General features: G+C 35.0%; 1 protein-coding gene across 1 annotated transcript; it reads right to left on the bottom strand.

Annotated features, from left to right (window-relative positions):
• Positions 1 to 25,347: 25,347 nt before the first annotated feature.
• On the bottom strand, positions 25,348 to 134,063 carry Cdh19 (cadherin 19). The gene is made up of 11 exons (XM_051203911.1): positions 133,845 to 134,063; positions 132,318 to 132,609; positions 104,336 to 104,455; positions 82,770 to 82,934; positions 77,044 to 77,228; positions 71,524 to 71,777; positions 64,702 to 64,823; positions 57,246 to 57,367; positions 35,235 to 35,352; positions 32,632 to 32,883; positions 25,348 to 25,858 (listed from the first exon to the last, which is right to left on the bottom strand). Exons 1-11 carry the CDS (start codon positions 134,061 to 134,063, stop codon positions 25,368 to 25,370), a joined length of 2,340 nt encoding a protein of 779 aa, XP_051059868.1. The 3' UTR covers positions 25,348 to 25,367.
• Positions 134,064 to 144,179: the final 10,116 nt, after the last annotated feature.

Below are 144,179 nucleotides of genomic sequence, written 5' to 3'. Positions count from 1 at the left end.
CTTCAATTCCATCAAAGACCTTAGAAAGAAAATATATAAACTCTAGAATTTACAGAGATATCTTGCTGCCTGGACAGTTAACCAAAGTTCTTCTGTTGGTCCATCCATCTCCAGTCCACAGGCTTAGTGTGTTGGGCAGACATCTCAGCACACAGGGAATTTTAAATTGTCCCACCTGTATTGGCAGTTTGTCAGACATTATTTTCACTATGTTCTGCAGAATATCTGGCATACTCTTCCATGAAGCAGGGACCCTGCAGGACTGCTGTTGGGAAATTTAAGTACTCGTCCCATACTCTAAATCACTGGATAGATTTTTATTGACCCCTCCTGGAATTCATCACCTTGCCTGTGGAGTGTGGAGAGGAATGGGATGGGAAGGTGGTTGGGGGGTATGGGAGGAAGGGAAAAAGGGAAGTAGGAAAAGAAACTGGGGAAAATAATGAAAACCCCAAACAAAAGAAAAAAGAACATTAAGAATATTCATGTAAGGACCAGAAATCCTATGCCATTTTAAATATATAATTAAGGATCTTGTTCTATCACATACAGAAATAGTCATAGAAGTCTTCTCTAAGGATATTTGAAAATACAAAATTGCAAAATTGTTTTAAATACCAGAGAAATATTTATTTTGCCAAAGTAATATTCCATACAAGAAAATGTGTCATGATGAATCTACATGTCAGTGTTTACATGTGAAAAAAGATGCCTAGATAGGATAATATTCATCTAGGATAATATTAAAACTGATAAAATATTTTTAATTATGTTTTACTTAGAAATATAGTACTAGCTATTACTAGTTCTTTATGGATTTTTGTGCCCCATTAATAAAATGTTCATTTTAATTTAATATTTTCATTGACAGTTTGTCATAAGTGCAGTATTTTAATGTCATTTTTATTTCCATGATCTCAAGAAGAATATCATTACATGTTTTGCACACCTAATACATACTTAACTTATGGTAATTTCCTAAATTTCTAGCCCTATGTTAAAACGCTATTTGAAATGAAGTAAAATAAATGGTTGGAAGATATTCTACCACCACGTGGTGCCATTGATAACCAGCAACTTTCACTTATTTATTTCTTTTTCTTTTCTTTTTTCTTTTTTTGCAGGGAATTCCTTTGGCAGTTTCATATGTAAATCAAATTACCTAAGTAACTAAGAGAGAAACCTCCTTCCTCAATAGCATTGGATTTTTTGCAGATTGTTTTAGATGACTAATCTGCTATTTTCATGAATGATCCCTTATTTCCTTATTTGACTGGATAAGTACTGGAAATGAGACTGGGAATTTGATGTTACTTTTTCAAGTAATGGTTGTACAAAATAAATACAAAAATATGGAACTGTCCAATTGACCTTCAGTTCTCCAATATTATACTTGTTTTTTTTTTTTGTTTTGTTTTTTTGTATGTCAAAGAATCTTAAGTATACCCAACATAAAATGTATAATCAGAATCAAAGTGGGATTTGTGTTTTCTTGTCTGATTAAACTCTGCTACACCTGACATAGATTGTTTTAATTTATACTGTATTCATAAGCATAAGCAATTCACAAGATTAACACTTCTAAAGAGAATAAAGTGATCATTCTCATATAATTTTGGGAAAATGCTTTGGCTTTAAAGGAAGCAGTATCTACTGTCTCAGGCTTTATTGTTTTTTCTTACATATATCCAATCAATAGCAGTAGGTATCTGTGGTCATTGACATGATTTGGTCAATCAGATAATATTGTGCTCCCCTAAAAATAAGACTGTTAATTAAATGATAGAAGCAGTAGCAACGACTCACATTTAACCATTGGATGGACCAAACACCTTCAGTCCAGTTGGAGAGGAAGAGGAGTGACAATATGATCAAATGGGCCAAGACCATGTTGGAGAAACTCACAGAAACAGTTGACCTGAGCAAGTGGGAGCTCATTACTCCAGACAGACAGATGGAGAATATGCATATGATGAGACTAGCCTACCTGAATGTGGGTGTCAGTTGGAGAGCTTGTACAGTCTAAGAGCCACTGGCAGTAGAACCAATATTTATCACACATTCACTAACTGGCTTTTTGGAGCCCATTCCCTATGGAGGTATATCTTTCTCAGACTACATATACATGAGATAGCCCCATCCCTGTCCAAATAATGTGGCAACTTTAGATAATCCCCCATGAGAGGCTCACCCACTCTGAGAAGTGGATGAGGGTGAATGGAAAGATGTTGGGGAAAGTGGGAGGATGGTAGAGGAAGGGAAATGAGATTAGAATGAAAATTAAAGTTGTTTTTAAAATAAAAAAGAGTTAGAAACTCTATAAAAAAGACTAAATTTCATATATCATTTTTCTGTAAATTAAATAATTTAACTTTCCCTTTATGAATAGAAAAGAAATGTCAACATACATGGAATTCACTAGTATAATTTATGTTTAACAATTATAAGATTAGACTAAGAAATTAAGATATCTAGATCTTATACATGTCCACTAAAACTCACTTAAGTTTCTTATATTTCCTGCACTCCCTTGGGAAATATAAAATCATTGATAATAGTTACAGAATATTAATATGGTACAAGTACCTAGGTAGATTTTACCATGTTATTCTATAAGGATTAAGGTTAATGATATGTGGTAGATCCCTGTGGGTAAGTATTTTACTTTCAAGTTGCCATGATACTTATTAAGTACTGGAAGTGATATCACACTTTCAGATGTAAAAAAAGATCAGTTGGAAAGAATAAATTGCAAAGTTTATAAGATCTTCATAATGTTATGTAAGACTTTGACACTAATAAAATCCAAATCTTTCATTTCTAAACAATCATGAAGTTTTCTAAAGTTTGAAACAGACTATGTAAATAATGATGGTATAAGATTATGTAACATAAATATAAGGCAACATTCAGGTAACCACAGTTCATTTGATTCTTATTAGCTTGAAGGATGAGACTTTTATGGGTGAAAAAGCAATCCGCTCATATTATTTTATTTATTCTTATATTGTGGCAACTGAATTCCATAATATAATTTATACCTTTTATGAAAACCTATTGACCACCATTGATCACCTCTTAAGCACACTGCAATATACTATTCTCTACGTTTATTAAAGAGATAAGTTTAAGAATAATATATCCACTAAGATGGAAGTTAACAGATATGAGTAAAATAAACAAACCCAGTAAGCACTTTAAAAATAAGAGTTTTTCTATATCCATTATTCCCCCAGTTTGTGATTTCTTTATTGTCTCTAGTTCAGTTTTCTGATCTTTAACTGTTTGACCTTTGTTTGTTTTTTTTTATTGTTTTTTTCTTTTCTGTTTTGTTTTTGTTTTGTTTTTTCATCTGATTGCTTTTTCTTGGCTTTTTGTGTGGGGTTTTTTTTTTTTTTTGCTTTCTTTAAGAGACTTGTTCATTTCTTGCATTGTTTTGGGGGGGGGGGCTTGGTCTTTTCCTCTACTCCATCTCCATTTTTTTTTTTGTTTTCTCTTTCATTTCTTTAAGAGATTTTCATCATACCATATTTGAGGACCTCTATTGTTTTCATGAAGTTTTTTTTTTTTTTTTTTTTTTTTAGGTCGTTCTCTTCTACTTCATCTGCTTTGGTGTGTTCAGGTCTAGTTGGTGTAGAGTCCCTAGATTCTGTTGGTGTCATACTGGTATTTATATTGTTGAGTGTTTTCTTGTATTGCTAATTCCCATCACTACTTACAGTTGATGCAGGTACAGTGTCTCCCACTCTACCCTGCTCTCCAGATGGGTAAAGTTGGGGCAGGAGTTCAATGTTAGTAATGCTGGATGATCTGAGATCTCTTGGAGGACTCTCAAACAAAAGCCATAGCCGGGACAATGGTGTGGAGAAGGCACCTCTGGATGGTCTCAATCACTAAGGCAGAAGGTAGGCAAATGAGCCCAAAGGTCAGGTGAGGACAGATTCTAAATTGTCTCACATGGAAGTGTGGGGTGTTGGATCAATCTTCTGGTAAAATACTCACCAGAGCAGTGGGCCCAGCAGGACAAAAAAATTAGGGAAAGGCGGGCTCTGGATAGTAGATTGTCCAAAGTGCCAGTACAGGCCAAAGGCACAGAGGGATCAAGATGCAGAGTTGACCAAGGGAGTTCCCACGAAAGGATGTAGAAGAGATTCAGCCTGAGCTGGTCCCAGAATCATTTCAGGCAGATGGCAAGATAAGGGGGCCAATGGTCAGGTGAGAGCAGGCTCCAGATGGTTCAGTGTTGAGGATCAGGTCTAGCATAGGCAGAGCCAACCCAAGGAAGTTCCAAAGAGAGGGTTGGAATGTTGGACCCCAAGTCTGGCCAAGCACTTATTCAGCAGGAAAATATAAATCATGGCAACTCTTAGATAGCATCTTACTCCTGTCAAAATGGCAAAAATCAGAAACACAGATGACAGTTTGTGCGGTGGGGGGGGATGTGAGAGCGGGACTCTCCTTCACTGCTGGTGAAAGTGAAAACTTATACATCAATTATCAGTATGGTGGTTCCTCAGGAAAATGGGAATCAGTCTAACACAGGACCTGGCATTTCCACTCTTAGGCATATACCCAAAATATCCACATTCATGCAACAAATTCATCTGTTGAACTATGTTCATAGCATGATTTATAATAGTAAAAAATGGAAAAAAACCTAGATGCCCTGCAACCGAAGAATGGACAAAGAATATGTGGTATATTTACACAATGGAATATGACTCAGCTGAAAAAAACAAATCCAGTCTTGAAATTCCCAGCCAAATGTATGAGAGTAAACCATACTGAGTGAGGTAACCCAGACACAAAATAGGAACTCATATATGGATTTTAGACATAAAGCAAAGGATCACCAGCCTATAATTCACCCCACCATAGAAGCTAGGAAACAAGGAGAACCCTCAGAGACATCATATTGAGAGCAGAGTTGGGGAGCAGTTTGTACAGAGGGAGATAGGAGAAAGAGAAAGGAAGAAGAGGAGGGGAGAGGAGAATAGGGGAACCAGAAAGATTGAATTGTGTGGTGAATAGATGAGCACAAGGAATATAGATAACATAATAGAGGGAGCCTTTATAGGTTTGAAGAGAAAACTGACACTAGAGAAATATTCAGAGACCTACAAGGATGACCCTAGCTAATACTCTGAGCAATAGTGGAGAGGTATGCTAAATGTCCTTCCATGATAATGAGATTGGTAACTAACTAACATGCCATCCTAGAACCCTCATCTAGTAGCAGATGGAAACACAAGCTGTTGGCACCCACAGTTAAACACTGAACTGGACTCCTGGAATCCAGTTACAGAGAGTGAGGAGTTTTGAGCAAAGGCATCTTTACTAGGCTACAGAAACCCAAAAAGACACCTGAACTGAACCAGCAGGAGCTCATAGACCCCAGACTGATAGCTAGGAAACCAGCATTGAACTGACCCAGATCCCCTGAATGTGCATCTCAGTTAGAAGGCCTGGGAAGTCTATGGGACATCTGACAGTAGAACCAGGATGTATGTCTGGTGCATGAATTTTTGTGAGATTATTCCTCATTGAGGGTCTCTTCCTTAACCTAGAGACAAGAAGGAAGACCTAGGCCCTCCTCCAAATGCATTGACATAATTTGATGATCCCTCCTTGAAGGCCTCACCCTGTCTGTGGAGTGGTTTGAGGAATGGGATAGGAGGGGAGGTCAGGGGGCATGGGAGGAGTTGAGGGAGAGGGAACTGGGATAGATATGTAAAATAAGAAAAAGTAATTTAAAAAAAGAAAAGATAGATATCCCTGTGGCTTTATTTCTGGTAAAGTGTCATGATATGTCCGGGTAATAAGTGAATGAATATTTAATCTCTTTCTGATATATGTCTGGATATACATAGAAGTTTCATAAAATGTGTATGTAGATAGAGATAGTGCTTCAAATGTATTACTGAATATAATGTTTTGGTACTAATACTTATGCCTACCAGACTGATTCAAACTAGAATATGTTTTAAAATAAAAATCCCCATAAGGATACTATAGCTACATCCTGACAAATTCATGTATTAAAAAATTTCCATAATTTTTTAGTAAAAGAGTAAACTTACTTCACTGTTAAATTACATTAAAAAATGATCTATAGTCCTTTGATTTAAAGAAATGATAGAGATGGCCACTATTTAAAGAAGATCTGAATTTTATGAGAGGCACTGTATATGATAATCACTACACACAAAGTGTTCATTCAAAGAAATAGCTGCATGGGGAGGAATTGTGGATGAAATGTGGAGTAATATTCTAAAAATTGAGGTTACTTCAAAGTCAAACACTTTTAACAAGATTCAGTAAATGCAGAACAGACTGGTAAGTCAGTGATAGAGGAATCTACTCCGTGAGAGGCAGAATGAGACACAGAATATTAGTTTTCTTGAAATATATTTGGGTTTTTGAGGATAGGGGGCAGAATTTCAAGGACAAAAATATAAGTATGGGAGTGACAGGAAACAGCTAGTGAGAGGAGTATAATGTAACAAAGTGTAATATCATAAATTTTTGGAGTTGTTTATATTTAAACAAAGTATTTGACATAATAACTAAAAATTAATACAGGAGAAGGAAAACTATGACCAAACCATATTTTCTGAAGAAATGTTTCTATCAATAAATTAATGAAAAATATTAAAGAGAAAGGATACAAATGCCAGAAAGATTAACATAAAACAGGGTTGATGAACAGTTAGTGAATATTTTGAATTAATCATAAATACATTCAAATATTTGTAATGTTTGATGATAACTAACTGGACTAAATAAAACAATTTCACTATAAGTTTTTAAATGATTTGCTTTCATTTAAGTAGCCTGTTATGTGTCCCAGCTGTACTGATGCAGATGATGATGAATGTAATTCCTTATCCATCAATGCTTCCCCTTAATGGTTAATATTTATAGAAATATTACACCAGAGCTATCAATTTCTTTGTATCAAATAAAATATTAAATACATGCCAATCTTTACCATATATCATCATGTCTAGTTCCACCACCTACTGGTTCCAAGCTGCTGCCAATGTTGATACCTGGGTCCATGTTTCAGCCACAGATATGATCTGAGTGGGTATCTGTGGCCTTTTTTTTTTTTTTTTTTTTTTTTTTTTTACCTCAGGAGGCCCTAGAACCATTAAGAGTTGAAATCCTAGGATCATGCTGAACCAGCCACAACCTTGCTGACAGGGAAAGCTGCACTTGCAACCCACTTGATGCCAAAGACAGAGCTGTCCCCTGAAAACTGGAGAAATGCCCCAAGACCCCACCACAGGCCAGAGTGAACCAAACATGAAAGACTGCATGTAGAGAAGCTGGTTCCAGGGACTCAGATTGACCACCAAGTTTACAACTAACTCAGGAAGAAAAGAATTTACCAACACTTCATGGAGATAATAGGACACTGAAAACTGAGGGATAAATGTGAAAAGAGAAATAGTGTGTCCCTGGTATGTGGAATGAGAAAAATGGCTAAAAGGATGTGTGGCGGAAATGTTTTTTGCATAAAAAAATTGTCATGGTGATTTCTTCCCATTAGACTAATAAGGGTGGTGGCAATGACTTTGATAGTGCACTGAGAAATAATGCATAACTAAAGTGAGGTATCTATATTGCCCAGATATATAGTATTTTAGCAAATCCCTTACAATAACCATAAAGCATTGTAATTATGTACTCTTCCTTCACAATTCATTCTTTTTCACACAAATGTTACTATAATCAATTCTGAACACAAATAACCTAAATGTAGAAATTTAGATTACGTACCTATGACTCATAGACTAAGTATTGGACACTCCATAAAGAAATTAAACAGATAATTCACTTAAGTTCATTAAATTTATTCATTAAATTCAAATAAATTCATTATATAGCATTTAATTTAATTGATATTGCAAATATAATAATAGTTAAATAAACAGAGTACTGACATATGTCTACATGACAGCCATATACTTAAAAGTGCTGCCTGATTTTATAATGAAAATATTAACGATATTATTAATTAGCAATTCATATATTATAAGTGGCTGTGTAGGTTTATGAAAGCAGAATTTAGTAGTTTTAATAACCAAATGTGCAGGAAACCTAATTCATATAGGGTCTATCCTTTTGACAAAAGGCTTCCTGGTCATTGCTCTAGAAATCAAAAGAATTACCTAAATTAAGCAGAACTAATATATTCACAATACCACTGCCAACAACAAACCTAAATCAAACAAGCATCAACAATCAATGCTTACTCACCCTGAACATTAATGGTCTTAACTCACCTATAAAAAGACACAGGATAACAGAATGGATATGAAGACAGAATCCATCCTTTTCCTGCATACAAGAAACACATCTAAGCTTCAAACACAGACAATATCTCAGGGTAAAGTGTTGGGAAAAGATTTTCAAATCAAATGGAAATAAGAAGACTACAGATAGACCAATGTCTGTCGCCATGCACAAAACCCAAGTCCAAATGGATGAAAGACCTCAACATCAATCCAGACACATTGAACCTCTTAGAAGAGAAAGTAGGAGGTACCCTTGAACAAATTGGTATAGGAGACAGCTTCATGAACATAACTCCAGGGACACAGACACTGAGAGAAACAATTAATAAAGGAGACCTCTTCAAACTTAGAAGCTTCTGTAAGGCAAAGGACACAGTAGACAAGACCAAATGGCAGCCCACAGACTGTGAAAAGATTTTCACCAATCCTATATCCTAGAAAGGGCTGATCTCCAAAAATATACAAAGAACTCAAGAAACTAGTCAACAAAACACCAAATAACCCTATTAAAAAATGGGGTACAGAACTGAAGACAGAATTCTCAACAGAGGAAATCAAAAAGGTTGAAAGACACTTAAGAATGTGCTCCACATCCGTAGCTATCAGGGAAATGAAAATGAAAACAACTTTGAGATATGATCTTACTCCTGCCAGAATCTCTAAAATTAGAAACACCAGTGATGACTCATGTTGGAGAGGATGTGAAGAAAGGAGAACACTCCTCCACTGCTGGTGGGAGTGCAAACTTATACAGCCATTTCGAGATCAGTATGGTGGTTCCTCAGGAAAATGGGAATTAGTTTACCACAGGACCTGGCAATTCCCCTTTTAGGCATATACCCAAAGGATTCACATCCATGCAACAAAGACATCTGCTCAACTATGTTCATAGCAGCATTATTTGTAATAGCAAGAACCTGGAAGCAACCTAGATGCCCCTCAATTGAAGAATGGTTAATGAAGATGTGGCATGTCTACACAATGGAATACTACTCTGCAGAAAAAAATAACGGCATCTTGAAATTCGCAAGCATGTGGATGGTACTTGAAGAAACCATCCTGAATGAGGTAATCCAGCCACAAAAAGAGGAACACATTATGTACTCACTCATATATATGGATTTTAGACCTAGACCAAATGATCACCAGCCTATAATTCACACCACCAGAGGAACTAGGATACAAGGTGTATTCTAAGAGATTTATATAAAATCCCCCACAGAACTGGGAAGGGACAAGTCCCCCAGAGCACAGGGTAAATGGGGGGGGGCAGCGAATGGAGAGAAAAGTAAGAGAAAACGAGGGGGAGGAAAGGAAAACTTGTGTGACCAGAAAGATTGAGGCTCGTTAGGAATAGAAGACAGGAAAGAGAGAGAGTGGGAGAGAGAGCATAAAAGAGGGAGCCAATATTGGTTTGAAGATAAAATTGAACACAAAGAAAGGTCTAGAGAACTACAAGCCTGCTGCCAAATAGCAATTTGAGCTTCTGTCGAAAGGCTACCATAAATGCTCTCCCGGAGATTTAGATCAACAACTAACTTGTCCATGGAGCCCTCAATTAATGCCTGTTGCAAACAGGAGCAAACACCCATACATAAACACTGAGTCGAAGTAGAACTCAGATGCAGATGGAGAGGACAAGACCAGGCTGCAGTAACACATAGAGACAGCTTACCTGAATAAGGAGGAGCTAAGGGGCCACCAGACTGATAGCTGGGAAGCCAGGATGGGACTGACTCAGGCCCCCCTGTATATGGGTCTCAGCCAGAAGGACTGAGCCGTCTAAGGGACCTCAGACAGTTGAGCTAGGTTGTATCCCTAGTGCACAAAAGGACTTTGCAAACACATCCCCCATGGAGTGATAACTGCCTTAATCTAGTGACAGGAGAGAAGCCCTAGTCCCTACCTCACATGACCTGTCAGACCTACAAGACACCAACTCGCTGGCATTTCCCTACATATGGAATTGGGGTGAGGGGAGGGGAGGGGAGGTTGGTTAGATTACATGTGAGAAGGTATAGAAGGAGGGAGGGAGAAGGAACTGGGATTGACATGTAAAATAACAAATTAAATTTAAAATAATGGTTTGATTCCAAAATTTAAGTTCAAGGACAATTTACTGGGGAAAAGGTTTTCTATCTTTGTTTCCACAGAAAATGAAAAGATGTGGATTCCTTCCAGACTAGTGTGGCTTAATCAAGCCAGACCACCTGAAACAGAGTACCAGGTGATCCTACATTCAAAACAGCTGGACAAATCATCTTTTCAGATTATAGCCAGGATTTCTGAATCTTCTTGGAATCCCCCATGACAGCGCCCCTTACCAGCAGGAAGTTGTTTGGAAAGAACAACACCCAAATTCCCAAATATTTTCTATAAATATTTGTTTTCACTTAAATGGACTTGGTTATATAAAATAAATTAAAAAAAAGGATTAACAAAATTTTCAAAAAAAGGAATTGCTACGTATAAATGAACAAAGTCAAAGAATGTGTTTATTTTTTTTTAAAAATTGATATGGTTTTTTTCTCTCTCTACTACCCTGGAACCAATCTTCACTCCATTCCCTAGTACTAGAGAAAGACACAAGTTGCAGTTATCTCTCATCATACTTCAAATGTCGGGCAGATAATACAGACTGTCTCTTCCTACTCTACCAGCCATGACTAATATTTGTATGACAGCCCTCAATTCAGGCACAGACTACCAACAAAGCAGAAGCCAGGTTTTCCACAAAGTTAGGTAGGCTTCCCCACAGAGCTTTCCCTTTCTCTGTTTCCCCAAACCTAATCACCCAGTCTCATATTTTGTACTGTAACACAACACCAGCTTCAAACTTATCTGATCTCAGCTCACATCTCCTATGAATCCTATAAATAAATCCCCTCCTAATCTCTCACCTGCCAGTGTTGTCTTTTTCGTAGCCACAACTAAAATATGGACAACTCTTCCCATTACAACAATAGGCTACAGGCAGATCTAGATCTTTTCTATTGCTCCTCAGATTAAATCCTGTAAGTCTCACCTCCAGCTCTGGAAGTGAAAACCTTGTGTGATCTCCCTTTTATCTCATTCCCAAACCACAAAAAATCACAAAAAAAAAAAAAAAAAAAAAAAATTATGGAGCCTTCAATGGCAATATTCACCGTGAACATACTAGCTGAAAAAGTAAGGAATATAGGCAATATATAGCCATCATACTCTCTGAAAATCCAGAGAAGAAAAGGAAACAAACAAACAAACAAAAAAAGCAAAAACAAAGCAAAACAACAACAAAAAACCCAAAACCAAACCAAACAAAACAAACAAACAAAGAAAAAACACATACACAATAAAGACACATTAAAAACTAAGCACTAAGCCAAGTTATCTTAGCTCTAAATATGCCACCATAGCCAAATCACAAGAAAAAGACCCAATAACCAAATATCTGAATATGTCAGAGGTTCATATAGACAACATCAACACATTTTAAAGAGAAATCAGGAAAACATGAGCAATTAATTGGAGGAATATAGGTAATCATCTTTACAAACCAATGAAACACACATAAATAATTGTGGCCGATGAATACGTTATTCAAACACACACATATAATAAGTTGACAGAAATGAATAAAATACATTAAGACCTGAATTCATGGAGTTCTGGAAAAGAAAAATTTAAGAATTTAAATGGCAATAAAGGAGGCTAAGTTCAACTGAATGCAAGGGATGGAAGAGAGACCATCAGGAACTGAAGATACAACAAAAGAAATGGATCAATTAAAGAAAATTTTAGTTCTCAACCATCCCTGACAAAACTTCCAGGAATTCTGCAACATTGTGAAAAGACCTAAGCCAAGACTAGTAGGTATAGTGGGAAGAATAAGAAAACAAGTTCAAAGACCCAGAAATTCTGAAAACCACTATATAGGACAAAAAACAGGAAACTCCCTCACCACATAATAATCAAAACAGTAACCATGCATATAATAGAAAAAATATGCAGAACTGTAAAGGAAAAGACCAAGTGACATAATAGCACACTTATTTGTATTACACTGGAATTCTCAGTGAAGTCCCTGAAGCCAAATGTGCTAGGACAGATGAGATACAGACTCTAAGAAACAAGAAATGACTGCCCAGACTACTAAATCCAGAAAAATCACTTTCAATCACTGTAGATGGAGGAAATAAGATGATCCATGATAAAACTAAAACTAAGAGATATTTATCTCCAAATCCAACCACCAATATTAGACCTACAGTGCAAGAAAGAAACTCCAAGTGAAGTATTTTTTATATACCCAGTAAAACACACAATAAGTAACCTCACTCCAGAAAAAATAAAATTTAGGAAAACAATCACACAGAGACACACCTGGAACAATAAAAAAAATCAGGAATTAACAACAATTGATCATTGATACCAGTGCATATCAATAATTTCAATTACCCAACAAAAATATATAGATGAACAAAATTTATGGGAAAATATGATCCATGTTTCTGCTACATCCAAGAGTCATACTTCAACATCAAAATGTAGGTGTTACTTTAGAGTAAAGGGTTGGAAAAATATTAAAAGGTTTTGTAAGAGAATAAATCAAATGTCCAGCCATTCTATATGTAACAAAAAATACATTGAACCAAAATTAGTCCAGAGATGGAGAAGCATTAAACATACTCACCAATGGAATGACCTACCAAGATGGCATTTCTATTATTATAGTCTGTGTCCCAAACATAATGCCACCCTCATTTATAAAAGGAACATGGCTATAACTTAAATGACATACTGACTCTCACATACTGATAGTAGAAACTTCATTAACCCACTCTCACCAACAAACATGTTAACAGATAGGCCATTGTCCTTTTTCCTGGGGATGATCAGTTTCCAGTCCTAGAAGGGAGAATGATCAGGGGTCACAGGCTTGTGGGTCAAATGATACAGCTCTCCATGAGGACAGTTTAAGCGTTACAGTTAAACTTTATTCCAGAAAAGAAAGTCATATAACGGCTGGGTCAGTAGCACCATATAATTTGCAATAAACTGCATGTTTACATAATAAAGCTCCTAGTACAAGTCACAGTTACCATATGAGCAGAGGGAGAAAACATATATTAGGTAACTATGAATAGTGTCACCCTAGAGATAAATCAGGCATCCGGTATTAGAGAAAGCTTTCAAATAATATCCAGGATGCCAGGCTTAGAGACTTTATCCAAATAAGGAAAGTAGAGAGCAGGAACTCCTGTTGGGGAGAAATTTCCCCATATTGTCAAACTTGGAGAAAATGAAGGCAGGCCATTGTAGTCTGCACCTATGCCTGTCCAGAAAGGTCTCCCTTTCTGACAATAGAGAGGTATCATCTTAAGCTTTGTTTTAGAAGGGTCCATATCCTGGTAGTGAACAAAGACCTGATTGGTGGTACTTTTAACAATGGTGATGACGTGTCATCCTAGAAACAGAATAAGGCAAAGGGAAAAGGAAAACTTGAAAGAAAAGATAGTATAGTTACAGGACTAAACTAATGAAGGGTAGGAACCAGGAAAATAATGGTTTATTGAACCAGTCACTCAACTGGCTGAAATCTCAAAAGCAAGTCTTTGGGACATTTTCTTAAGATATTAACATTATTTTCAACATATTTGATTTGTTTACCAAAGGGAAAAAAGAAAAAAAGCATTCTTGCTCCAGTATCAAGCAAGGGCCTCCATTTTCAGCAGTTATTAGGCCTGATGTTCTCCTGTTTTGGAGCACTATCAGTATGACACATTTCTTGTTGTAGGGGCTCATAGATGTCAGTTATTGATGTCATGAAGAATGGATAAAGAAGATGTGGCTCATTTACTATTGTGCAGCAAAAAACAATGGAATCTTGAAATCCACGGGCAAATGAATGGAACTTGAAGAACCATCCTGAATGAGATAACCCATCACAAAAGAAGGAACATGGTATGAATTCACTCATATATGGAATTTAGACATAGAGGAAAGCATCACCAGCCTATAATCACACCGCTGGTGAAACTATGATACAAGGAGGATTCTAAGAGATTCATATAAGGTCCCTGTCAGAAGGGGGCAGTGAGTGGAGAGTGAAATAGAAGTTAGAGAAAGGGATGAGAGGAAAGCAATTGTGACTAGGAAGATTGAGTCCAGGGAGGAATAAATGAGAGAGAGAGAGAGAGAGAGAGAGACCATAAAAGAGGAACCATTATATGTTTGAAGAGAAAACTGAATCTAGAGAAACGTCCAGACCTACAAAAATGACCCTAACTAACATTTTGAGCTACAGAGGAAACGCTTCATAAATGCCCTTCCCTGATAATGAGATTGATGACTAAATTATCCACCATCATAGAGCCTTCATCAATAGCTGATGGAAACAGAAGTAGACACCCACAACTAAACATTGAGCTGAGCTGGAATCAAGATGCAGAGCGGGAGGACAGGACCAGACTACAGAAACACATAGAGACAGTTAACCTGACCAAGGAGGAGATAATGGGCACCCAGACCAATAGCTGGGAATCCAGCATAAAACTGACCCAGACCCCTGAATTTGTGTCTCAGCTAGAAGGCCTGTATATTCCAAGGGACCTCGGACAGTGAAACCACAGTGTATCCTTGCTACACAAAGGTACATTGGGAGCACATTTCCCCATGGAAGAGTATTCCGTTAAGGTAGAAGCAGGAGAGAATGCCTAGTCCCTACTCTCAATGACTTCACAGATATAGATGACCTCTCCTAGAAGGCATAAACATATATGTGGATTGGTGGGTGATGGGGGAGGAGGTTGGTCAGAAGAGGGCATGGGAGGGTAGGAGAGAGGAAAAAAAAGAGGGAGGAAGGTTGGGAGCAAGGGAGGGGGAGAGAGAGAGATAGAGAGATAGAGAGAGAGAGAGAGGACATAAAATAGAGAGCCAATATTGGTTTGAAGATACAATTGAACACAAAGAAAGGTCTAGAGAACTATAAGACTGCCGCCAACTAACAAGATGAGCATCTGTGGAAAAGCTACCATAAATGCCCTTCCCGGAGAATGAGATCAATAACTAACTTATCCATGGAGCCCTTATCTAATACCTGTTGGAAACAGGAGCAAACACCCATACATAAAACACTGAGTCGAACTAGAACCCAGATGCAGATGGAGAGGAAAAGACCAGGCGGCAGAAACACATAGAGACAGCTAATCTGCACAAGGAGGAACTAAGGGGCCACCAGACTGATAGCTGGGAAGCCAGGATGGGACTGACTCAGGCCCCCCTGAATATGGGTCTCAGACAGAAGGACTGAGCTGTCTAAGGGACCTCAGGCAGTGAAGCCAGGATGTATCACTGGTGCACAAAATGACCTTGCTAACACTTCCACCATGGAGGGATAACTGCCTTCATCTAGAGACAGGCGAGAAGACTTAGTCACTACTTCACATGACCTGTCAGATCTACAAGACCCCAACTGGATGGCATTCCCCTACATGTGGAATTGGAGTGGGAGGATTGGAGGCAAGAGTAGTTAGGGTGCATGTGAGAGGGCAGAGAGGGTAAAAGGGAGGGGAGGAGGGAGGGAGGAAGAGAGGGATGGAGGGGGGAGGGAGAGGGAACTGGGACAGATATATAAAAGTTAATTAAAAAAAAAAACAGCTCACACAAATTCGAATACAGTACATGGGATCACAAGGATTTGATACCAGCATTAGTGATATGGAGACAGGAGGGTATTTTTGAATAGAGAAAAGAATATACAGAGAAGTAGACATGATTAAATACATTTTACCTCTGAGTATTTGTGGATACAGAATTTCCATATCTACTGACTTGGATGCTTTTCTTCTCTGATCTTCAGCTTGAAGCTTGAACCAGAATATTTGTTTTGGGGGCTTTAATTATCCTGTTGCAATAATAAAATGTTCATGTGTTTTTATAATTCATTTGTGTAAATCTGTGTGTGCAAGTTTGTGTGTGAGTGTAAGTTAGAGTATTTTTGACCAGTAGTATTAATCTATGAAAACAATGTAGAAACACCTACTCCCTTGTAATGTATAGAGGGAGATGTGTCACTTTCAAGTTCATTATAGGTCTATCACTCACATTTGATACCCACAGATTTCCTCCATTTAGCTCCAGAGATGACTCACTGTTTTCTCACAAAATACACTGAAAAATTTACCAGGTGAAAAATCTTTTCAGGAGATGGGACTGTAGTTTACTTATTAAAATACTTGTCTAGAATGAAAGCTACCCTGGTTTAGGTCAACTACACTTCTCAAGCTAGACAAAATATATGTTCCTATATTCTCCAACAAATAGTAGGTGATTGTAGGAAGATCAGATGTTTAAGATCATGTTTGGCTACATGTCAAATATAAGAAGAGTGTGAGCTGCAAGAGTCTTCATGTCAAAACCCTTTTAACCACACATTTGAATATCTAGCTGTGAACTTGAAAGGAAATACTCAAAGAACAACATTCTTGATGTTTGTTATTTTCTGAACAAAACAGTATTTTCATATTTATTATTTTACTTCAAATAAGAGAGTCAGCTTGAAATACTCACAGTTCAACCAATATCATTCTATTTCTGAGTATAGTGCCTATTTAATAATCATACAAAAATAAAGTAATATGGTTATATCTGATGTGTTATAAAGAAGAGACTTTTGCTCATGTCCCTTGTAGTATTGATAAATTTATTTTTATTACTGGGTGTTTTATTACTGGGCAATTGTTACTGGGTGTTATCATTAACAAGTATATGATAGTCAATAAACATCTATTTACATTTTTTTAAAATTGGAATATTTGGTTGAATGTCTGCCATATAGTTAATTTAGTATTAGGAGAAATATGTTAGTTTTAAAAAGAGACAGCATAGATAATTGACTATATAGAAAGTCTTCCTAAATAACACAGTAGTCATCTGCAATAATAGGTAATTTTCCGAATTTTAAAAGTATAAATTTGAAGAGCTGCTATAAATTTTCCCAAGTTGCAACAATGGCTCAGATATGAGAGAGATGGTAGAAATTTATTAACATTGGAACATTCAGTTAAGTGTATTCAAATGAATTTCAAAGTGAACAGGGTAGAAAAATTTAAGTTAGTGATGCAAAATTGTCTTTTGTCTTGTCATGATTTATACTTTATCTTTTTTTAAAATAATAAGTGGAAAAATATGAATAACAGAAGTCATTTCACAGACTTGCTATTCAATAAATTAGCATATTTCTGTTCTTTTCTTTCATGTAGTTCTAATTCAATTCATACAAAATTTAGTTCATTATTACTTGTAAAGTGAACGAAACCAACTCTAATGGATGTGTTTGCAAATTACATATGCCAAAATAACTTGCTATAGTAATTGATTTGTAAGTAACTTTCCACTTTTTTTTACAAATGTATGTCATAGAGAAATTATTTTATAAAAGAAAATTACATACATAATGTATAACAAAATCAATTAATTTCTTCCTTTGGTAATAACAGAATTATGTCCTAAGGGATCAATAGGACAGAGCATAACAGAATATCAAGCTAATTATTGTTCCTAATTAAAACATTTTGTTTTATGTAGTCCATTTTAATTCTATGAGTTATATAAAGGGGTCTAAGTCTTCAGGAAGTCACCATCAATAATGTAATATTTGTAATTATTTTACTAATAATAGCAGATCATTATGTGCAATACCTGCTGGGTATTATGTATACAATGTATATATTCGTTAGGAATTATTTACAAACATTATTAGAAACTCAACCAGATTTTACAAAAGTTTCATTCTTAAAATCCCCATTGCATAGATCTAGGTGTCAAGGGAAAAAGTTTTAAATAACTTGTTAAAAGCTTGAAAGTAAAAAGTTAAGAGCTAGATAAAAATTAAAAGTAAACTTTAGAGACCATTATCTATCATATCTTGCATACAAATCAGGAAAATATTGGAAAAGCTTATAATTAGTACACAGAGGTAAAATCATGTACACTTTCTTTTATGGTTTTATAATTCTATTGATTTTCTTGTTTCTCTAATCATGAAGTATTTAGAGTACCATTTGCAGTTTAATTTATAGTAAAGCTGTAGAGTTCCATACTGTGGAAGTTATTAAAGTGCATAATATTTTAAATAATATGAATATAGGAAGTATATGTAACAAATTTGATTTACTATGAGGTATCCTATTCTAAGAAAAATATAATTATATTTTATTTTGTTTAGGTTTTAAATAGCAAATGAAACTTTGAAATGGTACAGGAATTCTGTTATACAAAATTTGATAGATATCAATTTATAGTTTTATTGTTTGTTTTTAACTAGAAGTGTGTCATCAAATACAATGTCTTTATTCATTTGTACATGTCTTTTCATTGTTTACACTGATACGCGCAGAGGCCAAATATTAGTTACAAATCTCCACAGATTCTTGTTATTCTCAAATATTGCCATGAATTTATTTGATATATTGCAAATGAACTTAAAATTTCCTCCAGCTAAATGTAGCAACTTCTTGTAGTCCTTTGAAGCCCAGCATAAGGTTGGGATCATAGACTTAATATGGTGATAAATATTCAGGATTTTTCAAAATCCCATTGACTTTGTCTTCTGTGAAGATACAGAGCCTATGATAGCTTTCTCTTAGGGTGCATCATGCACTTAAATTTCAGAGATACACATCAAGGACCAAAGACTTCATGTCTGTTTTTTATTTGCACACATGAAAAATTTTTACATAATAGTTTTAAGCTTCTTCTAAGCTTCTACTATCTGCAATATATCTAAAGTTGAAAGGCCTCTGGCTATTGAAAACTCATAACTTTGTTTGGTTTAGTTCTAGGAACAAGATATTGTCCTTGCTCTTCCCCTAATGGCAGGGTTGATCAGATGCCATCCTCAGAGCTCCATAAAACAAGTATCGAAAAATTCTAAAAACACTTAATCTGTTACTTAGCACTTGTGCTTCCTGTCTCATGTTTTTCAGTAAATTATTTTGTCAATAGGAAGATAGACAGCAATATTAGAATATATAAAATGCCCTATATACATTGCTTCCATCTATGTAATTTGTCTTTACATTGTTGGATAGAATTCAAGATTCAAGCTAACTCATATAAACTGAAGAGCACTGGCTTCCTAAATGTGCATATGGCACAAATTATGCTCTGCAGTGTGCAATAGGATCTTGAAACATAGTTTCAATGTTCAATATTTTATATACCATGAAAACTTGTTAATCAATCTATTATCATAGTCAAAGAATTTGTATTAAAACAATAGGGTAAATTTACTAATATTCACTGTCCAGTTTTTACAAATGAATGCACGCTAAAATGCCATGATAACAAAAAAAATTTTCCATTTCAAATAAGGATCCTAAATTGACTTATTCTGAATAACACATTAATTCAATGAAAATTATTTACATAAATTCTTCATGTGACTACCTTAAATAGATTTGGGTTTACTGTCACAACTTAAGAAAAATATTTATTTTTCATTTTTTTATGTGTTGGAATCTGTCAACAAAACTATACAATAGCAAATTTTATGAATTTTATGCCACATAGTGCTTATATTTGAATAATGGATAAAAAGATAACACTACATATGTCTGTATTATTATTAATTGTAAGTAGCTAACTGTGAATTTTTAAAAATAGGTACAGAATTCTGGCAGGAGTAAGATGGTTTCTCAAAGTTGTTTTGATTTTCATTTCCCTGATAGCTAAGGATATGGAGCACTTTCTTAAGTGTCTTTCAGCCTTTTTGATTTCCTCTATTGAGAATTCTTTCTTCAGTTTTTTACCCCATTTTTTAATAGGGTTATTTGGTGTTTTGTTGACTAGGTTCTTGAATTCTTTGTATATTTTGGAGATCAGCCCTTTCTAGGATATAGGATTGGTGAAAATCTTTTCACAGTCTGTGGGCTGCCATTTGGTCTTGTCCACTGTGTCCTTTACCTTACAGAAGCTTCTAAGTTTGAAGAGGTCCCATTTATTAATTGTGCCCCTGGAGTTATGTTCATGAAGCTGTCTCCTTTACCAATTTGTTCAAGGGTACCTCCTACTTTCTCTTCTAAGAGGTTCAATGTGTCTGGATTGATGTTGAGGTCTTTCATCCATTTGGACTTGAGTTTTGTGCATGGTGACAGACAGGGGTCTATCAGCAGTCTTCTACACACCCTCATCCAATTGTGCCAGCACCATTTGTTGAAGATGTTGTCTTTGCCCCATTGTATAATTTTAACTGTTTTGTCGAAAATCAGGTGTTCATAGGTATATGGGTTAATATCAGGATTTTCAATTTGATTCCATTGGTCTACCTGTGTATTTTTATGCCAATGCCAGGCTGTTTTCAGGACTATAGCACTGTAGTAAAGCTTAAAGTCAGGAATGGTGATGCCTCCTGAAGTTCTTTTATTGTTTAGGGTTGTTTTGGCTATCCTGGGTTGCTTATTTTTCCATATAAAGTTGATTATTATCCTTTCAAGGTCGGTGAAGAATTGTGGTGGGATTTGAATGGGGATTGCATTGAATCTGTAGATTGCTTTTGGCAAGATTGCCATTTTTACTATGTTTATCCTACCTACGTTGGCGAGGATATGGAGAAAGGGGAACACTCCTCCACTGCTGGTGGGAGTGCAAACTCATACAGCCATATACTCAAAGGATTCGCATTCATGCAACAAAGACTTCTGTTCAACTATGTTCATAGCAGCACTATTTGTAATAGCAAGGACCTGGAAGAAACCTAGATGTCCCTCAATTGAAGAATGGTTAATGAAGATGTGGCACATCTACACAATGGAATACTACTCTGTAGAAAATAATTAATGGCATCTTAAAATTCGCAGGCAAGTGGATAGCACTTGAAGAAACAATCCTGAATGAGGTACCCCATCACAAAAAGAGGAACACAGTATGCACTCACTCATATATGGATTTTAGACCTAGATCAAAGGATCACCAGCCTATAATTCACACCACCAGAAGAACTAGGATACAAGGTGTATTCTAAGAGATTCATATAAAGTCCCTCACAGAACTGAGAAGGGACAAGTCCCCCAGAGCTCATGGGAAGTGGGAGGGCAGTGAATGGAGAAGGAAGTAGGAGAAAATGAGGGGGAGGAAAGGAAAACATGTGCGACCAGGAAGATTGAGAGAGATTTAGAGACAGAGTGAGAGAACATAAAAGAGGGATCCAATATTGGTTTGAAGATAAAACTGAACACAAAGAAAGGTCTAGAGAACTACAAGACTGCTCCCAACTAACAATTTGAGCTTCCATGGAAACGCTATCATAAATGCCCTTTCAAAGAGTGAGATCAACAACTAACTTCTCCATGGAGCCCTCAACTAATGCCTGTTGGAAACAGGATCAAACACCCATACATAAACACTGAGTAGAACTAGAACCCAGATGCAGATGGAGAGGACAAGACCAGGCTGCAGAAACACATACAGACAGCTTACCTAAACAAGGAGAAGCTAATGGCCACTAGACTGATAGCTGGGAAGCCAGCATGGGACTGACTCAGGACCCCCTGAATATGGGACTCAGCCAGAAGGACTGAGAAGTCTAAGGGACCTCAGACAGTGGATCCAGTATATATCCCTGGTGCACAAAAGTACTTTGCGAACACATCCCCCATAGAGGGATAACTGCCTTAATCTAGAGACAGGAGAGAAGCCCTAGTCCCTATTTCACATGCATGACCTGTCAGATCTACATGACCCCAGCTGGATGGCATTCCCCTACATAAGGATTTGGGTTGGGGGGATGGGAGGGGAGGGTGGTTAGAGTGCATGTTTTAGCGCAGAGAGGGTAAAGGGGAGGGAAGAGGGAAGGAGGAAAGGAGGGAGGAAAGGAAGGAGGGAGGGAGAGGGAACTGGGATTGACATGTAAAATAATTAATTAAATTAAAAAGAAATGCTTTGACTCCAAAATTTAAGTTCAAAGACAAGTTACTAGGGAAAAGGATTTCTATTTTTGTTTCCACCGAAAATGAAAAGATATGGAATACTTCCAGACTAATGTGGTTTGATCTAGCCAGACTGCCTGAAACAGAGTACAAGGTGATCCTACATTCAAGATAGCTGGACAAATCAGTCTTACAGACTACATCCAGGATTTCTGAATCTTCTTCGAATCCCCCATGACAGTGCCCCTCACCAGCAGGAAGCAGTTTGGAAAGAACAACACCCAAATTCCCCAATATTATCTATAAATGTTTGTTTTCATTTAAATGGACTTTGTTGTATAAAATAAATTAAAAAAAATAAAAAAATAGGTAAAGCAAGGACTACATGGAGGGAATTAATAGTCAGATGTGTCTTTCTGTGGAAGTCATACCTAAGTAGAGCTAAATATGAGGAGAGAAGGACAAGAGAAATGTTGAGACAACAATGATAGATGACATAATTAAGAGAATTAAATAACACAGAAAGAAAGAAGGCCGATCATTGACATGAAAGAAGAAAGTCATAAATGCTGGGTGGTCCAGAACTTGGTTGTTTATTATATCACATGCAAGGAGATTTTGGAAACATTCTTTCCTAGAAGAGGGGTTACCATCCCAGCAACAGAAATTGGATATCATGATGCTCAGTCATTGACTAAACCCTTACATATTGTCACTCTCTACATACTGATCTATTTCCACCTTAGTATTTATTCTCCAGGATAATTATGTAATTAGGAGGCACATATATGTTCTAAAGAATATAAACTGAGAATCTAAACGTTTAGATGGTCAAAAATGGCACACAAAATTCACAGAAGTAGTTTCATTTACTTAAATTAATCCATACTCATATCAAGAGGCACAAATTATGTTCTGAGTACTTAATACTATTTATATTACATGACTTAATAAGTTTAAATATTGCTAATTTTAAACAATGGTAATTTGAATCATTTGTGTAAGAATGTTATAAATATTCTAGTATTAGATGATATTCTTGTAATGACTAAATGTGTTATGTGATTAATAACAACCATGATTATTATCATACTATTTTCCTGTGTATCATGCATTTGGCAGTCATGAACAATAAAAACATTGCTATATATTTTATATTACATATAAAATTTGTTCATACATATGACCAAGGGGTTAAAGTATAAAATCCCTGCTGTGATCAGAAGGCATGACTTTTTTTTCTTGACGATATATTCTTTGTATTTAATCACCTTTTTTCCTCATAATTTTCATTTCTTCAGCAAAGATTCCATAAAACTCATAAATAAATTTATGAAATAACCATTAATGCATTGATTTTATTAAATCTAATGTGCATAAATTATGATTGCATAGTAGGCTAATATGATAGGAAAAGAAACTCCTAAATCACACATGTCTATATAAATTATAAATTTTGTGGTTTGGGGGTAATATTTTTGTTTTGTACTTTTTTCCAAAGAACATAATAATATTATTTAATGTGTAATGATCTATTTTAGCTTGTAATGTCTAATCTACTTTTACTGTCTTAATGGTTGTATTTCATATGTGGCTCTTTCATGATCTTGAAAAGTAGTAATATCCTTTATTTAATTTTTTTTGTAACCAACTCCATTTAAATGAAACAAAAATTTATAGACAATATTTGGGAATTTGGTCATCGTTCTATCCAGACTACTTCCTGCTGGTAAGGGGTGCTGTCATGGGGGATTAGGTGATCCTACATTCAAAACAGCTGGACAAAGTAATAATATCTTTGACACAAAAGATGATTCCCACTTCAAATTTATAGTTTCTTATTATTTGACATAGAATTTTAAGTTTCAGAATAGAAAGAAAAAATACAACTATTCACCTGCTCTATTACAAAATAACTACTTAAAATATTTTATATAAAAATACATTATTTAGTTCTAGGTCATATACTACTATTTAAAAGTGTCATAAAAATCAAATTGAAGAGCATTGTACTCACTGCATTATTGACTCTATCATTATTTTGATATAAGTTATATTCTAAAAACATCAATTAAAAATACCACATTTTGTTACCATGTAGTCTAATTATTCTAAAGTTGTCTGTGTAACAGTTTAGCACATAATCTTCCATAATAATATGATAAGAAGTTTCAATTGTATATAATTTCTAATTCAATATAAACTAATATCACTTAATGATCTGTCACATGATAAGTACTGAATAGCAGAGAATTGCATCATGTTTTATGTATATATTTATGTAAACAGTGCAGGTGTTTACAACATCTGTGGAAAATAGTAATTCAAAGTGGTATCCAGTATTACTGTCATTTGGCTATCACAGTTTCAGTAGAATGGAAATAAAAACTTAAAATTTTCTGCACTTTTCATAAGTTACAAAAGCAATAATCTATTTATAAGTAAATGTTGACCTGCATTTAGATATTGTAGTTTTTCGTGAAAAGAACTGATATTTGTAGGTGGTAGCAAATTAATCTATGAAAATTCCCTAATTTGCTTTCCTTTGTATACAAACATAGAATATGTGAACCAACATGAGTTAATGTGTAACCCTGATTAATTCATACATTTTGTGTACAGTCCAATTCAGTATACTAAAGAGTCATCTTGGCAAAATTATAAAAATTTCAAAATAAAATACTTCATAGAATCTCAATCTGAATACTGTTAAAATATAAAGAAATATTTGCAAGTCTTTATGAAATCATCATGGTTTTTCTAGGTCTTAAAATTGGTATTTGTACAAAATCATGAATTTAGTATTGCATAGATGACTCATTTTTACATTGTAAAATAATGTGTAGATGAAAGTTGTGCAGATGGATGTATATGGCACGTTGAGAATATATATTAGATTACATAGAAAAATTCTGGAGGATCGTCTTAATGATAACAGTAGCAATGACTTGCAGTTGTACATGAAATAAGATTTATTTTGTCCTTCCCCTGCTCCTTGTTGAACTTGAAATGACCATGAATATGTACTTGAAATGATCATAATTCTACAAACAAGGACTCCTAACAGATAGATTGCCAAAGATGAGATTTCTACAGAAATCCTGCCATTTCTTGTAAATACAGCTTAATACCTTTTGCTTACTAGTATAGGGAAGCCTCAGTTGTTTGTTTGCATTGTAGAACCAAACATACATGCTAATCTTTTAAAACGAGGACCCAAGTCATTAAGGTAATCAAAATTATCTTCCTGATCAGTGGCTTTGGATCCTAAGGAGCTGAGAGAGCCAGCTGATGACCCAGTGCCTTCAAAGGCAAAGGTTTGCAGTGAGTCGAAGGGGGGAGCACATGGATCTGTGTTGGCTTCTTCCAGCTTCTCTAGGATGAATTTTCGGAATATGGCAGTGTCTGGGCCTACCTGCAAGGACTGTCTATAAAAGCTCCTGATCTCTGCACTCTTGCTCCTCCAAGACTTCCTTTCTCGAATTACTGCACTGCTTCTTAATTCTACAATATCATATGCCTCTGAGTCTTCTTCCCTACCACCTTCATCATCATAGCAAAATTTATTCTCTCCAAATTCTTCACTTTTCTCTGGAAATTGGGTCTGCTTTCTTCGTTGTTTCATAGCCAGCATTAAAAAGACAAACCCTGGTGGGAAAAAAAATGACTTATAAACATGAATTAACTCATGAAACATAGTGTAAATTTTGCAGTACTTGCCTTTGACACAAGCTCAAGAAATTGCCCTAAAAGCTCCTGTAAGGCAAAGAACACAGTCAACAAGACAAAATAGCACACTACAGAATAGGAAAAGATATTGAACCCAATATCTGACAGAGGGCCGATTTACAAAATATACAAAGAACTCAAGAAGCTAGTTACCCAAACAACAAATAATTTAATTTAAAAATAGAGTACAGAAATAGAGAATTCTCAATAGATGAATCTAAAATGGCCCAAAAACACATAAGAAAGAGTTCAACATCAGGAAAATGCAAATCAAAACAACTCTGAGATAACTTTCTTACTCCTGTCAGAATGGCTAAAATCAAAAACACCAAGGACAGTTTATGCTGGAGAAGATGTGGAGGAAAGGGAACACTCCTCCACTGTTTGTGGTAGTGCAAACGCATACAGCCACTTTGGAAATCAGTACAGCCATTCCTCAGGAAAATGGGAATCAGTCTACCTCAAGATTCAGTAACTCCAGTAATGACAGATTTTGAAAATTCCTCACTTAAGGACTCATTTTCCCTGGGGAACAGAAAGGTGTTGAGATGGGGATTAGTGAGGGGAACAGGATAGGACAAGAGTGTATGGGAATGGGAACTGGGAATGACATGTAAAACAAGCTCGCAAATTTGTTTCAAATTTAAATTTAAAAATTATCCAAAAAAAAAAAAAAAGTTTTTCCTAAACTCGATGACTCTCAGGAAACAAATAAGGCATAAAAATGATATCTGAAGCATAACCAAAATTCTGGATTTTGGTTGATGTTTTATAGGAATGTGTGGAGTAAATAGAGTACACTGTTTTGTCTCTTATTCATACGCTGTATTGTCTCTTATTCATTTTAAAACTCAATTTGTTATATAACTAATGTTCCAATAGTATACAAGAAAAGTACAATAACAGAATATTTTCCAAACTGAATGTACTTAGTGACCAATGATCCATGCTAATGGAAGTTGAGAAAAGGAACTATTTGACATTCTTTGAGGAAAAATCATAGAACAATTATTTTTAAAGTTATTATTTATAGACTACTATGTATATTTTATTCCTAGTATGTATAGACTATAAAATGTACACATATTTGTACATGCTTTATTTACTTATTTATATATCAGACCTTGTTTTAAAATGTAAACATTATGTGGTAGATTTTATTCATTTTAAACCATATATTATTGTTAATGATATGCTGAGATATTATGCCTTTTACAACAGAAGTAGCAATTAATGTTCCAAATATCAACCTAGCAGAATTATCTTCTGATTGAGGAAATATGCCTTTCAAAGTATATAAAAAATAAAGACTCCAGTATATGTGAATAAATTTGGCTGTATAAACTTAAATATAGAATGTGTATTCTCAAAAAGGTCTAAGAGATAGGAGATTCCTTTTCATTGAGTATCAACCGTAAGAGCTATATCCTATGGACATCATATTAGCCCTCCCTATGATCTAGTGTTGGGAGAAATAGGTAATATGGTTAAGGGACACATTTCCCTGCCACATCTTATGCAACTTGTCATTGGCTGGAAATCAATGCCATCATTAGTGATATATGATCAGTGTGAAACAGAAAGTATAAGAGCATCACATCCTATCTACAGTAAGAACAAAGATATCAGTATGCAAAATAATTCAAAGGCCATTCTCAATTTGATTCTATGAAAAAAATAGGAGTTTCAGAAAATTAAATTTAACTGATATCCAAAACATTACTGATTAATAGGTATAATGTAAATAATTTTAAAAACATGTAGAAATGTAAAAATTTCAGGAAACATCTTGACTTTAAAAACAATAACTACATATAACATATTTTTGAGTTTGTATCAACAATATCAGTCTTTTCATATCTTTTGATCTTATGTACCTCCCCAGCATTACAGTCTGAAATAAATATGAGGTTATATATTATTAAAATAAAAACTAAGATATATGCAGTGAATAATATTTCTTATAACAAATGGAGAAAGGAGCCAAATGAAAGAGAAATATAGGAGTGATGAAACAAAACATGGAATTTTAAAAATCACTATGAAAAAATATATTGATGAGTTGTGCAATGCAGGAATAAATGAATGAATGCTGAGAACACACAACCTACTGAGAAACATACTAAAGAGAAATAAATATTCAGGCTAAATAACAAGAAAAGAGATTGGAATTATAAGTCTACCATGGAAAACAAGAAAAGGCAAGGGCATCACTTCTTTTATTTTTATTTGTTTGTTTGTTTATTTATTTATTTATTTATTTTGCTGCTGAATTTGACCAGGAAGTTCAAAATAGTAAAGTACGAAGCATTCTAAAAATCTTATAGAAATTCAAAAAGAAACACTAGTGTGTTTAGTTATTCAAGAAATGGCTGTGTTGATAAGTGAATTTTTATTAAAGACTTATTTATATTTTATGTGTGTGAGCGCTGTGCCTGAATCTTTGTAAGTCTCTGTACAGATGCCTGAAAAGTATAGAAGATTGAATCATATCTCTATGGGGGCAAGAATTACAAGTAGCTGTAGGGTTAGGGAGTGTACATGAAACTGGAACTCTGCAAGAGCAACAATTGTTCTTTAGTGCTGAAGCATCAATATAACTGAAAACATCTAAACTTTTATGTACACTCCAGCTATTGTCACTATAGATAAGTCTATGGAATCAAATTATTCTTCTGTGTCCATGTGCATTTATAGTAGGATATTATTTGGTCAGATCACAACACAAAGTTACTTGTGCACACATATCTTGAAAAATGAAGAATTTTAAGCATAATGGATTATCCTCTCAAAGAGCTGGATGTAAAACCTGTACTTTCATCCATAAAGCTGGGAATTGGAGCTGATTAACAGCCTGATAACCAACAGCCTGTTGGTTCAAACCAACTTAACTCCTTATGACCACAGGTGGGTAATAATCTAAATAACTCCTTGAAACCCTATAGCCTATCCCAGGCTTCTACACTCAGGGACAAAGGCATCTAAAAAACCAAATAAATTATTTGCTATCTGTATTACTAATATCAGGCCAGATATTTCCTGACCCTTAAACTAGTATAGGAAGCCTATTTAAAGAACCCACCTTCTAGGAAGAAATGACATGTATTATGAATTGAGATTCAATGCAATCATGATTCCTTGAATAATAACAGGAAAGTTTTCTTTCAAACCACCACACTGTATTTAAGTTTGCTGGCAATAAACCACCAGGCATCACGCTCACTAGAGTGTAAGTTTGGTTAAGTTTGACAAAGTCAAATTTGATATGAGTTTTCATTCTCACCTGTTTGCATTTCATTTCTCTGATACATGAGGAGAAATATAGCACACATACTAAAAACCCATAGACAGATACTGTGGTTCAACCTCAAGATCAGAAGAATATACAAAGTAATCCAGTAGCTTTTACCAATACTAAACTGAAATGACTGTTCTGCATCCACAAATAGTAAGAGAGACATACTCTTCCTGTCTGGTCAATAAATTTCATATGAAACTTTTTGTTTCTACCTTTTGTACCTCCCTGGTGCTGGATGGAGAACATTAGTTGTGTTACTCTAGAAATTTGCATTACATTGATAAATGACCTGTATAGGTACAATACCTTGAACAAAATTAGAAACATACGTACAGTATCTTTTAACCAAGCAATTTCAAATTTGTGTCAATATTCAATATTTGTATACAATATAGAAAAGTCCAGTCAAGTGTAAAATACTTTAAACTGGTTGTATTTTAGCAGCAGACTGAATAATCTACCTTTTATCTTGTCATGTCTATATCCTTCCTTTTTTTCAAAAGTAGATTCAGTAATCTGCCCTTTATTCCTGTCATACCTGAATTATTTTTTTTTCTCAAAACAAGAACCTTGAATTAAATTCCCTACTCCTTCCTGACCATAACTACCACTTTTTAACCAGTCTTCCTAAACAATATCTATAACCTGATAGTGACCCACCCCACCACTTGGGAATGTGGGCATTGTGTTCTTAAAGTTACTTCCTGCTGTTTGAGGGTGATAAAATCTTAACAGAATGCTGAAAAGAAAACTTCAGGTTAACTGTCAAGCTGCATATTTTTTTTTTCAAGTCTGCATAATGGGAAAGTACAGGGCTTGTATCCATTCCTAGCCTAAGGTAGGCTGTGAAGCTGAATCATCTCATGCAGCCTCCTTGAAATGATTCTAAGAAAAGTCTATAAGACTGGATCATCTCTGATGACCACCTTAAAAAATTTTTGAGGAGTATATGAGGGTGGATCATCTCAGCTGACCAGCTCAAAATTAATCAGAACAGTTTCTCTGAGAATGGATCATCTCTGCTGGCCAGCTTTAAATTGTTCTGAGTAGTTTGTATTCCAAAGCTGGACTTTAGTTGCTATTGTTCAGCTTAATAGGGTTATCATAGTCCTGCTAAAATTGTTGTTGGGTTTCTTTCTTCTTTATGTTTTGTTTTGTCTTTCATGACAGAGTTTATTTTTGTTAACAGTCCTGAGTGTACTAAAACTCACTTTGTAGATCACTTTGGCCTCAAACTCACTAAAATATGCCTGTTTCCCAAGTGATAGAGAAAAAGGCATGTGTGATCCCAACCTAGCTTACATTCCATCTTTGTGGTGATGTGCTATTTATGATTTCTTAAGGCTTGCCTAAGGATTCATAAAGCAAAGTCAGCCACATGCCACAGAACCTAGGTGCACACCTTTAATACTAGCATCCAGAACCTAGGAAGTGGTGGTACATACTTTTATTCATTGGAACCAGAACAGGCAGATCTCTCTGAAATCAAGGCCATCCAAAAATACATGAGAATAAATTGTTCTAAAAGACTAACAGATCACATGCCCTTAGTCCAACTTCAATACTTTTGAAAATGATTCAATTTGCTATCCTCTTCCTCCAATTCTGTCCAAGCATTCAAAACTGTTGCATGGATTAAAAGTATGAGATGATCATGTTTACATTGCCTTTCTAAAGTAGCATGATCTCCTTCTCCAGGCATTTGATTTTAGAAAATATCTATACTTCTACCATTACCTGATTATTCAATATTCTTAGCCTCTTCTCTGAACCAGGAAGTTCTTTCTAATTATAATCCAGGATCTACAAGATGTTTAATAAAATTTATTCAGCCTACAGGAACAACTATATTATACACAGACTACATGTTTATCATCTGCTTCACAAATGCTGAATGAATGCCATATGAGACAAGAGCCTCCTTGAATTTCCATAAGTCTAATATTGTTAGAGGTTTCCAAGTGGCTCTTCTAAAATCTCCTTTACTAGACGCTTTCTCTAAGGATATATTATAGGTGGTTTTCTTAAGACATCAGAGTGTTTATTTTTAACGTCAAAATGCAGTGCTGAGTTTGATTCTCCAGGTAATGTTTCAGTATGGGATTAAATATCTCCCTAATCTGTTTCAATAAGCTTTCTTAAGGCCTGCATTTTAGCACTCATATGACCCAATATGTTAGGGATAAAGCAAGAATTATCAAAACCACAACAATGATTATCAAAATAATAATTAATAGTATGACAATTCCTGTTGATTCGTAAACCACCCATTATTCCATCATACACAAACCCAATTTTCTCTATGTTAATAGTGTACTCCATTTATTTTAGTGTGGAAAAACCACTCTCTTTAAAACTAATTCCTCCTTTTAAGAATTCCCAACAAACTTACCAAATCTGTCAATAATAATGTATGTGAACTGTGAGGTGTAACATGTCTGAATCAGAGAACTAGCTTCTGGACTTTAGCAGACAGTGTCAGCCAGAGGAGAGGGACTGTATAAAAAAGCTTGGAAGTTTCCTGAATTTGATGACAGCTGAATTCTTACGCTTGCTCAAAGATAGGAGGAATCAGAAGGCAACCTGGTTTGGTTGGGATAGACACAGGTAGGAAAGATTTAGACAGGAGTTCTGTCTGTGGTTCAGGCTTGGACCTGGCCTGGTAGCATCAAAGCATTTGTGTGTGTGTTTGTGTGTGCATGCATGTGTGTGTGAATTCATTCTTTAAAGTAGATTTACAATTGTTGCACATTAAAGAAAAAACCCACAGATTGACATTGGGGTTCAACCTGAAATTGAGGGATCAAATCAGCCAAGCTACTAGAGAGCTTTTGCCTCTAAATGGGAAGGGGCTTTTCTCTTCTCAATGTGGCTAGAGAATGAATGCTGAGTGCTGTAATCTTGCTCCTGTTTTATGTAGCTCACCTAATGCTGGTATTAGGGGCATGTGATCCAAGGTGCTGAGATAATATTTATGTGAGCTGTTTCTCTTTAGGACTGGATCAATCTTGTATAGATCTGGGTGGCTTTGGACTCACAGAGATCAGTATACTTCTTAATCCTGAATCCTAGGACTTAAGGTATATATTACCACGAACTAGTTCCTGTTTGCTGGGATTAATGGTATGCGCCTAGCTGCTTGGCTTCTAAATAAATGTGCTTTCTAAATAGTCAGACAATCTTTAACAAATCATATATTACCATAAAGCATATATTGCCACACATTTTTGTATGTTGTGAGAAGTATCAAATAATACAACAAATACAAAGAATTGAAAACCAGGTCTATTTGGTTTTAAACTTCAAAATATTTAGAGAAAATAATAAAGATGTATAGACAATATTTCTAGTTTTCCTTTTGCAAATAAAAATTGTACCATTCAAAATGACTCACCAAATATTACCGTAATGCATAGCAGGATGGCAATTATTAGTTCTGTTTTGAATCCCATGATAAAAAGAAGTCCCTTGCTAGTGCAAGTCTCTGTGCTTCCACTTTCTCCACAGTCACAGACTTGTATAGTAAGGGTATTTGTGCTTGTAAGAGATGGGATTCCATTGTCAGCAATAAAGATGATCATGGAGAAGACAGGTTCCTCTTTAAGGCTAAAACCAGTTCTATTGGTCAAAATTACAGCTGTGTTATCTAAAAAGGAAAGGCATGTTCATAGTTTTTCTACAATGTAAACAAAATATGAACAAAATTCATACTAAGGGCAAAGACATTTCAATATAATCATATCTGAAAAGTTTAAAAATATATTAAAATATCCAGTCAGAAAGTGAATTATATAATTAGAAGAAATGTTTGAATCAGTCCCAGTATATCCTGAGAAATATAGAAACTATATAGTGAAAAGAAAAGGTTTCTGTACTCACGCATCAGTACTAGTAGGGGCTCTGTAATGATCTATGATGAGCTAAACTTTATTTTCATTAATTGTGCCCAAATTAATTTCACTATACTGGATATGTGTAAGATATTCAGTAACTTAAACTCAAACCCACATACTCTTAAATAGTACACGTTCTAATTAGAAAAAGGCATAATTCAATGTTGAAGAGAAATCCTATTATAATATTCATTTAACTGTGACATTACCAAGTTGTATTTCATATAAATTCCAGGCATACATTTATTACTTGTCATCTCAGTTCCTTCATCAAGAAAACAAATACTGCAAAAATTAGTGAATATTTCAAAGATACCTCAAAGCATAAATTAACATTCATTACTTCATCTATGTGAAAATTTTCTCAAAATCCTAAATATTTAGATGGCCATTTTCACAATTTTCTTCCATCAAATTTTTTTGAGTTTTACCTTTCTAGGCTTTTGGTTCTGTTTTCTATATTTTTTTATCATTAAGTAGCCCTCTGTGATAGCCAATCTTGGTTTACTAGTTCATACAATGGAGAAAATGAAACCTCAGTCAAGGAATGCCTCAATTAGCTTGACCTGTTGGGCTATCTGTGAGGTATTTTCTTAATTGCAAGTAGATGTAGGAGGGCCCAAGCTTTCAATGCCAGCCTTAGACAAATGGAACTACACTTTCTAAGAAAGAGAACCGAGCAAGTGAGAGAAACAAAAAGCCAGTAAACCATTATGATTTCTGCTTCAAGCTCCTTGTCTGGATTCCACCAAATGGGATTGGAAGGCACTTAAACAGTGTCATTTCCGAGATGATTTTAGCCAGTATCATATTACAGCAACATGAACAAACCAGGGCACCATTCCATTACCCTAAATAATATTTGTATCCATAAAACTGGATTGAGAGGTTCAAGACAATACATTCATTTCACTATAAGACTGTGTCTAATTCATAAATTTTTAGGTAAAAAGCACATTTTACATATATAAATATAGATATAATGGGCAAAAAACTCTAGGTTTACTGAAAAAGCTAAATTAAACATTTTTATTAGTTATCATCTTTAAACAGAAGTAACAGAAATGTATCACAAAAAAATAAAAGACCTAGAGACATATATTGGGGTTCAAGTTTCAAGTTGATATCAGAGAAACAAAGCAGACAAACCAGTAGATCTTTCTTCCAGCTCAAATGGCAATCATTTCTCCATGAATCCTCACAAAAAGCTGTCAGTTCCTGTACTTTATTCCTTTCTCTTCCCAACTATGTCACTCCTTTCTCCAGCTCCCTAGTGCTGGTATTAAGGTGTGTAATCCCAAGTGCTGAAATCATCTTTGTGTGAGCTGTTTCTTTTAGGGCTGGATTAATTTTTTATAGTAACTGTGGCATTGAACTAACAGGTATTTGTCTAGATCTTAATACTGATTACTGTAATTAATCACTGCCTAGCATCCAACCTAACTAGTGTGGCTAGCTAACTAGTATGGCTAGCTTTGCACCCAGGACACTCAGGAAAGCTTTACTAAATCATAAACAGTATATATAATCATGCAGAAATTCTATTTTTTTCCAAACAAAATCCCAACTTAACAATATTTATTCTTCAACTAATGAATGATTTGGGTTTTGAAGTAAGAAAAATAATTAATGTTTAAATAAATTAGTGTTGGCAGGTATTCATAATTAGGTCAAGGTCATCTCAGTCTAACTTAAATATAGATTATTAGCTCTTTGTTTTTATACTGATAAATGATAGACTCCAATATGGCAAAAGACAAGTGAGACTATAATGTTTTCTAGTATCTCTAATAAAGGATTGATTTCTAATTTATATGTATATCACAGTGCAATAAATCATGCTCTTAGTCTTACATATACTAGCAAAGCAATTACATCTCTAGTTCCTTGACTCATGATTTCTGAATGTGTTTCTAGTTTGAACAAATGTGAGGAATAACAGAGTCAGTATCTTTAAAATTGATTTTGAGTTGTTTTCAATTTTGATCATTGCTCATTTGATATATTTTTCAGTATTGTACCAATAATAAATAATCAGTTCACCATATCCACTGGTATAAAAGATATTTGATTCCACCAAACACACTTATACATGATGAATTACCTTTATTGTCTCTTAGTATGAAACTTGAGTTGTTTGTGTTTTCAACAGAGTGATTAAAGTAAAACTGGTGATCTTCTATTGACTCATCTCTGTCTATTGCACTGATGGTTTGAATTATCTGGAAATATATAAAGAAGGTTGATTGTTTTTAATTTAAATTTCAAATTGATCAATGGTATTATCTCATTTACATTTCTTAAAGAAAATTGCTTTAGAAACATAATTTGAACTATTGTGCCATTCCTATATTTGTCCCTTACTTAATCATTGGTCTCATTCTTCATCTGATAGCCAGTTACTATGATTTTAAGATGCAGTCATGATGATATTGACTTAAATTTTATGGACATTTTATAGTTATTAGCTTTTTTGCTGACATAATTATTTATGGTGTTATTTTTAGCAATGATGAATTTAAAGCTTAAGGCAATGTATGTTTATCTTTGACCTAAAAAGAAGACAGGAAAATTCTTTCCAATTATAAAAGTGTCACTCTGTATCTCAAATCATAACACTGTGAAGAAAAGCTCATAGAATCAAATCAGTTCTCAATTAATTATTTTATGACAAGACATAAACTTGTTCATTATATTAAAAAATAGAAAACCACTCATGATAACACAGTGAGATTATTGTTAATTCTGGAAATTAAATTCAATATAATAACCACTGTTTTCCATTTTCATCAAGACATCATAAAATGCTCTTAATAGTGTTTCAAATAAAACTTTACTTGAGAGTAAGATATGAGATCCAAAATGATGTTATACTTCAAAGACCAGTTAATTTTTCACATGAGCGTAGATGTGTCACAGTCTATGCATTATGCAACCCTATTGATTTATACTTTCTTAAAAAAATTTTTGTTAAAAATTTAATTATTAAATATAATGATAGAAAACATTTTATTCAACCTATGTTTATGGTAATAGATGAGGTTTTCACTTGTTAGCAAGCCAATAATTTTATTTTAGAATAGTTTATGATTTTGAACACATTAAAAAGAGTAGAAATTTAAGATTGTAGTATTCATAATCCAAATTTGCTACTTGAAAATTTTCTAATCTCAGACACTTTGCTACATTTAAATATATAACTTTAAGTATTTATATCTATTCTCCACTTACCTAGGCTTTTAAATAGCTTTTATGCATCTCTACATTATTTTTCTTTTTTATTATTTTTATTTTACATATTGATCCAATTTCTCTCCCCTTCCCTTCTTCTTTTCCTCTCTCCCACCCTCCCATGCCCCTGACCACCCTCCCCTCCTGCCCACCCCCAATTATATCTAAAGTGATCCCTCCCAGGAGGGGTCATCAAAATCTGTCAAGTCATTTGGAGTAGGGACTAGGCCTTATCTCCTGCCTAAGCTTAAGGGAATGTCCCGCCATGGGGAGTATGCTCCCCAAATCATTTTGTGCACCAGGGATACATCCTCATTCTACTGTCCATGGTCCTTTAGAATGCCCAGACCTTCTAAATGAGACCCATGATCAGGAGGTCTGAGTCACTACCAGGCTGGATTCCCAGCTATTAGGCTGGGGGTCCATTAGCTCCACATTGTTCAGGTCAGATGTGTTTCTGTAGCCTAATTTTCTCCCTCTTTGAATCTGGATTCCAGATTGGCTCAGTGTTTAGTTGTGGGTGTCTGCTTCAGTTTCCATCAGCTACTAGATGAGGGCTTTAAGATGGTGGATAAGTTAGTCATCCTTCTCATTATCAGTGAAGGGCATTTTGTTAGTTGGGGTCAGTCTTGTAGGTTTATGAACTTTTCTCTAGATTCAGTTTTTTCTTTAAACCTATAATGGCTCCTTCTTTTATTCTCTCTCTCTCTCTCTCTCTCTCTCTCTCTCTCTCTCTCTCTCTCTCTCTCTCTCTCCCTCTCTCTCTCTGACTCTTCTCTTTTCTATTCCTACCCTGGCTGAATTTCCTAGTCACACGTTCTTTCCTCTTTTCCCTTTCTCTTTCTCCTCATTCCCTCTCCACTCACTGTTCCACCCCCCCCCCCATTCCTTGCGTGCTCTACAGAACTTGTCCCTTGCCTCTTCTGTGAGGGACATTATATGAATCTCTTAGAATCCTCCTTGTACCCTAGTATCTCTGGCTGTGTGAATTATATAGGCTGGTGATCCTTTACTCTATAGCTAAAATCCACATATGGGTTAATACATACCATGTTCCTCTTTTTTTGTCTGAGCTACCTTATTCAGAATGGTTTCTTCAAGTTCCATCATTTTGCCTGCAAGTTTCAAGATTTCATTGTTTTCTCCTCCAGAATAGTATTCCATTGTGTAAATGTGCCACATCTTCTTTATCCATTCTTTAGTTGAGAGGCATCTCGGTTGCTTCCATATTGCTATTACAAACAATGCTGCCTCAAGCAAACTTGAACATATGTCTTTGTTGCATGGATGTGGATCATTTGAGTATATTTCTAAGAGGAGGATGGCCAGGTCCTGTGGTAGACTGATTTCCATTTTCCTGAAGAACAGCCATACTAATCTCCAAAATAGCTGTACAAGTTTGCACACCTACCAACAGTGGAGGAGTCTAGCCCTTTCTCCACATCATCTACACCATAAGTTGTCACTGATGTTTCTAATTTTAGCCATTCTGACAGGACTACGATGGTATCTCAGAGTTGTTTTGATTTGCATTTCTATGATAGCTAAGGTTGTTGAGCACTTCCTTAAGTGTATTGCATTTTTGATTTCCTCTATTGAGAATTCTCTATTCCGTTCTTTATCCAATTTTTAACAGTGTTATTTCATGTTTTGTTGACTACTTTATCAGTTTTTGGATATTATGGAGCTCAGCCCTATGTCACATGTAGGATTGGTGAAGATCTTTTCCAGTCTTTGGGCTGCTGTTTGGTCTTTTCAACTGTGTCCTCTGCCTTAATTAAGCATCTCAGTTTGAAGAGGTCCCATTTATTAATTGTAGATCTCAGTGTCTGTGCTACTGGAGTTATGTTCAGGAAGTAGTCTCCTCTGCCAGTTTTTCCAAGGACACCTCCCTCTTTTTCTTCTAAGAGGTACAGTGTTTAGGACTTTGATCTTTTTGGACTTGAGTTTTGTGCATGGCGGTAGACATATGCAGTATTCTACACACCATCATCCAGTTGTGCCAGCACAATTTGTTGAAGATGCTATCCTTCTCCCATTGTATACTTTTAGCTGTTTTGACAAAAATCAGGTGTTCATAGATGTGTGGAATCAGGATTTTCAAATTGATTCCATTGCTCAATGCGTATATTTTTATGCCAACACCAGGCTGTTTTCAGGAATATATCTGTGTAGTAGTGCTTAATGTCAGGGATTGTGATGCCTCCTGAATTTCCTTTATTTTTCAGGGTGGTTTTGGCTATCCTGGGTCTTTTTTTTTTTTTCCATAAAATGTTGAATATTATCCTTGCGAGATCAGTGAAAAATTGTGCAGGAATTTTAATGGAGATTGCATTGAATCAGTAGATTGCTTTTGTCAATATTGCCATTTTTACTATGTTTATCTTACCTATCCAAGAGCATAGGATATCTTTTCATTTTCTGGTATCTTCTTTAATTTCTTTGTTTAAAGACACAAAGTTCTTGCTCTATAGGTCCTTCACTTGTTTGGCAAGCATTACCCAAAGATACTTTATATTGTTTGTTGCTACTGTAAAGGATGATGTTTCTCTGATTTCTTTCTTAGCTCCGTTATCATCTGTATATATTAGGGCTATTGATTTTTTTGAGTTTATCTTGTATCCGGCTTGTTTGCTGAAGGTGTTTATCAGCTGTAGGAGTTCCCTGGTAGAGTTTTTTGGTTCTTTTACATAAACTATCACATCATCTGCAATTAGTAACAGTTTGACTTTTTTTCTTTACAATGTGTATTCCCTTGACATCCTTTAGTTGTCTTATTGCATTTGCTAGAAATTAAAGTACAATATTGAAGATATAGGAAAGAGATGGCAGCCTTGTCTTGTTCACGATTTTAGAGGAATCACCTTAAGCTTCTCTCCATTCAGTTTGATGTTGGTTGTTGGTTGACTGTATATTGCTTTTATTATGTTTAGATATGTTCCTGTTATCCCTGATCTCTCCAAGTCTTTTATCATGGAATGGTGTTGAATTTTCTCAAAGGCATCTACTGAGATGATATGTGGTTTTCTTTTTCAGTTTGTTTATATGGCAGATCGTATTGATAGATTTTCATATGCTGAACCATCCCTGTAACCCAGGGAAGAAGCCTACTTGGTCATGGTGGATGATTTCTCTGATGTGTTCTTAGATTCAGTTTGCCAATATTTTATTAAATATTTTTGCCTCAATGTTCATGGGGCATATTGGCCTGTAGTTTTCTTTCTTAGTTGTGTCTTTGTGTGGCTTGGGTACCAAGATGATAATGTAAAAAGAGAAGCCATCTGGCCCTGTTTTTTTTTTTTTTTTTTTTGGTTGGGAATCTTTTGATGACTGCTTCTATGTCATTAGGGGGTATATGTGTATTTAATTTGTTTATCTAATCTTGATTTAATTTTGGTAAGTGATACTTTTCCAGTAATTTATCAATTTCCTTTGAATTTTCAAATTTTGTGGAGTATAGGTTTTCTAAATATGACCTGAAAATTTTATGGATTTCTTCAATGTTGTTTGTTACACCAGCCTTTTTGCTTCTGATTTTGTTTATTTGCCTGTTTTCTCTCTGCTTTTAGGTTAGTTCAGATAAACGTTTCTCTATCTTGTTGATTATCTTGAAAAAACAACTCTTTGTTGCAACTGATTATTTGTATTGTTTTCTTGGTTTGTACTTTATTGATTTCAGCCCTCAAATTGATTATTTCCTGGCATCTATTCCTCTGGCATAAGTTTGCTTCTTTTGGTTCTAAGGCTTTCAGGTGTGCTGTTAATTTTATAAGGTGACTATCCTCTGTTTTCTTCATATGGGCACAGACTGCAATGAACTTCCCTTGTAGTACTGGTTTCAAGGTGTCTCATAAGTTCAGGTATGTTGCGTCCTTATTCTCATTGAATTTTAGGAAGTCCATAATTTTTTTCTTTATTTCTTCTTTGACCCAAGTATGGTGCAATTTCACTTCGTTCAGTTTCCATAACTTTGTACGGTTTCTGTGATTTGTGTTGTTCAACTCTAATTTTAAATCATGATGGTCTGTTAAGATACAGGGGGCTAATCCAATTTTTTTTTTGTTTGTTTGTTTCTGTTGAGGTTTGATATGTCACCTAGTATGAGTATGTGGTTGATTTTAGGGATGGTTCCTTATAGAGTAGAGATGCATATTCTTTTTTGTTTTGATGGAATGTTCTATAGGTGTCTGTTAAACCCTATTGAGAAATAACTTCTGTTAGATGTTTTCTTTATTAAGTTTTGACTGGTGGTTCTGTCTAGTGGTGAGAATGGGGTGTTGAAATCTCCCACTATGAGTCTGTAAGGTTTTATGTGTGCTTTGACTTTTAGTAGTATTTCTTTTATGAATGTGGGTACTTTGTATTTGGGGAATAGATGTTCAGAATTGAGATTTGTGCTGATGGATTTCTCCTGTGATGAATTGGAAATGAACATCTACATCTCTTTTGATGGACTTTGGTTTGAAATCTAACTTGTTAGATTTTTCGATAGACATAGCTGCTTGCTTCTTGGGTCCATTTGATTGGAAGATCTTTTCCCAATCTTTATTCTGAGGTAATGTCTGTCTTTGAAGCTTAGATGTGTTTCTTATATTCAGCCGAAGTGTGGATTCTGTCTTTGTATCCATTCAGTTAGCCTGTGTCTTTTTATAGGTGAGTTAAGACCATTCATGTTGAGGGAAAGGAAGGACCATTGTTAATGCTTATTTGTTTTAGATTTGTTGTTGGCGGTAGTATTGTGAATATATTTGCCCTGCTTTTCCCTTGGGTTCTGGTGAAGTAAATTTATCTATTGCGTATGTTTTTACAAGCTTATTTATCTTTTTTAGGTTGGAGTTTTCCTTCCAGATCTTTCTGTGGGGCTGGATTTCACATGTTGTGAAAATCTGGCTTTGTCATTGAATACATTGTTTTCTCTGTCTACAGTGATTGAGAGTTTTGCTGGGTATAGTAGCTTGGGCTGGCATCTGTGGATTGTTAGTAATTATAGAACATCTATCCAGGACCTTCTGGCCTTGAAAGTTTCAATGAAGAAATCATGTGTGATTTTGACAGGTCTGCCTTTATATGTTACCTAGCCTTTTTCCTTCACTGCTCTTAATATTCTTTCTTTATTCTGCATGTTAGGTGTTTTGATTATTATATGTCAAGGAGTCCTTTTTCTTTAGTTCAGTCTATTTAGTGTTCAGTAGGCTTCTTGTACTTTCATCAGCATGTCCTTCTTCAGATTGGGAAAGTTTTCTTCAATGATTTTGTGGAATATGTTTTCTGTACCATTCAGCTGGGTTTCATTACCTTCTTCTACATCTATTATTCTTAGGTTTGTTGTTTTTCATGATATCACACCTATCCTGCATGTTTTATGTTAATAATTTGTTGGATTTTAGATTTATTTTGGTCAAAGAATCTATATCCTCTAGTTTATTTTCAGTGCCTGAGATTCTCTCTTCCATCTCTTGTATTTTGTTAGTAATACCTGTGTATGTAATTCCCTATCATTTTCTTTCTGTTTTCATTTTGTCTGTATTTCAGTTTTCCAGTCTTGAACTGTTTCCTTCACCTGTTTAATCATTTTTTTTGTCTTTTTTTTTCTTAGCTTTCCTTACTTTCTTTAAGAGACTAGTCTATTTCATCCAATTTTTTGTTTGTTGTTTTCTTCCATTTCTTTAAGGGATTTTTTTTTTACATTGTCTTTGAAGGCCTCTATCATTTTTGTGAAGATATTTTTTAAGTCATTCTCTTCTGCTGCATCTGCTTGGGGTGTTCATGTATAATTGGTGAAGAGTCCCTAGATTCTGTGATGTCATTCTTGTCTTTCTATTGTTAGGTGTTTTCTTGTATTGCTGTCTTTCCATTGCTTCTTCCAGTGGGTGCCAGCGGGGTGTCTTTCTCTCTATACTGCTCCCCTCATAGGCTTAGTTGGGTGGAATTTCCATGTCTATAGCATTGGGTGGTCCAAGCCCTCTAGGAGGTCTCTCCTTAGGCAGGGGCTCTTCAGCAAAGGTCTGGCAATGGGGATCAAAGACCCAGCAAGCAGGGACTCAGGATGGTCCTGCATGGATAAGAAGATCTCTGGCCTGGGCTGAAAGCTCCTGCAGAGGGCTGGCGGTGGGGGTCAGAATTCAGTCAGGTGGCAATTCAGGATGGTCCCACATCGATAATCTCTATAATGTGTTATATCCTCACTATGAAAACTTTCTGTTGTTAGATTAGCATAAATGGTATTGCAGTATGTTATTGATCATACAGTTTTGTTTTATTTTTCAAAGTAGAGGAGTATTTATCACAAATCAGGAAGCTTATTCTTACCTTGATGACATGCACATTTGTTTCTGAGTTTACGACTTTTAACCAACTTGTGCTAAAGTCACTGTTGCAAAAAACATGATAAACATTACTCTACCATGCTCAAGGAAAAAATATAGGAAAAACATCTTTCGAAATGGCCTTAAAAGACTCTATCTTTAATAGAGTTGTAAAACGCCACAGTCGATTCTTTAAAACGAAGTGAGGAAGATTGGGTCTGATTGTTCATGCTTGTAGGACTTGCTGAATGAGGTAGAGGCAAAAGAAACATGAATTGAGGCCAGCTAAGGTATCACCTTTTGGGAGTATAGTTCACAGACAAAGCATTTGAGAGCATGAACATAAATTGTATGGCAAACACAACTTTGTTTAAAAAAATGACACCCTTTAACAAAGAAAATCTTCAGGTGAAACAATTGATTTTCTATACATGTTGTGATTTGTTTAACTAAAACTAACCAAAATACACTGTTCATCCTATAAACAAGTAAAATAGGTCAGTTGGTTACAATATAGATGCATTTGTATTTGCTTCATATGTGCAACAAGATATAGTTTATTCCAATATATAAAAACTAATAACACAGTGACATAATCAGTCTTTAATATACCTGAAGTACTACTAAAACAATGCATTCAACCTTGAGCGTAAACACACACACACACACACACTCACACACTCACACAACAACAACAACAACAAAAACAAAACTTTAAAAAGTGTATATTCATATGTTCACATTACTTTTCCTTAAAATTCAAAATTAGGAATCATTCATTTCAGTGTGCAAATAAATGCAAAACAAAGTATTTCTGTTTAGAGTTAATTAGTTATCTAAGTTGTTATATTTAGCTATTTGAGTCTATTGAGCTCTTTGAAATTAATGGGGTTTTCAGTAATGTGTAATGAGATTTAAAATGTAAACATTAACTAATCATGGATTTAGAAAGCAGTTATTATAGCCACATTACAACCAATTTTGACAGCTCTGTTTCCAGTATTCTATTTGTTCTCTGGGTATAATTCTGCCTTAATTCCCCTTACATGGTACATTGGACTTCCTCTTATAATTATCTTTGTACTCTATGATAAAAATTCATTCTGTCAACTTACAAAATTTGAAAACAATATGAACTCACATATTGTTTAGGCAGTGACATATATTTTATTTTAGCAAATCTTTAAAATGCTCTTTAGGAATAAATTCCTTCACTAATTTGATTTTATAAATAGTTATATTAAGTTTCTGGTGAGTACTATAATTACCAGAATAAGAATGGATGATTAACATTTTTTTGAGTGTATATTAGAGCTAACCTTCCTGTCAAAAGATAGGGATTTTTATAATTAATTATATAATAATATTATATATGAGACTCTATATATATTAATATACTCAAACTATAAATAAAATGCAATATACATGATATATATGTTTAAAGGATAAAGCATCTTTTACTTGGTTTAACTTGATGCAAATAATAATTTCAACTATTATATAGAGCTACTTTTTATTTTGTAAACTATTCATAGAGTGAAATCATATTTATGACCTTAATTTGTTAATAAATTTGAGCACAAATAAAATTTTACAGTTCTCTAATAATTGCTTATTTATTAATAAATTTGTAAAATATTTTATAATTAAATTGGACCCTGTTCTCAATGTAATTTTGAGGATATGTTGTTTATTATGTATTGAAGTTGGCCTTGTGATAAGAATGCAAAGCTAGCTGTAGTAATAAAAGCAATGCAGTTGTGATGTACAACTTTAATTATAGCAGCCATGCTAGTTAGCCATACAAGCTGGTCACTTGTCACACACAACTTTAATCCCAGCACTAGAGATCTCATTCTTTAAGACAGGAGCAGAGTCTTAGACAGGACAGTTATTCTCCAGCCATGTTTACAAAAAGGATTAACCCAGCTTTGATGGAAGTAAGAGCCTTCTGTTAGCTTGGCTGCTTTGTTTTTCTGATCTTCAGCTTAAACCTCAATATCTATCTCTGGATTTTAATTATTCATGCTAAACAACACCTCTTAATCTTTGCAAACTGGAAACCAACCTTTCTAATATATGTGCTATTGGAGATCATTCTCTTTCAATCCCTCAAATTAAATAAGTTGAATTCCTCAAATCTAAATGCAATGTGTGGAGAGTTTAATAATACAATTAAGAAGGGACATCTGTTGAGTTGATCTTCCTGTAAAGCACTTCTTACAGGTTTGTTTTAAATCTAGTTAATGAAATGTTGTTAAGTCCCTCTTTGTCAGGAGTTTATACAATGTAAATATGTCAAGTATATATATATGAGTGAATATACAATGTTTGGAAATTTCATGAAAGAGAATGAAAATAAGAAATAATGCCCCTCTAATTTCAACCCCATCAGTAACTCAGCAGATAAGACTCCTGTGGGAATGCAGGTCAACCACCCCACCATGCTTCCATTTGGACTCTGTGACATACAAGTCCCAATCTGAGCAACAATCCCAAAGAACTCATCAATACCACCCCTCCCGCCACCATCCAGTCTACCTTCATATGTGGCATCAGTTGCCCCTGAGAAACTGGTACCACCTACACTGATTGGTGAAAAAGCTCCAGCATCAGAAGTTAAGGTTCATGCACAGAGGACTCCTCATCAATCTCAACCATACACCCATTGTACTCTGCAACCTACAGGTTCCATTCTGTATCCAAATCCATGGAACTCATGATCCCCCCAGTACCCAACTATCACCAGTAACTTAAGCAATCCCTAGAGACACAGGCACCCCCTGCTGCAATTAAAGAAAGATTTCCAATATCCATTCTTGGGTTTCTAGAGGCACAGTTCCATTTGTACCAATTTGAGAAAGAGATGAGTACACAGCAGTGCAAAAAAATGCATTCATCAACTTAAAGAGCAATATGGGACAAACAAACCTATTGGGTTCATAATAGCAAGACTTGAACATCCCAACAACAATAAAACAGGAGAAAATGACTTTAAAAATATTTTCTGAATGTGACAGAATATCAAAAGAAAGAAAAAACTTTGCTGAAATAAATCAAGGAAAATGCACACAAAAATTAGAATAAATCAATAAATCCCTAAAAGTCGGATAATAAAGTCAAGAAAAAGCACTCAAACAAAGGCAGAAAACCATTCAATAAGTGAACATTAAAATAGAGGTGATCAACACAACATAAACCAAGGGAATTCTAGAAATGGAAAGTCTGGGTAAACTATCAGGAGCACAATCAAGAGAATGCAAGAGATGGAAGAGACATTTCAGCCATTAAAGATATGATGGAGCAAATGATCAAATGATCAAAGAAAACATTAAATACAAAGAAAGCAGAATACAAAATATGCAGGAAATCTGGAACACCATGAGAAAACAAATCTAAGAATATTAAAGATATAAGAATGAGAAGACATCTGTCTGTCTGAATGGCTAAAATCAAAAACACCAATGACAGTTTGTGCTGGAGAAAAGGTGGAGAAAGGGCAACACTACTCCCATGCTGGGGGAATGCAAACTTGTACTCCCACTTTATAAACCAATATGGTGATTTCTCAGGAAAAGGGGAATCAGTATACCTCAAGAAAGAACAATTCTACTCTTAGGCATATGTCCAAAGGATGCACATTAATACCACCAGGACAACTGTTCAAATAAGTTCATAGCAGCATTATTTGTAATAGTCAGAACCTGGAATCAATGTAGAGGTTCCTTAACCAAAAAATAGATGAAGAAAATAATGTGGTACATTTACACAATGGAGTACTACTCAGGTGTAAAAAAACAATGACATCTTCAAATTTGTAGGGAAATTGAAACCATCCTGAGTGAAGTAACTCAGACTCAGAATGAAAAACATGGTATTTACTCACTCATAAGTGGATATTTGACACAGAGAGAAGGGTAACCAGCCTAGAGTTCACAACCCCAGAGAAGTTAGGAATAAAAGAGGGCCCTAGGAGAAACATAGATGAACCCCCAAGAAGGGGGAGTATGTAGGGATGGGAGAGGTAGGTAGGAGAGAGAGGAGTGAAGGGAGGAAGATAGTATGAGGGATTAGGAAGACTGAGTTGAGTTGAGGGAGGAAAAGAGAAGGAGATCAATGAAAGAAATACCTTAATAGAGGCTTATGGGCTTAACAAAAAATCTGGCACTAGATAAATGTCCAGAGACCTACTAGGCTTATACCAACTAAGATTCTAAGCAATAACAAAGATACCACCTTAAATTCTCTTCCCTTATAATGGATTAGTTAGTAGTACCTTCAAAGTTATCCTAGAGCCTTCATCCAGTAGCAGAAGGAAAAGCAGATATCTACAGCTAAACACTAAGCCAAAGTCCTGGAATCCAGTTATAGAGAGGGAGGAGCTATGAGCAAAGGAGTCAAGAAAATACATGAAAAGTCAACAAAATCAAATGACGAGAGAGTGGGATCTCACAAACCCTCGTCTGACAGCTGGGAAACCTGCATAAGATTGAACTAGGCCTTCTAAATATGGGTGTCAGTTGGGATGCCTGGGCAGTCTATGAGACTTCTGGCAATAGAACCAGCATTTATCCCTAGTGTATGGATGGACATTAGAAGCTGATTCCCCCTGGGAGGGATATACTCCTAGCCTAGATACCTTGGTGGGGGGAGTAGGCTCTCTTCCAAATGATATGACAGACTTTGATGATCCCCCATGGAAGGCCTTACTCTCCCTTGGGACTGGATGGTGGAGTGGATTGGGGGGTTCTTGGGGGACAGAAGAGAATGGGATGGAGGGGAAACTGGTATTGATATGTGGAATAAGATTGTTTCTAATTTAAGTAAAAAAAATAAGAAAAAAAATCAAGAACTTAATTATAATGAAAAAATAAAGATATCGGAAAATGAAAAGTTATCACATGCTCTTGGGTATGTAGGCTCAATACAGTAAAAATGGTCACTTTACCAAAAGCAGTCTAGAAATTCAGTGCAATCCCCATCAAAATCACTGAACATTTCTTCAAATATCTCAAAAGAACAATAGTCAACTTAATAAGGAACAAGAAGAACACAAGATAGTTCATACAGTCCTGTTCAACAAAGGAGAATCTGGAGGTATCACCACCCTTGACTTCAAGGCCTAAGACAATGATACAGTAAAAATATCTTGGCATTTGCTTTAATTTGGAAACCTGCATTTATGGAATCAAATTTGAGGCCATGACATTAATCCACATGCCTATGAACACCAAAATAATAAAATGGAAAAAAGAAAGTATCTTCAATGAATGTTGGTGGCATAATTGATGTCAACATATAGAAGAATGAAAATAAATCCATGTCTTTTGCCATGAGCAAAACTCAAGTCCAAGTTAATAAGAAATCTCAACATAAATTTATACTATAAACTTGGTAAAAGAAAAAGTGGGAAGCAGCCATGAACTTACCAGCAGAAGAAATCAGTTCATAAGTATAACATCAGGAGCATAGTCACTGAGAGAAATAACTAATAATCGGGACTTACTAAAACTGAAAAGCTGTTTTAAGGCAAAGGTTATGGTCAATAATACAGCATGGCAGCCTACAGAATATGAAGAGATATTCACCAACACCACATCTGACATAGGAATGACTACCATAATATATAATTTAAGATTACAGATACAAAAATGAATTCAATTAAAAATGTGGCAAATATCTAAAATGAGAATTAACAACAAAAGACTATCAAATTGCCAAAAGACATTTAAGGAATTGTTCAACATCCTTATGCAATTAAATAATTCTGAGATACCATCTTGTACCTGTCAGAATGGCTAAAGTCAAACACTGATGACAGTTTATGTTGGAGAGAATGTGAAATAAGGGAAAGTCTCCTACACTATTGATCAAATTGCAAAATTTTACTACCCCCTTAGATATCACTATGGCACTTTTTCAGAAAATTGGGAATCAATCTACTCAATACCCAAAGGGTAATCAATCATAACACAAGGACACTTCCTCAACTATGGTCATAACAGCATTATTCATAACCACCAGCACTTGTTAAAAAAAAAAAAAAAAAACCTAGATGTCCTTTAATCACTGAAGAATGTATAAAACTATGTGGTACATTTGCACACTGGAGTATTACACAGATGTAACAAGAATGACATCATGAATTTTACAGATGAATGAATGGAACTAGAAAAAAATTATGAAGGGTAAGGTAACTGCAAATCCAAAAAGGCAAAGCAGGTAGGTACTCACTCATAATTGGTTATTATATTTAAATCAAAGGATAACTAGAATACAGTCCATAGCCCCAGGAAAGCTAGGTAATAAGAAGTACCATACAAAGAACACATGAACAGACCTAAAAGGTTAAAATAGATGAAATCTCTTAGGTAAATATGGGGGGGGGTGGTCTACTAGGTAGGTGATGGAGGGAGAACTAAAAAGAACATGGTGGACAATTAGGGGGGAGTGATGGAGTGGGATAGTAATAAATGAAATATCTTGATAGAGGGAATCATTTTGTGGTTATGGAGAAAACTGTGGCTATTAAATTTTCCAGGAATCCACAAGGATCACCCCACTAAGACTCTTAGCAATAGTGGAAAGGATTCCTGAACTGGGCTTCTCCTGTATTCAGATTGATGATTCCCATAATATTCATCATGGAAGATCTATCAAGTAACTGATCTAAGCACATGAAGATCCTAATCATTGTGCTGAAATATGGGAGTACAGGTTTTCAGAGGGAGGAGGAATTACATTAACAAAGGGTTTTCAAGGTCATGATAATCATGACTGGGAAACTTACAGAGACAGCTGACTCTAGAATGAGGATGCACAAGGATTCTGGCCCTCTGAATGTGTGGCTTAATCTGTTTGTGGCCCCTCTCATTGTGACACTACAGTCTACCCTAGGTATATGAGCTGGCTTTTTGGAGCTCATTTCCTATGGTGGGATGCCTTACTCAGCCTTGGTGAGTGGGGGAGTGTCTTGTTCCTGCCTCAATTTGATGTGCTAGGATTCACTGGGTCACTACTGGTGGCCTTAAAATTTGTGTGTGGAGTAGAAGGTGGATGCAGTTCAGGGTGAGTGTTGTGAGCAAGGGGAGAAGGACAGGGAGGAGGAACTGTGGTTGATATGTAGGATAAATTTAAAATTAAAAAAAAAAAAGAAAAACAAAAAAAAAAATGAAAGAAAAGTCATGATTATCCCTTAGAATGGTTAAGGAGAAAATTTATTTTAGATGACAAGGAAATCATAACAAGAGGCACAAACAAATTGAATAGTCCAGGACTATGCTATGTTTGAATGGAGAAGGAATAGAACATTTGTTTCAGCATCCAAGAGTCAAAATGTAAAAAAAAAAAAAAAAATGTGATATTACATAATATCTGCCTTCCCTTTCCTCTCTCCAAACTCTCAAATATAACTTCTCATTATTCACATTATTTTTAATCATAGGGGTTACATGCATACACATACATACAAACACACACACATATGTAATACACATGCACATATTATATTTCAGGGCCATCTATTGGGTACTAGATTGGAATACAATTCCCTGAGTACAACTAAGAACCTACTCTCAGAATTTTTTGTTGCCTACAATACTTTGTGTAGAGTTCAGTCATTATGAATATTTTCATCCTTGTCAGCATGCCTATTGTTATTTTCCTTGTTAGATCATGTAGGTATTCATGTTGGTGAAATGTACTTAAGTGCCCTCAGCATGTTCCCTAGTCTCCTTACTTGTCTTTCTATATTTTCCAAATATTTCTGCCTTTAAACAATGTAACCTTCACAATTTTACTAGTAATATTTACTCACTGTGTGGAGTATTCATGTGTCATAGCACCCATTTAGAGGTGAATATTTTTTGATATGTTATACAAATATATAGTCATGTAAAACATGTAGCTGTGATAGTCCTTGAAATATGGGCTTATCAAAAACTTTACCTGGTGCAACATTTAGTCATGTCCACATATTTTATGTCTTTTCTAAGCAAGCATCCTTCATTATTTAAAAATATCAGACATTCTTATAACATCTTTTGTTGGCTATTATTATTTGAAGTATGTAAAACATGCATTTTTGAATTCAGTAGTAACTTAACTGCTCCCCTCTTCCTATGAGCATGAAATTTAAAAAAAGACACTTCTCTCCTCCTCCATTGAATCCTTTATTTGGTTTCTACATTCTCAGTTTCTATATACTAAGGTTTTCAAATACTTTCATCGCCATCTCCATCTCTAGACAACATTTTCTGAATATCTCACAGATTATAAATACATTCATGTTAATCATGCCATGCAAGGTCTTTTAATTTAAATTACTTTTAATCCAATATTTATGTACAGGAGTCTACACGACAATTTAAAATTTCACAGCTGAAATCTTAATTCCTCATTTTGCTTCTCACTGGTCTATTTTTTTTTAAAACAAGGAAAACATATTTTTCCCAGATATATTGGTTGAAACATTAGAATTTATTTATACCTTACATTTTATTTCTTTCTTTTCGTTTTCTTTTTTCAAGACAGGGTTTCTTTATATTGCTTTGAAAGCTAACCTGAAGCTAGCTCTGTAGACCAGGCTGGCATCTAACTCAAGAGATTCACCTGCTTCTGCCTCCCAAGTGCTCGTATTACAGGAACGTGCAACCAGCATCTGGATTATAATTCACATTTTCTGGTATACAATAATTCAAATATCCTCCAACATTTGTATTCTCAAATTGCAGTTGCTTGTACCACTGCCTTCAATACCTTCATGTGGTAAGATACCTCTCCTGCTTGTACTATGATAACTGAAAGGTAACCTTTGCTATAGATGCATTTTTCTGCATATAAATACATAATGTATGTTGAGAAAACAAGAATCTTTCTATTATTCTTGTTTAAACCCTTTCCAGACTTCAGAGCTTATTTAGAGAAAGAGAGAGGAAAAATAACCCTAATTACCATGGTGTGGTATTTCAGTGTTTGACCTGCCCCAAACACATGGGGCAGGCCCCTGTTGTTGTTGCCTATCACTGTCAGTGATATATCAAGATCAATTACTTTGTCATTCCTCTGTATAGTACTATAGTTTGATACATTCACACCATTCTCTTTGCATTTCAGGACTTCATTACAATAGTATAATTCTAATGGAAATTTTCCTAAATGTTCTAAGATTTAATCATTGTCCACTATTTACTAAAAAATTTGTCCCTGGTTTTATCCATAAATACTTAGTACCTTTGAAAATACTGTATTTTAACTTAAAGACATGTTTTTATTCTTATTGTGATACTAGATTTAGATCAGGAAGGATTCTTAATTCAACATTTATAAAATACTAATCAGTTTTATCACAATAACTATGATTTACTATTAAATTACATAATCATAGCATTTCATAATCCTGTAGTAAACAAAAAAAAAGCAAAAAGGAATTTTCTGCATATCTTTGCTATATATTTCTAGCACTATGTTAATCATATAACATCCTTTTCTTGGCTATAATTATTTTACCTGTATCTTTTTCTCTAGCTCCATTGCTAACTACCAGTTTTCTGAAATCTTCTAGGGCAGAACTTCTAACCCAACTCATTCTCTCTCATTACATGTTGATCATGTTTTCATGAGACATTGTGTTAAGAGCACAATTCCATATCCTATTCTCCAGTTCAGGTTATATATCATGTGCTACACACACCATAAGTTCATTGTGACAATAACTTATCCTCTGCACACACTGGTGACTCAATTTTTAATCAGTAGAATTGTTTTAAAATATTTAAATTTTCACTAATTTGTCATAAAAATGCATTGCTTTTTTCCCTCCATATTCATTACTCATATCAATTTGTGTGGTTCCTTGAGAGCTGTAATTCTGGAAGGAATATAAGACATTATATATGTCTGTCAATCTTCTCCCTGTAGTAAATTCTTTTAAAAATATTGCTGCTGGGTCAGATCATGGACCCCCAGATTGATACCTGGAAAACTAGCATTGTCCTGACTCAGAACCCCTGAATATGGGTCTCAGTTAGAAAGTCTGGGCAATCTAAAAGACCTCTGAAGTGGAACCAGCATGTATCCATGGTACACAAAAGGATTTTGGGAGCATATTGCCCATGGGGGGATACTCCCTTAACCTAGATGCAGGAGGGAGGGCCTAGACCCTACTCCAAATGACTTGACAGATTTTGATGATCTCTCCTGGAAAATATTACCCTCCAAGTGAAGTGGTTGGGGGAATGGGATGGGAATTGAGGCAGGGGACATAAGAGGGAGAGAGGGAGAGGGAACTGTTATCTATTTGTAAAAATAAGAAAAAATTACATATATACACACACACACACACACACACACACACACACACACACACATATATATATATATATATATATATATATATCTTTGCTCCTGGGTCAAAATATCATATGTTGCTCTGTGTGTTAATATATTAATATATATACTTACTACTTATATAAGTATATATATATAATATAATATGTAAGCATACATATTACATATGAGTGCATAAACATGATACAATATGTCTATAGTCATAATATATACACATTAAAATTATTATCTTTATAAGCCACTTATATTTATCATATTTATATGTGGAATATTGTGCTATTTAGTACAACAGTGTATAATCATTACATATAATAGTTTAATGTAATAAAATGGAACATTTTTCCCTCCCTTAAAATACATTGCTTTGTTTATGATAAAGTGTGGCAGAACCTTGACTGTACAAATAAAGCCTGTCTGAAGGTCAGAGAATGGAGCTTGATAATATCTAACCATAGAGGTATAGAGAAGCACACAGACAGACAGGAGATGAGATAGCTGGGGAGGAACAGGATATAAGCAGGGAGAAACAGGAACTTGCACTCTTGTCTGCTGTGATACTAAGGAGGTGTGTTTAGATGTGGTTTGCATCTTCTCCCTGATGTTTCAGTATTTTCCCCTATAAATTCACTTCAGGTTTTTATTACTTAGATCAATTAAAAGATCCTTTTATATTTTGTGGCCAAGCATGGAGCATGAACCCATGTCTCTGAGATTAAGAGTGCCATGCTCTTCCTGGAATGCCATTGCCATAGTTATTAACTAAAGGATGGCCTAATATAGTTATTGACTTAAAAAACTGCTTCTTCACTATACTTTACAAGAAAATGATAAGGAAAAATTTGCCTTCACAGTGTCTACTTACAATAATTCTTAACCTGATAAAAGATAAGAGTGGAATGTTTTCCAGCAGGAATATTAAAAAGCCCCATCCTGGGCCAATATTTTGTATGGCAACCATTGGAAATGATACCTAAGCAATTTCCTCAATCTATAATTTATCATTAGATGTGTGACATTTCACTATCTGATTCAAATATAGATAATGGGTCCACATATCTGATCCCATGTAGGTCTGCCTGGCCCTCTAGCACAAGGTAATTATGAAATTAATCACTCTTTGTATGAAATGTGCTAAAGGCCTCATATTTTCAATAAAAATCAACATGTCAATATCAAAGCTTCAAAAATAAAAAATAAAAAACAAAAAGACTTTACTATTGCATGAAAACAAGCCAAGGAATTTATAAGGAAATTTCTTGTTATTTTTATGAAATCCACTTCCTACAGGAAGTAACTCAAAAGATACTCAAAGTAATGAAATCTGGCAGACAGATGCATTCCATTTTGTTGATTTGGAAAAATATAATATGTCTGTCACACCATTGATACCCATTCAGGTTTTCATTGAGCAACTGCTTTGATTAATAAAAAAGGCTGATTTGGTAATTACACATTTGCTAAAAGTCATGGACAGCACGGGTACACCTGCACAAATAAAGACAAACAATTCTCCACCATATGTCTCTAAGACAATGATATTGCTTATTATAACATACAGCATATTACAGTTATACCACACAATCATACATGGAAGATAGTATAGGAAGATCATATCAAACTCTAAAGGATATGCTAAATAAACAGAAATGGAAGATGAAGGTTCCTCAAAATAGATTGATAATGCATTATTAGTTTTGAAACACATCATTAATAGAAAAAAAACTATGGAATGGAACCAACAAGTGGACCTCAAAGATGTGTTGACTACCAAATAAGCAGGACACATGTTACATTTGGGGAGGAGGTTTTGCTTTTCCTTGTACATGTAATGAAAAATATAAATAGAATCAAAATTAATAACGATTTGTTTTGAACAAGACACCTCTTAATTTGAAGAAATGATGCTGTATCAAGTGACCTTGGAAGTCTCCAAAAGGAGTAAGAGGTTCACAATGACAATTTCACCAGTATTATGATAACACAATTAATCTGAACATCACCAAGCAAAGATTAGCTTTGGACTACAAATTGTTCATAACATTTTTTAGGTGAATTTGGGAGATTATCCAGTCTCTGATACACAGCTTAGAACAATTTTGAGGTAGTTAGTGGAGTTGATCCAGCCTCACAGACTCCTTTAGCTAGGATTTCAAACAAACCCTGTAATTATCTATTACACAGAGAATGGACAACAATTGATACAGCTTAATAATTAACCCAAATTTTTTTCAGGATACCCTAAAATTTACATCACCCCTATACAGCAGCTAGTAACTTTCAGAACAAGATGCCCACATTCCCAAGAAATGGGTTGAAAGATGTATGGTCTCTCATTGGGCTACTTATATTTGTCATTGTTTAGGGGTATCGGTCAAAAGTATATTGCTTACAATCAGGAAGGTAGTTGAAATAAGGGGATCATATTCAAGTTTTTTTTGTTAAAAAAGGAATACAAATATGGCAGATAAAAAGAACAGATTATTGAATCAACTATGAAAAGAATAAATAGAGGATAAAGATATGATAAGACAGTCAGACAGATTTTTGAATCTATTCTCAAAAAAGCAACTACTTGTTTTGAATATATTATTATAGATTTTATTATTGTATAATATATACAAAGGTTGTATATTGTTAAGAAATTGAAATAAATTATGTTAACACACACTGTAAATACATGTCTAATATTGTTCAAATATTATACCTGTAGAGCTCATTTTACAATGTAATTCAAATTTATAGTTCTTGAACTTTATTCTTAACAACTATATAGTAGAGAAAGGAAATGTACTTTAGTAAATAGTTAACTATTATATTTAAACTTGTAGTTGCAATAGTTATGCTTACAAGATCAAAGAGATATTTTATAAAGACCAGTCATCTTTAAACACTTCAGAGATACACAGAGCTTGGCATTGGCATGTTTTAATAACATAGATTCTTTTTTATGATAATGATCCTGGAAACATCAATATACATCAGACAAGATATGGGCATCAAAAAAAAAAAAACTCTACATGGAGTTTACTTTCCTTGTGGTAAAGGTAAGCCACTGAGCAAGAAAGTGCCCTTGCCTCAACTGCTAACAAGATGCTGTCCAAATTGGAAAAACAGGACACCATAAAGTGTGACTGTAAAACTTGCGAAGACAAGGTGGTTGAGTCTTTCAGAATGTCCTGTTTTACAGGAATATCTGTCAGAGATGCTAGGCCTATAGGCTAAAAAGATGCCCAAACATTGCAGACCAACCTTGGATGAATGTCTAGGCAGCCAGCTTTTTCTGTCATTTCTCACATATTTGGACATTGCTTGCTGGCACTCATTGTGTACTCAATATTATTTCCTTCTTGTGTCTCTGAGGGAGTTATAGATTATATAGTACAGTTACACTGTCTCTTTTTTTTCATTCCAGATTCAATATAGAAACTCACTAAAAATATGTTAATTTTAATATATTTGAAAGACAGTAAACAGTAATTTGATAATGTAAATTAGAATAGAAAGTAAATTAGTTACAAGACTTTGGACTCATCAAGAAAGAATAGATAATGGAGTATATTCTCTAAAATTGTAAAATGTTAGTGGACTAGATATTTTTCATTGATTTATTCCTATATATATTATACATAGTTGTTATAGTTACTGTATATAGTTTTCTTATATTAGTTATAACTATGTTTTAAAAATAGACCAAAAGGGGCATATATGGAGATACTTAACTTATATAAATAAAGCCTATCTGAAAGTCAGAGAACTGAGTCTGCAACTAGCTAAACATATAGTTCTGAAGGTCTATACAGACAGACTGTAAAATATCTTGGTAGAAACAGGACATAGGCAGGGAAAAATAGAAACTCTCTTGCAGAGATGTAAAGGAGGTAAAGTTTGGCCATGCCTTGCCCCTCTCACTAATCTCTCAGCACTTTCTTCTATATCTGACTTTGAGTTTTTATTACTTATGCCAATTACAAACTCCTTTTACAATAAGGATTTAAGTGTTTATGATGTAAAGTTATAAGAGAGGTATACAAAGTCTTATGGCCTTTAATAAAAATGTATATAGCATATGTATATATATATAAAATAATGAATATAACACAAATTATATACTTTCTGTAATATAAAATATGATGCCGTATATTAGCAATTACTACATATTATACTTAGAAAATATAGAACATTAATTGCTCTCTTGCTCAGGCTCTGGTGAACAATTGTGATCTCTTTCTTACCTCACCATATTCAGCATTTTCACAAACATACGTCTCATAGTACTGAGAAAATTCAGGAGCATGGTCATTAATATTAAAAACTTGTACATACACAGGAGCAGAAGACATCTGTTGTTCATTGTCTGCAAATGAAGATATAGAGTACAATTAATTACATATTTATTAAAAGTCATGCAATAAATTGAATTAGAGGCTTGTTGTATACTAATATAATTATTTGAGGAAAACTAAGGGTTGAACTATGTAATCCATATATTTATCAGTAATAGAGGCTTGAAAATGAATCTGTGAAGGAATTTTGCTTACTGCTTTACTCTTCTTGGGTGCTCAGCATGCTTTCTTATAACACTAAGGAACACCACCCCAAAATACATACTACCACTGCTATCTGGGTACTCCATTTTCAATAATCTATTGAGGAATAGGTTTGCCCCCATAGTAATTTTTTGGGGCATTTCCTCAGCTTTATTTTCCTCTTCCATACTGACTCTAGCTTGAGTTAAGTTTATCCAACAAAAGCCAAAACACACAAGAGGCAGTTATAGTTTACCCTCAGACTGTTAAATCCTCTTTTCTTGTCACCTGTATTCCACACCTCCTCTTCAGGACCTAAACCCTTCTGGAGCTTGACTGCAGCAGAATGGGTACTGTGATTGAAACCCAAGTACCCTGGAAGAAAACTCAGGGAATACAACTGATTATTGCTGTTATCTCCATCAACATGCCTAAAATGTTTTTCCTGGAGAACTTCAAATGTTCCTCGCAGGTACTTGTCACTATCATTATTTGGTTATGTTTCCACAATATAAAAACCATTGTGGTACTACATTCTCTTGCATTAATTTATGAATTCAAGCATTAAAGCATGAATTCATACAGGACTATTGAATGAATGTTGTATGTATATGTGCAAGCATACATGTATGTTATGTAAATCCTTGAAGCCATTTCTTTTTTAAATAACCTAAAGTTGTTGCTCAGTAGTAGAGTGTAGGTAAGGGTTAAGAGCTGAAGGCTTGACTGATTGCCCATTTTGTGATATTAATTTAATATTACATTATTCCCATGATAAAAATAAATAATAATATCATTATTATATGGCAAAATATAAGAATATTATGCACACACATATATATGGGCATATATATACATATATACACACACACATACACACAAAACATATATATATTTATATATATATATGTATATGCATTTTCATTTTACTCTGAAACTTTGAAGACTGACAATAAAGTTTACTTTGAATCAGAGAAGAGAGCTATCTATGAGTTGATAAAAATTAGTCATAGAATTATCGGAGGACTAAGAAAATATAGAGAGACATAGGAAGTAGTAAGCTAGGGCTATGAAACATTCTTGGACCTTAATGATCAAGGAAGGAGAGCGGTCACTCACTGCTTTTCAATAATTTCTCTGATCAATCAGGTTTTTACCATCATATCTGGCTCCTGACTTTTACTGATGAAGAATAATTAGAACATAGCCTTTTTATGGTGTCAAGCACTGCATATGAAATCATGAGGCAGCTCTTCACCACAGTCTTTATATACAACAGATGAGCCACCATGGCTGTCTTTCCTTCCTATTCTCAAGTCCCTCTACCTGAACCTGGTGTTTTCCCACTGCAGCCTGTCTAGAGCAGAACCCAGCTGCTGCCCTCTCCAAGACCAAATGTCACAGGCAGTAGGGCCTAAGATTTCCTGCTTTAGCCACCCACTGGCAGTCAGCTCTGTCCTTCAGAAAAACCCCTGTGCTCACACTTGCTGCCATGTGCATTTCTGTCAGATAGGCATCTCATACTACCACTTCTCAAGATGCTTGTTCTCTCTTCCTTTGGATTTTAGGCTTCCTCAGGATCCCTTTTTTGAGCTGCTGCCATGCATGGTTGGCCACCTCTACAACTGCTTTGCTTTTACTGCTTCAGCTACTGACATACAATCTCAGGCTCCTGATATATATGAGCAACTGAAGCTGCCTTCAGGAAAACTATGTCCTTTTTTTGCTCTCTGCTAAGCTATGAAGCACAGCCAGGATCAAACTTTGTTGTTGTCATCAACAGATCTGGTAAGATACTTGGTAATTCTTAAAGGGAATTAGTTTTAAATAAATTCCCTTCATGTTATGAATGGGGAATAATAAGGCTATGAAGGAAGTTAGATTGCTGCATAGTTCCACAATGAATAATCAGATTATGGAAAAATTAAATGAATGAGTAATCAACATTTCTGGGATTGACATTATGTGTTTTATAATTAATATCAATTTGTTGATTCATGTGTTATTCTTTAATATGTGGTATAATATCACAGTCAAATATAAAAAATGGATGGAAAAGATAGTTTTTAGGAAGACCTCCTAATGAAATTAAGAAAATATTCACACATAAACAAAAGTGTTTAGAGTAGAATCATCCAGAGTAAATGTCTCAGAAAAAGAATGAATAATGAATTGGCCTATTAGTATTGATTAGTATGGCACTTTTCCAACGGGATAAAATTTAATAATACTTCCCATATTTTTCTATTGTCATCTATATATGAAGAAAATGGAATTTCTGTAGTCCCAATTCAATTGAGAATGAAAACTTGTTTTGGACTTGGAGTATGGTTTTCTCCCTCTCTGAAGCCAAGAATACTAAGTAAAGAAAAAGCCAAAATCTCTGTGACATGTCAGAAAGGCCACATGGTATAAAATAGAAGAAGAAAGCAAAATTAAAGGGCTGTTTTATTACCACAAATCTTACAATCCTTTAGTTTTATTTTGATTCTTTAAAACTTGTCTTAATATTTTAGTATTATTTCAAAATTTATGTAAATATGTATGTATATATGTATACATATACATATACGTATACATATATATGTATTGTTTTGTAATATAAATGGTCATATAACTTTTGTAATTCTATAAATAGGTTCATCTAGCTTCCTGTACATGATTTCAGGCTTGAGTCTGAGTCAGTTAACTAGGAAAGAAGCTTATGAAACACAAATTAATATAATAGATTGTGGTGTTTTAACATCTCCAAATATGCTGCACATGACATTTAAAATGTTTATGTTTTCTATAGGGAAGGTGAACCACTTCCTTTTATCAACATTTCAAGTTCCCAAAAGGATAGTGACAGTTCACAATGACTGTTCCACCTGAACTTGGGTAAAGCCACTAAGCTGATAAACATCATTCAAAGATGAGCTTTGGAATACAAACTGCTCAATACATATTCAAGGTAACTAGGTGAGATGGTTCAGCCTCAAAGAATACTCCAGTCAGAGTTTCAGATAAGCTGTGTCCTTTACTATTACACAGAAGCAGGAAAACAGCTACATATTCCAGGAATTGACCATTATATGGTCCCTAAAGGTGCTATCACCCCCAAATAAAAAAGGAATAAATTAAGAACATGACATCCACATTACCAAAAGGGGTAGTAGGTATTTTTGGTCTTTATTTGGTTAATGGATGTTTATCATATTTTGGGGGAGGGATTAATTGCAAGATCATGATGGTCATAGAATGAAAAGTTTACCAAGGTGATTAGATTCAGGCAGATAATTTTGAAAATAAAATATAGTGATGAAAGAATAAAAGGGTAGAGCATTGACCCTGCTTTCAAAACAAAAAAGTAATTACTAGACTTAAGTATTTTATATTTGCATGTATACTGAAACAAATTTAAGATTTTTTGTTTGTTTGTTTTACCACACTGTACATGTTCCTTCTCTTTTTTAAGGTATTATACATATGAACCTCATTTTACAATGTAATGTAAAGTTCTAGTCTTTAAAGACAACTACTTCAAAGTATTCAAGATAATTAAAAAATGTAGGTTAGTAGTGAGTCATCTATAACAATAAAATCTTTTGTTAACCAAATAAGTTTTTGTTCATTTTATTATTTAATTTATAGAGACTACAGCATTCTGAGTCTTCAAAAATTGACTATAGGGCCAGAAGCAACACTCAGTAGATGTATAGTACTAATACTTTGTCTGAAACATGATATCTATCCCTGGAATTCATATCATAGTAAGAGAGAATTCAAACTTCCAAGTAATTCTCTGACCTCCAGTTTTCACACACACACACACACAAGAATGCTCATATACTTAAGTACACACATTTCACAAAAAAGAAATGCATATAAAAAACATTGTCTGTATATCTATATAAAGATTTTTCCAAATAGCCTATACTTATTAACCTAGTATAAGAAGATATAATTTTATTCTCTTCATGTATGAAACAAGCTTCAAGTGATTTATTTTTAGAGTTATGTCACATTACAATTCTTATGACTTAAAAGTTCTTTTATTCTGTTTACTGCTTTAGTCTTTTTTTATATTTATTTTTTATTTTATGTATCTATCCCAGTTCCCTCTCCCTCCTATTCCTCCCATTCCACAAGATCCCCCTCAAATCCTATTCCCCACCAACTCCACAGGGAGAGTAATCCATCCTGCAAGCAGGATGGATTACTTCAAGTCATTTGAAGTAGGGCATAGGCCCTCCCTACTGTCTCTATGTTAAGGGAGTATTCCTCCATGGGGAATGTGCTCCCAAAGTACTTAGAAAATTTTCTTTTTAAAATTTCAATTTTTCTCTTGAACTGATGATTTACTTTTCACATTATCTTTGAAGAGTATTATCATGAGCCTCTTCATTGAAAGTGAGGGAATTTTCTCTCCCACATACAGTCATTATAATATGTCTGCTATGGTTAAAATTAGAAACAACAATGACACCTTATGCTGGAGAGAATGTGGAGAAAGGGTAATACCACACCTGCTGGTGGGAATGCAAACTTGTACAGCCATTTTGGAGATCAGTATGACAGTTCCTTAGGAAAATGGGGATCAGTCTACCACACGACCCGGCAATAGCGCTGTTAGGCATATACTAAATGATCTACATCCATGCAACAACAACAACTGTTCAATTATGTTCATATCAGCATCATTTGTAAAGCAAGAACCTGGAAGCAACCTAGATGACTATCAACTGAAAAACTGCTAAAGACGATGTGGTACATTTACACACTGAAATTCTCAGGCAAATGGATAGAACCTGAAGAAACCATCCTAAGTGAAGTAACCCAGTCACAAAAAGAGGAGCATGGTATTTTCTCACTCATATATGAATTTTAGACATAGAGCAAAAGATCACCAGCCTATAAGTCATACCACCAGAGAAACTAGGATACAAGGAGGAACCTTAGAGATTCATACAAGGTCACTCACAGAAGGGGAAAGGAAAAAGAATTCTTGAGCATATTTTGCTTGGATGGGAAGGGCAGTGAGTGGAGAGGGAGTTCATAGAATGAGAAGAGGAGGATAGATGTACAAGAGGAGGAGAGGTGTACATGTGGGATTAGGAAGATTGAGTCGGGAGATGAATAGAGTAAAGCAAAAAAAAAAAAAAGAGGGAGCCATTATAGGTTTGGAGAGAAAGAGCCATTATAGGTTTGGAGAGAAAACTGTCTCTACAAGGGTAACCACAAATAACAATCTGAGCAACAGTTAAGAGACTACCTTAAATGCACTTCTTTGATAAGGAGTTAACAACTAACTTTTATGCCATCATAGAGCCCTCATCTAGTAGCTGATGGAAACAAAAGCAGACACCCACAGCTAAACACTGAGCTGAACTCCCGGAATTCAGTTGCAGAGAGGGAGGAGTGATAAGAAAAGGGGTCAAGACCAGGCTACAGAAACCCACAGATATAGCTACCCTGAACAAGGAGGAGCTTATGGATACCCAGACTGATAGCAGGGAAACCAGCATTGGACCGACTTAGACCCCCTGAACTTGCATCTCAGAGTGTCTTGGCAGTCTAAGGGACCTCTGACTGTGGAAGCAGGATGTATCCCTGGTGAACTAAAGATCTTTGGGATCACATTCCCTATGAGTTTCCATACTTTAGCCTAGAGGCAGGAGGGCAGATTTTGATGATCCATCCTGGAAGGCTTCTCTCTCCCCGTGAAGTGGGGTGGAATTGGATGGGAAGGTGGTCAGGGTGCATGGGAGGGAGGCGGAGAGAGAGAACTGGTATTATTATGTAAAATAAGAAAATAGTAAATATATATACGAAAGGAAAAAAGTATTTCTGCTCTCATTTGCCACTTAATTAGTCATAAAATTCAAAATTTAAGACTAAGGTCACCTTTCTTGCTTCAATATATAATCAACATAATGGTGAAAAGAACAGATTAAATAGTTTTTCCAATATAAAATGTTACATACTAGCTATATGTAATGTGTTATAAGACAGGAATATGCTTTGAGCCTTAAAAAATGCTAAGAAAGTCCCAAACATATTATAATTCTTGATAAAATCAATAACAATGAAGATAATTTCCATGTGCAATTTTCATCCATTGCTGTGCTACTCTATATTCAATGACTAAATAAAACTACTTTGTCAATTATCATATGAATATTAGTTTTTGCTTTGGTTGAAATATTTGATCAGATAAATGACTAATTTACAATTTAAAGAGTAATAACAAGCAACAAACACAGATGTGATTTTCTATGAAAGGGCAATATGAATATATATGAAGAATAAGAAGAGGGAAGAGGAAGGGATAATTAAAACTTGAATGTCTGAAAGCAAGAACTGGGATATATATATATATATATATATATATATATATATATATATATATTCCTTGAATCTTTCATTTACTACAACACAATTACATTGTAATATTATTTATTTTAAATGTGTTTTGTTACTAATATTCAAGCTTAGTTTCAATATTTCATTCTAAAATAGATAAGAGAGAGTCATTCCTGTTCAATCTGCAAATATTATCTATAAATGTATATATAGTATGAACTTTTAAGTTGAAAATAGAATGAACTTAAAATTTCACTCAGTAGCTTAACTGAATAGTGAGAAAAAACTATAACAATATTTTAACAAATGGAGAATTTAGGAAGCCAAACCTACTCAGCAGCAGTATAAATATCTTTTCTAATATGTTTGTTTTTAATGTATATTTTTCATTAAATATGCATTTAAGACTTAACCTATAGAATATATGCTGAAAGTTATGAAACATCTTTTTGTCTTATTGTAAATATAAATATAAATATTTACCATCAAAGCCCATGACATACTGCTATATAATTACTATATTATAATTTTGCATTATAAGTTTGCATTATACTTTGTTTTACTAAATCTTTGTTTTTAATTAAGCTAATATTTGTAAAATGAGGAAAACTCAGTATTTAATAGTGAGTTCACAGGAAGCTTTAGTTACAGTTAGCAGTTACTAACTTTCAATAAAATTATCTACATATATGAACTTACATATAATTTTTTATTTTAATTTCTATAACATTTAATATATACCAATCTATAATTTCAAATTCTTGTAATTGTTTCCAAAATTAATGATCTACTTTGGAGCTGGTTAATCAGGACTTACATGTTTCTGTAGCTGTGACACTCAGGTTGTACCAAGCACTGACCTCCCTGTCAAGCAGGTTGGTGGTAATTATTGTTCCATTGTCATGGATATGGAACATTTTGCTTCCAGTGATTGAATATCTGCACCAAAAGGCAAAGAAATATTAAAACAGATAGTATAATTTAATTTATAGAAATATTAAAGGGAACAAGAATTTCAAAGCAATAAGACAAATTTTTAAGTGCATTTTTTGCATACCTAAGGTGTTGCTGAAAAATTCCAACAAACTACCTTCTTATATTTAAGATTCTGGTTAGAATAAACGCTGTTTAAAAACAGTGAGGAAGCATCAGTTAAATAAGAGAGAGGCCTTGAATTTGAAAGGGAGTGGTGTGGCGGATATATGGGAGACTTTGGAGGAAGCAAAAGCAAGAAACAAATTATGTAATTATATTATATTGTCCAAAATGAATTTAACGTTTGAAAATGGTAAATTAAAAAGAATTTAGAATGATACTGAGGTATTATAAATGCAAATACATGACTCCTCTACTGATATCCATGCTTAATTAATAAGCAGTTAGTTGGAGGAAATTTCAAGAGACATGATCCTTATGAACTAAAGTACAACTAGATCATGAACAAAATTTCTTTCAAAATGTTATTGTTTCCATTTGAGAAGTAACTGTACTTTCCTTAGTACAGTTTTACCCTGTTAATTTTATCATATACCACATTGTCTAAATCAGTATGTTATATCATGTATGAAAATATGTTTATCTATACATGTTTAAAACAAACATTTTATACATTTTATCAAGAATTATTTTTCCCTACATAACATAGCAGGACTTTATTATTTAAGGATATAAACTTCAAATATTAGAAGTTTTCTCTTCACTGTCCCTTCATTTGGGTAAACATAAATGATTAATTTGCTTTAGTATTCTTGGAAAATAGGTGGCATACAATTTGTTTCATGGTAAAGTCTAAAGAAATTTTCTCAAATCTATAATAAAAGTGGTATTTGGGTCACTCAGTATTTATTATCTGCTTGAAATTCATTAATGATTAAAATTAATAAGGAGTAATAGCCATAGCATAAGTAGTTCCTTATTACAGACACATTACAAAAACATTTCTATAAACATATATGAGATTTGCTATATTTCTGTGGCAGTGATGATGTTATTTTATACGTGTCTTGACCATTTTTTAAAAATAATATACTAATATCAAAGAAGGTTAAAATAGCAATTATAGACAATGACATTTTAAAAGAGTTAATTTTTTATTTACTTATCACAAAGGATTTAGGAAGATTTTACTTAAATATGTATAAATGGTGCATTTTAGAATAAATAGATTTTCTTGCAAAGTTTAATAGAACTTTAAGGTTTGCATTTTTATTTAACATCTAGATTCTGTTTATTTAACATAATATTGAAGAAAAAGTCAATTAAAAGCTTCATTAAAAAGGATGTTGTATCATAGTTTAACAAGCATCTGCTTGAAACTAGGACTATAGGCAAGATCAAATAATTTGATCTATATTCTGTAGGAAAATTAAACTAGTTTTGTATATTAATTGTTGCATGTTCTATCCCAAGTTTCATAACATTACTAGCACTGAGTGGTTAACTGTTTCTAGGGTCAAGCATAGTTTCCCTCTAGTTGAGTGGGTTTTCAGAACAATTAGAGAGCCTTTAGTTACCACCAAAATATATGTGCCACTGCTGCTTCTTTATGAATAACCTGTTAAAGGCAATTTTTTTTCCAGGCAGGTATCCCTGATCTTCAGTCCCAAATAAACACACTGAGGCTTTATTAATTATAAAGTATTTGACAAATCTCTCAGGCTTCTGTTTGACTAGCTCTCTATTATTAACCCATTTATACTAAACTATGTATTGTCATGAGTCTGTGGCTTACCTGTGATACTCTAGCATATTACTATTTTGGTGGCTACATGATGTCTGACTGGTAATTAAACTTACTGTGTTTTCATTCCCAGCCTTCCCCTAATCCAGTATAGCTGCCTCTACTTCCTGCCTGGCTACATCCTGCCTGTCCATTGGCCAAAACAACTTTATTCTTCAAATAAAGAAATAAACACATATTTACAGAACTAAGCAGTAAGGCCCCCTTCAACCTACCATGTTGTTTGTTGTTGTGGTAACCCCAGTAATTATAGCACTTCCTCCTAATTAGGGAATGTTTTATTAGCAACAGATATAACCATTATAGAAAATCACAACCAATCAAGTCTCAGAAATGTGTAGAGCCATGTTGAAGTGCAAAATACTACAAAACACTCTAATAACTACTGGTCATAAAACATAGCTTAAGAGTGAGAAAAATATTGTAGGAGTCAAAAGGATAAGAAAGTTTTTGTAGGATTCTGTTTAGCAGTAATGTCAGAAAGTAAAATTTAAAATATCATTTGTATAACTGTGGAAACATTTAATGAACAAGAAAAAACACAAATAGACATGCCAAAGTGGTTTGGAAAACCTCAAGAAGGCTTCAGCCATACATATAAAACTGAAAGCAGCTAAAGAAGCTGAGCATGAGAGAAATAATTTTCCTCAAGGAGAAACTCAGCAATATTTATCAAATACAAAATGTTTAACCCTGATAACACACACATATGTGTGTATACATATATTTGTATATATTCATAGATTATATACATACATAAATATAAATAAACATACAATAACGTAACAACAATTAGTGAAAAAAGAGGTTATGGATTACTTCCAAAGTGACAAATATTGGTAAATCTCCCACTGATTAATTAAATTGTTTTTTGAAATAATTTCACTCTAGAAAACTGCCACAAGATGATTCTCAAGCAGAGTAATCTGAAAATCTTTAAATCCAATTTTGTTTAAAAAACTAAAAAAAATACTTTTCTAGTATACTTACCTAAACTACAATTATAATTCTTCATTTGCTTATTTCATTTGTACATTGGCATATATTTATTTACTTTATTATCATTATTAATATATGTGTTTGTGTTTGTGGAAACAGGCCTCCACAGAGTTGAGTATTTTACAAAGTGTAGAGGTCAGAGAAAAAAATTGCATGACCTTATTATTTCTTTCTGCTATACATATCTTTCCTTTTAACTCTAATGTACAAGTAAAGTAACTTTGAAAATAAAGATCAAAAGCCATTAGGGAAGCAAATAAGGAACAATTTAGTTTGTAGAACACATTATTCAGAGACAATTTTCTGGTGGAACAAAATACAGCAAACTTGTACAGAGAAATATAATTTCATCTAAAACTGTGCTCTCATGCAATATATCTTTCTCTTTGAAGGTTGCCTTTTCTGACTTCTGTTGTTCTGATACTCATAACCATTCTGCAGTATTTTTTTTGTCTTTTCTTATTTTTTTAAATATTTTACATATTGACCCCAGTTCACTCTCCTTCCCTCCCTCCCTCTCTCCCTCCTTTCCATGCCCCCAACCATCCTCCCCACAGAGACAGCTGACCTGATCAAGGAGGAGCTAATCGGCCCCCATTGTGCAGATTTTAAAAACATCATTTCATTATCTAAATCCATTGGCACATGACTGCCTTCTCTGTTTGTTTCTCAGAGGTCTTACATAACAGTTTCAGGTACAACATTGGCTTTACCATGCCTGCAACTCTACAGTAACTATTTCTCAACCATATTATATTTCAAAGAAATGGGTAATGTCAATTAACATGTCTATGAAGACATTATGATTTTATTACACTTGGGAAATTGTCTCAGGATAATTTCAAGTGATTGGCTAAGTACAATTATCTGCTAATTCCTTGTGGTGTGCTTCATTGCAATCACAAGTTATTTTCTAGATCTTGAAATTATGTGTTTAGAATCTAGAAATACATTCAATTATTTACATTGTTTATTTTGCTTGATTGTTGTGTCGGCTGGGATTTCTAAAACTAGGCTTTTGGAATAGTGAAAGAAACTATTGTCATCTTGTACTCAGTTAAAGGGAAATCAGAACAGTATCGATGAATCTGAATCTTTAAAGGAAACATCCTAAGAAAACATATTTAAAAAGGAAGGAAAAACTGGTGGACTTGGATTGTACACGAAGGTGGACTGAGCAAGCCAGTGAGCTCCATGGCTACTGTTTCCAGCTTTTTCCCTTGAGTTCATGTCCTGATCTCCTTCACTAAGGATTGTGACCCGAGAGTTACAAGAACGAATAAACCCTTTGCTTCCCAAGTTCATTCTGGTCATGGTGTTTTACTACAGCAGTAGGAACCCCAACTAAGACAAGCATGGAGCAGATACTCCATGAAGAGCATATAAAATTCCCAACTGTACTCAGATAAAGCCATTCTGATATGTGTTGAAGAATACATGGTCTTGAACACTTTAAGTGGAAGAGGCAGAAGAACTTCCTCCATTCTGTCAAAGTAGTAAAAATAATACATAGTAATTATTAATATGTTATTACATACAGTTAATATTATAGTAATACTATGTAGTACATAGTAATAGTACCAGAAAGTGGCATTGCAAACACCTTTTATGTGGAACAGTATTTGTATACTGTTCTTACAGTTTACAAGATACTTTTGTAACTGAGGAGTATATCCTTCCAATATACCCCAGATTAGTCATTCATTATTATGTTCCTGTAATCATGATCCTTGCATCTCATTCTTCCGTCAAGATGCTTAATTAGTAACAATAATGATCAACACTACCACCCCCAAGGAGACTACTAAAAACCTCAAATATATTGTTGGATTACAAATTTGTAATTTTAGAAATACTTGATAGTTAGAATTGGACAGATGGAATTGAGCCATTGATCATCAATTCCCCATCTCAGCCTTAGATTTCAGAAACAGAGATCTCTGGGTAGTACAAAAATACTTTCCCCATTTCTCTCTGATTTCTATAGAAGGTAACATTGAGGTTGCCTCTTCTTACATAGGATAAAATACAGTTTTGTTAAGCAATCTAGTAATAGGCATCTGAGACAATAGGTAAACAAAAGAACACAAAGAAACAATAGCAACTATTAAATCTAAATAAAAATCTTTATGCCATAAAAAAAAAAAAAACAACTTCTGGGTATAAGCAGTGCATCCCAAGAGTAAAAGATTTCTCAGCTTCTGAATCAAAATGTGTGTTAGATTATGTAATTATGTAGTTGGTTTGGTTTTTTGTTTTGTTTTTGTTTTGCTTTATTTTAGTGTTAGTTTTTCTTTTATTTTTTTATTTTTTAATAGTGGGTAGGAAAAGTTAGCGGGCAATGAAAATTGTAAAATAAAAAATAGAAATATTGGGATTTATTTTAATCTAAATTATAGTTCATATTTTGAGAAAAACAATTATAAAATATCAACTTAAACTAGTTTTTTAAAAATAGGATATATTTATTTCTCTAGACAAGGACAGAAATCTCACTGATTTTTAATATACCTTCAGTCTTTATTGATAGAAAACTACTTTTTGAAAGTATTTTTTAAATACTATTCATATCAGTGATGTATAGATCAGCATTTTTTAATTTCTGATGTGGTACACTCAAGAGTTTGTTTCCCCTCATATCCATTCCACCATTAAAGTAGTAATGGAGAGTGCTCAGTTCTTAACAGCTTTGTCCCTAAGAATGAAAATCTGAGTTTAATCTCTAAGGCAGAAATGGGAAAATGAAATAAACAATTACCAGAAGTTATCTGACTAGCACATACACCTAATATTAATAAGCATAGATGTATACACACACACACACACACACACACACACACACACACACACACACACACACCACCTAGTGGTATCTTGCCTTGCCAGTGAACTTGTAGTAATGGGAACACCCTTTGGGTTTCAGGTGAAATGTGACCTTATTAAGTAAGGGGAGCTCTGGGCATGTCCTCCGTTGACCATGGAGAGAATCAGAAGGCAGAGACTGCATCTTCTGGAGCACGGAGACTGCAGTAATTATTTACTCTTATCTGTGTAAAATGTTTCAGAAAAAAATAAAATAAAAAATAAAAAACTATTTATCGTGTATCTTGTGTCTGTTGAACGCATTTAAAATCCCTCCTTCAATACCCAACATAGGGCACAAATTCATGACTATGAGATTAAGAGTCTCGTGCTCTACAGATGGAGCTAGATATCACACACACACTCTATCTTTCTCTCTCACACACATACAAACACATACACACACACACACACACACACACACACACTCCATATGCCAGCAAACATATTTGGATCTGAGAGCTGGGGTGATCATTAAGTGAGATAAAGCATGTAATATTACATCATAAGTACAGTGAGAAAATCTTGGGTTGTCAATTTATGAATCTGGCATCCTAGTACTGTGGACTGTGAAAAAATACCAATGATGCCTGCAGGCTTCTAACATAATACCTTATTCATTGAAAGGCTGTTTCATAAAAACAATTCAGAGAATAATAAAGCAGGACAGACAGTTATCTTCTGACATCCACACATACATATCAAACATACCCATGTGTACATATACAGGTATAAACACACACACATGTATCAAACAAACCCATGTGTACATATACAGGTATAAACACACACACATGGTGCTGAACTTTAGATTAGAAATGCCTTTTCTCACACCTTTTCACCTTGACCCTATCTAAGCATTTGGGATATCACAGGCCATTTAAACATGTTTATTTCTGTTTTTACAAAAGTATTAAGTAATATATAAATACATGGGTTACAAAAGTCTTGCTTTTTTTTTTAATAGACTTTATTTCATGTCAACCTGTTAAAATCATTTATTATGATGATGGTAATTGAGTAAATATAAAGAAATACCTTATAGGAGACTGTCTTCGATCTATGTCTATAGCAGATACTGTTCCTACAATTGATCCATGTTGCTTTTCTTCAGGAATTCCAAATATGTAATATGGTAACAGGAAAGCAGGAGGTTCATCCTCATCTTCCACTTGTACTTTAATGTAGGTTGAGGAGGCATTTACATGGGCTGATGCAAGCTCCTTGTCAACGTGGTGATTCTTAACTTTAGCTCTAATGCCATAGTGATTTTGGTGCTCAAAATCAACTTTCTACAAACAAATGTAATGTGCTCAGAAGAAATAATTTCAGTTGAACAAGTCTTTACATAGAAAATATTAACTTAGCCATGTATCCATTTTTTCATCTATACATGATTTTAATTAATGAAATTTCATTGGTTATAATCATTAATCAGGCATCAAAATTTGAATTCCTTCACACCAGAACTATAAGATGTTTAAAATAACTATAATTTAGAAATTAGTCTGTATGTATAGACCTACATACTTTAGTAAAATGAGTTACTCTCTTATTAGATAAAGATATCTTTATTCCAAATTAGATTTCTTTTAAAAAACATTTAAGAACACATGTGAATTTAGAAATACTTAGAAATTTTCCATTATGCCTTTGTAATGCTGGGTCCTCTACTTGCTGCTTGCTGCTCAGGGTAGCATTCGACCAGAGTGAGGGAACAACAACCCTTCAAACTCCTTGGAAATTCCTGGGTTTGCTCTGAGAAAACTGGACATGCCTATCCATGCAGGACTACCCTGAACATTCACTCACCTTATCTTTGGACCCCATCAACAGCCAACTGCAAGAGATGAGTCTTGGACCAGATCAGGCTGCAACCTCCACACACCCTCTCATAAGAACTCCCTGAGTTACCCCCACATCTCAATTCCCCATATAACCTTGCCCTGGATAGGAGAATCCTGGTACTTTGATCCGTACACCACACAGAGCCTACCTTTTCCTCAACCTATGTCCTGCTGGGCCTGCTGCTCAGGGTGAGCATTGTGCCAGAGTGTGGGTTCAACAACCCCTCCACCTCCACAGACTTCCTGGGTCTTCTCTGAGTGCAATGAAACTGTCTATCCATGCAGGACCACCATAAGGCCTTACTTTGGAAACCAGAGCTTGGATCAACCAGAGATACAGGAATTGAATTTCTGACCGACCTTATCCCACTGGGTAGGGAGAGAGAGAGAGACTCCAACTGCACCCACTAGAAGAAGATATTGGAGGACAGCAATACAAGAAAACACCCAGCAATAGAAACATATATAGGACAGCACCAAAGCAGATGAAGCAGAAGACAATGAGTTGAAAAAAATAACTTCATAAAAATGATGGAGGCCCTTAATGATGATACAGGAAACTTCCTTTTAAAACTTGGAAGAAAAAAGAAACAAAACATTGGGAGAAATAGACGAAAACACCAAACAAAATGCAAGAAATGAACAAATTTCTTAAAGGAAGCAAGGAAAGATGAGAGGAAAAAAAAAGGAAGAAAGAAAAGAAAAAGAACACACACACACACAATCAAAGAGATGAAGGAAACAATATATTAAGGCTTAAAAACTGAAATAGAGACAATAAAGAAAACACAAACTGAGGGAATGTTGAAAACTGAAAAGCTGGGTAAACAATCAGGAACTACAGATGCAAGCATAACCAACAGAATACAAGAGATTGAAGAGAGAATCTCAGACAATGAATATACACTAGAGGAAATAGATTCATTGACCAAAGAAAATTTTCAATCCAACAAATCCTTGATACAAAACATCCAGGAAATGTGGAACACCATGAAAAGGCCAAACCAAACAATAATAGGCATAGAAGAAGGCAAAGAAGCCCAGCGCAAAGGTGCAGAAAACATACTCAACAAAATTATTGAAGAAAATTTTCCCAATCTGATGAAGGATATGCTTATAAAAGAACACCTAACATATAGAATAAAGAAAGAATATTAAGGAAAATGGAGGATAAAGGCCAGGTAACACATAAAGGCAGACCTACTAAAATTACATCTGACTTCTGCATGAAAACTCTCAAGGTCCTGAATTTATGTTCTACAAATGTTAAGAGTCCAAGCATGTGAGCCCAGTTTACTCTATCCAACAAAACTCTCAACCACTACAAATGGAGAAAACAAGATAGTCAATGACAAAGCCGGATTTTCACAATACATATCCACAAACCCAGCCCTAGAGAAAGATCTGGAATGAAAACTCCAACCTAAGGAAATTAACTACATTTACAAATGCAGAGGCAATAGATAATCTCATATCACCAGGACACAAAAAGAAAAGGCTGGGCAAATATACTCACAATACCAAACCAACAAAACAAAACAAACATGAATTAACAATTAATGGTCCTTATTTTTCCTCAAAATGACTGGTCTTAACTTGAGTAAAACACACACACACACACACACACACACACACACACACACACACACACAGGCTAACAGAATGGATATGAAAACAAAATCCACAATTCTGCTGCATACAAGAAACACACCATCACACCATGCTTTAAATTTACATTCAACAACAACACTACAAACTGATGGAAACTGAACAATGCACAATTGCACCATTCCTGTGTGAAGAAAAAAAAATAAAGAAATAAAATAATTTCTATAATTCAACCAGAATGAAGACACCTGAATTTAGAGGACACTTTAAAAACAGTGCTACCAGGGAAGTTCATTGCACTAATTGCCCATGTGAAGACAATGGAAGATAATTACATTAGAAAATTAACAGGACAACTGAAAGCCCTAGAACAAATAGAAGCAAATTCACCCCAGAGGAGTAAATGCCAAGAAATAATCAATTTGATGGCTCAAATAAATAAACAAGAAACCAAGTAAACGATACAAAAATCAATGCAACAAAGAGTTGCTGTTTTGAGAAAATCAACAAGATAGACAAACTTTTATCGAAACTAACCAAAAAGCAGTGAGAGAACATGCAAATCATCAAAATCAGAAAAGAAAAAGGGAACATAACAAGGGACACTCAGGAAATCCAGAGAATATTCAGGTCATACTTTGAAAACCTGTACTGCACAAAATTTGAAAATTCAAAGGAAATGGACAAAATTCTGGACAGCTATGACTTACCAAAATTAAATAAAGAACAGAGAAGCAACTTAAACAGACCTATAAACCTAATGAAATAGAAGCAATTGTCAAATGCCTACAAAACAAAAAAACCCAGGGACAGATGTCTTCAGTGTAGAATTCTACAAAAAGATCATGAAGAACTAAGACCAATACTCTTCAAAAAGTTACACAGAATAGGAGAAGAAGGTTCATTATGAATCTCTTTTTCATAGGGCTAAAATTACCTTGGTACACAAGTGACACAAAGACGCAACTAAGAAAGAGAACTATAGACCAATATTCTTCATGAACATTGATAAAAAAAATACACAATAAAATACTGGCAAATGGAATCCAAGAACACATCAGACAAATCATCCACAATGACCAAGTAGGCTTAATCCCGTGGATGCAGCAATGGTTCAACATATGGAAATCTATATATGTGATCCACCATATAAACAAACTGAAGAACAAAAACCATATGATTATCTCACTAGATGCTGCAAAATCCTTTGACAAATTTCAAGATGCTTTCATGATAAATGTCTTGGATCAGACATATCAGGAACATACCCGAATATAATAAAAGCAATATACAATAATCCAACAGCCAACATCAAATGAATGGAGAGAAGCTTAAGGCAATTTCTAAACATCATTAGCTATCAAGAAAATTCAAATCAAAACAACTCTGAGATACCATCTTACTACTGCCAGAACGGCTAAAATTAGAAATAGCAATGACAAGTTGTACTGGAGAGAATGTGGAGAAAGGGGAACACTCCTCCACTACTGGTGGGAGTGCAAATTTTATACAGCCTTTTTGGAGATCAGTATGACAGTTCCTCAGGAAAATGAGAATCAGTCTACCACAGGACCCAGCAATTCCACTCTTGGGCATATACCCAAATGCTCCACATCTATGCAACAAATACATCTGTTCAACTATGTTCATAGCAAAATTATTTGTAATAGCAAGAACCTGGAAGCAACCTGGATTCCCCTCACCTGAAATGGATAAAGAATATGTGGCATATTTACACAATGGAATACTGCTCAGCAGGAAAAAAAATATTGGAATCTTGAAATTTGTAGGAAAATGGATGGAAGTTGAAGAAACCATCCTGAGTGAAGTAACCCAGTGTCAAAAAGAGGAACATGGTGTGTACTCACACATACATGGATTTTAGACATAGAGCAAAGGATCACCAGCCTATAATTCACACTTCCAGAGAAACTAGGATACAAGGAGGAAACTAAGGTCCCTCAAAGAAGGGGAAAGGAACATTATATCCTGGGCATATTGGGAGTGGGGGTGAGGCCAGTGAGTGGAGTTCGAGTTAGGAGAAAGATAAAGGGAGGAGAGGTGAACATGTGAGACTAGGAAGATTGAGTTTGTGGATCAATAGATGAGAGGGGAGAGAGAGAGAGAGAGAGAGAGAGAGAGAGAGAGAGAGAGAGAGAGAGAGAGAGACCATTGTGAGGGAGCAATTATAAGTTTGAAGAGAAAACTGAATCTAGGAAAATATCAAGAGACTTACAAGAATTACCATAATTACAATTTTTTAGCAACAGTGGAAAGACTACCTTATATGCCATTCCCTGATAATGAGATTGATAACTAATTTATATGCCATCATAGGGCCCTCAACTTGTAGCTGATGAAAATAAAAGTAGACACCCATAACTAAACACTGATCCTAACTCCTGGAATCCAGTTACAGAGAGGGAGGAATGATAAGCATACGGGTCAAGACCAGGCTATAGAAGCCCACAGTGTCAGCTGACCTGAGTTAATGGACCTCCAGCCTGATAGCTTGGAAACTAGCATTGTACTTACTCAGAACCCCTTGCCTGGGCAATCTGACAGTGGAACCAAGATGTATTCCTTGTGGACAAAAGGACTTTGTGTGCACATTTCCCATGAAGGGAAACAGGCATTATACTGACTCAGACCCCCTGAACATAGGTCTCAAAGATAAGGCCTGGGCAATCTTAAGGACCTCTTGACAGTTTATTTGGGAGCTCATTTTCCATGGAGTGATACTCCCTTAGCCTAGAGACTAGAGGGATGAACTAGACCCTACTTCAAATGACTTGACAGATTTTTATGACCCCTCCCTGTGGAGTGGGGGATGGGATGGTAGAAGGGGTCAGAGATCATGGCTTGGAGGGAGGTAAAGTGAAGCAGGATAGGGAAGGATATGTAAAACATGTAAAATAAGATTATATATATATATATATATATATATATACATTATTCATCTGTAAATTAACTTTATTTCCCAGCTATACATCATGATATCTCAGTTAAATTATAAGCAAACACTAATCAACTACTGATTATATTTATAGATGTTTATTTTATAATTTTTTAAACAATTCCATAAAGATTTAAACATATGTACCTTTTTAAGTATAATTATCCCTTCTTGGGTCTCATTATCAGTGATGATGTCAAATATTTCTGAATCATCGTCTTCAATGCTATAGTCCATTTTGGCATTATCTCCTATGTCATCATCATATGCCATTATTTTTCCAATAGTTGTCCCACTAGGTGCAGATTCAGATACAGTGAAGCGGTAGAAACCTTTGGAAACCAAAGTCCATTAATAAGATAAGTTCTGTTATCATATGAAACTGCCAATTTTATATTTTCTTTGTGATATTATGCAAACCACTCCCTTTTCTGCTAGCTACCTGTTGTATAATTTAATAATATTTTCTCTCTTAGATATGTCCATTTATGTTTATTACTTCTCATTTACTTGGAGAATTTTTAACATCAGTTTAATTATCAGAATTTTCTCAAAATTACATCATAACATTATGTATACTTCACATTTCTATTTATGTAATTCTTCTCAATATAATTAGCTTATTTTTACTATATCCTATAATCAAACCTAGTCAAACTTGGTGAAAATAACTGATCAAATTTTCTTGAACTATTTTTGGTATCTTATATTATTAAGAAAATTTAAGTATAAGATTAAAACTAAACATGAAGTCAGGGATGATGATGCCTCCAGATGTTCTTTCATTGTATATCACTGTTTTGTTGTTTTGTTTTGCCTTGTTTTTTCATACATTGTTGAGTATTACAAACACCACCCCTCACTTCAAGCTCCACTATGAATCTATAGTAATGAAAAAAGCTTGCTGTTGTCACAAAGAATAAATAAATAAATAAATAATTAAATAAATAAAAACCAAGCAGGTTGACCATTGGCATACACAAAGCATCTTCAATAAATATTGTTGGCATAACTGGATGCTGACATATAGAAGATTGCAGATACATGTATATCTATTGCCATGTACAGAATTTAAGATTAAATGGATCGAAGAACTTTCCATGAATTCTAGAAAACAGACCCATTTGGAAGAGTATGTGAAAAGTGTCCCTGATAATATTGGCACAAGAGACCACTTCCTGAATATAACACCAGTAGCTCAGTCATTGAGATAAAAGTTAGTAATTGGGACTTCCTGAAACCAAGAAGCTTCTGTAAGGCAAATGACATTGTCAACAAGCCGAAATGGTAGCCTACAGAAGGAAAACAATTAAACAAACAAACAAAGAATCCCTAATCCCAGATATGATAGAGAGCTAATCTCCAAAATATGCAAAGAACTATAGAAAATAGACATTAAATTATGGCATATTTCGATTAAACTCAGAGTAGAGAATTCTCAGCAAAGGAATCTCAAATGGCAGAAAGACATGTAGGAAATTACTCAACATCCTTATTCATCAAATGCAAATCAAAACAACTCTGAGATAATGTCTTTCACCTTACAGAATTGCTAAAATAATAATAATAATAGAAAAACACTAATGAAACTTTATGCTGGAGATGATGTGAAGTAAGGGGAACAATCCTCCATTCCTAATGAGAATGCAAACATTTACAGTCATTTTGGAAATCAGTATGGCAGTGTCTCAGGAAAATCAGAATCATTCTATTTTAAGATCCACCAATACCACTCTTGAACATATATGTCCAAAGATGCACACTCATTCCTAAAGGACATCTGTTCAACTATGTTCATAACAGCATTGTTTGTAATATCCAAAACCTGGAAGCAACCTAGATTTCCCTCAATTTATGAATGGATAAAGAAAATGTGGTACATATGCACAAAGTAGTACTACTTAGAATTAAAAATCAATGACATCTTGAAATATGCAGGCAAATTAATGGATCTGGTAGGAACCATTTGACTGAGGTAATCTAGACACTGAAAGAGAAACATGGTATGTATTAAATCATATGTGGATTTTAGACATTGTGAAAAGGATAACCAGGAGACCTTCATAACCCCAGAGAAACTAGGAAACAAGGAGGACCCCAAGAGAGATCTTCATTGAGTCTCTGAGAAGTGCAAAGTAAAAAGAACTCCTGAGTAGTTAGGGCACATGGGGAGATGTGAGAGAATGGTAGGAGAAAGAGTAGGGAGAAAGGGGAAGGGAGAGAAGAACATGCAGGATCAAGAAGGTTGAATTTGGGAAAGAGAGAGAAAGAGAGCAAGGAAAGAGATACCTTGATAGTGGGAGCCATTTTTTGAGTTAATTTCTGCATGGACAATATAAAACTGTAATTTGAAATTAATTGATGTGGAAAAAGATCCAAGGATAAGAGATTTGAAGGATATCTCAGACTATAACATGAACTTGAAAAAAAAATGTGACATCATAAAAGTATGCAATATATACAAAGGAAGAAGTTTCATTATATTCTAATACTCTAGCACCAGTATTACATATTCTGTGTATGTTATTTTACTTGTTGACTCAATGTTGTTATGTTGTACATAACATTCTTCTAGAAGACTTACTATGTATGGAATTACGGATTACTGTCCAAATAGAATTATGTCTAGTATTTACGATTGGTAACTTCATACATATTCATACAGTAAAATCCAGAGTAAACTATCACCCCAATAAAACAATTAAAGTTGCCAAGTTTGAAATCAGCTTATGAACAGTTACTGACAGGAATCAGTAAAGAGCAGTAAACAAATATATGCAGTGCCATCACTTTCAATGCAGGCAGTATTACATAAGAAAAATGTAAAAAGAAGCACTTTGGGGGATGTGGTTAATGGTGAATGAGATAGAAAGTCAATCAAAAGGTAGTTTTCTCAGATATTATACCTTATATTATATTTGCCTAACTTGCAAAATTGAGGCAGAACAGTAGCTATGTGTTGCGAAATATTGTGACATACAGATTGATACCAGGTAACAAAAATTTTTAAAAAGGAGTAACATATGAAAAACAGAAATGACAAAACAGTACTAACAGACGTTTAAAAATATAAAAATTAAAAGCCAAATAAAATTACATATATATATAATATATACATATACATATACATATGTATGTACATAAATAATCGATATCCAGTAAATTATGCTATGCCTGAAGTATATATATTCTATTCTCTATTTTGTTTAGTTCTTATTAAATAGCATTATAATATGACAATTGAAAACTGTCCATGCTCTTAAAAATGTTTGTAATGTTATTTTGTTATTGTTGTTTGAAAGACAGACTTCTTGAGAAAAGAGAAATAATTACATTTCACACAATTTAAAATAAAGAATAAACAAGCAGATCAAATGTTGCTGTCTCTAGCTAAAGAATATAAACTAAAATTTCTAGTTCAATTCTTATTGTATATTCAGAAAAACAATTAAAAATGTATTCATCTCAAGTTCCTATTATTCAAAGGATATATTTATTGTAATAGCTAAAGGAGTCCAACTTGCAGATAGAATTAAATTGGTAGGAAGCTAAACTGACAACAGAAATTTACTCCATCTCACCTTAGTGTCACACCCTAAGCATGAGACCTCATTGAAGTAGAAGTACAGGCAAAAATATTGTGCACAGATTTGTCAGGGTAAGAAATATTTACTTCATTAGATTCTTCTGAGATGTGTGTTCAATCAAAAGTTACCAGGCAACCTAAAGATTAAGAGAGTCCTCCAGCTAATAGGGCTCAAGGAATCTGAGTCTAGTTCTAGTTACACAGACAAATGAACAATGCAAACACTCTAATTATCAAAGTAATATGTCATGCTCAAAATATATAGGATGTTTGAATTATAAAATAATGAAACACATAACAAAATTAATAAAGGTTACAGATCAGTTGTCAGTTTCTTGCAACTGGTGACTACAGCAATGTTATGTAGATATGGTGATGATTTTTTATTTCATATTTTTAAGACAAATTGGAACAACTCTATTGTAAAAAATTAGCACATATATTTTATGTCATTTTTATATTTAAAATGAAAAGTTTCTGTAAGGCAAAAGACACAGTCAATAAGACCAAATGGCAGCCAACAGACTGGGAAAAGATCTTCACCAACCCCACATTGGAAAGAGGGCTGATCTCCAACATATACGAAGAACTCAAGAAACTAGTCACCAAAACATCAAATTACTCTATTAAAAAGTAGGTGACAAAAGTGAATAGAAAGTTCTCAATAGAGGAATTCAAAATGGTTCAATGACATTTAAGAAATTACTCAACATCTTTAGCTATCAGGGAAATGCAAACCAAAACAACTCTGAGATTCCATCATACTCCTGTCAGAATGGATAAAATTAGAAACACCAATGATAGCTTATGCTGGAAAGGATGTGGAGAAAGGGAACACTCCTCCACAGTTGGTGGGAGTGCAAACTTATACAGCCATTTTGGAGATCAGTATGGCTATTCCTCAGGAAAACGAGAATCAGTCTACCACAGGACCCAGCAATTCCACTCTTGGGCATATACCCAAATGATCCCCATCTATGCAACAAATACATCTGTTCAACTATGTTCATAGCAAAATTATTTGTAATAGCAGGAACCTGGAAGCAAGCTATATACCCTTGAAATGAAAAATGGATAGAAAAAAAATGTGGTACATTTACACACTGGAATAGGACTTAGTGCAAAAACATCAATGGAAACTTCAAATTCATGGAACAATGGATGGATCCTGAAGAAACCATCCTGAGTGAAGTAACACAGTCAAAAAACGAGGAACATAGTATGTATTCACTCATATATGTATTTTAGACATAAAGCAAAGAATCATCAGCCTATAATTCACACCTACAGAGAAACTAGGATACAAGGAGTAACCTATGAGATTCATACAAAATCCCTCACATAAGGGGAAAGGAACAAGATCTAAGCATTTTGGGAGGGAGCGCCAGTGAGTGGAAAGGAAATTAGGAGAAAGAGAAGGGGAGGAGAGGAGAACAAGTGGGACAGGAAGATTGGGTTGGGGGTCAAAAAATTGAGAGAGATACCATGATAGGAAGGAACCATTATAGGTTTGAGGAGAAAACTGACTCTAGAGAAAGTCCAGAGACCTACAAGAATGACCATAAATAACCATCTGAACAACAGTGAATAGGCTATCTTAAATGTTCTTACCTGATAATGAGATTGATAACTAACTTGTATGTCATCATAGAGCCCTCATCTAGTAGCTAATGGAAATAGTAGCGGACACCAACAGCTAAAGACTGAGCTGAACTCCTGGAAACCAGTTTCAAAGAGGGAGGAGTGATAAGAAATGGGGTCAAAACCAGCTACAGAAACCCACAGAAACAGCTGAACTGAACAAGGGTGATCTCATGGACCCCCAGACTCAGCTGATAGCAGAGAAACCACCATTAGACTGACTCATAGCCCTTGAACATGGGTTTAACTTAGAAGGCCTGTGCAGTCTAAGGGATCTCTGACAGTGGAACCAGGATGTATCCCTTGGTTACAACAGGACTTTGGGAGCACATTCCCCGGAAGGAGGGAGGGTCTAGACCCTACTCAAATAACTTGAAAGATTTTGAAGATCTCTCCTGGAAGACATCACTTTCCTTGTGAAGTGGGATGGAATGGGATGGGAAAAGGTGTCAAGGGTTATTGGAGGGAAAGAGGGAGAGGGAACTGTGGTCAATATGGAAAATAAGAAAAATTATACATACATATATATATATATATATATATATATATATATATAGTTAATGGTTTATGTTGAGTGAAAACATTACTACTTTTGTATATTGACATGGTATAAAATAAATCTAATTCCAAAATACTTTCTACTCACTTTCTTTGAATATTGGCTTGTTGTCATTAATATCAGAGAGTGTAATTGATACAATCGTTGTTCCAGACAAGGCTCCAGGCTGACCAAGCATGTCTCTGGCTTGAATAATGATGCAATATGTATCTTGTAATTCTCTATCCATTTTAGAAGATATTCTTATGACTCCTTTAAAAATGTAATACAAAATAAATATTATTACCCATAATCCCTTGATATCTAAATTCTTAAGCATCACATGATATAACTATCATCCTTTTGTTTGATAGCCACTAACAAATATAAGTGTAATAATAGTAAAATTAAACCCAATCTTTTTTATTGTATTCAAAAGATCACTAAATTATAATTATACTCATATTACAAGAGTACAGCGGGTATCCGTTGAATAATTTGGGAGCCTTAATTTTTCCCAATTTAAGAAATGTCTCTTATATTTTCTTCTTACCTTAGAAGGTAAATCTTCTCTGTTCTTCCCTTTGCCATGCCTTACCCTATTATGCTGATAAGCAAAATATCCTTTACAATAAAGTTACATTCATTTTGTTTTATTCATTTGATCCTCAATGTTCAATTATAGTTATTGACAAAGTTAGCATATTTATTGATATCCATATTTATTAGACATCTATAAGTTCTATGACATATAAGCCCATGTTTATAACTTCTTTCTTTCTTTCTTTTTTGCTTTCTTTCTTGTTTCTATATCAGATATCAACGGTGAAAATTAAATTTTCTTTATGTGGAGTAATACCTGGTCCAAAGTCAGCATTTTACAAAGAGGTGTGAAGGTATTAAATTCTCATGTTTTAATAGTAATGAAACAGGTGATAGTACATGAAGGGAAACATGGGAACACCTTGAGCCTGCAGTCAACTGATCTTTGGACCTCAATTCCTGCCCTGTGCCAGAGGAGAGACCTCCAAGAGAGCTATGATGATCCAGAGTTAAAATTATTGAATTCCTGACCCACAAACACCCATCCAGAGTAGAGAGAAAGACTCCACCTGCACCCACTGGAAGAAGCAATGGGAAGACAACAGAACAAGAAAACACCCAACAATAGAAAGACCAGTATAACACCACCAGAATTACGTGACTCTACACAAACTAGACCTGAACACACCAAAGTAGATGAAGTAGAAGACAATGATTTAAAAATCACCTTTATAAAAATGATAGAGACCCTCAAAGATGATATGAAAAAAAAAATCCTTTAAAGAAGTGGGAAAATAAACAAACAAAAAATTGGAAGAAATAGAAGAAAACACCAAGCAAAAATGCAGGAAATGAACAAATCTCTTAAAGATATTAAGGAAAGCCAAGAAAAAAACAATCAAACAGATGAAGGAAACAACAACAACAAAAACCCACAAACTGAGGGAATGCTATAAAGAGAAAACTGGGCAAATGATCAGGAACTACAGATGCAAGCCAAACCAACAGTATACAGTAGATAGAAAAGAGAATCTCAGGTGCTGAATGTAAACCAGAGGAATAGATTCATCGATCAAAGAAAATCTTATATCCAACAAATCCCTAACACAATACACCCAAGAAATGTGAGACACTGTGAAAAGATCAAGCCTAAGAATAATAGGAATAGAAGAAGGCAAAGAAGCCCAGCTTAACGGTGCAGCAAATATATTCAACAAAATCAGTGAAGAAAACTTCCCCGGTTGAAGAATGACATGCCTATGAAAGTACAAGAAGCTTACTGATCACCAAGCAAAACTTGGCCAAAAAAATAAAAATAAAATAAAATAATAAAAGTCCCCTCACCATATAATAATCAAAACAGCAAATATACATAATAAAAAACAATATTCAAAGCAGCAAAATGAAAAGACCAAGTAACATATAGAGCCTATCAGAAATACACCTGACTTGTCCCTGAAAACCAGTAGGTCCTGGAAAGATGTTCTAGAAACACTAGAAACCATGGATGCCAACCCAGATTACTATACCCAGAAAAAAATCTCAATCTCTATAGATGCAGAAAACAAGATATTCCATGATAAAAATGATTTACACAATACATATCCACAAATCCAATCCTACAAAAATTTCTAGAGGAAAAACCAAACCCAAGGAAAAACATAGGCAATAGATAATCCCACTTTACCAGATGCCAAAATAAAATGCAGGGTAAATCTATGCACAACATCTAATCTAAAACTTACAAGAATAAACAATCAATAATCCTTATTTCCCTCACTATAATGGTCTTAACTCTCATACAAAAAGACAGATGCTAACACAATGGACTTCAAATGAGACACTACCTTAGAGTAAAGAGTTAGGGAAAGATCTTCCATTCAAATAAATGCAAGAAACAATCTGTTGTAGCTATCCTGAAATAATATATATATATATATATATATATATATATATATATATAATCAAGTTAATCTTCAAAGTAAAATCAATCAAAAGAGATGAAGAAGATCATTTCATATTCTTCACAGGAAAAAAACCCCACCAGGATTAAGTCTCAATTCTAAAATCTATGTCCCTATATACAAAGGCACCTTTGTTCATAGATGAAACATTACTAACACTCAAGTCACAGATAAAACTTCACAGACTTATAGTGGGAGGCTACAACACCCCACTCTCACCACTAGGCAGGTCCACTGTACAGAAACAAGGAATAAAGCAAAAAAAAAAAAAAAAAAAAAAAAACCAACAGAAGTTATGACCCAATTGGATTTAACAGACATCTATAGGACATTACACCCAAACAAAAAACAATATACCTTCCTCTCTGCATCACATGGATCCTTTTCTAAATTCAACCACATGCTCCACAAACCTCAACAAATAAAAACAAATAAACAAAAAAAAATTGAAAGAGCCCCATGTATCTTATCAGAAAACCATGCTTTAAGGTTAGAATTCAACAACACAAATTGAAAAAAATCCTACAAACACATGGAAACTGAAGAATGTGCAATTACAGGGTCAAAGAAGAAAGAAAGAAAAAAATTAAAGACATCCTAGAATTCAAGGAGAATGAATACACAATATACCCAAACTTTTGGGAAAATTTAAAAGCAGTACTAAGAGGAAAGTTCATTGCAATAAGTGCCCACATAAAGGGAATGCAGGGCAGTCACATTAGAGAATTAGCAACAAAAACAAAAGCACTGAAACAAAAAGAAACAGACTCACCCCAGAGAAGAAGCCACCAGGAAATAACAAAATGGAGGATGACATCAATAAAGTAGAACCAAGAAAATAATACACAGAATCAATGTAACTAAGAGTTACCTCTTCAAGAAAATCAATAAGAGAAAAACATTTATAGAAACTCACAAAAAATAAAAGAAACAATGTGCACATTATAAAATCCAAAATGAAATGAGGGACATAACAACAGACACTGAAGAAATACAATGACTCTACAGGTCATACTTTGAAAACCTGTACTGCACAAATTTTAAAAATTTGAAGTCAATGCACAAATTTCAAAACAGATGTCATTAAAATTTTAAATAAGAACAGATAACCAAATTAAATCGTTGCAAAACCCCTAATTAAATAGAAGCAACAATCAAAAGTCTACTAAAGAAGCCCAGGACAAAGCAGGGATGGTTTAACATACGAAAATCTATCAATGTGATCCACCATATAAAAAAACTGAAAAAGAAAAACCACATGATCATCTCCCTAGATGCTGAAACATCCTTTGACAAAATTCAACACCGTTTCATGATAAAGGTCTTTGAGAGATCAGGGATAACAAGAACATACCTGAACATAATAAGAACAATATACAGCAAAACAACAGCCACCATGACACTGAATGTAGAGAAACTTAAGCCAATCCCTCTAAAATCAGGAACAAGACAAGGCTGCAATCTCTCTCCATTTCTCTTCAATATCATACTAGAAGTTCTAGCTAGTGCTATAAGACAACAAAAGGAGATCAAGGGGATCCAAATTGGAAAGGAAGAAGTCAAACTGTCTATTTTCAGATGATATGATAGTTTAATAAGCGACCCAATAAACTCTACCTACAGCTGACAAGCACCTTCAGCAAACTAGCAGAATACAAGATAAACTCAAAAAAATCAGTAGCCCTACTCTTTTCAGATGACAAAGAGGCAGAGAAAGATATCAGAGAAACATCACGCTTTACAATAGCCACAAGCATCATAAAGTATCTTGGTGTAATGCTTACCAAACAAGTAAAAGACCAATATAATAAGAACTTTGTGGCTCAAAAGAAATTAAAGAAGATACCAGAATATTGAAAGATCTCCCATGCTCTTGGATAGGTAGAATAAACATAGTAAAAATGGCAATCTTGCCAAAAGCAATCTACAGATTCAATGCAATCCACATTAAAATCCCACCACAATTCTTCACCGACCTTGAAAGGACAATAATCAACTTTATATGGCAAAACAAAAGAAAGACCCAGGATAGCCAAAACAACCCTATAAAATAAAAGAACTTCAGGAGGCATCAAGATTCCTGACTTTAAGCTCTACTACAGAGCTATAGTTGAGAAAACAGCATGGTGTTGGCACAAAAATAGACAGGTAGACCAATGGAATCGAATTGAAACTCCTGACATTAACCCACACACCTATGAAAACCAGATTTTCAACAAAAGAGCTAAAATTATACAATGGGGCAAGGACAGCATCTTCAACAAATGGTGCTGGCACAATTGGATGAGGGTGTGTAGAAGGCTGCAGATAGACCCTTGTCTGTCGCCATGCACAAAACTCAACTTCAAATGTTTTAAAGACCTCAACATCAATCCAGCCACATTGAACCTCTTAGAAGAGAAAGTAGGAGGTACCCTTGAACAAATTGGTATAGGAGACAGCTTCATGAACATAACTCCAGGGGCACAGATACTGAGCAAAACAACTAGTAAATGGGACCTCTTCAAACTTAGAAGCTTCTGTAAGGCAAAGGACACAGTGGACAAGACCAAATGGCAGCCCTCAGACTGGGAAAAGATTTTCACTAATCCTATATGCAACAAAGGTCTGATCTCCAAAATACACAAAGAATTCAAGAAACTAGCCAATAAAACACCAAACAACCCTATTAAAAAATGGGGTACAGAAATGAAGAAAGAATTCTCAATATAGGAAATCAAAAAGGCTGAAGGACACTTAAGAAAGTGCTCCACATCCTTAGCTATCAGGAAATGCAAATCAAAACAACTTTGAGATACCATCTTACCCCTGCCAGAATGGCTAAAATTAGAAACACCAATGATGACTCATGTTGGGGAGGATATGGAGAAATGGGAAAACTCCTGCACTGCTGGTGGGAGTGCAAACTCAAACAGCTATTTTGGAGATCAGTACAGTGGTTCCTTAGGAAAATGGGAATTAGTTTACCACAGGACCAGGCAATCCCCCTCTTAGGCATATACCCAAATGATCCACATCCTTGCAACAAAGTCATCTTTTCAACTATGTTCATAGCAGCACTATTTGTAATAGCAAGAACCTGGAAGCAACCTAGATGCCCCTCAATTGAAGAATGGTTAGTGATGATGTGGCACATCTACACAATGGAATACTACTCTGCAGAAAAAAATAGTGGTATCTTGAAATTTGTAGGCACGTGGATGACACTTGAAGAAACCATCCTGAATGAGGTAACCCAGTCACAAAAAGAGGAACACAGTAAATACTCACTCATATATGGATTTTAGACCTAGAATAAAAGATCACTAGCCTATAATTCACACCACCAGAGGAACTAGGATACAAGATATATTCAAAGAGATTCATATAAAGTCCCTCACAGAACTCGGAAGGGGCAAGTGCCTCATAGCACAGAGGAAATGGGGGGGGGGGCAGCGAATTGAGAGAGAATTATGAGAAAAAAGAAGGACGAAAGGAAAACACCTGCAACTAGTACAATTGAGTCCGCTTAGGAATAGAAGACAGTAAAGACTGAGAGAGAGACAGAGAGAGAGAGAGAGAGAGAGAGAGAGAGAGAGAGAGAGAGAGAGAACATAAAAGAGGGAGCCAATATTGGTTTGATGATAAAATTGAACACAAAGAAAGGTCTAGCGAACTACATGACTGCTGCCACCTAACAATTTCAGCTTCTGTGGAAAGGCTACCATAAATGCCCTTCCCAGAGGGTGAGATCAGCAACTAACTTATCCATGGAGCCATCAACTAATGTCTGTTGGAAACAGGAGCAACCACCCATACATAAACACTGAGTCAAACTAGAAACCGGATGCAGTTAGAGAGGACAAGACCAGGTGGCAGAAACACATAGAGACAGCTTGCCTGAACAAGAAGGTGCCAGCATGGGACTGACTCATGCCCCCCTGAATATGGGTCTCAGCCAGAAGGACTGAGCAGTCTAAGGGACCTCATACAGTGGAGCCAGGATGTATCCCTGGTGAACAAAAGGACCTTGTGAACACATCCCCCATGGAGGGATGACTGCCTTAATCTAGAGACAGGAGAGAAGCCCTAGTCCCTTCTTCACATGACCTGTCTCATCTACATGACCCCAACTGGATGCCATTCCCCTACATATGTAATTGGGGTGGTGGGATGGGAGGGGAGGGTGGTTAGAGTGCATGTGAGAGGGCAGAGAGGGTAAAAGGGGATGAAGGAGAGAAGGAGGAATGGAGGGAGGGAGACAGAATTGGGATCGACATGTAAAATAATAAATTAAATAAAAAAAATGCTTTGACTCCAAAATTTAAGTTCAAGGACAAGTTAGTGGGGAAAAGGATTTCTATTTTTGTTTCCACTGAAAATAAAAAGATGTGGATTCCTTCCTCACTAATGTGGTTTGATCAAGCCAGACCACCTGAAACATAGTACCAGGTGATTCTACATTCAAAACAGCTGGACAAAGCCTTAAAGACTATAGCCAGGGTTTCTGCATCTTCTTGGAATCCCCATGACATCGCCTCTTACCAGCAGGAAGTAGTTTGGAAAGAACGACACCCAAATTCCCAAATATTGTCTATAAATGTTTGTTTTCATTTAAATGGACTTGGTTATATTATATTATATATATATATATATATATATATATATATATATATATAAACAAAAATAAATAAATAAATAAAAAAGAAGCCCAGGGCAAGAAGGCTGCAGTTGAGAATTCTAGAAGAAATTCAAATAAGAGATAATGCTAATACTTGGAAAGCGAATCCAAAAAACTCACCAGAAAAATCAATAGTCTTCAACCCAGGGATCCAGGGATGGATCAACATACAAAAATCTATCAATGTAATCTACAATGTAAAAAACATAAAAAAATAATTCATGTGATATTCTCATCAGATTCTGAAAAAGCATTTGGCAAAATCCCACATCTCTTCATGACAAAGGTCTTGGAGACATAGGTGGTTACAGGAGCATACCTAAACATAATAAAAGCAATATAAACTAAAGCAATAGCCAACCTCAAACTTAATGGAGAGAAACTTAATGTGATTCTTCTAAGATCAAGAACAAGACAAGAATATCCACGTTGTACATATTTCTTCAATATTGTACAAAAGGAGATCAAGCAAGAAAACAAGCTGGAAAGAAGAAGCCAAACTGTCTCTATTTGCAGAAGATATGATTGTTCATATAAGTGACTTGAAAAGCTCTGCAAGGGAAGTGCTACATCTAGAAAACACCTTTAGCAAAGTGCCAGGATACAAGATTAAGTTAAAAAAGATAGCCCTGATATGTACAAAAGATAAAGGTGCTGAGAAAGAAATCAGAGAAACATCACCCATAAACAACATAAAATACTTGGTGTAAGAAAGAACTTTGTTTCTTTAAAGAAAGAAGATACCAGACAATGGAAAAACCTACCATGCTCTTGGATAAGTAGGATTAACATAGTAAAAATTGTAATCTTGCCAAAAGCAACCCCATCAACATCCCAGCACATTTCTTCACAGAACTTGAAATGACAATACTCAAGTTTATATGGAAAAACAAAAGACAAAAAATAGCCCAAGAAAACCTGACTTCAAGCTCTACAATAGAACTATAGTGTTGAACACCTCTTGGTATTGGCACAAAAATTGATAGGTAGACCAAAGGAATCAAATTGAAAATCCCGATATTAACCCACACACCTACAAACACCTGTTATTTTGTTGTTCTTGTTTTTTGTTTTGTTTTTTATGTTCCTTTTTTATTTATTCTTTCTTATTTTACATACCAATCCCAGTTACTTCTCCCTCTCTCCTTCCCTCCCATGCCCCTCAACCACCCTCCCATTCCATTCCCTCCCCCACACCACAGGGAGGGCGGTGCCTTCCAGGAGGGGTCAACAATATCTGTTGAGTCACTTGGAGTAAGAACTAGGCCCTCCCTAATGCCTCTAGGTTTAGGGAGTATCCCTCAATGGGGAATGTGCTTCCAAAGTCCTCTTGTTCATCAGGAATACATCCTGATACACAGCTGAAATTTATGCACAGGAAAGAACAATGTATCTGCAATAAAAGGGGCTAGAATACCTGGATGAAGTAGAAGACTTCAGGTAGGTACATGCCTATCTCCATGCACAAAATTTAAGTCCACAGGCATCACAAATCTCAACATAAATTGAGGCAAACTGAAACTCTTAGAAGAGAAAGTGGGAGTTACCCTTGAATGAATTGGTACAGGAGACTACTTCCTGAGCATAACACAAGTAGCACAGACAATGAGAGTAACAATTAATAAATGGAACCTCCTGAAACTCAGAAGAGTCTTTAAGGCAATAGACACTATCAACGGACAAAACAGCAGCCCACAGACTGGGAAGAGGTCTTTACTAACCCCACATCTGACAGAGGGCTGATCTCCAAAATAAAGAACGAACTCAAGAAACTTGTCACCAAAACACCACACAACCCTATTAAAACATGGGGCACAGAACTGAATATAGAATTCTCAATAGAGGAATCCAAAATGGTTGAAAGACATTTAAGAAAGTGCTCAACATTCTTAGCCATCAAGGAAATGCAAATCAAAACTATTCTGAGATAACACCTTCCTCCTGTCAGAATGGCTAAAATTAGAAACAGTAATGACAACTTATTCTGGAAAAGATGTGGAGCAAAAGTATCAGTCCTCCACTCCTGGTGGGAGTGCAAACTTTTACAGCCCTTTTGGAGATGGTATGATGGCACCTCAGGAATATGGGAATCAGTCTACCACAGGATCCAGCAATTCCATCTGAGGCATATATACCCAACAGATGCACACCCATGCAACAAAGATATCTGTTCAACTATGTTCACAGTAGCATTATTTACAATAGCCAGAACCTGGAAACTACCTAGATGCCCCTAAACTGAAGAAAATGTGGTACATTACATTTACATAATGGAGTACTACTCAGCAAAGCCAAACAAGCAAGCCAGCAAACAAACAAACCAAAAATTATGGATGCCCTAGTACCTACCCTAAATGACTTTGCATATGTTCATATTCCCTTCTTGAAGGCATTACCCTCCCTGGGGCGTGAATGGAAAAATGGTATTATGTGATTCAGGGGCCATGGGAGAATGGGAGGTATATTTCCTGGGATCAATATGTAAAATAAGGAAAAAAATATAAAATAAATAAAAAATGTAAAAATAAAAAGAAAGAAATATAGCAATAAAAACACTCCCACTGACATATTGCTAGATAATTTTCTTCTCAAAGAGCATATGAAATAAAAAATTGCTTCACAAATAAACAGTGTCTAGAAAGAAAGAAACATTGTGTTACTCAGGTCCTTATGAATATCTTCATCAAATCCTTTTCCTCAAGATTTAAAATCTATTCAGAAGAGACCAAGATTCTCAAGTTGTATCTATCATCAGTTGGCCGCTGCCACAAGAACATTTTGCCAGAAAGACATTTTTTTAGTAGAATATTTTGTGGCATGGTTGCTTCCCTTGTCCCTGCTCTGAAAGATTTCCTTCATTATAGAAGATGGCAGGTTAGGGTTCCATAAACCTCATTACTATGAGTTTTCACTGGGTTTTCCCTCTTAGACTCCAGGGAATTTAGCTTTCACTAGGTTTGTACATTATGCTGGAAGTGTCCCATAATTCCAGTCATCTTTTCCAATACTCTCTCCCTCCACACTTCCTCCTGCACCTGGTTTCTCCTTTTATGCCACCACATTCCACTAGTCAACCCACGATATCTATAACATTTCACCTTAATAGCAAGATATGTGTATCTCCCCTGTGACCTCTGTTTCATACTTTACCTCTCTAATATGGATCTTAGAAATATTCTTCACTTTACAGCCAATATCCACTTGTTTGTAAGTAGACACCTTGCTTTTCTTTCTGTATATGGGTTACCTCACTCAGGGTGATTTTTTTCCTAGTTCTGTTAATTTGCATGAAAATTTCATTTTGTCATTTTAAGAAATGAGTGTACCGTGGATGATAAAAATCCAGAGACAGATATTAAGGTTCAAGCTGAAGATCAGAAAGTATAGCAAAGTAAGTAGCCACTAGTTCTTACTGCTGCAAAGCTGAAATAGAGATTTCACATAAAAAACATTTGATTCTTCCTTATATACCTTCTGGGACTAGGTTTAAAGCCATGAGCTCTTTTAGACTGATTAACATTTGTAGACATCAGGGTGGTATTTGACTCAGAGATCCATGTGCTCTGTCTCCTGAGCCCTGGCATTACAATTGTTCACCACAAATGCCCAGGTTCTATAGCTAACTAGGGTGTTATGCTTTGCATTCTGATCTTCACTGGTTTTATCAGATCACACACAATTTATCAACACAGCTGAGTAATACTCCACTATGTCACATTGTAAATGTACCACATTTTCTTTATACATTCTTCACTTGAGGGTCATCTGTGTTGCTCCATTTTATGTCTATTATGAATAAAGCTGTTATTAAAAACCACAGTTGAGCAATTTCCACATTCTTGAGAAAGCACCATGAAAGTGCTATAACTATACAAGTCGGCATTCCCACCAGCAATGGAATAATGTCCACTTTCTTAAGTCCAGCATTAGTTGTCACCTGTGATTTTTATCTTAGCCATTCTGCCAGGTGTAAATGTGAAATATCAATCATTTTGTTTTGCATTTATCTTATAGCTAAGGTTGTTGAACATAACTTTAAGTGTTTCTTGCAATTTGAGAAGCCTCCATCAAGAAATCTGTTCATATCTATACATCAATTTTTGATGTGGTTATATGGGTTTTTATGTCTAGTTTCTTGAGTTTCTACATTGTTTGGAAATTAGCCTCTGTCAGATGTAGGTTTGGAGAAGATACTCTCTTATTCTTCAGATTGCCATGTTGTAATATTTATGGAGGCCTTTGCTTTAGCAGTTTTTAGTCTGAGACCACTCCATTATCTTTATGCAGGAATTTAGTGCTATGGATTTCTTCTTAACACTTTACATTGTGTCTCATAAGTTTACAAATGCTTCAATTTTTTTCCAATGAATTCTAGGCAGCCTTTAATTGCCTTTTTTTTTTTTCTTCATTGATTCACAGATCATTAATGAGACAGTTTTCATTTTCCATGAGTTTCTTGTTTTTTGTTTTGTTTCGTTTTGGTTTTGGTTTTAATTTTTTTTTTTTTTTGATTATTTCTGTGTTGTTGAAATTCAACTTTAATCCATGACAATATAATATGATGTAATGGCTATTTTGAATTTTTTTAATTACTTGAGACTTGATTTTATGATTGTGAATATGTTCAACTTTGAAAAAAGTTCTATAAGTTAAGAGGAAGGTATATTATTTTGTATTTGTGTGAAAATATCCTTACATAGTAAGTAGGTACATTTTGATAATGACCTGGTGTCATACTAAGCTGTGTGTCTGGATTCCTTGAACTCCACCTTGTTCAGGTCACCTATGTTTGTGATTTTTCCCAGCATGGTCATTACTCCTCCCTCTCTTTAACTGTATTTCAGGAATTTAACTTAGTGCTTAGCTGTGAGACACTGCTTCTGTTTCCATCAGCTACAGGATGAAGGCTCTATGATGGCATATAAGGTGGCCATCAATCTCATTATTGGGGAATAGCATTTATTATAGTGTTTTCTCTATTGCTTAGATTCTTAGTTGGGGTTACCCTAGTATATCTCTGAAATTTTCCTAGTGCCAGGTTCCTCTTTAAACCTGTAAGGGCTTCCTTTGCTTTTCTCTTTGCTTGCTCTCCTCAGTTCTTCCCCTGACTCAATCTTCCTGCTCCTTTTTGACTTTCTCCTCCCTCCTCTTTCTCCTACCTCCCTCTCCCCTCCCCATGTGCTCTCAAGATGTCCAGGAGATCATGTCGCTTTCCCCTTTTCTGGGAGACCATGTATGTGTCTCTTAGGGTCCTCCTTTTTTCCTAGCTTCTCTGGAGGCATGGACTGTAGGCTGATAATCCTTTGATTTATGTGTAATATCCATATATGGTTGAGTACATACCATGTTTGTCTTTTACTGACAGGGTTACCTCACTCAGGATGTTTTCTTCAAGTTCCATCCATTTGCCTATAAATTTCAAGACCCCTTGTTTTATTGTACTTGTTTTGTTTTGTTTTTTTCCCCCCTGAATAATACTCCATTGTGTAAATGTATTGCGGTAAATAAGGGTCAGGATAAACAAATAGGCCGAATAGATGTTTATTCAGGGAGAAATAACTTACAACCTAGACAGATGAACACCAGGAACTTCAATCCGATCCTCTCCTGTCCAAGTCACGCCAGAAAGAGAGCGCCTTCCTGGCCCCCTCCGACCTCCTTCCTCAGGTCACCTCCGCCCATCGCTCCACCCCCCAATGGGCGTGGTCAGTGCTACAGAAGGACTACCTCACTACAATTCCCCTTTTAGTCTAAAGAAAAGATTTAGGCTTAATACAAAACTATATACAAAACAGTGAATAACAAGTGTGCTCTAAGAAAAGGAAAATCGAGAACAAAATGACCTACATATCTAGTCCTAGGGTGAGGGCATAATGGAGTTTACAATAGAGTTGTCCTAAGCTGGAAAACGTAAGTCTAGTACCTAATATATCTAACTAGGAAGAGAGAATAATAGTTGTGATAGTTTAATCTTCAACCTCATCAAGACCTGAGAAGGAAAATAACAATACTAGAGTAGACAGGAAATGCGGATGGACAACTTCCAAAACGGTGCAGCAAGGACAGAAACAGCAAGCCACCTGAACAGTCACCCTAGGTCTCACAGCGACGTTGGTACACCCAGATTTGGCTAAGGCCAAGAGAACTTGACAGACCACAACAACAGCAGGGAAATAGAATGGCTGTCTTACCCTGACTTGGCAAGGTCAAGCAGTCTTCTATATTTGTCTCCTGCAAGCACATAGGACTGCATGTCCAAATCAGTGGTCAAGGTGGGGGCAATTCTATGCCCAACAGGCCATTAGCTGAGGCGAGATTGAACTCCAGCAGGAGCAACAACAGTGTCCAACATATTTTCGGGAAAATGCACGGTGCTGTCAGGAGCAACAGTGTCTCATGTCAAAGGAGTACTAATATTAAAACATTTAAATGCCATGTTCTGCATGTCTATGAAGGATTGAAGATTAAGCATCTATATCTGACTAATCTCATAGGTACAGGAAATGTGAGTGAAGATAATCTATAATACTCGGGAACTTAGCTAAAAAGACTGATTAAAACTTTCCTGAGTAAAGCAGGAACAAATACTTAAACAATATAACTATTTACATATACCTACATGTAAATCCCTAAAATAGAGGTAGAGTATAAGTGTCAAGACAAGAGGTAGAACTATAAAGGGCAGCAAGATAAATATCCCAAATTGTATCAATATACAAAATGTCTTGAACACAAGAAAAGTATACATACATAGAATATGGTAAAAAATAATGTGCATAAATATTATAAGTGGAAACATTTAACACAATATAACAAAATATAAACTTAATTTTACATAGCTTACCACATAGGAATGCATAACAATGTAAGCTGTAAAATACTATCTCATTCAAACTCAAATTCTCAAGGAAATAGGCTAATCTACTTATATCCCATCTAAACCATACCTTTACCCACCATAAATGTACTGAGAACCTTAATTACAATTGTTTTGTTCTTTGTGGGGACAAGTATATGTGTGTGTGTTTCCCTGTTTTGGTTTAGCTGGAATTATTCATTTCCTGTGATTTCATGTTTTTTGTTGTTAAGTTTTTTTTGTTTGTTTTTTTGTTTTGTTTTTTTTTGTTTTGTTTTGTTTTTTTGTTTTGTTTTTCCTAATACCTTCTCTAGGCTGGATTTGTGGAGACATAGGGTTTAAATTTTATATTTTCATGGACTACCTTGTTTTCTCCATCTATGGTAATTGAACATTTTTCCAGGTACTGGGCTCATACCTGTGGTCTCTTAAAGTCTTAAAAAGACACTTGTCCAAGCACTTGTGTTTGTAGATTGTATATTGAGAAGTTGAATTTAAATCTAAAAGTCATTTTTTTTTATATTTTCTTGGCATTATTTTCCCTTGAAACTTTAATGTTCTGTCTTTGTTCTAATTGTTTAATGTTTAATTATGTGGTATGTGGACTTTCCTTTCTGATCCAATCACCTTGGTGTTCTGTAAGCTTCTTGTACCTTTATAGTCATTTTCTTTTCTAGAATAGGAATATTTTCTTCTAACAACTTGTTAAAAAATAGTTTCTGGGCCTTTGAACTTGAACTTTTCTCCTTATTCTCTATTACTCTTAGGTTTGGTCTTTCACTATATCCCAGAATTTCCTGGATTTTTTTGGGTGGGGAAGAGTTGGGAATTTCTTAGATTTAACAGTTTTTGAATGGATATATCTACCTTTTCTATCCTGTCTCCGCTGCCTGTTATCCTCTATCCTCTCTTCTATCTCTTGTATTTTTTTTTTTTTTTTTTTTTTTTTTTTTTTGTGATCTGTGCCTCTGTAGCTCTTGTTTATTTACCTAGATATTCCACTTCCTGAATTCTCTGTGTTTCTTTACTTTACTTCTTCTAATTCCATTTTCAGGTTTTGTACAATTTTATTCATTTCAATCAAGGGTATTTTTTTCTTGCTTTCTTTGAGGGGTTTATTAATTTTCTTCAAATGTTTGTGCTTTCCTATGTTTCTCTCAGGGATGTATTCCTTTCCTTTATAAGGACCTCAATCATCTTCTTAAAGTTGTTTTTAAGGAATTTGTGTGTGTGTGTGTGTGTGTGTGTGTGTGTGTGTGTGTGTGTGTGTGGTTCAGCTGTATATTGGTATATTCAGGGGTGTGTGTAGTAGGACTGGTGAGTTCTGGTGAAGAAATATTGTCCTGGCTCTTGTTTATTTTCTCATTCCACTGGTATCTAGACTTCTGTGTTTTGGATAATTGTAGATTTGGTTGCTTATTTCTGAGTATTTCTTTCAAGGATTGGTGCTTTTTCCTCTTTGGTACACTGGCATTTGTGCCCCAGATTTCTGCCTGCAATTTTGATCTCTAGATGGGCAGTGAGTTTCCATCAGAGTTGGGGGCTGGACTTCTGAATGCTTGAGTGGCTATTGTGCAAGCAATGGCCTTTGGTGTGGGATGTAGCAGTAAGGAGCCTAGTAGAGATTGGTGCTAGCGTTGTGGGGCACTGAGAGTGTGGAGGATATCCAAGGGTATGCTTCATATCTGGAGTTTTGAAGATCAGTGTGACCTCTTGACCAACATCGAGTCTCTGCCTCAGTTCACCTATTAGTTCCTCTAGCTGATATTCTGTTTGTTAGATTTGCATGGCCTACAACTTTTTTTTTTTTTTTTTTTTTTTTTTTTTTTTTTTTTTAGATAACCATGATCTGTATCATACAATTTCTTCTACTGGTGTTCTCTACAGCTGTTCCTCAGAATGCCTCTATTTTTATGACTTTTATGGTCTGTCACTTATCAATGATTACCTACCAGAGATAGGGGCAGAGGCATGGCTCCAGAGTCTCACTTATTAGGAAATCTGACAGTTGAAATTGCATTTTTAGAGGATATTAACCTGGGGTGAATTAGAGTTCTAGGAGAAAGTAGTTCCACATACCTGTTCTTTTCACAGGATTGACTACACCTGGACCTTCATATTTGTTTTGATTTTCAGGGCATTTTCATGTTGGTTTTTGTTTTTTGTTTTTCTTTTCTTAGACAAACAGATACACAGATATGAGAGAGAGAAAGAGAGAGAGAGAGAATAAAGTTGAGAAATAATGTGGTGGGGAGTATATGGAACTGGATGAGATAGGAGAAACATGATCAAAGTTATTATTAGAAAATATAATCAAAATAAAGATGTCTTTAAAAATAAATGTATTGTAGTAAATGAAGCAGCATCTTTCTTGCATATTTTAAATAATAAGCTATATGAAAAATATTTCACAGAATTTAGACTGTTACTAAACCACTACAACAAACCATCATATTCCATTCATTTGTTTTATCCTGAAGAATACTGGACAGAGAATGACATAAACTTTTCCAAATGAATATATAAAAATTAAATATTTAAATGTTTAACAAAATATTATATTTTTAAAATTTTACCTTTAACTTTTTAGTAATACCCAGAAGGTTATTCATTTTTTTTCCTTGCAATTAGCAAAGATGTTGAATCTTAAAGCCTATATCTTCTGAAGAGGAAGATGTATAATGGGTTTACTTTGCATTATGTAGTAACAATTAATACTCACTGGACATGTAGAGTCATATAAATATTAAGTAGTTAATGGGTATGTTTACAGCTGTTAACAGAGTGTCCAAAATGTTTAAGACATTGGCTTTAACAACAATACAATAATAACTACATATTTTAAAATATTCCTTTAAAAAGATGTATGTGATCTACTCTATTTGGTATTCTGTAAGCTTCTTATACTTCAATTGTCATGTCTTTCCAGTAATTCCACTCTTAGGCATATATCCAAAAGATACACATTAATACAACAAAGACATCTGTTCAACAATGTACATAGCTGCATTTTTGTAATAGCCAGTACTTGGAAGCAACTGAAAAGCTCAACAAGTAAAGACTAGATGGAGAAACTGGTACATTTACAAAAATGGAGTACTTCTAAGTGGGAAAAACAAACAAACAATGGAATCCTCAAATTCACAGGCAAATAGATAGAAATAAAGAAACCAACTTGAGGGAGGTAACCCAGTTACAAAAAAGATTTTTGTACTCACATACTTATGGATTTTAGACAGAGAACAAAGGATTACAAGCCTAAAATTCACACCACCAGAAATTCTAGGAAACAAGGAGGACCCTAAGAAAGACATACATGGTCCACTAGGGAAGGGGAAAGGGACAAGATCTCCCAAGCAAATTGGGAGTATGGAAGAGGGGAGTTAGGAGGAAAAGGAGGTGAGAGCTAGACATAAGAGAGCACGAAGATTGAGTCAGGGAAAGAATTGAGCTAAACACTGAGCCTAAATCCTGAAATCCAGCTCCATAAATGGAGGATCAATGAGCAAAGGGGTCAAGACCAGGCTAGAGTGAAAGACCATCACTATGCTTATTGCCTGTTTAAATTGCTCTTGTTAATTTGCCAAGGTCAAGTTATAAGAAAAGTACAGGAGGGAACCAGGTGCTGCTCTCATCCAACGCCAACCAGATATCTGTGGTCTTCAGCTTGGACCAAAGCAAGGTCAGCAGGACAGTATCCGGGATGCTGAGAGAGTCATAACTGAATTCTTTGTATTCTTTGTGCCCAACCCGAATAACCAACTGTCCTTGGTTAACTACAACTGCTACATTTAGATGAAACAATGAAGTCCCTATAACCATGCTTCTGATTCTGTAAGCCTGCTTCTTGCTACACCAACTTTATATAAACTGCATATGCTTTAACCAGGCACCCTCTCTCAGTCTCTCGAAAGACTAGTGCATCCATAGGTACCTGTGTGTACACAATAAATAACCTCTTGCACTTGCATCCAGTGGTCCGGTCTCGTCTCTTGGGAGCAAGGGCCTTCCCCCTGACAGGCTCCAAACTCTTGGGGTCTTTCATTGGATCTCCATCGAGATTGGAGACCCTTCCCCCTGGAGACTGACACTGACACCCACCGGGAGGTAAGCTGGCCAGCGCTGAATTTCTGTTCTTTGTGGTCTTGTTCATAAGTCTTTTACTTGTTGCTTGTTGCTCAGCGATCGGTAATCTACTAGTCGAGTCTGTAGGCGTCTTGAGAAGGAGTTGAGGAGCTCAGGCCACCTGCCACCTTGGGAGATGTTTCAGGGATCTGGGGTGCCTGGCTTTTATGGGCCCACAACGAGTCCCAGGGATTCATTGTTTTGGAGTGGCCAGGGGCTTAAAACCCTCTGTGCCTCCAACTCAGTATCTGGTTTCAGTTTTACGAAAACATGCAGCGAGCATGTCTTTGTGCCGGCTGTCTATGTGTTTTGTCTGTTCTGTTTATCTGTCTGATTCTTAATTTCAAAGAAAATATGGAACAATCTTTAACCACCCCCTTAAGTTTATTTTAGATCATTGATGAGGTATAGAGCTGCGCTCACAATCAGTCGGTTAATATGGTTAAAAACAAACAAACAAACAAACAAACAAAAAATGTGTCGGACTCCCTGGTAGCCAGCTGATTCTGCAGTCAAAGGGAGCCAGCCATGGAAGGAACCTGCTGAGCCTTTCCCCTGTGCCAGGCTGCTGGATTAGGAGGCCAATTTCAATTTCAATACTGGTCTTTCTCAGGCGTCTGACCTTTATAATTGAAAAATCTAACAACCCCTCCTTCTCCAAAGACCCTGTAGCTCTCTAACCTAATTGAATACGGCTTTTGCAGGTCCTCCTAACCTCGGGGGGGGGGGGGAAGAGGGGAACAAAAAACATAAAACAAAAACAAAACAAAACAAAACAAAACAAAAAACACATCTTCCTGGGAAAAACGTCTTAGAAGATGATTAAAAAAAAAAAAAAAAAAAAAAACACTCGGTTGCCTAATAAAATTGAGAAAAAATTTCCCCTAAATCGTCCAATCGTCCCTACTGGGACTTTAACACCTACGTCTTTATCGCCAGTTACTCACAGCAGGTCTCTGCTGGCCTGGGACACTGTCCCACGAATTTGGCTCAGGTAAAACAGATAACCCAGGGACCGGAGGAAACTCCAACTACATTTTTGGAGAAGCTAAAGGAAGCCTACCAAATGTATAGGTCCTGATAGTAACAAGCAACAGGGCAATGTTTCTATGGCTTTCATCTGGCAGTAGGCTCCAGATATTAGGACTAAGTTGCAGAGTCTAGATAATTTACAAGATTATAGCCTGCAGGATCTCGTAAAGGAAGCAGAAAAGATCTTTAAAAAGAGAGAAACACCTAAGGGGGAAAAAAAAAAAAAAGACTTAAAAAGTTACAGAAAAAATGGAAGGACAAGTTTTTTTTTTGTTTTTTTTTTTTTAAACTAGAAAAAAATTCGTAAATACTGGAAAAAAATAAGACAAATCCTGGCCACTGTAGCGCAAAATAATCATAGTGCAGGAAGTCAGGAAAAAAAAAAAAAAGGAGGTCCAGGGTAGATGGAGACAAATGTGCCTACTGCAAAGAAAAAGGCCATTGGGTCAAAGATGGTCCTAAGAGACCTAAAAATCAGAGGCATGGGGACAGACCCTAAAGACCAACTCAGCTTCTAGCCCTAGATGAAGACTAGGGCACTGGGGGCCAGGAGCCCCCTCCCCCAGAGCCCAGGCTAACCTTAAAAGTCAGAGGGGCTGGCAGCCAGTCACCTTCCTGGTAGACACTCGAACCCAACATTCGGTTCTCACCGAAACGAAGGAGCCATTGAGTACCAAAACAGCTTGGGTACAAGGGGCCACCGGAGGAAAACAATACTGATGGACCACGGAGAAAAAAGTTCATCTCGCATCAGGTAAAGTCTCACATTCCTTTTTGCATGTACCGGACTGTCCATATCCATTACTGGGTCAGGATCTACTGACTAAATTGAAAGCCCAGATCCATTTTGAAGGATCAGGAGCTAAAGTCTCTGGCCCACAAGGGGCTCCACTTCAAATATTGACTTTACAATTAAAAAATAAATATAGACTTTTTTAAAAAGCCTCCTGAACAGCAGGAAAAAATGGACTTATGGTTAAAACAATACCCCCTGGCCTGGGCAAAAACAGGTGGCATGGGGCTGGCCATACAACAGTCTCCCCTAACAATAACCCTGAACCCAGCCACCTTGTTACCACTGCCTGAGGGACCAGCCTCCAGTGACTGTCAGCAGATCCTTGCAGAGATGCATGGAATGATCTGACAGATCAGCCCTTGAAGGATGCAGACTACTCTTGGTTCATGGATGGCAGCAGCTACTTGCTAAATGGTGAGAGATGGGCAGGGGATGCAGTGATGAATGCCACAGAGGTCATAAGGGCCACTGCACTCCCCCAGGTACCTCTGCTCAGCGAGCTGAACTCATTGTTATGACTCAGGCTCTCCAGATGGCAGCAGATAAGCTTAATGTATACACTGATAGCCGGTATACCTTTGCCACTGCCCATGTCCATGAAAAAAATGTATTTAAAAAGGGGCCTTTTACATCAGGTACCTGTGTAAACAATAAATAACCTCTTGCACTTGCATCCAGTGGTCTGGTCTCATCTCTTGGGGGCAAGGGCCTTCCCCCCTGACAGGCTCCAAACTCTTGGGGTCTCTTGGGGGGCCTTTCAAGAGAAACTCACAGAAACTACTGACCTGAGCAAAGGGGGGGCTCTAGGACTCCTGTCTGATAGCTAGTAAACCAGACACTCTGAATTGGGTGTTAGTTAGGAGGACTAAACAGTCTATGGGGCCTCTGGTAGTGGATCAGTATTTATCCCTAGTATATGAATGGGATTTGGTAGCTCATCCCTTATGGAAGGATACTTCCAGCCTAGACACATGGTGAAGAGCCTGGGCCCTGCTCCAAATGATGTAACAGACATTGAAGACTCCCCATGGAAGGCATCACCCTCCCTGGGAAGCAGAAAGGAGATGGGATGGATGCTGTTGGGGGGGGGGGCAAGGGAGAAAGAATTGGTGTGGGAACTGGGATTGATATGGAAAACAATCATGTATCAAATTTAAACAAAAAATCAAAGAAAAAAAATTAAGATACAGATGGATGCTCTTTGTTTTCAATGGTATTCAAGTGATTAATACAAGATGAACCTGCTATGATAAAATAGCCTAAGTTTAAAAAGTGTAAGTGACCTTAACCCAAGCAAAATGTACAAAGCCCACAGCTTTGTTTTAACAAAGTAAATGTATCTTTATGGTATTTTGCATCAGTTTTCTGATGTTTACTCTAGTTGGGAACTTTTAAGATGCCATCAACCATTTGGTAAACAACATCTGGTCAATTTCCTATATTGTCTTCTCCCCATATATTTAAATTGCTTTGTTTTCCCCCCACCCTGTTAGAATTATAAGAATCATTATATATAATTTATGTCACACATATAAATATGCTGACAAGACAAGGAAAATCCAATCTTGGTATCATTGAAACACATCTAATGTTTAAATATGACATCTATTGTAGAACATGTTTTTACTCAGATGATATAAGCTCACATTTTCCCTCTTGCGAAACATAAAGGAATGCATTTTTTAAATTCACAAATACCTGTTGTTGGTTCAACAGAAAAATACGGTTGGCCTTTTTCTAAGTTGTATAGGATTCGAGCATGATAGCCAGTTGCAGGGTCATCAGCATCATTGGCTGTCACCTTGATAACAAATGTTCCTAAGGAGAAAATATATACCAACAGTAAATTCAGATGTGTGCCTTTCTCAATAATGAATTCAATTCAGTAAAATGGTGACATTAAAAAAAAAATCATCCCATCCTTTATTTTTCTAATGCCAACTATAGTAATTAACTTACTAACAAGATAAAAAGGTATTAAAAAATAAGCCACATTCCCACAAAGTCTAATCACAATTAGCTTAACAATTAGATATTAAGGAAATTAACTGTTCAGTCATGCATTGACACACATTATTTATGTTCTTTCTAAGATGTATGATCACCAGAAATACATGAAGAAAAATATCAAAAATATAAGATCAGTCCCTAGATCAAACAAACAAATAACCATGGATAGCATTTGTAAACATTGTTGAAATGACTTTGAATGCACATCAACTAAAAAAAAGTAGATTGCATAAGGCATGTTTAATTGTCTTTGTAAAATCCACATGACTTGGATAATAAAAATAAAATGAAGCCAGTAAACATTGCTATTAAAATTCAACAGATGTATATAGTTATTTGTACATCTACCATAAACACTAAAAGATTTCAAATAATTATGTGGAAATACTAACTTTTGCCTTGTATCTCTTTACCATAAAATTTCCACCTGTGAATCTAAGGAAAACTTTGTATTCATAAAAACTTTGTATTATTCATTAAAGAGAAGGAAAAACACAGTGCAAAATCAAGCAAACTTCTCAAGTCTCTTCATGAATTTTAAAAGCAAACTTTAATTTCATAAAACTCAGTCCCTATGTAGTGATAAACCCCACATATATTTTTAACTTATGAAAGTATAAACTGTGACTATATGATTTGTTGTTTTGCTTCTATTTCACCTTAGTATTTTGTTTTTTAAACCTGTTTGAACAAATACATACTTTAGAAACTAATTTTATTAATATGTGTTCATTTGTATACTTACCTAATTGAAAAGCATGAGATAAAAATAAAATGTATGAAAAGAAAATGTTTCCTTCATCTCTTCTAAATCTTAAACATCCCATACTTAAGATATATTAAAATTTAGCTTTATAAGACTTTTTAAAAATACAACTGGTATAAACATTAAGATAAATTAAAGAGAGTCTCATAAACCTTTCATTTAATTTCTGTGTAATGCACTAGCTAAGAAGTGATTTTAATTTATCCTTTGGGACAATTTTTAAATTTTCTATTTCTTCTTTAAATATGTCTATATCCTTTGTAAAGATTTCTGTCCCTGGTTTCTAGACCTAAACCAAATGTACTTTCTTTCCTAAACTCTCATAAAAGCAATGCCCAGCTAATTTGCTAATCAAAACATTTTATTATTTTATATGCTTAGAGGTGTTTAATCCAGAATTATATGGAAAATAATGAGGGAAAAATAAATGGAATGACTTGCTTTTAGAACCCTTAATTTGGTACAGAATTTTCCCCCAGTCATTAAAAACAAAATATACAAACAACCACAGCAAAAATTATGGGAATATAACTTGTAAGCAAATATCTAATGATTTAATAATTTTATATGTCATGACTTTCTTTGTACTAAATTAAAAACCTAATAGAGTTAACTTGTGCATCACACTACATACTTAACTTTGCATACAATCAAATTAAATTCCTTTGAAATGTATTGAATATACTATGTGATATAAATGTGCAGAATACCTTTGTCATAATAGATTAATAAGAAATTTGATTTCTGAAGATATATTCTCTGCCATGAACTTTTTATAATTATTTTTGCATCTTTATATGAATGTTATGCATAAGTATATAATTATGTTTATGTGCATGAATATGCTACTTTGCCTGTAGCAGGAGGACATCTAGTGTCCAGTTTTCTGTTTACATTCTTCTTTGAAACATGGCCATTCACTTAACCTGGAGCTGGTCACAGGGACTGGAAGTCCAGAGATCATCCTTGTCCATGTAACTGATCCAATGTGTGATCATATACTTATACTTAAGCAACTCTAAATTCCACTCTGTTTCAGAATTGTTCTGTTCTCTAACTGAACCAGTAATGAGGGGGGGCATATATAAAATGTGTGTGTGTGTGTGTGTGTGTGTGTGTGTGTGTGTGTGTGTGTATGTGTGTGTGTGTGTGTGCATATATACAAGCAGGTTTAATAAAGGTTCTAAAATACGCTGATTCCATAAAAGTTTGATGTATTTGCTTCATATTAATTCTTATATTCCACATATTAACTTTCAAAACCAAGAGGCTATTATACCATTCTATACAGTTTTGGTTTTAAATATTTTGACATATGGAATTAGTTTTACATTATCCTCTATTTAATGATCAGCTGTATCATTCATACATAAATGGCAAAATATCTTATTTCATTATTTTACATGTCGATCCCAGTTCCCTCTCCCTCCCTTCCTCCATCTTACCCTCTCTGCCCCCTCACTTGCACCCTGACCACCCTCCCCTCCCATCCTCCCACCCCAATTCCACATGTAAGGCAATAGCATCCACATAGGGTCATGTAGATCTGTCAAGTCATTTGATGTAGGGACTAGGACTTCTCTCCTGTCTCTAGGTTAAGGCAGTCTCCCTCCATGGGATGGCAAATTTACTATGAGAACAATACTGCATCACTCAATGGAAATGATCATCTGTTTAAGAGACTTCACTTTTTTTGTTTATGTTTTTGTTTTTGTTTTTTTTTTTCCTTATTTTACACATCGATCCTACTTACCTCTCCCTTCCTCTTTCCCTTCTTCTCTTCCTCTGTCCATTGTGCCCATGCCCCTGACCACCCTCACACCCACCCCACATCATAGAGGGATCAACTCTTTCCAGAAAAGTTCAACAAAACCAGTCAAGTCATTTGAAGTAGGAATTAGACCTTCCCTCTTGCCTCTTGGTTAAGGAAGTATCCCTCTATGGAAAATGTGCTCCCAAAGTCCTTTTGTGCACCAGGGATACATCCTAGTTCTACTGTCAGAGGTCCCTTAAACTGCACAGTCTTTCTAACTGAGATCCATGTTCAGGGGATCCAAGTGGGTCTAATGTTGGTTTCCCAGGGGGTATGGGGGCCCATTAGATACCTGTTATTCAGGTCAGCTCTCTCTCTGTGGGTTTCTATAACCTGAACCTGTCCCTATTTTATTATCACTCCTCTGTCTCTTCATCTGGATCCAGTTTTCTTGAGTGTTAGTTATGGGTGTCTGCTTCTGTTTCCATAAGCTACTAGATGAGGGCTCTATGATGGTAGATAAATTTAGTTATCAAGCTCATTATTACGAAAGGGTATTGAAGGTAGCCTTTCCACTGTTGCTCAGATTGTTAGTTGGGGTCATTCTTGTAGGTCTCTGGAGATTTCTCAAGAGTAAGTTGTTTTCTTCAAACCTATAATTGCTTCCTCTTTTATGGTATCTTATTCTCTCTCACTCTCTTTTTAATTTTCTCTCATCTATTCCACCCCGGACTCAATCTTCCTAGTCCCACATGCTTTCCACTCCTCCCCTTCTCTTTCTACTAGCACTATCTCCATTCAATTCCCTGCCACTCCCAAAAATCCCAGGAGATTTTGTTCCTGACCCCTTCTATGAGGGACTTTAAATGAAATTTTTTGGTTCCTGCTTGTATCCTAGTTTCTCTGGCGATATGAATTATAAGCTGGTGGTCCTTTACTCTATGTCTAAAATCCATATATGAGGGAGTACATACCATGTTCCTTTTTTTGTGACTGGGTTACCTCAAACAGGATGGTTTCTTCAAGTTCCATCCATTTGCCTGCAAATTTCAAAATTCCATTTTTTTTTTTTCTGAGTAGTATTCCATTGTCTAAATGTGCCAAATCTTTTTTATCCATTTTTCAGTAGAGGAACAGCTAGGTTGCTTCAAGTTTCTTGCTATTACAAATAATGCTGCTATAAACATAGGCTGAACTGATGTTTTGGTTGCATGGATGTGGATCATTTGGATATATGCCTAAGAGTCAGATTGCCAGGTCCTGTGGTAGACTGATTCCCATTTTCCTCCAAAATGGCTGTGCACGTTTGCACTCCCACCAGCAGTGGAAGAGTGTTCCCCTTTCTCCACATCCTCTACAGCATAAGTTGTCATTGGTGCTTCTAATTTTAACCACTCTGGAAAGAATAAGATGGTATCTTAGAGTTGTTTTGATTTGCATTTCCCAGATAGCTAAAGATGTTGAGCACTTTCTTAAGTGTCTTTCAGCCATTTTAATTTCCTCTATTGATCATTCTCTCTTCAGTTCTATACCCCATTTTTTTTTGTACTGTTGTGCTCAGATCTATTTATTTATTTATTTATTTATTTTTATTTGACATGTCGATCCCAGTTTCCTCTCTCTTCCTCCCTCCCTTCCTCTTATCCTCCCTGCCCCCTCACATGCACACTTACTACCCTCCCCTTCCATCCCCCCACCCCAATTCCACATGTAGGGAGGGAATGCCATCTATATGGGTCTATACCCCATTTTAATAGGGTTATTTCATTAGTCAAATATAAGCTAATTTGGTAAATGATAGGAAATACTGTTTAATTGTTGCCTTTACTCTTAACTGACTAGAAGGGGTATATGATAGTGTTTGCATGGAGAAAAGAAAAACAAAAAATGATATATTATTATCTTAAAATAAAATAAATAATTTTAAAAAGAAAATGTCAACAAGAAAACTGCATAGAGCATGAACAAATAAATTGGTTCAATTGTGGTTTTCTGAGAGGTACATTTTCTACAACATAATTTTGTACCTAAGAGTACAACAACACAGGAGAGTAGGAAGAAAACATATGAAAGCCTATAATCCACACCTGCAGAAAAGTTAGGAAAAAAATGACCCAGAGAGAGATATACATGGTCCACAGGATTAAGGGAAAGGAACAATATCTCCCAAGCAAATTGGGAACATGTCTGTAGGGGACAGAGGGTAGAGAAGTGGAGAGCTGGACATGAGGGAGCAGGAAGATTGAGTCAGGGAATGAATATAGGAGAGAAGAGATAGAGGGAGCCAATAATGGTGTTAAGGGAAATCTGGCACTAGGGAAATGTGCAGAGATCTACAAATATGAGCCCAACTAATTATATAAGCAATACTGGGAAACTACCTTAATTGTCCTTCACTGATAATGAGATTGATGATTACTCATATATCATCCTAGATCCTTCATCTTCTAGGTGATTGAAGTAGAAGAAGACACCCTCAACTGAACACTGAGCCAAACTTTTAGAATGTAGTTTGGTGATGAGCAAAGGGGTCAAGACCAGGCTGGAGAAACTGCTGACATGAACAAGGCTCATTGACTTTAGTCTGATAGCTGGGAAACCAGTATATGGCCCAATTTTCCTGAATGTGGTGTTATTTGGGTGGACTTGGCAGTTTATGAGGCCTCTGGTAATGGATTAGTATTTATTCCTAGTTTATGAAAGGACTTTGGGAGCCCATTCCACATAGACGGACCTCCCCCAACCTAGACTCATGGGAAGGGTTGGGTCCTACTGCAAATGATAAAACAGACTATGAAGGCTCCCCATGAAAGGCCTCATCCTCCCTGGGAAGCAGAAAATGGGGGCAACAGGGGAGAACAGGAGGGTTATAGAACTGGGATTGATAGGAAAAACAACCTTGTTTCAAATTTAATAATATATATATATATATATATATATATATATATATATATATATACATTCTAAAGAAAAGGAAGGAGAGAGAACATATTAGGAAGTAATTAAGTCATGGTGTTCAGCCTTTAAGAATGATTTAAAATGAGATTGAGATCCCATTCTGCCATGTAAGATGCAGTATTTGTATGTTATTTGTATTTCTGCCATGTGAAAACATAGCACATTGACACATCTGGGAAGCCCAAACAAGCCTTTCCCAAAAGAAAAAGAGCTTCTGTTTCCCAGCCTCCTGTCATGAGAGCTGCTTTTGTTTATTGGTTTATAAAATACTTAATATGTTGCATATGGCTGTAACTTCGCTAGTGGAACTGAAACAAAATTTGGTGTTCTAGTTTCATATCTGTCAACCATGATAAAATACCCTGGCACAAAACAACTCAGGAGAGAAAGGGTTTTTAGTTACTTAATGGTTGTGTTTTTCTGCTCACAGTTTCAAATATAGTCCATCCTTATAGGGGAGTTACAATGGCAGGAGTTTGAAGCAGCTAGTCACATCCACAATCTAGAACAGAAAGAAGTAAATGAGTGCAATCTCACATGGTTGCTTGTTTGTGTTCAGTTCAAACGTTTTAATCCTCTCTTTAGGGAATGGTGCCACCCACATTGAGCTGGGTATTCCCAAAAACCTAAACTAAAAGAGGAATATTCCAAAATAATAACCACAATAAAATGACTTTAAATGTAATTTATAAAGGTGATAGAGGTGCTTAAATAGGAAATGAATACATCACTTAAAGAAATCAAGGGAAGGATGAACAAATTTTTGGAGGACATACAAAAAGCTCTTTAAAATGTCAAGAAAAGCAAGAAAAAACATATGAATGAAAATATTCAAGATATAAAAATTGAAACAGAAGCAAGAAAGAAAACACAAAGAGAGAATTCAAGAAAGGAAAAGTGCATTCATGAACAGGAACTACAGAATCAAGGCTCACAAACAGAATATAAGAAAAAGTTAAATTTAAAATCCTCCCAATAAAACAACCTTCAAAAATGTTGAGACATTGTGAAAAGACCAAATATGGGAATAATAGGAATAGAAAAATTTTAGCTCAAAGTTTTAGTAAATATATTCAAAAATATAAAAGATGAAAAATTTCCTGACCTAAAGAAAGAAAAGCATATGAACACAGAAAGACGCACACAGAACACCCAACAAAGTAGAACAGAAAATGCATACCACACATCACATAATAATCAAACACTAAACATCCACAATAAGAAAGGAAGGAAGGAAGGAAGAAATAATGTTAAAACCTGAAGGAGGAAAAGGCCAAGAAAATATAAAGGCAGGATTAGTAGTGTCGAACCCAACTTATCAGCAGTGTATAGAAGGCAGATGGGTTGAATAGACATCTTCCAGACTACTGCAGACCACAGATGCCAGCCTAGACTACTGTAACCATTAAAGTTTCAATCATCATTGATGGAAAAACAGAAATTTGATAACAATTTTAAATATAAAGTGTATCTATCCACAATTACATCCCTATAGAAGGTACTAAAAGGAAAACACCAACACAAGGTTGTTAACTACACCCATGAATACTGAGGCAATAATAAATTACAAATCAGATTGTAAACACCTCCCCCTCCCATACACACACATCATCACCAACAATAAAATAGTATTAATTAACAAGCATTAGTCATTAATAGCACTCAATATTAATGGATTTGAATAAACAATAAAAAGACACAGGTTAACAGTATGGATATGGAAATATATCCACCTTTCTGCTGTACACAATAAATGTATTTCAAAATCAAAGATGGGCCTAAGAGGCAAGCTGGGGAAGCTACTTTCATATCTAATAAATAGACTTCAAACCAAGTTTAATTAAAAGACACAAGGAAGGAAATTTAATACTTACTAAAGTTAATATACACTAGGTTAACATCCCAGTATTTCATATTTCTTCCAAATTTAATGTGAACCACATTTGTCATAAAAACATTACTGAAGCTTAAATAATTCATGGAACCCTACACATGAGGAGTGGCAGACGTCAATAGCTCAAGGCTCACTAAATGGACAGGCAGTGATACCAGAAAACAACAGAGAAATAATGAAACTAACAAATATTATACATCAAATTGCCTAAAAGATATCTACAGAACATTTCAACTAAATGCAAAAGAATGTATATTCTCAGCAATTTATGGAACATTCTCCCAAACTGACCATATACTCAGTCACAAAGGAAGTCCCAACAGAATAAAGAAAATTCACATAACCATAATATATTTTATCACAGAAACTGGATTGCAGCTGGATTTCAACACAAAAACAACAGAAAGCTTACAAACTCAGGAAAAGTGAGCAACTCTCTATGAATCTACCACTGGGTTAAATAAGAAACAAGATAAAAAATTAAAAACTTCCTAGATTTAATGAAAATGAATGCACAACATATGGGAACAGAGCATAGTGCGAAGAGGAATGTTCATAGCAACAATTTCCTTCATAAAGAAATTAGAGCAGTGTTATGATGGCACAAATGAATACTCTATAACCAAAAGAAGAAACACACCCATGAGAGTTTTGTGAAAGAAAATAATCAACTCAAAGCTGAAATCAATAAATAGAGAACAGTACAAAGACTCAGTGAAACAAATAATTAGTTCTTTGAGAAAATAAAAAAATAGATAAACAAAGCCCTATCCAAACTAAGTAAAAAACAGGGACAAAATATGCAAAATTTAAAAATCAGAAAAATAATTAACATAACAAGCAACCCCAAGAAAGTACAAAGAATCATTTTATCAATCTTCAAAAATTCGAAAATCTAAAAGAAATGTGAAATTTTATCTATAGATAACACTTCGTAAAATATATTCATGCTCAGAAGAACAATTTAAATAGACCTGTAATTTTGAAGGAAATAGAAGCAGTTATGAAAAGTCTCTTAATTGAAAAAAAAAAAAAAGAAACTGCTAATACCAATATTCCTTAAATTATTCCACAAAATAGAAACAGAAGGAACATTGTCAAATTTATTTTATGAGGAAATAGTCATTCGTATCCACACCACAAACAGACTCTGCAAAGAGAATTATAGACCAATTCCTTTCATGAACAAAGATGAAAAAATATTCAATCAAGTACTTGCAAACAGAATCCATGGACATATCATAAAAAAAAAAAAACAAAAACAAAAAAAAACATCATCATGATCAAATAAGTTTCATCACAGGGAAAGAGGCATGGTTCAAAATATGAAACCTGTTCATAGAACCCACCAAATATACAAACCAAAAGACAAAAAATAGATGACCATGTCATAAGGAGCTGAGAAAACCTTAGGTCACATCTGATACTCCTTCATGCTAAAACTCTTGGAGAGATCACAGATACAATGGTCATCCCCAAACATAATAAAGTCAATATTGAGCAAACCAGTAACTAGTATCAAATTAAATGATTAGAAACTCTAATATACAGTTCTTGAAATTTTAGGTTTTCCAACAAGGCAACTTAAGGATATCAAGGTTATAGAAATTACAAAAGAAGAAGGCAAATTCAATATATAAGCAACCTAAAAATTTCTGCCAGGAAACTCTTCCAGCTGAGAAACACTTTCAAATAAATTCATGGATACAAAATGAACAAAAATTAGAAACACTCCTATATACAAATAATAATAAGCTGAGAAATAAATCTTGGAAAAAGCACAGTTCACACTAGTACCAACTACTATAAAATATCTTGATGCAACTCTAACCAAGCAAATGACAAGAACTTCAGTCCTTATAAGAAAAAAATGGAGAAGATATTAGACGATGGAAATATCTCTCATGTTGCTGGATTGGAAGCATTAACTTAATAAAAGTGGACATCATACTAACAAAAATCTACAAAATCACCACAGTCCCCATGGAAATTCCAACATAATTCTTTACAGAACTTAAAAAAAAAAAAGTTAACTTCATGTGGATTAAAAAAAAAAAAAAAAAAAGAGCAACAGAGGAAGACTAGAAAAGCAAACATCCAAGACAGTAGCTCTTACCTGTACCATGCCTAAATGACTACCTTGTCTCCATGAATCATCAAAGACAGTGCTCTCCCTGTATAAAAATTAATTTTCACCTGAGATCATTTACTTTTTTATTTTATACCTCACTAATTCTGAGTTTAATGGCATGAGCTGTGTTATTCTTTTAGATTGATTCACACTTCTCAAGCCCTAAATGGCCTTAAACTCACTGATATTCATCTGATTTTCTCCTCTGTACTGGTATTAAATGTGTGTACCACCACTGCCTGGCTCTATGGCTGTCACTAGCTTCTCATTTTGATCCCAAGTGGCTTTATTACACTACAAACACTATACCACCACAAATAAACAAAATACCCAGGATACCTAAAACAATCTTAAACAGTAAAAGATCTACTGGAGGAATCACTATCCCTGATTGCAAGCTGTATTAGAAATCAATTTTAATAAAAATCTAGCAAATTGACCTATATAAGACAAGTTGACCAAACACAGCTATGTGCATATACACAAAGGATGCTCCATAATATCACATAAAGACTTGTTCAACTGTGTTCATAGAAAAGATTTTCATAATAGCCAGAGCCTTGAAAAAAACCTAGATGTCCATAAACAAAAGGATGGGTAAAAAACGTGGTACATATACACAATGGAATATTAGTCAGATATTAAAAATAATGCAATCATACAATTTGCTGATAAATGGTTGGAACTAAAATTTCATCCTGATTGATGTAATCTAGATCCAGGAAGAAAGACATTGTATATACTCACTTATAGGGAAATATTAGCAGTAAAGTAAAGGATAACCATGTTGTATCCACAGACCCAGAGAAGCTATGTAAAAAGTAGGGTTCAAGGGACATGCATGTGAAGGGAAAACTATATAGACATCAACATGAATGAGGATAGAATTAAGAAATTAGAGAGTAAGAGCTAAAATAGAGGGGATCAGTAAGAGGAAAATGGAGGGCGAAAGTGCTTGGATATATATCTGGAACCTAGAGGCATATCTAGGAAGAATAGGAAACCTAGTGCAAGGGAAACTTCACATGTCCTATGAAGGCGACACTACTTAAATTTTCTAGCTATGGGAAATAAAAAGCATGAAGCAGCCATCTCCTCTGATCAGTTAAGACATATAGTAGAGGAACTGGAATACCAAACCAACCATAAAACCCTCAACCTACAATTTGACTTACCTTAATGTAGTGCTAATGTAAATGTTGCTTAGATAAAAGGGGTCATTCAAGAGGGACACAGATTGAGAACTATAAGAAAGGAAAATATTTAAGATCTCCTGGGTAAACTGGGAGTGGGATAGAAGGGAGAGGGGACATGACAGATCAAGCAGACAGAGTTGGGGGAGGATTGGCGGAGAGCAATGAAAGAGTTATCTTGATAGAAGGACCCATTATGGTGGTAGGAAGAACTAAAGAATTTCTCAGGAATTCACAGTGATGATACCAACTAAGAATACTAGCAATAATGGAAAGAGTATCTGACTCTGCTTTCCCATTTAATCAAATTAGTTTCTACTCTAATTGTAATCATACAACCTACATCCAGTAACTGATAGAAGAAGATTCAGTGAACCACAGCCAAGAACTGGGCTGAGCTCATGGAGTCCAGCTGAAGAGAGGGAGGAAAACCCACATAAACAAGGGTTTAAGATCCTGATTGGGAAAAAAAGAAAAAGAAAAGAAAAGAAAGAAAGAAACATATGACCAGAGGTAATGGGACCTCATGCACTATGGACTGAGCTGAGTAACTTGCATAGGGTGGAACTAAACTCTCTGAATGTAAACAACAGACATGTCACTTGATTTGTTGTGGGGACACCTGGCAATGACGCCAGAACCTATCTCAGGGGCATGCACTGAATTTTTGGAGACTATCCCCTTTGGTGGGATACTTGGTCAGCCTTGATTATGGGAAGATTGGCTTTGTCCTACCTCAATTTGGTATGCCATATTTCATCATTCCCCCCCCCCCCCGACACACACACGCAAAAAAAACCTTACCCCTTCTAAGGATAGCATAGGGGTAGGAAGGGGAAGATAGGGGTGAGAAGGAGAGGGAGGAGGAACTGCAATTGGTATATGAAGTGAAAAATATATTTGTGTTTTATCTAGACAGGGTTTCCCACTGGAACTTTGAATCCTGTCCAAGTGTAGCTCTTGTAGTACAGGCTGGTTTCAAACTCACAGAGATTCACCTGCCACTGCCTCTCAATGGTTAGAACTAAAGCTGTGTGCCACCACTGCTGCCTGGAATAAGCACTTTTGAAAAAAAAAAAAAGAAAAGAAAGAAAGAAAGAAAGAAAGAAAGAAAAAAAGAAGAAATCAGAAATCAGAAATCAATCACTGGTCCAACTTGAACCCCATATGACAAGAAGGGAGCAGATACCCTGAGACAGCATAGGCCAGAGAGTTAGGATAAAACCAAACAGGACTGGCAGAGAAAGAAGTACATATAATGATTCCGAATGATATGCTGCTATAAACCAAGACTGATGCCTGTCTAAACAGTATCTGAGAGACTGCACCAAGCCACTGATTGAAACTAATACAAAGACACTCTGCCAGATAATACAGGGGTCAATCATGTGAAAGAGTGGGAACAAAATTTTTAGGAGCCTGTGGTGTCAAGGAAACCACATGAGATCTCACAGAACCAAATAACCTGTGCTAATAGTGGCTCACAAAAACTGGACAGACCACTAGACATCCTGAATAGTACTGACCTAGGCCCAGGCCTGCTGCATTCATGACAGAGATGTTTATCTTGGTCGTCTTGTGGGATTCCGGACAGTGGAAACCTGGGGCTATCTATACCACTATTGCCTTCTGTTAGGAGCCTTTCCTCCTACAGGATTGCCTTTCCAGCCTTCATAGGAAAGGAGATGTTCTAGTCTCACTGCAACTTGATATACCATAGCTTTCTGATATTCATGTGTGGCACGCCTTTTCTTAAAGGAACAGAGGAGGTGTGTATATGGTTGATGGAGGAGTGGAGTGAAGGAAGACTTTGGTCAGGATGTAAAAAACAAAAAACTCAACAAGCAAAAAACTAATTTGTAAATAGCAACCAATGCATTTACTTGTCCCAGTAATAAACAACAACAACAAAAAACTTATCTAATGCAATGTAATGCTGCTTGGGCTATACTTCCATTAATACTTAAGATCTTGGACTGTGTAATATTTGAGAGACTTTCTCATAGTTTGTAATTTAAGTACTAATTGTTTCTGTATATCTACTGAATCATTACAACTATCATAAAATTATTTTTGTGAAAATAAGAATTATGCAATATTAGAATCTGTCTACTTTGTCACACTGTTTGCAGGAATATCTATTATATAGGTGACATGGGACATTGTCCAGGTGTTTCAAAGGCACAGTTCAGTTTTCTTTGGGAACTATAGTTTCTAATTAAATTTTTTTCAGTTATCTGAAACAGAATTAAAATTAGATGATTGTATATTATTAGAAATTACATGAAGCATATCTACAATTTCATATGAATCACCATGTTGAAGAAAATGTAAATGCTAACCTATAAAGCTCAGTAAACTTTGATGTTTAGGTGAAACATTAAAGTCAGAATCAATAAGAGAAATTCTGACCATACCAAAATTATCCTGTATGCAGTAAAATTAACTTGATAAAGAAACTGTAACTCTGTCAATGTGTTTTACTTAATATTTATTATCACTCAAAAGTTTTATGGAAAACTTAACAATTCCCATATAAGTGTTAAACTTAACATCTTCAATACAATTTGATTGGCTTCTTATATCTTATCACACAGAGAGTATTTTACCTTCCAATAATTATAGAAAGTATCCAAACACAAAAATATAAACGAGTGATAAAAAGTTTACATGCACACTAATTGGAGGAATTTACCAACTTTTCCAGTGTATAATTAAATTGTGTATTTATTGCTGAATACCTATTTAAACATATGTATCACCATTTACTTGTGTGATGACTGCTGGGAATCAAACAATAGTTTTCAATATGTTTCATTTATTGTAATATGTAAGTATGACTATGGTTTGAACTTTTTCAATATGCAACGATAAGGTTTTCTGCATATTGGAGATAAAAAATATGTCATGATTCAAAATTTTGTAATTTTATATAATGCTAAAATTATCCAGGATTACATGGAGCTCTTAGTCTATACAATACTGGAACATAGACTTCCACTTGCTTCAGGCTCCTGAGTGCTGGGTCTAAAGATTTGGATCATTACATCCTGCCATGAAATGTCTACTTTAACATACAATTTTATTCATCTTGAATTTATTAATATATTTACTTATAAAATTTTCAATTCTGAAAGGACAAATATTATATAAAACTTTATTTACCTGTGCCTTACATTACCTATTTTTCCAACCATGAAATAGTGAAATGATGTAATATATATTATGTAATGAGACTCATTGGAGAAGTAATAATTTCATCACAGCTCTGCTTATAAATCCACACTGTGACCCAGTTTCAATAAAAGAAATATTTTACCTATGTAAGTATTAAAAGGAATACCAATGTTGTAATTATATTTGAGAGGCAATTCCTAAACAAAGAGCATTGGAATATAGGTTTTGGTTCACACTTCTTTTCTTAATAGTGGAAAATGTTTTTCAATCATTATGTTTTTCCTAACACAGCCTCCTATAAATATTTCAGAGCTTGCATTAATGTGTTGAATGTTTGACATCTCTATCTTTAAAACTTGGAGAGAGAATATCAGTCAAATCCTTCATCTCTACCTGTTCAAGCAGGTGATAAATACAGAAGAAATCGAGCAGCAATTCATCCAAACTCATTTATTTTGTAATTATGTGTATAATTTTTAAGATTCTGATATTCAAATTTTCAAAAGTTTCAAACTTGAAAATAAAATATTTTCTGGTAAATATTGTTATTAACATTTGTGTATGTATTTGTTTGAATATATCAGTTTTAACACAGATAAACTTATAGACAAAGGTATATTTCATATATTGATAGTAAGATTTTTTTTGAGGACAAATTTATGTCTTTTTACAAAAGCAGAAAACACACAATTTAAAATACTCATTTAACTATGATAGAATTCTGTATGTCTATTTTATTGACATTTAAAAGGTGTAATTCTGGTATAGATATTCTTAAAGAATAGTTAACAGTTAAGTCATAAGTTACATCATACTTTCATAATAAAATCAAGATGAAGTTGTAAGCAAAAACAGATACTTGTTAGTTTTTAAACTGAAGTACTTGGGTATCTCATGCTATAAAAGTTTTAAATAGATTATATTCATTTCATTAAACACTCAGGAAAGAGATACAGAATATTCTACTACTAGCCATCTTGATTACTGTAATGAGAAACATATAAAAAAAATTTGAAGGGTTTAATTTTACAAAGTTCTCTTTGTATATATATATATGTGTGTGTGTGTGTGTGTGTGTGTTTCAAATTTCTTTTTTATACACTGTATGAAAATTTTGTTTATTGATTATTTTTGTTAATCACAGTGTGACCTGAGAAATTAAAACAATATTTTAAGATAATATAGAAAATAAATTAACTGTATCTGTGTGGTAAGACTATGTGAGAGTAAAGACAATAAAGATTTATAAATGATTCTATGTAAAACTGTGACTTAGCTTACTAAGAATGGTTTCCTGTTGGTAAGACAGCTACAAAAATCTATTTTAAATAATAATTTATTTTATGTGAATGAAGTTTTAAGTTTTTTGTCCCACATATGCATATGCATTTCCTTAGTGCCAAGTGCCTCTGAAGGCTTGAAAAAAATCTATGGAAGACAAATTACAGAGTGGTATGAAATTTTATGTGGGTTTGGGGAATAAAATTTGAAAATCTGAAAGAGCATCCAATTCTCTTAACTGTTGAGTTATCCCTCTAGTTATACACAATTTTTTCTTCTCTCAAATTGACATAACATTGGGAAGAAAACTTATAGCCATAATTGAAAGGGAAGATGATTAAAAATTAGGTGTTATTTGAGTCAATCAGAAATACTTAAAAATAAATATACAATTTTAAAAACAAAAATTTCAGAATAGTGATTAACTGAATAGTAGCATTATACAGTCTCTTTGATCACTGCATAATTTCATTCACAGTCATGAAATCTCCCTTATATATACATATACACTGGTCACCCCTCAGCATGATCTGTTGGTTTGTTTATAATTTTCACACACACTTGCATATTTTTACCTAGTTATTCAAACACTTTGACCCTTGAAAACTCTGTTATCTTATAATTGTGTGTAGAAAGAAGAAAAAAAATGCAGTCCAGTAGAACAATTGAAAACACACAAACTACTTTTTTTAAGGTAGATGCAATGAAGAAAACCCAATATTATATAGAAAGAAGTAAGTGTATAATACACTGAGCTATGAAAGAATAAAAGCAGCACATTGTGTCTTACAAGTATATGTCATTTTGGATCAATAAGGCATATGTTAGTAACTAAATTGGCCACTATAAACTAGATCACAGTTTGTTTTTCATTTTTGAAATTGTAAATAGTGCAAATTTGAGTTAATCTTGTATCCTGCCATTTTTTTGAAGGTGTTTATCAGCAAAATAGAATTTTTTGGGTCACTCATGATCATATCATCTACACATTGAAAATTTGATTTTTTATTTTCATTTTGTATCCCTTTGATATCTTTGTGTTGTATTATTGCTCTAGCTAGAACTTCAAATACAATATATTTCCTTTTCTATTTAAATTTGAAATTATGTTGTTTTACATATCAATCCTAGTTCACTCACCCTCCTAATCTCCCCAATCACCCCTCCCCTAACAAACCTCAGCCCATCCCCTTTCTGCTCCCTAGGAAGGGTGAGGCCTTAGATAGGTAGTCTTCAAAGTCTGTCATGTCATTTGGGACCGGGACTAGCCCCTCCTGTGTGTGTCTAGGTTGAGAAATGGAGACAATATGGTACATTTGCACAGTGGAATACTATTCAGCAGAAAAACACAATAGAAAACTGAAATTTGCAGGGAAATGGATGGAACAATAAACAACCATCCTATGTGAGGCAACACAGTCACAAAAAGACAAACATGGTATGCACTCACTCATATATGGATTTTATACATAGAGAAAAGAGCAAAGGATTACCAGCCTCCAATTCACACTGCCTGAAAAGCTAGGAAACTACTAGGACCCTAAGGGAGACATATCTGGTCTCCTGGAGAAAGGGGAAGGGACAAGCATGGAAGGAGGAGAGATGAAGTTAGGAAAAATGAAGGAGAGAAGAGAAGGGTAATGGTGGGCATGAGGGAAAAGGAAGACTGAGACAGGGAAAGACTAGAGGAGAACATGAAAAGATGATAATCGAGGAAGCTATTATAGATTCAAGTACAATATTGAAGAGATATGGAGAGAGTGGAAACATTGTCTTGTTCCTGATTTTAGAGGAATTACGTTGAGTTTCTCTGCATTTAGTTTATGGTAGCTGTTCACTTGCTGTATATTGCCTCTATTATGTTTAGGTATGTTCCTGTTTTCCCTGATCTCTCTAAGACATTTATCATGAAGGGGTGTTGGATTTTTTCTTTTCTTGTATGCTTTTTTCCACATCTAGTAAGATGATCATGTGGTTTTCTTTTTTAGTTTGTTTATATAATGGATTACATTGACAGATTTTCATATTTTGAACCATCCCTTCATATCTGAGATCAAGCCTACTTGATAATGTTTTAATACTTTTCTAATGTGGTCTAGGTTTCAACTTGTCAGTATTTTATTGATTATTTTTGCATCAATGTTGATGAGGGAGATTGGTCTGGAGTCTTTCTTAGTTGTGTTTTTAATTGGTTTGCGTATGAAGGTAATTGCTGCCAGGTAAAAAGAGTTTGGCAATGACCCTCCCACTTCTATTGTATGGAGCAGTTTAATGAGTATTGGTATTAGCTGTTCTTTGAATTTCTGGTAGGATTTTGCCCTGAAACCACCTGGCCCTGAACTTTTTTCAGTTGGATGACTTTTGATAACTGCTTATATTTCATTAGGGGTTACAGGTCTCTTACAATAAGGTTGATGACTACCTTACATACCACCATAGAGCCTTACCCAATAGCTGATCAAAGCAGAAACAGTGATTCACAGCTAAGCACTGAACCAAAATCCTTGAATCCAGTTTTAGACATGGAATAGTGATAAGCAAAGGGGTCAAGACCATGCAGGAAAAACCCAAACAAATTACTGACCTCAGAAAGTGGAAGCTCATTGACCCCAATATGACAGTAGGGAAACTAGCATAGGACTGAACAAGGCCTACTTAATTTGAGTGTTAGTTGAGGGCCCTAGGCAATCTATGGAGCCTCACAGAGTGGCACCAGTATTTATCCCTAAGGCACAAGAGGTTTGGGGAGTCTATTTCCTGTAGAGGGATACTCTCTCAGCTTAGATACACAGTTCATGGCCTAGGTCCTGTCCCAAAAGATGTGACAGGCTTTGGTGATCCCTCAGTAGAGGCCTCATCCTCCCTGTGGAGTGGAGGGGGATGGGCTGGGGTTAGTTGGTGGGAATAGGAGGACAGGAGTGATAGGAAACTGGAGTTGGTAAGTGAAATATGATTGATTTTAATTTAAATAAAATTAATTTAAAAAACAAAAGAGAAGGAGAAACAATAGCTGTGGCAGGGGCTGATGTTGTAATTAAATAAACAATGAATGTGTAATCATAGCACCAAGATAACTGGCAACATGAACCTGGAAGCAAGAGTAATTAACTGATAATTAATATATAGATGAATGAGAGGAATAAATAATAATGTATTTACATAAAAGAATTCACAACATGCAGTAATGATGTACTTAGAAAACCAAATTAAATGTCATATAATCTTATCATACTAGTTGATGTCTTTACTATGAGTAAAATATAACAAGTAAGCACTAATGCTTCAAAGAGAAAAATAATGAGTAATCCGTCAATTTAATATTAGTCAGCAAAATAATAATAATAATAATAATAATAATAATAATAATAAACACTATTCATATCCTTGGTGCCCTTTCAAAAATATTAAGTCCTCATTGTTAATTTTTGAACTCTTTCTCTCTCTCTCTCCCTATATATATATATATATATATGTGTGTGTGTGTATGTATATGTGTGTATATATATATATATATATATATTATGACTAATACCCCTCAAGTATCTAGTATACCCCACAAATTAAATAGATATTTTATAAATTAGCTATAAAATGAACTGTTCTAAGATATATGTATTCACCAAATATGCTGTCATTTTTTTTTTTTTTTGCAACTTGACTCCAGTGCAAACATATCTGAGAAAGGACATCTAAATTGACAAAATGCTGCCATAAAGAGCCCTCTTAGCATGTAATGCCTGAACTCTACAGGTTGTCCTGGGCTGCTCTGTAGCTTCGGCTTTAATTCTTACATACAAGTTTCTGCCCCACTTCGAGTTCCTGCTATCGCTTCCTTTAGTGACGGAATAATAATCTGTTCCTCCCCACATTATTGTTAGTATTTGTCATGGTGTTTAAAACAGAAATAGAAAGGTCTCTACTTCTTCTTTATATATAAAACTGTGGTATTAGCTCAGGCAGGCAGGCAAAGTGTGACTAAGCATCTTCCCCCTGTGGAAGCCAGAGAAGAGCAGGCACTTCAGTTTGGCTTTGGTTGAAGACAGAACTTAGCATAATTTACTGCTTTACACACTGGAAGAATCACAGATGACAAAGATGTGCTTCGGAGATGTATGGTTCAGACAAATTCCAACTTGCTTTACAATGTATCAGGATGAGATAACTGAAAAGAAAGCAGAGCCATACTATTTGCTTTTACCAGGACCAGGCCAACAGAAAACTGCTCCTAACAAAATGGTGCTGGCAATGTGGCTATTAAGAACTTCCACTTAAAACTTAACAAAAGCTTTAAAATGGGTTTTAAAAGCAAAGGAAGAGAGACAAGCAAGGCTTCTTGGTAGCAGCATTTTCTTAGTTGGACTGTATTGCTAGAGAAAAGCAGAGATTTGTGCGGCTCCTTTAAGGGAGATTTCCTGATTCAGCATAGCAGAAAAAAAAAAAAAAAAAAACATAAGATTTTTTTTTTTAAAGAGCTCTGCTAACAACTTAATTGTGAATACAAGAGCTGGCAATGGCAATGACCACATCTCCAAGCCAGCAGCATGACAGCATAGAGCAAAACAAGGAGCACAACTCTCAGTTCTGGTGGTAAAAGTACCGGCCACCGTCTTGGATAGACCGAGGCTAATACAGCTGTGACTTCAATTTTAGCAATGTTGTTGTTTACCAGATAAAAATACTTGTGGACACAAAAAAATAAAGATTTACAGTAAAGACAGATTCGGATTAAGAAAAAAATCTAAAGGTTTACAGTGTGTTTGAAAATCTACCTAGGCTTGGGAGAGAAAAAGAAACAGAATAAAATAGTTTAAAAAAGAGTTTAAAAAAGACAGAGAGTAGCTGGGTGTGGTAGCATATGCCTTTAATTCCAGCACTCAGGAGACAGAGGCAAGCAGATCTCTATGACTTCACAGTAAACCTGGTATACAGAGTTAATTCCAGGACATATAAAATTTACATAAAAAACCCTGTCTCCAGAGGAAATCCAGACAATTTTCAGGTCATACTTTGAAAACCTGTACTCCACAAAAATTGAAAATTCAAAGGAAATGGACAAGTTTCTGGATAACTATCACTTACCAAAATTAAATCAAGAACAGACAAACAAATTAAATAGACTTATAACCCGCAATGAAATAGAAGCAGTCATCGAAAGCCTTCCAACGAAAAAAAGTCCAGGGCCAGATGGATTCAGTGCAGAATTCTACCAGACATTCAAGGAAGAACTAATACCACTACTCCTCAAACTGTTCCACAAGATAGAAACAGAAGGTTCATTGACAAACTCTTTTTATGAGGCCACAATAACCTTGGTACCCAAACCTCACAAAGACACAACTAAGAAAGAAAACTACAGACCAATATCCCTGATGAACATCGATGCACAAATACTCAATAAAATAATGGCAAACCAAATTCAAGAATACAGCAGAGAAATCATCCACCATGACCAAGTAGGCTTCATATCTGGAATGCAGGGATGGTTTACCATACGAAAATCTATCAACGTGATCCACCATATAAACAAACAGAAAAAGAAAAACCATATGATTATCTCCCTAGATGCGGAAAAAGCCTTCGAAAAAATTCAACACCCTTTCATGATAAATGTCTTGGAGAGGTCAGGGATAATAGGAACATACCTAAACATAATAAGGGCAATATACAGCAAACCACCTGCCAACATCAAACTGAATGGAGAGAAACTTAAGCCAGTTCCTCTAAAATCAGGAACAAGACAAGGCTGTCCTCTCTCTCCATATCTCTTCAATATCGTACTAGAAGTTCTAGCTAATGCTATAAGACAACAAAAGGAGATTAAGAGGATCCAAATTGGAAAGGAAGAAGTCAAACTGTCTCTATTTGCAGATGATATGATAGTTTACATAAGCGACCCAATGAACTCTACCAGGGAACTTCTACAGCTGATAAACACCTTCAGCAAACTAGCAGGATAAAAGATAAACTCAAAAAAATCAGTAGCCCTAATTTTTCAGGCGACAAAGAGGCAGAGAAAGAAATCAGAGAAACATCATCCTTTACAATAGCCACAAGCAACATAAAGTATCTTGGTATAATGCTTACCAAACAAGTAAAAGACCTATATAATAAGAATTTTGTGACTCTAAGGAAAGAAATTAAAGAAGATACCACAAAATGGAAAGATCTCCCATGCTCTTGGTTAGGTAGGATTAACATAATGAAAATGGCAATCTTACCAAATGCAATCTAAAGATTCAATGCAATCCCCATTAAAATCCCACCACAATTCTTCACCGACCTTGAAAGGATAATAATCAACTTTATATGGAAAAACAAAAGACTCAGGGTAGCCAAAACAACCCTATACAATAAAAGAACTTCAGGAGGCATCCCCATTCCTGACTTTAAGCTCTACTACAGAGCTATAGTTCTGAAAACAGCCTGGTATTGGCATAAAAATAGACAGGTAGACCAATGGAATTGAATTGAAAATCCTGATATTAATCCACGCACCTATGAACACCTGATTTTCGACAAAACAGCTAAAATTATACAATGGGGTGTGGATAGCATCTTCAACAAATGGTGCTGGCACAATTGGATGAGGGTGTGTAGAAGGCTGCAGATAGACCCATGTCTGTCGCCATGCACAAAACTCAAGTCCAAATGGATCAAAGACCTCAACATCAATCCAGCCACATTGAAACTCTTAGAAGAGAAAGTAGGAGGTACCCTTGAACAAATTGGTATAGAAGACCTCTTCTTGAACATATCTCCAGGGGCACAGACACTGAAAGAGACAATTAATAAATGGGACCTCTTCAAACTTAGAAGCTTCTGTAAGGCAAAGGACACAGTCGACTAGACCAAACAGCAGCCCACAGACTGGGAAAAGACTTTCACCAATCCTATATCTGACAAAGGGCTGATGTCTAAAATATACAAAGAACTCAAGAAACTAGTCAACAAAACACCAAATAACCCTATTAAAAAATGGGGTACAGAACTGAAGAAAGAATTCTCAATGGAGGAAATCAAAAAGGCTGAAAGACACTTAAGAAAATGCTCCACATCCTTAGCTATCAGGGAAATGCAAATCAAAACAACTTTGAGATACCATATTACCCCTGCCAGAATGGCTAAAATTAGACACTCCAGTGATGACTTATGTTGGAGAGGATGTGGAAAAATTGGAACACTCCTCCACTACTGGTGGGAGTGCAAACTCATACAGCCATTTTGGAGATCAGTATGGCGGTTCCTCAGGAAAATGGGAAGTAGTTTACCACAGGACCAGGCAATCCCCCTCTTAGGCATATACCCAAAGGATCCATGCAACAAAGACATCTGTTCAACTATGTTCATAGCAGCACTATTTGTAATAGCAAGAACCTGGAAGCAACCTAGATGCCCCTCAATTGAAGAATGGTTAATGAAGATGTGGCACATCTACACAATGGAATACTACTCTGCAGAAAAAAATAATGGTATCTTGAACTTTGCATGCAAGTGGATGGCACTTGAAGAAACCATCCTGAATGAGGTAACCCAGTCACAAAAAGAGGAACACAGTATGTACTCACTCATATATGGATTTTAGACCTAGATCAAATGATCACCAGCCTATAATTCACATCACCAGATGAAGTAGGATACAAGGTGTATTCTAAGAGATTCATAGAAAGTCCCTCACAGAACTGGGAAGGGACAAGTCCCCCAGAGCTCAGGTGAAGTGGGGGAGGACAGCGAATGGAGAGAGAAGTAGGAGAAAATGACAGGAGGAATGGAAAACATGTGCGACCAGGAATATTGAGCCTGGTTAGGAATAGAAGATAGGAAAGAGAGAGACAGAGACAGAGAGAGAGAACATAAAAGAGGGAGCCAATATTGGTTTGAAGATAAAATTGAACACAATGAAAGGTCGAGAGAACTATAAGACTGCTCCCAACTAACAAGTTGAGCTCACGTGGAAAGGCTATCATAAATGCCCTTCCCGGAGAGTGAGATCAACAACTAACTTCTCCATGGAGCCCTCAACTAATGCCTGTTGAAAACAGGATCAAACACCCATACATAAACACTGAGTCGAACTAGAACCCAGATGCAGATGGAGAGGACAAGACCATGCTGCAGAAACACATAGAGACAGCTTACCCGAACAAGGAGGAGCTAATGGCCACTAGACTGATAGCTGGGACTGACTCAGGCCCCCCTGATTATGGGTTTCAGCCAGAAGGACTGAGCAGTCTAAGAGACCTCAGACAGTGGAGATAGGATGTATCTCTGGTTCACAAAAGAACTTTGTGAACATATCCCCATGGAGGGATAACTGCCTTAATCTAGAGACAGGAGAGAAGCCTTAGTCCCTACTTCACAGGACCTGTCAGATCTACATGACCCCAACTGGATGGCACTCCCCTACATATGGAATTGGGGTGGGGGGGATGGGAGGTGAGGGTGTTTAGATTGTATGTGAGAGGGCAGAGAGGGTAAAAAGGAAGGGAGGAGGGAGGGAGAGGGAACTGGGATCGACATGTAAAATTATATATTAAACTAAATAAAGAAATGCTTTGACTCCAAAATTTAAGTTGAAGGACAAGTTACTGGGGAAAAGGATTTCTATTTTTGTTTCCACAGAAAATGAAAAGATGTGGATTCCTTCCAGACTATGTTGTTTGATCACGCCAGACCGCCTGAAACAGAGTACAAGCTGATCCTACATTCAGAACAGCTGGACACAACAGCCCTACAGACTACAGCCAGAATATCTGAATCTTCCTCGAATCCCCCAAGACAGCACCCCTTACCGGCAGGAAGTAGTTTGGAAGGAATGACGCCCAAATTCCCAAATATTGTGTATAAATGTTTGTTTTCATTTAATTGGACTGTTATATAAAATTAAATAAAATTAAAAAAAAACTAAAAAAAAAAAAAAACCCAGTCTCAAAAAAATGAAAGAATAAAAGTGGAAGTGGAAGAAATAAAGTAATAAAAAAATCCACTTGAAGATCGAAAGCACACAAACAGTCTACGTAATGTATGTTATGATATTGTCTTTAAATTGCTCAATTACTGAGGAAGAAATAATTGCTACAATGAACTTGATTACCAATGCTGCTAAATTAATCCAATTCATATATTTTGAAAATGCTTTTACTTCAAAATTAAAGTCCAAGGACAAGTTACTGGGGGAAAAGAATTTCTATTTTTATTTCCACAGAAAATGAAAAGGTGGGATTCCTTCCAGACTAACATGGTTTGATCAAGCTATACCCCCTAAAGCAGTTTCCCAGGTGATGCAACATTCAAAACAGCTGGGACAAGGCAGCCTTGCAGACCACTACAGCCAGGATTTCTACATTTTAGGATCCCCAAGAAAGTGCCCCCTAACATCAAGAAGCAGTTTGGAAAGAATAATTCCCAAACATTTTTTATAAAGGTTTGTTTTCATTTGTATGGAGTTGGTTATAAATAGCTAATGATCACAACAAATCTCTTGTTACAGGTAAAAAGGGTTTTATGGTACAGATCAGAATAATTTGTTATGGAATAAATTTTCATTTAGTGATATTTATTTAAGGTCAAATTTGTGATATTTCTCCTCTTGTTTAGGTATTGTGTTTATATAGCTCATTTGAAAATGTATAATTTAATGCAAATTTTAGACAGTTACGTATAATAGTCAAAACTTTAGTTAGGCTTTAACTACAATAGTCAAAACTTATAGTTAAGTTAATTAGGACTTGTAGATATACAGGGATGTATTTGAGATGAATAGGCATTCTTCACACCTTCAAAGACATACAGAATATGGCATTTAAAATGGTTTAGGGTTTTTCTTGAGAGTGAGACATAACTGCTCCTGGCAACACCACCTATATCAAAAGGGTAGATGGACATTGAAAAAAATGCATTATGAAGTTTGCTTTCAATATGCAAGACTAGCCATTTGAGCAAAAAACTGCACGTGTCTGGACTGTTTGACTTTATGCTGTATAAATTGGACATATATGATCCACAGGAAAGTGACTACTGGCACAAGATGGACATTTCCTATAGAGTTCCTGCTTCATGGAAGAGTCTACCAGACAAACTGCATGACACAGAGAAAAGTGACTGACAATCTTCCAACACAGGTGGGACAGTTTAGAAACTTCCTGCTTTGCTGAGGGGTCTGTCAGACACACTATGGCCTATAGGCTGAAGATGGAACATTACAGAAGAACTTTAGGTGACTAACAAGGAGAGTAATCTTTTTCTGTAATTTCTAGAGTTTTTATACTGTCTTTCTGTGATCTTTGAGGGAGTTGAGGATTTTAGACTCACAAAGATAGGATAGATGATGGAATAATTTCTTTAAATCTTATTAAATGTTAATGGACTGAACATTGTTAACTGTGGTTTTTATTTGATAACTGATTTGTTATAACTTATACTATGCTAAGATTAAAACCCTTCTTTTTATTTTAGACAGAAAAGAGGAGATGATAGGAGATGTCATTCTGTAAATATGTGTCTCTTATTGGCTAATGATTAAAGCACTGTTGGCCAATAGGAAAGCCAGATAGTTGGGACTAGGAGACAAGGAGGATTCAGGAAGTAGTAGGGAGGAAATTCAACTTTTAGGATAGAGAGAAGAACACTGGGCCTTCTCTCTGGTCAGATAAGACCATGTGGAAATGTTTACAATAATAGAAATGGGTTAATATTTAAGACGGTGCTAGTCAAAAAGAAATACTAGTTACCAGCTAACAGCATTATATCAAATACAGTGTCTATGTGTGTTATTTGAGGCTGGTGCAGTACTGGGACCAGGCCGTTGAAATCATAGCACCTAACAATTAGCCACATTGTAATGCTTTAAACTAAACATAATTATTGACAATAGGGATTATAATTCTGTAAGTAGCTGTTCACTTTGTTTCTCTTCTTCTCCATATAAATTATGAGACCATTTTCTCAGTTCCACTCTTTATGACAAATTTCAAAGAAAAATGAGAGGGAAATAATGACTCCTTAGCTGAATAATTAGGAAACCATCAGCTTCCTTGAATTTTCTACACATATCCAGGATCTAAAGAAACTCTGTTTCCAAGAATAGTTTGAAAACAGTTAGATTGCTTTTATGGTGTTCTCTAATTATTTCATCATATTAGATTGGTCTCCATAAAAACAATCAGCCCCATTTCTCCAGACAAAAATGACCATCATACTTCACCTATAGACAATATTTTATCACATACTAATTATGAATATGTTAATTTAAAATTAGATATTCATTGTTTATGTGTTTAAATTATAAAAACAAATGTTTGCAGTCCTTTATGCTTCTATTATTACTTTTAAACAAAATATTCTCAGTACATGATAGCATAAATTATATTATATAAAAGAAGAAAGAGACCATAGAAGAAAGAACTCATTATGGAAGAAGAGGAGGGGACAACAAATAATTGTGAGGTTGGACAAGGATTTTGTTTGTTTAGCTATCAAAATAACAAATTTAATTTTAAATTTTAAAAATATTGTAATAAACATTGTTTTTGACACACATTATTAAGCTAAATTTATACTGTAAATTATGTATTACACAAGAACAATATTATCCTTTAATCGATTCAGAATGAACCATTAATTTATGCTTGGAATGTTAAAAGTTAAAAAAAAAATCAGGAAAAATACAATGGGAAATATATTTCACAAACTGTTGATGTTGATCAAAATTTCCATAAATGAACTTCAATACTTGTCATCAAATTTTAATATGCTTACGACCAAAGCACTTCATTATCATTATAAACAGTTTTTTGAATTAGATCTGCTCTATACACATTTTTGCTGATTTATTAAAATAATTTTTCATAACCGTATATTCCCTTAACTATAAAGATATTTTTGATCTCCAAGTTAGTTAATAATTTTGTCTTACCTCTTAGTCATTTGTAAAAATCATGACCTTAGTGGTAATAAAATTTAAAAGTAACTTGAAATGACCAAAGTTGCATTTAAACTTTCAAGCATTCCTATTTTTGTACTCCTTGTTTTTGATGACTATAGTAGTATTGTTGTATAAATTATTTTCTTTAATTAATCATGAAAATGTTGTAAATCAAATATGCACATCAAAAAGTTTAAATGTTTTTTTGTGTACTTGCAGGGAAATTAATTTGTAATAGAGAGTGACAAATGAGAAAAATGTAAATTTTAGCTCAATTCCACTTGAATGTTCAAGTTTGTAATCAAATTAGGCAACCAATAAATACCAGCATTGTATACAAAGAAGTTATTATAAACATATAGTGTATGCAAGAAACAAAGCCATTGCATAATACCATAGAAATTCAAGCAATTTTGAACTAATAATAAATGAAACACTAAATACAGTTTAGTATTTGCAAGTATTTTACTTAAAAATTTGTCAGAGGTAATAGTAATATGGAAATTAATGCAATGTTCTACCAAACATATACTTGAAAGTTTAAGTCAGTGTAACTTTTAATAAAACTCCAAGTATATATAAATTAATGTGCAATACCTTCTGGAGACATCTCTGGTATAGTGGCCTCATAAGGTTCATCGAGGAATTTTGGTTTATTATCATTGATATCCAAAACTCTGATGACAAACTCAGACTCAGGTTCCACAGCTTTTCCAGTGGTGGTATCGATTACCTGTGCTCTGAGGATATAGAGGGATTTTTCCTCTCTATCTAGCTTCTGTATGGCAAATATGTCACCTGTTCGTTCATCAATGCTGAAGCTTCCAGCTCCTGTCTCAAGTAATTTGTATTGGAAAGAGTTGTTTCCATTGTCCAATTCAGATCTTAGCTGCAAGTAATAATAGACAAGTGAATTTCCAGACATATGGGAAATTTCTGTTCATGTTTTTCATGTTTGCTAAGCAGTATCAAGTAAAAAAATCTATATAATTCCTATTTCTTATTATTTTTTAATTTTTTTGTTTTTGTTTGTTTGTTTGTTTTTTGTTTTATTTTTGTGTGTATAGCCCTGTATAAAAAAACAGGCCCTGGCTTCTCTGTAATTCACTCTATAGACAAGGTTTGGTTTGAACACAAATATCCATGTCTGTGTGGATGGCTCAATGGTTTAATGAGCTTTCTGATCATTGAGAGGACCTTTTATTCAGTTCCCAAAACCCACAAGTTGGGTCAAAGTAGTTTTTAAATCCAGTCAGAGAGGATCCGATGATATCTGACATCCACAGCCACCATACATGCAAATGTTACTTATATATTCTTATAGAAAAACATGACTTAAAAATGGACTGAGACTATAACATGCATTTATGTGTGCAATCCCTATGTATGTTTTTTGCCTAAAAGTATTCACAGACTCTGAAAACCAGACTTTTATTCTCTCAAATGGACTGAATAAAGTTAAGTGAATAAATTCTGAGTGCTTCACCATTTGGATTCAATTATATTTTACTGCTACCTAGTGAGTAGGTAACCTATTTCAGTACATCTATCTTAAAGCAAGAGAGTTACAGAGGATGGTATTGCAATTATCTTTGTATAAATTCAATCAAATAAAAATAAAAAAAAACAAATATAAAAATTGGAGAGGTTCTGTCTCATTAAGGAAAGTTCCCTGAATATACTCCTCTGACAAAATGAAAATAATCACTCTCTGCACTTGAACTTCTCTAATTAAATGGTGTGTGTAGGCTCCTGGTTAAACAGATGTTATTAATGTGCATAATTAAATATGGATGAGGTATGTCAACAGTTACTTTGCAGATCATTATATGGAGTTCACAAATGCTGTCAAATTATATTTGACTCTGTGGATGCTTTGATCTATTTTCGGAAATTGCATCATTACATTTCTCAATGTTGATAAATATTGTGACAGGTTCATGAAAAGACAGAAAGAGAAATTTAAAAACTAGACTTCCATTTACAGGTTTGGAGTGGGTTATTGTGCTGTGTTTGGCAGTTTCTAATGGCTCTCTTAAATATGTAAAACTTATCAGACTTTCCTAACATATCAACAAAAACCTTTACAAAGCCATTTACTTTAATTCTTCAGAAAATAAGTACCTGTCCAACATGTTGTCTAATATCCATTTCCTCTGGTACAACAAATTGATTCCACACCCAGCCACGCTTAGCTCTCCGAGGATATGGGGCTGCTCTCTGAGTCCTCCCAGGTTGCAAGTTCTCAGCAACTTTAATGCAAGACCATAGTAGAAGAAGGACCACCATCCAGTGTTTTAGCATGCGGCAATTGACGGTAGTGTGTATTTGGATCCCAACCATTGTTCTACAGAAGAATAGGGATGATGCAAACAAATTGTGTTTGTTTCACAATATTCATTTACAATATTAACTATCCAGTATATTCCTAAAACATAGAAACAGGAAAAAAAGTTCACATTAGAAAGTCCAACATTTTCTCATATAATTACTAAAGACAGGTTACAACATTTGCAACTGGGAATGAACAGACATTTAATTTATCTTCCAATTAAGCTAGTTAATTGTATTTTGTAGCTCAGTAATTATTTAATTGTAATGCTATAAATTCCAGCTCAAGCACCATTTGTTTTAAACTGCACACATAAATCTGCCAGAAGGTTGCAATATTCCATTAGCTATCTCCTCCTTTTACTTGCTAGAAATAAATTTATCTTACATTTCTAGTCATGTTACAATACTACAAATGAATAAAAAAAATAAATTTCTACCTAAAATCTGAGATATTTAGGAATTAGTGAGACTGATGTTATAAAGCACATTTAACAATAATAACGCAGTGCAAAGTTATTTACTCTTTGAAAGTTAAGTAATTATGGGTTATAATGGTAGCTCTGTAGTTGAAAATTGAATAAGGGAAAAACATTCTCTTTAATAAATAACATGAAATAAATGACACTTCTAGAAGAAAATATAACCTAATGGAACAGAAGAAAAATGTTGGTTGAAAATTGGATATGAAAGTTAGTGTTCATTAACGATTAAAACACATTGCAGCCTACTTAAATTCTTCAGATCCTATTGGACTGACACTATTCTCTCCAACTCTGACACAACAGCCACTTTCCCCACATCTGCAGAATATATGTATAGTGCTTTTAGGACTCCAAATTGTAGTTACTCCTTTGGCTTTCTTGACAAAACATACTCTAATGAATCCTTATGAGAATTTCATAAGATAATGATCAGAAAAATCATGGAATCCCAGGTAAGACGCTTTTCTGCATGACATTGCTAAGAATACTCTAAATTTATTTTTGTACTTTTCTAAAGAAAATAATTAGGTCTTTGACTCTTATTAAGTAGGGTTGCTACAAAACAAATGAGAAAGAGCGCAGGGATTATGATTTCTTTGTACTCTTTATAAGCAGTAGCAAAGAAATTTAGGTTTGGGAATACTGGGATGAATTTCACCCTTAGTTTGAAGTTTCAAAATTTGCATTTAATTTTGTTGTAAATTGTGTATGTGTGTGTCATAGAGTTTCAGCCAAAAAATCTAGCGCATGATAAACATTGAATTACCACTGTTGAACTACAATCTACTCTCTAGGTGAATGGGTAAAACATAGAGAGACCAACTAATAGATTTTATATATATATGTATGTATGTATGTATGTATGTATGTATGTATGTATGTATATGTATATGTATATGTATATATAGGTAAGGGGTGAGTATGAAAAATTACATATTGTATAATGAAATAGGAAAGTATAATTGTCAAACTTGAATAAACCGTTTTCTCTTAAGTTTATATTTTGATACTGTAGGTGAATTAAAAATTTTATTTTGTTTATTATTTATAATATTTGATATCTGGTGTAGTGTTTTTGTGTTTGTGTGTATGTGTGGGAGTGTGTGTCAGTGCATGCATGTGCATATCAAAGCACACATGGAAAATCATTGAAAACTTTTGGTGTAAAATCTCTTCTTCAGCAATGGTTTCTAGGAATCAGCTTATATACTCATGTTTCATGTCAGGTTCTTCTTTCTACTGAACCATTTTGACATCATTTATTTATCATTATATTCTATGAACAATTTATAAGAGTGAAAGTTATTTTTGTATCATCATATGTTAATTTTAAGTATAGAACAAAAATTAAAGTTCATTAAAAACTCATAATAACAGAACAAGGTTTTAGGACACCAAATTCATCAGGTGTTAAATTATTAAATATTCAAGCATTTTGAAATCAGGATTGAAATATGTTAACATGGAGCATTTTGTTGAATTTTGTCTCTTTCTCCAGTTTCTTTGATAGCTTTGTATTAGTTTTCTTCCTACCTGTGTTGTGAATAAAGATTATTTCAGCCTATGATTTTTAATGTATTGTAAATTTCAATAGCTGTGTCCCTCTGCCAAGATTCAATGTAGTTTTTCACCATGCATATTTCACATAAATACCAGAAGCTTGACAAATTGCCATTTATTTTCTTCTCAAAAATAATCAAAATGAATTATGTCAGTTTCAAAAAGGTAAGCATCATCTTTTGCATTTGTGTCAATAAGATGTTACAGGACCTAATACCATACTATGTTTGGAAAAGGAAATAATGGAAACAGAGTATGTAAGGGACTACATTGTGGTTTTGGGGATTTTATTCAAATTTCATTATGTATGCACAAACATATCTTTATGTAGCCCTAATTATATAATATGAAGCATTCTATATATGAGGATATAGGATATAATTTATTTTAGTATATTTATACATCAATGATAATTTTCCTTTTAGGTCTGACCCTATGTTTTTTTTAACATTCTTTTTAATGAGCTGTTTTTGCTGTTATAAAAATCATACTTATTAAATCACAACAGCTATTCTGTACTTGGCACAAGCAAGATCATCAAAGAAAGGTTTGAGGAAATGTGTCGTCCCAGCTGTAAGACATTTTCTCATTTAGTGATCAATTGTAGTGTGCTCAGCTCATGCTGAGCTCAGGGTACACTGCCTGTGCTGGTACTCTTAGGTTCTATATGAAAGCAGGCTGAGCAAGCAATTAAGAAGAAAGCCCCCATTGCCTGAGCATTATTTTCTTTTTGCCTCCATGAAAATGCATTGTTTTAGTTTCTGTCCTGACTTTCTTCAGTGATGAACAGCAATGCTGAACTGTATGCCCACTAAACCCTTTCCTCACCAACTTGCTTTATGGTCCTGGTGCTTCTTCAGTGATAAAAACCTTAACTAATGAAATAACATTTTCTTCATAAGCATTTTGGAAAAAAAATGTTATTTGTGCATCCACAATAATGTTCCAAGACATATAGCAAATGAAAAGCCAGAATACTTAGAGATACTGACATAAAGAGTCAAAAATGTGATATATTTGCCTGTTAATTCCTTTCATTGCAGAAAAAAGAGACATAAGAACAATTCAGGCAGTGTGAAAGGCTAAGAATGGAAAATTCACTAGTTTAGACAAACAACAATGCACAGAAGGCCAATAGTTAAACACATTAAGGGTTTTCACAGGGAAATATAGATTTTTTTCACACATCTCAGTATAATTTTCAGTTAGATAATGGTACAAAACTAACTCTAAAGTAAATTCTTTTGAACATAAATAGCACAGATACTACTATAGGAAAACATGTGCTAAAAAGTATCATATTATTTACAGACTTCTAAGTGTGCTGTTAACTTCATAATATTGTAGTTGAATCATAACTAAAAATGAATTCAATGGAAAAAATAGGACAAGTTAACAAGAATTGAGTCCATATATACATAAAGTAGTAACAAGGTTATTCTTTAGCTTTGTTTGTTTCTTTCATGGTTTTTGTGTTTTGTTTTTGTTTTGTTTTGCCACGCCTTGCCTTATTTGCATTTATTTTTATGTAACAAAGCTTTACTGTATAAACCAAATTTACCCTGAACATGGCAATTTCTTGTCTCTGTCTCTGGCATCCTAGAATTATAGGGAAATGTAACAACAGGCATTCAATGGGCAACTGACTAATGACAGGGATACAAAAGAGAACTGATTTATAACAAGGATTCCAAAAGGTCAACTGATTTATATCAGAGATTCAAGAGGCCACATGTCATCAGAAGAAAATTGAGGTTGTAGACAAAAGCCCTGAGTTCACTTGAGACCGTATCATAACAAAAGAACAGTGTTGAAGTCAGTTCTGTTTTGTTTTGTTTTTGTTTTTAACAAATGAGAGTAATATACATTTACAGTATAAAAAAAGGATTTCTCATAACATTGAGATTTACATATTCCCACATATAAAGTGACCAGTAATGAAACATTAAAAAAATCTTTGTTATGTGATTGAGTGATAGTTTTCCTAGGTACGGATTCAATGTCCTGAAACTTACTCTGTAGACCACACTAGATTCAAACTCAGATTTCTGCCTGCCCCCACCCCTGACCAGCTGAATGATTCGTAAAACATGGTAAAGCATATTTGTTAAAACTGACAGATTAAAATTGCATTCTCAAAATTGAACTCTTATTTTCTAATGATATTTTTTTTCACAATGCAATTTCAACAACCAGTTTCAAAGATAGACTAAAATGAAACAGTTTATTATCTGCCATTTCTGTTGGACAGAATCCAAAGAGATTCATTGAACCCAAGCCCAAGCTTCTGTAAAGGAATCCTGACCTTAAAACATCCAATTTCCGAGCTATTTTCAGCATATTACCTTTTGTGGCCCATGAGACCCTTTCTTTCTTCTTTCATTCTTTAATTCTTTATTTTCTTTTGTTTTTTGTTGTGTTTCTATACTGTAGTTTCTATACTACATATCCAGGCTAAACAGACTCTGATTCATGTACATCCAGAGAGTATGTGGCATGGGATCCCTCTAGAATCAGGATTCTAAAGGTAGGCCAAACTTTGTTAGGTCACTCCCACAAGTTCTATATCACCATTGGCCCAGGGCATCTTATAGGTTTGACAGATTTTAGGTCAAGGTGTATATGGCTGGGTTGGTGTCCACATTTCTCTTTTAAACTATTTTGTGGTATGTATGAGAGAGAAAATCTGGTGCATTTGTGTAGTGTTTATGTGAATTTCTATGTGCTTGTATATATACGTCAGAGTAGGACTAATAGTGGCTGGCCTTTTCATTCATGATTTATTCCTTTTAGATAGGCATATCATTGAAATTCAGAAATTAACAGGGTTTCTCTTCTTCCTACTGACTATTACATGCAAGCTTTTTATAGGATGGCTGGAATTTTAAAACAAGTACTTATGCTGGGACAGCAAGCATTATTAACCATTATTCCCTTCTGAGATAAGTTAATTCATGATGCAAATTGTATACCAATATAATTATATTAAAAATACAAAATTTAATGAGAGTAATGTAGTTTGTACATTTGAATTTACATATATTTTTAGGAAGTTTGAAAAACAGGGCTCACACCTTTAGTTCCAGCACTTGGGAGGCAGGGGCAGATGCAGGCAGATCTCTGTTAGTTAAAGGCCAGACTTCTCTACAGAGCAAGTTCCAGGAAAGGCTGCAAAGCAATACAGAGAAAACCTGTTTTAAAAACAAAACAAAACAAACAAAAAGTAAATGTTTAAGTTGGATCTGATGAACAGATGTGAAGGAATGTGGCCATAGAGTGAAAATATATTTTAAAGGAAGAAGATAACATTTTCCAGAATGTTGGGTATTAGATTCATCATCTTGAGTATGATGGTGGAGTCATGGAAGCAAAAGTATTTTAAAATAAATTTAAAAATCAGATTAAGTATATATAATGTATATGTACATTTTCATCTTCAAATTATATTCCAAATTAATGTGAAGATTTCAATTTTTCAAATTTAGAGAATTAATATACTGCATTTGTCACAAAAACTAATTAAGTGCATCTGAATAGTTTCAAAACAACATAAAGAATACCTTTTAAATATTAAATGTTAAAAACTAATTTTCAGGTCTTATGAAATTATCATAAGATATAATAACCAATAACAGGAAATAATAAAAAAAATGATCAAATAATTCCAATTAACATGTATTTATAGAGATTATCAACTCTAAAACCATGGGAAAATTTCTCATTAAGAAAAATAAAATGCATATGTTCTGGATGCAGTATTACTGAGTATGCATTTTAACCCTACATAACAGCTATAGATGCACCGAAAATTCTGACTGCATCTAATCGACCATACACATTCTTAAAGTATGTTATAAGCTTGAAAATCATATAGGACAGAAAGGAATGAGATTTTTCACTTTTAAAGTTATTCTAAAAACCAAGCTAATTCAAAATAAGGAAGAACTAATATAATGGGGCTATGTAAATGATGTGTGTATGGCATAATATATTAAAAGATAATTCAAATACATTAACAAAGAGCACTGTTAATTATGACTATAAAGTTTCCTACTCCACCAGAAATCTAAGAAGACAATATTATTCTCTGACTCAATAGGAAATGGAAGAAAGTGAATTTAAAAAAAAAAAATGTAAGAAATTACAGAAACACCTTGTAACCTAGTTCCTCTGGTGGTGTGAATTATAGACTGGTGATCCTTTGATCTAGGTCTAAAATCCATATATGAGTGAGTACATACTATGTTCCTCTTTTTGTGACTGGGTTACCTCATACAGGATGGTTTCTTCAAGTGTCATCTACTTGCCTACATATTTCAAGATACCATTATTTTTTTCTGCAGAGTAGTATTCCATTGTGTAGATATGCCACATCTTCATTATCCATTCTTCAATTGAGGGGCATCTAGGTTGCTGCTGCTATGAACATAGTTGAACAGATGTCTTTATAGCATGGATGTGGAATATTTGGTTGTATGCCTAAGAGGGGAATTACCAAGTCCTGTGGTAAAATAATTCACATTTTCATGAGGTACCACCATACTGATCTCCAAATGGTTGTATGAGTTTACCCTCCCATTAGCAGTGGAGGAGTGTTCCCACTTTTTCACATCCTCTCCAGCATGAGTTGTCACTGATGTTTCTAATTTTAGCCATTCTGGCAGGAGGAAGATGGCATCTCAAAGTTGTTTTAATTTGCATTTCCCTGGTAGCTAAGGATGTTGAGCCCTTTCTTAAGAGATTCATATAAAGTCCCTCACAGAAGGAGGAAGGGACAAATCCTCATGAGCACAGGGGAAGAGAAGGGGCAGTGAATGGAAAGAGAAGTAGGAGAAAGCAAGGGGGAAAAGAGGAAAACATGTGCGACTAGGAAGATTGAGTCCGGGTAGGAATAGAAGACAGGAAAGACTGAGAGAGAGAGAGAGAGAGAGAGAGAGAGAGAGAGAGAGAGAGAGAGAACATAAAAGAGGGAGCCAATACTGGTTTGAAGAGAAAATTGAACACAAAGAAAAGTCTAGAGAACTACAAGACTGCTGCCAAATAACAATTTGAGCTTCCATGAAAAGGCTACCATAAATGCCCTTCCCAGATAGGGAGATCAACAACTAACTTATCCATGGAGCCCTCATCTAATACCTGTTGGAAACAGAAGCAAACACCCATACCTAAACATTGAGTTGAACTAGAACCCAGATGCAGATGGAGAGGGCAAGACCAGGCTGCAGAAACACATACAGACAGCTGACCTGAAAAAGGAGGAGCTAACGGGTCCCCAGACTGATAGCTAGGAAGCCAGCATGGGACTGACTCAAGCCCCCCCTGAATATGGGTCTCAGCCAGAAGGACTGAGCAGTCTAAGGGACCTCAGAAAGTGGAGCCAGGATGTATCCCTGGTGCACAAAAGGACCTTGAAAACACATCCCCCATGGAGGGATAACTGCCTTAATCTAGAGACAGGAGAGAAGCCCTAGTCCCTACTTCACACGACCTGTCACATCTACATGACCCCAACTGGATGGCATTCCCCTACATATGGAATTGGGGTGGGGCAATGGGAGGGGAAGGTGGTTAGTGTGCATTTGAGAGGGCAGAGAGGGTAAAAGTGAGGGAGGGAGGATTAGGGATATGGAGGGAGGCAGGGAGAGGGAACTGAGACTGACATGTTAAATAATAAATTAAATAAAAAATAAATAAAAAAGAAAATAAAAATCACTAGACCTACTATATACATATGAATAAGGGGCAGAGAAAGAAATCAGAGAAACATCTCCTTCTACAATATCCATAAACAACATACAATAGTTTGGGGTAATGTTAACGAAACAATTGAAAGACTTATTTAATTAGGACCTCGAGTCTTTAAAGAAAGAAATTAAAGAAGTCACCAGAAAATGGAAAGATCTCATAGATAGGTAGGATCAACATAGTAAAAATGCCATTCCGGTCAAAAGTAATCTACAGATTCAATGCAATCCCTATAATAAACCATAGCACAATTCTTCACAATATTGAATGAATAATACTCAACTTCATATAGAAAAACAGTAGACCGAGTCCAAATAGATTAAATAGATTAAAAAATAGATTAAAAAAAAAGACGTTAACATAAATTCAGCCACATTGAACCTCCTAGAAGAAAAAGTATGAGGTGTTCTTGAAAAATTGGTACAGGAGACTGCTTCCTGAACATAACACCAGTACTACAGACAGAGATCAACAATTAACGAATAAAACCTCCTGAAATTGAAAAGCTTCTGTAAGTCAAAGGACACAGTCAACAATTCAAAACTGCAGCCCACATAATGGGAAAATGTCTTCACCAACCCCACATCTGACAGAGGGCTGATGTCCACAATATATAAAGAACTCAAGATTCTTTATATCTAATTAAACCAAACAATCTAATTAAAAAGTGGGGGTACAGAACCAAATAGAGAAGTCTCAATAGAGAAATATAAAATGTCTTTAAGACACCTAAGAAAGTGTTCAACATTCTCAGCCACCAGATAAATACAAATCAAAAAACAAACAAACAAACAAACAAACAAACCAAAAAAACAAAAGACTCTGAGATAACATCTTACTCCTGTCACAATGGCTAAAATCAAAAACACCAATGAAATTTTATGCTGGAGAGCATATGGAGACAGTAGTGCACTCCTCCACAGCCACTTTGGAAATCAGTATGGTGGTTCCTCAGAAAAATGAGAATCAGTCTACATCAAGATAAAGTAATTCCACTCTTAGGCATATACCCAAAATATGCACACTCATAAAACAAGGACTACTGTTCAAATATTTTCATTGAATAGTTATTTGTAATAGCCAGATCTTGGAAACTTGGAAACAAAGTAAATTCCCCTCAACTGAAGAATGGATGGAGAAAAATGTACATTTAAATAATAGAACATTATCCAGACCAGACAGGGGAAAAAAAAAAAAAAAAACACGCAATCTGGAAATTTGCTGGCAAATGGAAGGAACTAGAAGAAACCATCCTGAGTGAGGTCACAAAATGACAAACAGAGCTTTTAGACATAGAGCAAAGGATTACCAGCTGACAGAAAACAATGCCAGAGAACAATGCTAGGAAACAAGGAGGACCCTAAGAGAAACATACATGGTACCCTTGAGAAGAGGAAAGGGGCAAGATCTCCCCAGTAAATTGGGAGCATTGTAGGGAAAGGCGTTAGGGAGAAAAGGAGGGGAGAGTGGTCATGGTGGAGCAGGAAGATTGAGTTAGGGAAAGACATATTATAATAGAGGGAGCCAATATAGGTTTTAAGAGAAATGTAGTACTAGGGAAATGACCAGAGATCTGTAAAAATGATTCCAACTAACAATCCTAGCAACAGTGGAAAGACTACCTTTAAATGCCTTAACCTGATAATGGATAATGAGATTGACAACTAATTTATATGCCATCATAGAACCCTCATCTATTAGCTGATGGAAACAGAAGCAGACACCCACAGCTAAACACTGAGCAAACTCTCAGAATCCAGTTGCAGAGAGGGAGAGATGATGAGAAAAAGGGTGAAGACCAGGCTACAGAAACCCTCAGAGACAGCTGACCTGAACAAGGGGGAGCTCATGGACCCACAGACTGAACATGGGTCTCAGTTCTAAGGCCTGGGCAGTTAAGGAACCTCTGACAGTGGAACCAGGAAGTCCCTGTTACACAAAAGGACTTTGGAAGCACATACCCCGTGGATGGATACTCCCTTAGCCTAGAGGCAGGAGGGAGGGTCTAGTCCCTACTCCAAATGACTTGACAGATTTTGATGATCCCACCTGGAAGGCATCACCCTCCCAGTGGAGGGTTGCAGGAAATAGGATGGAAAAAGGCTCAGGGAAGGGCATGGGAGGGAGGGAACTGGGATCGATATGTAAAGCAAGAAAAAATAATAAATATATCTAAAGAAATAAAAAGAAATTACAGAAACACCTGGCAGTGTGGACATTCACCCAAGATTCTTCAATACTGGAATATCCATCTTGGCTTCTAGGTCTAGTTTATTTGACAGACTTTCCTCTGAAGTATAATTTCCTAGAAGGCTGTCCTAATTTGTGTTGCAATGTT

Source organism: Phodopus roborovskii, unplaced genomic scaffold, assembly GCF_943737965.1.
Source record: "Phodopus roborovskii unplaced genomic scaffold, PHOROB, whole genome shotgun sequence".
Lineage (NCBI taxonomy): Eukaryota > Metazoa > Chordata > Mammalia > Rodentia > Cricetidae > Phodopus > Phodopus roborovskii.
This window is presented reverse-complemented; position numbering and strand designations above follow the sequence as displayed.

What these genes read in the sequence shown, in the direction of transcription:
- Cdh19 (XM_051203911.1), bottom strand. Translation starts at nt 134,063, where the DNA reads ATGGTTGGGATCCAAATACACACTACCGTCAATTGCCGCATGCTAAAA. An exon ending in TTAGACAACATGTTGGACAG is followed by an intron (nt 132,610 to 133,844) that starts GTACTTATTTTC and finishes TATTACTTGCAG; the next exon opens with CTAAGATCTGAATTGGACAA. An exon ending in GGATAATTATACTTAAAAAG is followed by an intron (nt 71,778 to 77,043) that starts GTACATATGTTT and finishes ATTTGTTTGTAG; the next exon opens with AAAGTTGATTTTGAGCACCA.